General features: G+C 56.8%; 13 protein-coding genes across 23 annotated transcripts in view; 7 read left to right on the forward strand and 6 right to left on the reverse strand.

Annotated features, from left to right (window-relative positions):
* The first annotated feature begins 43 nt into the window (after nucleotides 1–43).
* On the forward strand, nucleotides 44–655 carry AVPI1 (arginine vasopressin induced 1). Of its 2 annotated transcripts, none has more exons than XM_057403608.1 (2): nucleotides 44–432; nucleotides 508–655. In XM_057403608.1, exon 1 carries the CDS (start codon nucleotides 142–144, stop codon nucleotides 430–432), a length of 291 nt encoding a protein of 96 aa, XP_057259591.1. In that variant the 5' UTR covers nucleotides 44–141; the 3' UTR covers nucleotides 508–655. The 2 variants fall into 2 exon arrangements, with proteins under 2 accessions (XP_057259591.1, XP_057259590.1); XM_057403607.1 differs by having other exon boundaries at nucleotides 44–428.
* A 150-nt stretch (nucleotides 656–805) lies between these two features.
* PI4K2A (phosphatidylinositol 4-kinase type 2 alpha) lies at nucleotides 806–7,371 on the reverse strand. Its single transcript, XM_057403606.1, has 9 exons — nucleotides 6,905–7,371; nucleotides 4,767–4,967; nucleotides 4,398–4,529; nucleotides 4,161–4,314; nucleotides 3,497–3,558; nucleotides 3,278–3,377; nucleotides 2,881–3,014; nucleotides 2,536–2,595; nucleotides 806–2,399 (listed from the first exon to the last, which is right to left on the reverse strand). Exons 1-9 carry the CDS (start codon nucleotides 7,301–7,303, stop codon nucleotides 2,238–2,240), a joined length of 1,404 nt encoding a protein of 467 aa, XP_057259589.1. The 5' UTR covers nucleotides 7,304–7,371; the 3' UTR covers nucleotides 806–2,237.
* A 398-nt stretch (nucleotides 7,372–7,769) lies between these two features.
* On the forward strand, nucleotides 7,770–10,909 carry MORN4 (MORN repeat containing 4). Of its 3 annotated transcripts, none has more exons than XM_057403601.1 (5): nucleotides 7,770–7,881; nucleotides 9,649–9,746; nucleotides 9,880–9,994; nucleotides 10,072–10,181; nucleotides 10,291–10,909. In XM_057403601.1, the coding sequence occupies exons 2-5, from the start codon at nucleotides 9,680–9,682 to the stop codon at nucleotides 10,437–10,439; spliced, it is 441 nt and encodes a 146-aa protein (XP_057259584.1). In that variant the 5' UTR covers nucleotides 7,770–7,881; nucleotides 9,649–9,679; the 3' UTR covers nucleotides 10,440–10,909. The 3 variants fall into 3 exon arrangements, with proteins under 3 accessions (XP_057259584.1, XP_057259585.1, XP_057259583.1); XM_057403602.1 differs by having other exon boundaries at nucleotides 7,772–7,881; nucleotides 9,620–9,746; XM_057403600.1 differs by lacking the exon at nucleotides 7,770–7,881 and having other exon boundaries at nucleotides 8,997–9,746.
* A 657-nt stretch (nucleotides 10,910–11,566) lies between these two features.
* HOGA1 (4-hydroxy-2-oxoglutarate aldolase 1) lies at nucleotides 11,567–14,585 on the reverse strand. Of its 2 annotated transcripts, XM_057403603.1 has the most exons (7): nucleotides 14,311–14,585; nucleotides 13,422–13,550; nucleotides 13,219–13,346; nucleotides 12,977–13,111; nucleotides 12,737–12,833; nucleotides 12,431–12,564; nucleotides 11,567–11,978 (listed from the first exon to the last, which is right to left on the reverse strand). In XM_057403603.1, exons 1-7 carry the CDS (start codon nucleotides 14,537–14,539, stop codon nucleotides 11,829–11,831), a joined length of 1,002 nt encoding a protein of 333 aa, XP_057259586.1. In that variant the 5' UTR covers nucleotides 14,540–14,585; the 3' UTR covers nucleotides 11,567–11,828. The 2 variants fall into 2 exon arrangements, with proteins under 2 accessions (XP_057259586.1, XP_057259588.1); XM_057403605.1 differs by lacking the exon at nucleotides 13,422–13,550.
* A 734-nt stretch (nucleotides 14,586–15,319) lies between these two features.
* ANKRD2 (ankyrin repeat domain 2) lies at nucleotides 15,320–18,114 on the reverse strand. Its single transcript, XM_057403643.1, has 9 exons — nucleotides 17,717–18,114; nucleotides 17,228–17,341; nucleotides 16,979–17,140; nucleotides 16,707–16,814; nucleotides 16,473–16,571; nucleotides 16,170–16,268; nucleotides 15,963–16,061; nucleotides 15,603–15,701; nucleotides 15,320–15,516 (listed from the first exon to the last, which is right to left on the reverse strand). The coding sequence occupies exons 1-9, from the start codon at nucleotides 17,792–17,794 to the stop codon at nucleotides 15,412–15,414; spliced, it is 963 nt and encodes a 320-aa protein (XP_057259626.1). The 5' UTR covers nucleotides 17,795–18,114; the 3' UTR covers nucleotides 15,320–15,411.
* Nucleotides 18,115–19,466: 1,352 nt separating this feature from the next.
* On the reverse strand, nucleotides 19,467–24,356 carry UBTD1 (ubiquitin domain containing 1). Its single transcript, XM_057403645.1, has 3 exons — nucleotides 24,172–24,356; nucleotides 20,166–20,393; nucleotides 19,467–19,948 (listed from the first exon to the last, which is right to left on the reverse strand). The coding sequence occupies exons 1-3, from the start codon at nucleotides 24,236–24,238 to the stop codon at nucleotides 19,563–19,565; spliced, it is 681 nt and encodes a 226-aa protein (XP_057259628.1). The 5' UTR covers nucleotides 24,239–24,356; the 3' UTR covers nucleotides 19,467–19,562.
* Nucleotides 24,357–24,523: 167 nt separating this feature from the next.
* Nucleotides 24,524–39,537, forward strand: MMS19 (MMS19 homolog, cytosolic iron-sulfur assembly component). Of its 4 annotated transcripts, none has more exons than XM_057403634.1 (31): nucleotides 24,524–24,638; nucleotides 28,286–28,334; nucleotides 29,096–29,196; nucleotides 30,736–30,821; nucleotides 31,220–31,294; nucleotides 31,861–31,930; nucleotides 32,117–32,245; nucleotides 32,451–32,512; nucleotides 32,763–32,849; nucleotides 33,145–33,219; nucleotides 33,488–33,565; nucleotides 33,853–33,991; nucleotides 34,382–34,536; nucleotides 34,729–34,807; nucleotides 35,066–35,191; nucleotides 35,485–35,566; nucleotides 35,884–35,981; nucleotides 36,286–36,426; nucleotides 36,602–36,757; nucleotides 36,883–36,982; nucleotides 37,143–37,245; nucleotides 37,357–37,431; nucleotides 37,565–37,691; nucleotides 37,774–37,874; nucleotides 37,964–38,020; nucleotides 38,128–38,314; nucleotides 38,413–38,495; nucleotides 38,580–38,744; nucleotides 38,821–38,880; nucleotides 39,005–39,105; nucleotides 39,184–39,537. In XM_057403634.1, the coding sequence occupies exons 1-31, from the start codon at nucleotides 24,536–24,538 to the stop codon at nucleotides 39,209–39,211; spliced, it is 3,078 nt and encodes a 1,025-aa protein (XP_057259617.1). In that variant the 5' UTR covers nucleotides 24,524–24,535; the 3' UTR covers nucleotides 39,212–39,537. The 4 variants fall into 4 exon arrangements, with proteins under 4 accessions (XP_057259617.1, XP_057259620.1, XP_057259618.1 ...); XM_057403636.1 differs by having other exon boundaries at nucleotides 24,582–24,628; XM_057403635.1 differs by lacking the exons at nucleotides 28,286–28,334; nucleotides 29,096–29,196 and having other exon boundaries at nucleotides 24,536–24,638.
* A 174-nt stretch (nucleotides 39,538–39,711) lies between these two features.
* ZDHHC16 (zinc finger DHHC-type palmitoyltransferase 16) lies at nucleotides 39,712–45,464 on the reverse strand. Of its 2 annotated transcripts, XM_057403641.1 has the most exons (11): nucleotides 45,410–45,464; nucleotides 43,245–43,497; nucleotides 42,837–43,031; nucleotides 42,527–42,615; nucleotides 42,297–42,325; nucleotides 41,962–42,095; nucleotides 41,707–41,754; nucleotides 41,084–41,169; nucleotides 40,689–40,812; nucleotides 40,545–40,615; nucleotides 39,712–40,202 (listed from the first exon to the last, which is right to left on the reverse strand). In XM_057403641.1, exons 2-11 carry the CDS (start codon nucleotides 43,479–43,481, stop codon nucleotides 40,088–40,090), a joined length of 1,128 nt encoding a protein of 375 aa, XP_057259624.1. In that variant the 5' UTR covers nucleotides 43,482–43,497; nucleotides 45,410–45,464; the 3' UTR covers nucleotides 39,712–40,087. The 2 variants fall into 2 exon arrangements, with proteins under 2 accessions (XP_057259624.1, XP_057259625.1); XM_057403642.1 differs by lacking the exon at nucleotides 41,707–41,754.
* Nucleotides 45,465–45,634: 170 nt separating this feature from the next.
* On the forward strand, nucleotides 45,635–47,833 carry EXOSC1 (exosome component 1). The gene is made up of 8 exons (XM_057403647.1): nucleotides 45,635–45,706; nucleotides 45,927–46,042; nucleotides 46,196–46,270; nucleotides 46,843–46,931; nucleotides 47,164–47,197; nucleotides 47,326–47,376; nucleotides 47,458–47,542; nucleotides 47,650–47,833. The coding sequence occupies exons 1-8, from the start codon at nucleotides 45,676–45,678 to the stop codon at nucleotides 47,754–47,756; spliced, it is 588 nt and encodes a 195-aa protein (XP_057259630.1). The 5' UTR covers nucleotides 45,635–45,675; the 3' UTR covers nucleotides 47,757–47,833.
* Nucleotides 47,834–48,330: 497 nt separating this feature from the next.
* Nucleotides 48,331–50,912, reverse strand: PGAM1 (phosphoglycerate mutase 1). Its single transcript, XM_057403644.1, has 4 exons — nucleotides 50,653–50,912; nucleotides 50,031–50,305; nucleotides 49,365–49,545; nucleotides 48,331–49,282 (listed from the first exon to the last, which is right to left on the reverse strand). The coding sequence occupies exons 1-4, from the start codon at nucleotides 50,789–50,791 to the stop codon at nucleotides 49,113–49,115; spliced, it is 765 nt and encodes a 254-aa protein (XP_057259627.1). The 5' UTR covers nucleotides 50,792–50,912; the 3' UTR covers nucleotides 48,331–49,112.
* Nucleotides 50,913–51,124: 212 nt separating this feature from the next.
* RRP12 (ribosomal RNA processing 12 homolog) lies at nucleotides 51,125–62,335 on the forward strand. The gene is made up of 34 exons (XM_057403632.1): nucleotides 51,125–51,359; nucleotides 52,178–52,413; nucleotides 52,512–52,595; nucleotides 52,821–52,897; nucleotides 53,078–53,183; nucleotides 53,343–53,459; nucleotides 53,573–53,711; nucleotides 53,998–54,125; nucleotides 54,462–54,560; nucleotides 54,641–54,732; nucleotides 54,808–54,919; nucleotides 55,081–55,178; nucleotides 55,333–55,447; nucleotides 55,672–55,814; nucleotides 56,053–56,174; nucleotides 56,320–56,384; nucleotides 56,496–56,658; nucleotides 56,757–56,911; nucleotides 57,455–57,522; nucleotides 57,712–57,805; nucleotides 57,984–58,142; nucleotides 58,239–58,319; nucleotides 58,402–58,507; nucleotides 58,650–58,757; nucleotides 58,873–59,030; nucleotides 59,353–59,444; nucleotides 59,536–59,694; nucleotides 59,882–60,054; nucleotides 60,190–60,303; nucleotides 60,615–60,664; nucleotides 60,938–61,013; nucleotides 61,246–61,313; nucleotides 61,705–61,787; nucleotides 61,996–62,335. Exons 1-34 carry the CDS (start codon nucleotides 51,152–51,154, stop codon nucleotides 62,096–62,098), a joined length of 3,951 nt encoding a protein of 1,316 aa, XP_057259615.1. The 5' UTR covers nucleotides 51,125–51,151; the 3' UTR covers nucleotides 62,099–62,335.
* A 3,032-nt stretch (nucleotides 62,336–65,367) lies between these two features.
* ARHGAP19 (Rho GTPase activating protein 19) lies at nucleotides 65,368–89,373 on the forward strand. Of its 3 annotated transcripts, none has more exons than XM_057403638.1 (12): nucleotides 65,368–65,464; nucleotides 78,172–78,437; nucleotides 82,802–82,882; nucleotides 83,225–83,434; nucleotides 84,028–84,254; nucleotides 84,788–84,874; nucleotides 85,796–85,861; nucleotides 86,581–86,769; nucleotides 87,462–87,560; nucleotides 88,144–88,236; nucleotides 88,608–88,676; nucleotides 89,171–89,373. In XM_057403638.1, exons 1-12 carry the CDS (start codon nucleotides 65,394–65,396, stop codon nucleotides 89,225–89,227), a joined length of 1,515 nt encoding a protein of 504 aa, XP_057259621.1. In that variant the 5' UTR covers nucleotides 65,368–65,393; the 3' UTR covers nucleotides 89,228–89,373. The 3 variants fall into 3 exon arrangements, with proteins under 3 accessions (XP_057259621.1, XP_057259623.1, XP_057259622.1); XM_057403639.1 differs by lacking the exon at nucleotides 65,368–65,464 and adding an exon at nucleotides 74,998–75,464; XM_057403640.1 differs by lacking the exons at nucleotides 88,608–88,676; nucleotides 89,171–89,373 and having other exon boundaries at nucleotides 88,048–88,183.
* An 11,035-nt stretch (nucleotides 89,374–100,408) lies between these two features.
* The window catches only part of SLIT1 (slit guidance ligand 1), a 61,334-nt gene continuing 31,115 nt past the window's right edge, over nucleotides 100,409–130,627 (forward strand). Inside the window, exons 1-4 of the mRNA XM_057403631.1 lie at nucleotides 100,409–100,674; nucleotides 112,506–112,577; nucleotides 112,891–112,962; nucleotides 113,580–113,651. Coding sequence (XP_057259614.1) covers nucleotides 100,472–100,674; nucleotides 112,506–112,577; nucleotides 112,891–112,962; nucleotides 113,580–113,651 — 419 coding nt within the window. The 5' untranslated portion in view covers nucleotides 100,409–100,471. The remainder of the gene's footprint in view (nucleotides 100,675–112,505; nucleotides 112,578–112,890; nucleotides 112,963–113,579; nucleotides 113,652–130,627) is intronic.

The following is a 130,627-nucleotide window of genomic DNA, read 5'->3' on the forward strand; positions in this document are numbered from 1 at the left end:
GCCCCGCCCGCGCGGCTGGCCTCCTGCCCGGCGCCGCCGCGCCGCGTCCTTCCTCACCGGGCAGCCGCGTCAGACCCCGGGGGACGCCGGCCGGGAGCGGAGCCTGACGCCGATCCCGCGGCGCCCGCAGCTGCCTCGGCCATGGGCACGCCGGCCTCGGTGGTGAGCGACCCTCCGGGGGGGGCAGCGCCCGCAGCCCGCGGCCGCAAGCGGGCCTCGGCCAACATCTTCCAGGGCGTGGGGCTGCCGGAGCTGCGGAGCCTGTTCCAGAACGGCGGGGCCGAGCGGCCCGAGGAGCGCGCCCGCCTCGTATGGCGGTACGGGGGCCAGCGGCGCATGGCGCGAGCCCTGCGGCGGCTCCGGCGGCGGCAACCGGCACAACCCGGCGGCGGGATGGCGCGGGCCCTGCGGCGCTTCGGCCACCTGCGGTAGGTGCGCACCGGGGCGGCGGGGAACAGGGGCGAGCACAGCGGGGCCGCGCCATTAACAGACGCCCCTTCCCCACAGGATCGCAGAGAAGGAGCCGGAGGTTCCGTGTAGCAGCACCGAGCTGGTGTACTGAGAAGGTGCAGGGCTGCTGGACAACGGGTGCCAGGACCTGTGAGGACACTAAGTGTACGGACAGGCTGCAATGGTTAATAAAAGGTGGACAGTGGTGGCTGCGTGAAGCTGGGCTGGGTCCCACAGTCCCCTCGCCTTTCCCCAGGGTGGCAGGGCCTTGGGCCAGGCTGTTGTACCAGTCCTGATGCAAGGAGACCAGCCCCGACCTGCTCTAGGGTGCTGCAGAGACACACAAGCATCCAGCTGAACGGCAGCTCTGTTATTCAGACGGTTGCATGGTTTAAATACATTACATACATTTCTACAGTGCATTAGAACAATACATTTTGGGTCAGTCGGAGATGCAGCTGGGCCTAGCCAGGAAGCTGGGGTCTTGCTGCTGCCCACCCTGTGCTTGCACAGCTATTGCTGAGCGCCCTCCCTGCACAGGAGCCAAGGGAGCTCTCCCCTCCCAGGCTCAAGCAGCAGATCCCCAACCTGCCTTCATTCTCCCCCAACACTCAAAGATGAGCTAGCAGGACACTGAGCCCCAACCCCAGCTTCCCCTGGCAGCAGGAGAAGCTGCAGCTCAAGGCAAGCAAATGCAGGCAGCAGCCCTGGTACTGTTCATACAACACGAGCTCAGCAGCTTCTGGGGAGTGAGGGGCACAGGGCCTCACCCCCACAGCAGGCCTGTGGGATTGTCAGCACCAGGACAACCAGGAGCACACCTTTTCCCCCTCCCCCATGCTCCCATCACACCTCCCTCCCATGTAGCAGAAAAGCCACGCTGGCCCTTCCCCAGAAGTCCCCTGCCCCTCAAGGGGGCCCTAGGCACAGACAAGGCTGGCACCATGCTGGCTGCACAGCAGCCAGAGAGCTTGCTGGGAGCAGGGGCAAAAGCCAAGCAAGAGCAGCTGTGGAGACCTGGCAGGAGGGATGGACCAGGGCAGCAAAAGGGGAGAAAGTGCTTGCACCCACCCTCAGCCCTCTCCAGCTGTGGAGGGTGGCTCAAAGCTACAGCCCCTCCCAGGACCACATGTTTCTCACAAGGACAAGTCAACACCTCTTTCCCCATAGTTTCTAACTGAACCCAAGCCAGCCCTGTGAGTTGTCCCTCATCCCTTCCCTCCTCGAGCCCCCAGCCAGAGAACAGCCGTTCGTTGTGGTCCCTACTGCGCCAGTGGGCAGCAGGAACTCCCCCTGAGGAAAGCAGCGTGCACAGGGTTGGGGCAGAGGAGGGACAGTGAAGTACAAGCACACCCTCAGGCCAAGGGAGGGGTGGACAACCTGCTACAGGCCTTCCAAGCCCAGCAGCCAGCACGGTGTGAAAGGGGCCAGTGGCTGGTGTGAAGGCCTGGATGGATACTGGTCCAGGCAGCCTGCTCATCCCAGCCCCAAGCAGGGGTGCTCAGAACAGCATGCAGGCCGAGGGAGGGGCAGGGTCCCAGCCACACCACAGCTCCCAGAGGATTCCCACTCCTTCCCCTGGGCTCTGCCCCAGACAGGGCACTGAGCTCCAAACGGAGCTGAGGAGGGACCATGCCCGACCTGCCTGGCTCCTCCAGTTCAGCTGCAGGTTCCTCCAGCCACACTCGACCCAGAAGGTCGAGTCCCAGCCACGGGAGCCAGCAGTGGCTCAGCTCCTCTCGCAATGCCAGTCCGAGGCAGCCAAGCCCTGTCTGTAGCTCCCATGGCTACCACCAGGAGAAGAAAGGCTTCCGACTTTGGAAGCTCTGCGTGTAGGACTCGCTGGCGGTGCGCTGGTGGGAACGCGCCGTTTCCACAATCACAGGCGGCATCTGAACCAGGTGCAGGGGGCTCTTCCCATCCTTCAGCGCTTGAGTCAGGTTCAGGATCTGTGCGGCACAACAGAGCAATGCCTGAGCTGCCCTGATGCAGCAACAGAGAGCATCCACCCCATCACCCTACCTGCCACACCGGCAGGACGAGGCTCTGTGCCTCACCCATCTGCATTCCCTACACACAGCTTACCTGGCCCCTCATGACTGCAATCTGCTTGTGAAACTGTCCCCTGTCAAAGCCAGGGTCTTTCTGCAAGAGAGAGCAGAGAACACAGTGAGATCCACCTGCTGCCTCAAGCCACGCAGGAGATGCCTATTTCCCAAGCAAGCCTCTCCTCTTGTCCCATGGGTTTTCTGCTTCTCCTCACACTGAACCCTCAGCTCCTGGCAGAGGGATAACCTGGCTATACCTCAGCTTATGAACAGTCAGGAGCCTGGCCACATTTCTGTCCTCTGCAGCCTTGACAGAGAGCTTCCCCATACCACCTCAGTTTTTCTTCCTTCCAAGCCATCTTCACCCACTCCCCAAGCTCACCTTGAAGAGCTCATACAGATCTTCCTCCAGGTCCTTGACAAAGTTGGGGTCTGAGATCTTGGGAAGAATCAGGTCCTTGATCTCCTGTGAAAAGGGGATTTTGGCCTGGGGCAACCATGCCCAGTAGAATGGATCTGTGGGAGTAAGCAGGAGACATTAGACCTGGAGAAAGGCAAAGGATGGTGCCACATGCCCCTAGGTGACAGATCACCTGCATCTGGGACACAGGGTCCAGTACCCGCTTTCTACAGCCCCTGCTGAGGCAGAGTCACCTGTGAACCCAGAAGGTTTGCAGAGAGACAGCCCTTCCCCTCTCCTCTCCAGCCCTTAAAGAAGATGCCTGAGCATGGAGTTCCATGGCTCACCAGGGTGCCCTGGCACAGCGTGAGGAACTCACATGCTCTCCAGGAGTCTGGGTGTTTCAAGGGAAAGGCCAAACCGTTGTCTATAGCAGCCAGCTTGATGATGGGCTCCTTCACCACCACCCAGTCACTGTCCTGAAAGGAAAAGGAGCAGGTCACAAGGACCACCCCGCAGCATGAACAGTCCCTCTCCCACTCAGAAACCCAAGCCAGCTGGAAATTCCCATCGCTCCTGCCCAGTAAGAGCCGCTCACCCGCACGCCTGCGCTGTCCAGGGGACAGTCGTACTTGATGAGCCAGTTGTCATTGCCCCGATCTGCAGGGAGATAGAACCAGCTGTGTCAGTGTCAGGGCCTATCTGCACCACACCAGGCAGAAAGTTACTCCTAACCCAGAAGTGAGACACACCAGTTTTAGGCCCAAACTGTACCTCAGAGCCCTGGAGCCTGCTGAAAGCCTGGGAAGCCACATGAACCCCCACACAACCAGTCCTGGAGACTGGAGAGGTCGATGTATCCCCAGCTCACAAAAGAGAGGTCAGCCTGCAAGCCCCAGGGTGCTCCCTCAACCTCTTCCAGCCTGCAGGAACTTGTAAACCCAGCATGAGATGGGATGCAAGGACACAGTCAGGTGCTGGATCTCCAGATGCCCCTGGATCCTCACAGCTGGCAAACTTCCACCCCAGTACAGTGGTGGCTCCAGATCTCCCAGAACACAGGCCAGCAGCCAAAGCATTTCCCAGGAAGGCAGTCACAGCAGCCACATTCTACCCAGAGGCTGCTGCCTGGAGGCAACTGCCAAGTGATGTCAAGAGGAAGTTTGGGTGCTGGGAAGAGATGCCAAGCCCCTGCCTCCATCCCCTTTCTCCACCTGGCAGGACATGAAGGAGCAGTGTCCCAGGCCAGGCAGCATCCCTACCTGTGTTCCTGATGATATAGTCCAGTACCACAAGCCGCTCAAACTGCAGCAGCAGCTGCCGGTTGGTGTTCTCCGGGAGTGGCTCAGCTTCGAACCGCCGCAGCCAGTAGTCAGCATCCTTGTAGCCTTCCACAAAGAGCTGAAAGGAGCCCACCTGAAGAAAGGAGAGGCTGTGTTACAGGAGGCCACAGGGCATGGAGAAGCAGTGACAGATGGGCATGGAGGCCAGTGCCATACCTTGGGTGGCAAACCAATGCGGTTGAAGCGCTGGCCGACTTTCGGCACCTTCTCCAGGGCCAGCCTCTTACCCCGGGACTTCACCCTGTCGATGGCACTGTAGTTAAAGGTCTCGCTGGCCAGATACACCACCTGGGGGGAGAGGAGTCCAGATGTCAGCAAGGGCAATTGTCACTGGTCTGGCTGATAAAGCCAAGACACAGCATTTCCCACTGCTCTGCCCAGAACAAGGATCCCACAGCTTGCCAGTCCCAGTCCAGAGCTCCCAACACACCTGCGAGATCAGCAGTGCCACAAGCCAAGGTGCAAGCAGAACTGTGCAGAAGCACACGAAAGCCTCCCCGAGACAAGAGTTTCATATCCCCTCACCTTTGTGCGGGGAACAATGTTGAGTTCCAGTTTCTGGTCCACCAGGCTGGCACCCGCCTCCGACAGGTAACCCTGGTTGAGGACGAGGCAATCTCTCCCAAAGCAGCATGGGCAGCACAACTTCTGCAGCCACTTGGTCCACTTGGGGTTCAGCTGCCCATAGGGTTCCTCGTTCTTGGGCTTGAAGACACCAATGATTTTCTGTGAGGAGGAGAGGGGAGAGCTGACTCAAGGTAGTTGGCAGAGGCAGGACATTCCCCCCATCAAGCCAGCCAACAGTGGGGACACTCAGACTGTGCATTCACCAGGGAAATGACCAGCTCCTGGGACCAGGCAGACCCCCACAGCTCCAACGAGGGACCCTTCCTCAGGCAGTGCCCCATCCGATGAGAGCAGGGTGCTGCCCAAAGACCTTCATACCTGGCTCATGTATCTGGAAAAACCCTCCTTTGTCCCAGAAGATATCAGTGATAATGCTGTTCCCTGGTAAACATCCCAGTGACCTTTGGATGGCTGGGGAGACCTACTGCTCACTCCTGCTCATTATGTCCATGCAGGAGAAGGAGGGGGATATTGGTCCCTGCTCTGTCTCCAAAATCCACTGAACAGAGCTGATCCCAAACTGACTGGAGCAAAAGGGACCAGAACACCTCAGCAAGAGACCTCAGTGCAATCCCAGTCTACCAAGCACCAGAAGCCAGGCAATGGCAGGCAGGAACATTTTGTCCACCAGGAAGAGGAAGGGTTTGAAGGAAGAGGGCCACTTCAGACATCCCCTGATCACATGGAGAAGCCACTTTCCCTGAGCAGGCAGGAAAGCAACCCCCTCATCAGCTACATGTGAAGGCACACAACTGCCAACATGTCCTTGGATATGAGCCTGCAAAAAGCTTGTTGGGAGCTCTGGCAGCACCGGAGCCCTGTGCTCCATAGAGCCAAGTCCAGTAGAGCAAGGCCCAGCCAGCCATGGACAGTATAAAGGTGGAGGCCAGAGGCCTAGCAGCACAGCATCCCCTTCCAGACAGTCCTGTGCCAAGAGCAGCACTGGCAGGCAAAACAGGTCTGCCCTGGCACCAGCAGCAAGGCAGAGGGAGCCAGACCAGCCCAGAGGTAACCACATGCATCAGGGCTGGGGAGGAACATCGTAGCTGGTACAGCTCAGAAGCTGAGAGGAAAGCATACACAAGAGAGAAGTTCTCACCCCACCAGTGGCCTCACCCCTGCCCACAACAACAGCGCACTGCACTCTCTCATGCCAGCAGCAGGGAAGCTCTGGTGACTCTGGGCAGCAGCCACAGAAACCAGCCACGCATCACGTTCACTGACAGCAGGGCAGCCCAGGGACCTGCCAGGTGATATGGCCAGGAGGACAGAGACTTTGGCTCCCCACACACTCCCTCCACCAGCCCTCACCAAGTTCATGTCTCCTATAGCTAGGCAAGCCCCTGTGCTGCTCATCCAGCCCCCACCCCAGAGATGTCACATCTCATATTGGGCAACGGGAAGGAGTAGGAGGGTGGTGGGAGGAAGTGTGCATTGCCCTGGCTCAGCTGGGGCTGCCTACCACTGCTCTGAGGAGCCAGGCTCCACCCAGAGCAGAAAAACTGGGGCACACCAGAGACCGGGGAGCCCAATCCTGCTCCCCAGGAAGCATCCCAGCACACATGCAGCCAGGAAGTCACAGGAAGCAGCAACAGCTCAAGTAATTGTGTTGGGTGCTGCAGGTCACAAGACAAGCCATCCCGTGCTGCACACACATCCAGTGGGTGGCATGGAGACGGTTGCCATGTAGCTGCCAAGACCTACAGGGGACCAGCTATAATTTGAGGACTTTGCCTTGATTATATCAACCACACAGCCCTAGGGCTGGAGTCACCACGGTCATGAGATGCTGATGCACGGGCCTGGGGCAGCGGGTCACCCTCCTTGGGTACAAGAGCCACAGAAGAGGCTGAAGCAGCGCTCGAGCCCAGCTGCCCCCACTCCTGCTGCTGGTCCCACCACGCTTCTCCCCTGGGCAGCTCCAGCCGCTCCTAGGAGCCCGGCCACGCCGGGGCCGGCACCCGCATCTCCCCTGGGGGCGCCCCTCTCCCAGCCAGCACCGCTCCTCAGCCCGCTGGCCTCGGGGGCCGGCTCACCCCCTGCGGGTCCTTGACGAAGTAGCTGCCACTGGAGCCCTGCGAGATGCGCTCGGGGAAGATGCCGCGCTCGCTGGCCAGCTCGGCGCACCGCACCACCTCCGCGAACTCGGGGTCCTCGGGGAAATCATTGCGCTCCCGCTGCGCCGCCGCCGCTGCCGCCTGGGCCTGAGCCTGCGCTGCCGCTTGGGCCTGCGCCTGGGCCTGCGCCGCCGCCGGGCCCCGCGCCCCTCGCTCCAGCAGCGGCTGCCGCTCTCGGTCGCGGCCTCCGGGGGAGCCGGGAGGGGAAGGCGGCGGTGGGGGAGCGGCGGGCGGGAGGGTGCGCACGGCCGCCCCCGGCAGCCCGTAGTCGGGGGCCTGAGCCCGCTCCGGAGACACCAGCGGGCTCGTCTCGTCCATCGCACCCGCCCGGCCCGGCCTCGCCGCGACACCCGCGCCTGCAGCTTCCGCTCACGTCACCGCGCCCCAGGGGCTGCTCCGCCCCCCGCCACGCCCACACCGGGCGTCACCGTGCTAGCCGCGCCCGCCCCGGGGCCGGCTGCGGCAACGGTACCGGATGGGGCGGGCAGGGAGCCCCCCGCGCTTGGCTCTTGGGGTCTGCTGGCCCCACGGCCCCACCGCAGGGGGCCGGCTCCCGTGCCCCACACAAAGATGGCCGCCCGGAGCGACAACGCTCTCCACTGCCCTTCACAAAGATGACGGCAGGGCAGGGCGCTGCCCCTCTGCTGACACGCCCAGAGAGGAGACCGCTTTGCCCCACACAAAGATGGCTGCCGGCAAGGGCGTGCTGCGAAGATGGCCAATGAGCAGCCGCGTTGCTAGAGGTTGCCGTGGAGACAGCCAACGGCGGGCGGGGATGGACGCCGGTGGCGTGGCAACGTCCTGCGGGGCAGGGAGCTGGCAGGGGAGGTGGTCGTGCCACCGCCCCTCGGCGGGACCCCGGTGGGCAGCGGTGCGGGCGGCGAGCGTGTAGCCAGGTGAGCGCGGGTCCCTGCGCGACCGGCCCGTCCGCACCGCCCCTCGGCACTCAGCAGGGCACGGCTGGTCCCGGTGGGGCGTGCGTGCACCGCCCGTGGGTGCACCAGCCCTGGGTGCATGGACACAGCGGGGTGTGGGTGCATCAGCCCTGGGTGCATGGACACAGCGGGGTGTGGGTGCATCAGCCCTGGGTGCATGGACAGAGCGGGGTGTGGGTGCATCAGCCCTGGGTGCATGGGGTGTGGGTGCATCAGCTCTGGGTGCATGGACAGAGCGGGGTGTGAGTGCATCAGCTCTGGGTGCATGGGGTGTGGGTGCACCAGCCCTGGGTGGCAATGTGGGCACATGCAGCTGAGCAGCCTGGGTTGCCTAGGGGCAGATTCTGCCCATGCCCTGGATGAAGTCGCCGGTCCAGGCACAGGCCATGCTGGTGGTGGGAGCCCTCCCTTGCCGCAGACATTAACAGCCCCCAGCAGCCCCAACCTCTCCTGCTCCTGTCCCCCGTTGGAGGCACCCCCGGAGGCGCTGGGCAGGCTGGGGAGCTGGCGCTGAGCTCCTGATCTCTGCCATCAGCAGGGAGCACTGTTCGGTCGCTGCTCGCCTTGGCTGGGGGCCATTTCTGCTCCGGGCGCAAAGCACTTGCCAGCTCCCTGCTGTGCTCCCAGGTGCCGTGTCCAGCTGGTTAGCGTGGCTCATCACCCATCTCCAGAGACGTGCAGCCGCATGTGAGCAGGGATACCCCCTTTGGAAGTGGTGAGCCCCTTCCCGTCACAGGAGCCGCCGGAGAGGCAGCTCCCAGCCCACCTGCGGGGCTATCTCCTTGCTGGTGCATTCCCTGTGCACTGGGCAGAGCTGTGCTGTGTGACAGCAGCTCCGGGGGTGTGCAGACCTTCGGGGGCTGCTTGCTGCCAGCAGGGAGGTTTGCAAACCCTGTGGTAGCCAAACAAGTCCCTGGAACCTCTGAGTCCTCTCTCTGCCATCCCTCGTAGGAGGAGTAGCTGCTCCATCCCAGAGGGTGAGCCAGATCTGGATTTAAGCTGCAAGAGAGTAGACTTGGATTAGGTATTAGGTAAAATTCTTTACTGTGAGGGTGCTGAGGCACTGGCACAGGGTGCCCAGAGAAGCTGTGGATTCCCCATCCCTGGCAGTGTTCAAGGCCAAGTTGGATGAGGCTTTGGGCAACCTGGTCTGGTGGAAGGTGTCCCTGCCCATGGCAGGGGGTTGGAACTGGATGAGCTTTAAGGTCCCTTCCAACCCAAACCATTCTATGATCTGCCCATCTTTGACACTGGAGCTGGAAACTCCACAAGCTCTCTGCTCTCTCCCTTGAAGAGCCAGTACCAAGCATAATCTGACAAGCACCAAAATGCCTGTTTCTCCCTGGGACTGTCCCAGCAGAGCTGAGAGCAGCCACTGGCCTGAGCCTGCTGCAGTACAGGACCCTTGGGTCCTGCCAGGGAGCTGTGCTGGATGCATCCAACTCCTGCCACGCTCCTCTGCTGCCACTCGCTCACATTTCACTGGTCTGTGACCCCCGTGGGTTCACATCGCCCTGAGCCCTGCCATGGGGCAGACAGCAACCTGAACCCGGCAGCTGGGGTTTCAGAGGCAGGGCAGGGCGGCTGTGTCCTGGGGTCACCTCCTCATCTGTGGTCTGCCCTGCGGCACAAACGCACCTCTCTGCGAGCCGAGGGGATGCAGGGGCTCTGTGTAAGCCGGCGTTCTCCCCCTGCCCAGCTGCCACCCTCCGCACCTCTCCCTGCCAGCTCTTGCCCTGCGCTGCTGGAGGCTGTCACCATGACCCTCACCAAAGGCTCCTTCACCTACTCCAACGGGGAGGAGTACCGCGGCGAGTGGAAGGAAGGTGAGATGGGGCAGGAGGGGATGGTGCTGCCTGGGCTGGGGGCCAAGCAGCCCCTATGTCCTTGCCCAGCACCACACTGGGGCAGGTCCTGCTTCCATTCATCCTGCACTGCCCATTTCTGCCCTCGCCCCAGGTCGCAGGCATGGTGTTGGGCAGCTGACATTTGCTGATGGCACCGCTTACGTGGGGCATTTTGAGAACGGGCTGTTCCACGGCTGCGGCGTGCTCACCTTCTCTGACGGCTCCAGGTAAGCCCTGCGTACACCCCTATGGGCACCCGCCCTTGCCACGGGGAGCTGCTGCCTCAGGGGCAACTCTCACACAGGTACGAGGGGGAGTTCGTGCAGGGTAAGTTCAACGGCGTCGGCGTCTTCACCCGCTGCGACAACATGACTTTTGAGGGCGAGTTCAAAGGCGGGCGGGTGTATGGCTTCGGTGAGTGCCCAGCTCAGCATGGCCCCATCCAGCATCTCCCATTCTGTCCCTCTGGCCCCAGTGGGTGCTCTCTGCCCCTTCACTCCCAGCCCTTCCTTCCCTTCCCCAGGTCTCCTGACCTTCCCCGATGGCTCCCACGGCGTGCCCCGCAATGAGGGCTTCTTTGAGAACAACAAGCTGCTGCGGCGGGAGAAGTGCCCGGCTGTCATCCAGAGGGCCCAGGGTGCCTCCAAGTCTGCCCACAACCTGACAGCGTGACGGTGCCCCCCATCCCCTCCCACTGCAGAGGGACCCCCAGACTGGGCATCGGCTGGCCCTGCCGTCCCCAGAGCAGGGATGTGGCACTGCTGGGTGCCCCCTTGCCCTCTGTCTCTACCAAGCCCCCCTGCCGAACCCCCGTGGCTAGAGGGAGACCCCTCCACCCAAGTGCCCCAGGGCAGCCATGGTGCCTTCTCTCTCTGGCTATAGCCCTGGCACCTGCTGGAGCAGCACGGGACAGGGTGGCTAGGGCTCGGCTCCTCTGCCCCCAGGAAGACTGTGGAGCATGGGGCTGCTGGCCTGCTGCAGAGGATGGAGCAGGGGTGTAGGGCTGAGCCCTGACCCCACTGCCAGGGTGCCTTGGCTGGGAGCTGCTGGCTGGACCACGTGCTCACAGAGAGGCAGCTCCTGGTCCACTTCACTACCCTGGTTTTGAGGCAGGGTGGGCACCATGTGGCCTGTGCCTGTTCTAGGTGGCCACTTGCCTGGGCAGGGTGACATGGTGCCCCAAAGGACCCGGGGGTCCTGCTCTTGGGGCCAGGCGACAGGCTGTCCCCCATTCATCCCTGTGCCTTGGGTACATCTGCAGCAGTATCCCCAAGAGGGAGGATCGGGGAACACCCAGCCTGGCCATGTCTGCTGCACACTGGGTGTGAGGAAGGAGCAGGGTCCAACAGAGCCTGGGTTGAGGGGCATGAACAGGCCTGGGGTAGGGTGCCAGGGCTGGAGCAGGGGGCTGGAGCAGGGCTGGGCAGGGCGGGTGGAGATAGGGGCATGGCGAAGGGGCAGGCAGGGTGGGCAGGGAGCATGCAGCTCCCCATCTTGCTGCCTGCATGCATCCTCCATCTCCCCCTGCATGCTCACCCTTGCCCCAGTGTGGTCTGGCCATGGTGCAGGGGTCCCGGCAGCCCTCGTAGCCCGCTGCTGGGCTGCAGGGGCCCTGCCTTCCCTGCCAGTCTCTGCCCACATCGGTCCCGTGCCTTGCCGTGACCCTGCCTTGTGCTGCTGCCTGCTCAGGCCTCAGCTGAGTAAACCATGTTGCCAAACGCGCAGGCTGCGTCCTCTTTGCTGGGAGCAGGGGCTGGGGTGGGGGGCTGCTTGCATGGGCAGGACAGCACACACAGATACGGGGCAGCAGGTTTATTCCTGGCTCATGGTGCAAGGATCCATCCCTTCCCAGGTGGGGATGGTGGGACCCTGAGGACTGGCAGGTGTGCAAGGGTGGCCAGAGGGTGCTGGGTGTCCCCCCTCTACCCACCCTGCCCAGCAGGAAGGAGTGACATGGGTGGCTTTCTCTTGGCCATGTCCCAGTGTCCCCACCACATCCCCAGCTCCTGGGGTCCCTGGCTCGTGCGCCTTCTCAGCGCAGGAAGGGGCAGGGGTTACCCCTCACAACCAGCCATTTGCACTGAAGGTACCCCTCAGCTCCTCAACCTGAGGGGGGCTCAGCGGAGCCAGGGGTGCGCGGCAGGGACCCCCGTAGTAGCCAAACCACTCCATGGCCTTCTTCAGCCCTGGGATCCCAAATCGCCGGGTGACCTGCGGGAGGGAGGGTGCAGGGGCTGGCTGGCACTCTTGGGACAGGGCAACGTGCTCATGGGTCCTGCTCCTGCTGACCCTGCTCCTTGCTCGCCATCACTCCTGCCCTCCCCATGGGGGTCTGCAAGGCTGGGGAGCATCCCTGTGGCACGGGCAGGCTCTTTGCAGCAGGCATGGGCCACATGTAGTGGGGTGGAGGACCTTGGGAGGAGTAGCTTTTCTCATCATTTTCTATAAATAGCCAACAAGACTCCCACAGGGGTCAGGTAGGTGCCTGCTGCCAGTGGACATGCTGTTCCTGGCATGGCAGGGCTGGCATTTCCCACCACGCCACATCCAGCCTGGCTTGGCATGCCAACTGGGTGCTGTCCCCCCAGCCCCAGGGACCTCCATCATTTTCTGCCCCCGGGCTATGCCATATCCTGGCACTCCTCAGCATCCTGACTGCTCACCGCTGTGTTGGGCTCAATGAGCCTGTGCTGCAGCTCACGGGCCTCCTGCCAGCGGCCCTCGCGGCACAGGCGGTCAAGCTGGCACAGCGGGGCCCCCAGGACATTGGCGAGGGCGCAGACCCCCCCAGAGGCACCTGGGGACATCAGGGTACATTAGCAGTCAGCTTGGCATGCCATGCCAGCCAGCACTGACCTGCCATAGCTGCCCACGGCCTGCCTCCCCCTTCCTGCCCGGCTGCCAGACCCCACCAGTGTCCCCGTTGCAGCCCCCTGTGCCCCACACTGGGCAGGGGCAGCAGCACCTACCCAGGGCATAGCTGGCCAGCAGGAAGCCAGCCGATCCTGCCAGCACCTGGAAATCCTCCTGCCGTGTCTTGTGGACCATCAGCCCGATGCGGGTGATCTGGGGAGAGACACGCTGTGCCCTGGGCCAGCATCACCCTCACCCATCACTGCAGGGCTCCTGCTGGCACCCTCAGCTCCCTGTTCCCATCTTGGGGCCAGGTTTGGTGGCAGCCAGCCCCAGGACAGCCCTGCCCCACTCACATCCCCACCGCTGTCCTTGATCCCAAGGATGTTGGGGTGCTGAGCCAGAGTGACCACAGCCTCCAGGGGTAGGTCCAGGCCGGTGTTGGCAGGGACACTGTAGAGCACCACGGGGATGGGGGATGCGTCGGCAACCTGCAGGCAGCCAGGCCATGCTCAGCGGCTGGGGTGGGCTGGAGATGTGCAGGATACGCTCCCAATCCTGATGCTCCAGCTCATGCTGCTGGCAGGTCCTGGCTCACCTCCGTGTAGTGCTGGACCAGGGCAGCACTGGTCATGGCTCCCCGGTAGTAGCAAGGTGTCACGACCAGCGCCACATCAGCCCCTGCCTCTGCCATGCTGAGGGTCAGCTGGACAGTGGCCTGGGTGGCTGGGGAGGAGGCAGAGAGGTTAGGGCTGCCCTGGGAGGCACACACAGCCCCGCACAGCCCACAGCAGCACTCACATTCGCAGCCCGAACCGGCCAGCAGCAGGCGGTCCCTGGGCAGAGCCCGGCGTGCACAGCTCACCACCTCCAGCCGCTCCTGGGGTGCCAGGTAGGGGTACTCCCCGTTGGAGCCCAGCACCACCAGCCCTGAGACACAGGTATAGGGAGGGCAGAGCATGCTGTGTGTGCACTCTGTTGAGCACGCTGCCTGCCTGCCTCCATCCCCAGCCACTGCCACATACAGCACTGCTAGCAAGACATTTATTGGTGCCCACAGCCACACTGTGCTGCTCTGCTCCAGGTTGTGGCACACAGACCCCTTCCTTGGGACCCTGCCAGCGCCATGGACACATGAAGGCTTCAAGGGAGCTGGGAATGCCGGGTGCTCCTATCACCCTCCCTCCCCTCCTCACTGCTGTGCACCCAGGCAAGGCTCTGCAACCCACAGTGTGCCCTCTCCTGTGTCCGTTCCCACAGCACTGGGCTCACAACCTGATCAGAAGAGGGGAGAACCCCGGGGTACATGCCTGCGACGCCCAGACTGTTACTGCAGCCCCCCTTATCTACCCATCCTCACCAATCAACAGATACACATCCCATGGCACAGAATCAGCATGGGTGTGCACAGGTGTGCAAGCACACCTATGGGGCAGAGGGTAGATGCAAGCCTACAGCTACGTGTGGAGGGTGTGTGCAAGCATGCACTGGTGCGTGGTAGTGTGCAAGGACACACACGTGTGCCTGGGCATGTGCCATGCAAAGGACCCTAGGTGGGTACCCGAGGAGCTGCCCACTCCAGAGCGAAGTCCAGCTGGAGGCTGAGCATCCTCTGGAAGCCGGCGGGCTGCCCGCACGCTGCCACGCAGCCCCTGCCACATGAGCCTGCACAGAGAGGGGCAGCGCTTACCTCGGAAGGGCATGCTGGCGTAGCGGCGCAGGTTCCCCTCCAGCCGGGCATAGTCCACCTCCTGCATGGGTGAGAACGGGGTGGCGAGGGGCGGGAAGATGCCGCCAAGGTCCAGCGTGCGCCCCGGTCCCTGCTGGGTGCTGTGCTGCCGGTGCTGCCCCGGGGCTGTCCAGCGCAGAGCTGCCAGCACAGGACGGAGGGGAGAGGCGAGGCGGGTGCTGAGCGCCATGGTGGCTGCTGCTGCTGCCGGCCCTGCTGAGGGGCTGTTAATGTTTGATTGGGCACGTGAGGGACCCGTAACCCGGATGGGCAGATGACATGGGGGGCGGTACAGGGTGAGCTCAAGATGCTCTCACCCACTCCAGGGGCTGGCCACAGGAGCTCAGCACCCTGCCGGGTGAGCCCTGGCTACCCCAGCTCTGCTTTCCCTTCTGCTTGCCAGTCCCGGCAGCCATCCCTCTGCAACCTATGGGGCTGGGCTGCAGAGCCGGGGGGGATCAGACACTGCAGGAGTCCAGGGGCTGTGGGCAGGGTTTCCCTGCCCTGGGTGTTGGTGTGGGGCCTCCTGTAAATGAGAGAGCAGGAGTGTTTCTACATTGGGAGCCCTGAGCACCGCACTTGGCATGAGTGACCCAGCCTGCAAAGGGATCACTGTGTCCACCTGGAGATGGTGCCAGCAGAGAAGGCAGGAGATCAGGCAGTCATTCAGCCTCATGGAGTGGCTGCCCGGCAGGGGTATGACTGCTGCTCTCTGGTGCAGTGCCAGCCTCCATCACAGTGTAGACCCATCCTGTGCTTCCCAGGATGTAGCGCTCCTCGCTGAGCTTGCCCAAGTGAGACTTTGAACCACTGTGAGCAAGCAGGGCTTCCTGCAGCAAGGAATCGCACCATTGAATCAATTGTGTCCTGGCCCCATGTTGTCCTTGTCCTAGGAGACAGGGCACTTACATGCTGCTGGATAAGCAGCTCCCCAGTAACCCAGCTTCCCCAGCCCCATGGAGACAAACGCTGCTCTTTGCTGGCTTTTATTGACACGGACAAGTCTCGGCTGGATCCTGCTCCTTGGAGCCCAGCCCGGTCCCTGGTCCCTGCCTGGCGCTGTCAGGCAGGAACCTCCATCCCATCCTGTGGCTGCTCCTTGGTCTCTAGTGCCTGGCGTGTGTCCACCTGCCACTGCTGCACCAGGTCCGTTGGGGTCTTGCCAGCCTGCGGAGCAGGCAGAGAGACGCTGGAGTCAGGGTGGTGTGACATGGTGGGGCAGCAAACAGCCCTGGTGCTGGTTCCCTGCTCACCTGGTTCTTAGCCATCATGTCAGCCCCGTGCAGGAGCAGCATTTTGATGATCTTGTAGCGGCTGAGCCGTGTGGCGTCGTGCAGCGCCGTGTCGCCTTCCTGAGAGAGATGTAGCCTGGCTGGGGATCGTGGTCCAGCACCAGGGACACCCTGCCTAGTCCCAGCCCCAGCACACCCACCTCCCCATGAGGACAGGGAGGAGGATGGTGCTAGCCCTGGCTGCGGCTGCCAGCACCCCAGGGGGAGGATGTGTGTGTCCAGACGTGCCCCACTGGTGCTGGCAGCTCCTGGAGGGGTCAGCCAAGGGAGGAGGGATCAGTGTTGCCCCCTTAGTGCTGGCTGCATGGCTGCAGCACTTACCCTGTCTGGGGAATTGATGTCTACCCCACAGTGGATGAGGTGCTCCACGATGTCAGGGTGCCCGGTCCGGGTGGCCACGTGGAGGGGGGTGCTGAGCAGCTTGAGAAGGGAAGAAGATGGACACCAGAGAGGATCAGCACCCACCCCTGCTAACCCAACACTTCATTCCCCAGAGCATGCCCGTACCCCTGGCACAGCCCTGCGCACCTTGTCCTTCAAGTTGAGGTCTGCCCCGCGGTCCTGCAGCAGCTTCACAGCGTCCAGGTGCCCACCCCGGCAGGCCCAGTGCACAGCGGTGCAGTCCAGCTGGGTGCACAGAGCCATGGTGAGGGATACCCCCACCCTGTGCCTGTGCCCCCCACCCAGCCGGTCCCTGTGTCAGGGCTGAGTCCTGTGAGACCCCTGCCGACCACCACTTCGGGACAGAGGACCCCACCCCTGCCGTTTCTCTGGCTGTGCCAAGTCCGGAGGCTTAAACCATCCCAGAGCCAGGGGCAGGATCCCCCTCACCCGGTCCCTGAAGTCAACAGTGGCCCCGCTGTCCAGCAGCTTCTGCAGGATGTCCGTGTGTCCCTCCAGCGAGGAGCGGTGCAGGGCCGTGCGGTGGAACTGCGGGGACGAGGCACCGCGTTGGTGATGGATCCATCCTCCCCGGCCCACCCCAGCCATGCCCCAAAAGCCCCATCCCACCCTGCCACAGGGGGGCACAGTGTGGGGTGGCCGGTGGCCCATAGGGAATACTACCTCATCACACGTGTTGGGGGAGCCACCGTCTGCCAGGAACTTCTCGATGATGTGCATCTTGCCCTGGACTGCGGCTCGCAGGAAGGTCTCTGGCTCCACGGGACCCTCCTGGCAAAGGGACAGGCTCAGGGCTGGGGCACCGTGCGGGCACAGGAGAGGGGACACCTCGGGCGAGGTGGCCATCTGGCAGGGTGACCCGGGAGCTGGCCCATGGGCGCTCCAGCCCCGAACCCCGTAGCCACCCTCCCATCCCCCGGGACCCCCTGACCTACGATCTCTAAGGACTCCGGCGGCGGGGGGGGCTCGGGTGTGGCCGCCCGCTCCTCCCGGCGCTGCCGGCGCTGCTTGCGGAGCTCGATGAGGCGCTGGATGCTGCCCACATCAATGATCTCCCGCCGCAGGTCCACTGAGCTCTTCCGCACCCGCTCCTGGCCCTGCAGGGGACCCACAGTTTGCCTTCATTGTGCCCAGGCATCCACACCCCCACACCCCCCCCCGCGCCCAAACCCTGCCCCCCTCACCTTTATGGCCTCGAGGCCCCGGTTCCTGGGGCCATGGCGTTTCTCCTCCTCCAGCTCAGGGGTGTTCATCCGCTCCACAGCTGGTAGCTCCCGCGCGCCATCGCATTTGTGCTGCTGCATGGGCATGGAGGTGCTGCATGGTCCTGGCTGTGCACGGGGCAGCCCCACCACCTCTGTCCTCAGCCCACCAGTGGAGGTGGCTCTGGGCACAGCTACTGCTTGCTACTGAGGTCTAAAGGATGCCCAGAAGCCTTTGGGTTTGTGCTACTTGGCAAGCTGGGCACCTGCCTGGTTCTCAGCTCTGCCCCACAGGCAAGAGCTCCTGGGATGGGAACCTGCAGCCCCTGAGAGCCCTTGGCCACTTTGCTGCACCCCACAGGATGGCAGGGTCAGTGCCAGCCTCCTCACCTCTGAGTCCCTAAGGATGGACACAGCAAAAGGTGGGTCTCTGCCACAGCCCAGGCAGGTCCCCCTGCCCTATGGACCCACCTTCTCCTTCTCCTCTTCCTCCTCCTCTGCCAGCTTCTGCTCGATGAGCTCCTTGGCCCGTTGCACTTCCAGCTCCATGTCTGCCAGCAGTGCACAGCCCTGTGTGGGATGCAGCCTCTGCTCCTCACCCCCACAGGCAGAGAACCCCCAGCCCTGGTTCCCAGCAGCTCCGCTGGCCACGACGCTTTATGCCTCCGGCCCCTCCGTTCCACAGCCCAAGATCACCAACAGCTGTGGCTGCTCCACATGACTGGGGCAGCTTTGCCATGAGCTCACCCTCCTGCTTTCTGGTGGCCCTGGCTCACCTCCACAGCCCTGAACCCTCTTAAAGAGACCCAGTGCACCCCCATCCCACTGCCAGGGACCCCCGTGGTGGCTGCAGGGAGCTGGGGTGCACACAGCCCACAGCAGGCAGACAGAGATACTCAGTGGAGCAGGGACACAGTATGCGGTTGCAACATGGGTCCTGTGTCTGGGCAGCCAGGATGCTCCCCATGGCTCCCATCACCACACAACCTGATGCTGCAGCACCCACCTGCATCACTTGAGGCTCCCTGGCATCTGGGCAGGGAGTTGCTGCCCACCCCAGAGGGAGGCAAAGGGGCCCCCTCAAACATCCCAGCCAGCAGACAGCACATGTGCCAGGAGCCACAGCCGCTCTGCTGTGCAGGTTTGGAGGATGACCTCAGGTGTGGAACGTTCCGAGCAGCCCTGCCAGGGTCCTGGTGCTTGCCCAGCCTCCCTTGCCACACAAGGGCAGCCTGGCAGCAGGACCAGCCTCACGTGGGGCCGGCAGGCAGAGCCGGCAGCTATTCCCGGCAGTGAGGACATTGTTCAGCTCCCCTGGGCTTTGCTCTCCTCTGTAAGATGAGGCCGGTGCTGCCCTGTGCAGGAACAGTTAATGCGCTGGGCACAGCCCCCAGCACAAGACCTGCATGAATGACAAATGGGGACACATCACTGTCACCCTTCTGGGTAGTTCCCAGGGCCACCCTTGGGAGCCCTGACCCATTGGTGCCACAGCCTCCAGCTGCAGAAAGGCACCGTTTTCATCAGGACAGGCAATGGTGGCCACAAAGGTGGTCTTGGGACCATCCCCCTTCATGGACTGGCCCCAGGGCAGACACAGGCTGAAACCTCCAGAGGGGAAGCACTGAGAGGAAGGGGATGGTCCCACACCAGCAACCAGCCAGGATGGCAAAGGGATAAGGCTGGCAGTACTGGGAAAGGGCCCAGGCAGGCAAAGAGCTGGGGCTGGCAGGATGGGGTGAGGGTGGCCCAGGGAGATGGGGTGCCTGGGCTCTCCTTGTGCCCATCCTGACATGCAAGCAGATGCAGATGAGGCACAGGGACCTCCCACGGCTGCAGGTGACAGCCCCCCCACACCTGCCCCGGGGGCCAGAGGAAGGATGAAAAGGCTTTATTGATAAATACAGACTATGTACAGAGGGGAGACATCTCCACACAGCCCAGCACCCCGGGGCCTCCTGGCCAGGGTAAGCTGAAGCCCAGCAGGTCACAGCCTCTCCCCACCAGCACAGCACAGCACAGCCCAGCCCAGTAGTAGGGCCCTGGCCGTGCTGACCACCCCAGACACATTTGGTCTCAAACCTCCTGCAGCAAACACAGTGCATGCCCATACCCCCAGCCAAGAGGGACCACCATGGTGGCACAGCCCCATGGAGACCTTCCTGGGGAGGGGGGTCACCCGAGTGGGGGGCGGTCACCCGAGTGGGGGGCAGGGTCTGCCCCAGCTCGGGCAGGGCTGAGACATGGCCTGGGGCATCCCCAGTGGTGCCGCTGCCCCCAGCTCCCTGCCCTCGCCCCACAACCAGTGTGGGGTAGCTCAGTTCCTGGGTGGCAGGGGCTGGTTGACGATCACTTGCACAACAAAATCCTTCTGGATCTTGGTCTCCTGCAGCCGTGTGCGGTCGGTGAGCAGCTTGCCTGAGAAGAACCAGCGCTGCCAGGCCATGTCGATGCCCTCCTGTGCCTGCAGCTGCTTCTTCAGCTGCCCGATGGTGTCGCCCATGCTGGCACTGAGCCGCAGGTCCTTGCCCGTGGACAGCCGCACCTTGAGGGCGAACTCCCGCCGGGCATTGGGCTGGGGCTCAGCCGGCTCTGATGCCTCCTCCTCGCTCCGCTCCAGGATCAGGTTGACAGGAGGTGACAGGCAGTAGACAGGCAGCTGGTATCGGTTGCCCAGCTCATCGTAGCACTCCGTCAGGGACCCTGTGGATGGCAGGGGACATGCTGTGGGTTGGCATCCCCATGGACCACCCCAGCGGGGACAGGGCCACCCCAGGGAGTGGGGCAGAGCTCCCCTTGGCTGAGCTGAGCTGCATGGATGGCTGTTGGGAACCCCTCTCCTCCCCCATGTGGGACCCCCATGTGCCCAGATATAGGGCACTCAGCAAACACACCCCACCCCACTGGTGTCATCCCTCACCGTGGGGCAGGGTGATGCTGGCTCCATCGAGGATGGCCTGAGCCAGGCTGTGGTCGTTGGCCTCCACGGCGTAGGCAGCTGCCTTCAGAGCATCCCAGATCTCCTTGCGGCCCTCGAAGGCAGGTGCCGTGTCCCAGAACTCGTCCCGTTTGCTGCGCAGCTGCCCATCCGTCATGGGGTAGTCGCTTTTCCACTTGGGACACTCCTTCTTCAGGGGCTCATTGCGGCCTGGAGAGGGGAGGATACTCAGCCAAGGGATGAAGCTCCCCACTTGGGCCCTGAGCCCCCACCTCCCCATTCCTACAGGTTCCTGGGGACCCCTTGCACCATGCACAGCAGTGTCCAAGGGGGTGCCCTGCCCAGCACAGCTAGGGGGACTCAGCTAGAGCTAGCTCTAGCCCTGCCCAATGTCCTACTGACCCCATAGCAGCTGCCCCCCAGAGTGACATCACTTGTCCCCAGGAGGGACAAGGGCTCTTGCCCATATGCCTGGAGGAGCAGCACCTGCCCTGTGGGGTGGCCACAAGGCCTCAGGGCCCTCTGAGGCAGAGCAGTATTTATAGCTTGGGGAATTAGCCAGGGAATAAGCTGGCGAGTCAGAATGGGAAGGGGATTACGGGGGCTGAGCTGCAGCCCTGGCAGGATGGGGAGGGCAGGACTCCACCATCCTCTCTGACCATCCTGGGATGGCAGGGACAAGCTGAGGGCAAGAGGACAGGCACACAGTGTCCAGGACACTGTGGGGCAGAGAGCTGCCAGCCCACAGCAGCCACAGCAATGGGTCAGACTGAGCTGGCGCCCCATGAAACAGCCCCCAACCATGTCCTCAGTGACCTGCAGCAGGCAGCACCACCTGGGACACCACCAGGTCTGGGACACCCCCATGCCAGTCCCACCACTCCCTGCTCTCCTACACCAGGCTGCAGCTTGGGAACAGCCCCATCCCATTGGCCCCACGGCTGGGCCGGAAGCATGGGGGAGGAAGGAGCTGTTGTCACTCCCAGCTGAGCTGGGGACAATGAGTGGCAACAGCTCCTTCCTGCCACCCCTCTCCCTGGGGCAGCCAGGCAGCCTGCTGGGACAGGACACAGGGAATGCAGAGCCCCAGCTGGGCAGGAAGGATGCCTGTGCCCGCACTGTGACCTGCCAGGCAAGACAATGCTGGGGACAGCCACGACTGCCAGCTGCAGCCTCAGCCATGTTCCCCAAACAGCTTTTCTTGGGCAAGTGTGTGGTGACACAAGGCACTACATGACCTTTGTTTTGTACCAGCCCTGTCCCACCCCATCCAAGGCCACTGGAGCCAGCACAACACCTGCTTTCCCACTGAGCCATTCTAGAGCTGGACACAACATGTAGCATCTACACCAGGGATCCGCATGGGAACTCGGCTATTCCTGGGCTGGATGCTGAGCATCCCTGACAGGCAGCATCCTGCCCGCATCCTGGAGGATGGCAGGTCTCAAACAAGGTCTCAGAGAGGGCATCCGGCTGCAGCCTGCGCTGCCGATTCAGCAGTCATGGTGCTGGGCAGGAAGGATTTGCAGCACTGCAGGACAGAGCAAGGTCGGAAGCAGCACCTGCCCTGGAAGGGCAGGGGAGCAGCCATGGACAGCCTCAAGGACACAGCCAGGACCACATCTCATGCTGCTGTGGCCACTGGGCTGGTGCACACATCCCTGCAGCCAGGACTGTTATACACAGCAGGACTCATGACCAGCACCATGTCCCCGGCTCCATCATCAGCAAAGGGAAGAGGCTGGCCCAGGGCTTGGCCACAGGAGGACACAGGGAGGGGTTGCGGCTGCCCTACGTAGGCAGGTGTGCCAGGCAGCCGTGCCCAGGTAGGCAGGGACTTAAGCCTCGTCTATTTATTGCTGCCACCCAGTTGGGCCCTGCAGCCTCTAATCACCTCCTGTTGCTCTATTCCTGGCCCCTTGTGCAACTCTCCACAGCAGCAACACTGGACAGGTCTGGCCGCTCGCTGCACCTGGACTCAAGCCAACAGGATCTGGCTGGCAGCCTGCCTGCCTCCTGCCTGCAGCACCCTGCCTGAGGCTCAGCCCCTCCATGGGGACCCCAAGGCAGGATGATGTGCCCTGGAACTTGCTCCCTGCCTGGATGGAGCCCAGGGGAGAGCTGGGCAGTCTCAGCCAGCGGGTGCTGGAGGCTAGCTCAGCCCCAAGGGAGGCATGAGCCAGATAGCACATGACAGCGCTTCCAGCAGTGCTGACTAGTCCCCTCCTGGGCCAGACAAGGCTGGGATGCTGCATGCCACAGGCATCCCCTGCTCCTCCCACTTTGGCAAGCTGGCCATCCTGGGGACAAGCAGCAAGACCCCCCTGTCTGGGGCCACAGCAAGCCCCAGCCAGGCACACAGGCTACTTCAGCAGGGTCCCCGCAGCAGCAGAGGCTTCCCACCAACAGCTGGTCCTTGCATGCTGGTTCTTGCCAGTCCTGGGCAGTGTCCCTGTACTGTGGGAGAGGGCAGCTGCAGCCTTGCTTCATCCTCCACCACCCACTGACCGGCTCCTGTGGGCTGGGGGCATCATGCAAGCAAGGGCAGGAGCCAGCCTGGACACCCTGGCACCAGGGAAGGGACATGCTGCAAGAAAGCTGCCGGGAGCACAGGGGCACCAGGAGGGCACCGTGATCCATCCCAGGAGAGCCTGGCAGGGAGTGAGTACTGGCGATTGAGACACAGGCTCTTTAGCCAGCTGTCACCTGGCACAGGAGGGGAGCACACAGATCCAGAAGCTGGGATCTGATATCCCCAGCCACAGCAGCCCCAAGTTACAAGGCAATGGCCCCCAACTCCCCACTGACCTGAGTGAACAGTCTGCTATGGATCCCAGGACTGACTGACACCCACAGGACAGCACCTGCGTCCCTGGGGACCAGGGCATGCTGGGATGGAGGGCTGCAGCTCCACAGAAAGCCATCAACCTGACTCGGGGCAGCAGGGCATCCCCGGGGTGGACTGGCACACACGGAGCCCCGCACGGTGGGGATGGCTGTCCACGGGCAGCGGGCATAGGCAGACCCGGCAACCACCGCACCTCGGACGTGTTAAGGGAGCTTCGGGCTCCATCCCACGGGAAAACCTCCCCCCCTCCCGCCTGCGTCTCAGCTGCGGGCGAGGGCCGGGGCGCCCCGTCCCCGGGCACACGCTTCCTGCTCCTCCTCTCCCACCGCCTACCACCGCTTTGCCATAAACACGGTAATTACCAGCTGTGATTGCACCGGACGGGGAGGCGGGCGAGGGGAAGAAAGGTATGATTCACCCCGCCAGCCCACGTCCCCTCCGCCGGCAGGTAGCCGTGCCCGCCCCCCAACCCCCGTGGCCTCCGGGGACCCTCCATGGCAGCGTTACCGGGGAGGTGCCTCATGGCACCCGGGTATTCGGCTGACCGGTAAGCGTGGGGAGCCGCGGGGCTGGTGCCTCTCCATACCTCCGCTCCCTGCCCGCCCCACGGGACCCAGTACCTCCCGAAACCCCAGGGCAGCATGAACGGCGGTGTGCCCGCCGGCAACAGCCCGGTGTACGGGCGGCACCGGCCCCGGGCAGGCTGGGACCCAGCAGTCCGCGGGACTCGGCGTACCGGAGGACACCACCTAGCCCAAACCGGGGGCACCCACCCCCCACCCCCCGGGACACGCCCTCCCGGAGAGGAGCCGGGGACCGGCAAGGCTGGGCAGGACGCGCTGTGCACCCCAGCCGTGACCCTGCAAACCCCCGGGGAACCAGGACGGAAGCCGGGACGGGACCTGAGGTGCCTGCCCGCTCCCGGGGCCGCGAACCAGACCGGAACCCCCGGTGCCGGGGGTCCCCCCGGCGGCACAGAACGGCTCCCAGGGTTGTACACTGGGCAGCCCTCAGCGCACCCACAGACTGCACCCCTCCGGTGACACAGTACTCCCCCCCCCCGCACCCACCACGCAGACGGTTATTTACCCGGGACCCTTGTGATCCCACGAGTGCGCCGGCTAGCCGGGCCCCGCTCACCTGCTCGCTTGCGGGTGTTGCCAGCGGCGGGCCGCTCCCGGCGCTGCCGCCCCACGCAGCCGCCCATGGCTGGGGCTGGACGGCGGCGGCGCTCGGCATGGGGCCGGGCCGACTCCGCGCTGCAGCCCCGACAGCGGGGCCCGGCTCTGAGCGCCGGGGCCGCCCCGCCCCGCGCCGCCAGGTGCGCATGTGACCGCCCGCGCCGGCACCGCCCACGGGCGTGCTCCTGCTCCCGCCGCACTTTTCTGTCCCCTGCGGCTCGCCGTACCGCCTCTCCGCGTGCCTGTGCCCGTTCCCCCCAGACCAGGGCCTGGCGCATGCGCACAGGGCGGAGCCGGCTCCGCTGCTTGAGGCGTGCGGTGTCATGGCGGCGGCCGAGGCCCAGGCGGGGGCTACGGCGCTCGCAGCCTCTGTGCAGGACTTCGTGACCGGGCAGCAGGACGGCCGCGCCGCTGAGGTGGCGGCAGGTACCGGGGCGGAGCCGGGCTTGGGCGCGGCGGGGGTGCGGCGGGGCGGGTCCTGCGAGCGTGGGGTTGGACTGTGGGGCAGGGCTTAGGGAGCGCAACGGGCCTGGCTGTGGGTGTGGGATGGAGCGCGGTGGTGGCTGTGGGGCTGGAGCGTGCGGTTGTGAGCCAGGTCATGGGGAAGGGGTGGGGCCTGCAGCGGTGAGCTGGGCATTGAGAGGATACGGACTATGGGGCAAGCGTGGGGCAGCAGCCAGGGTGAGGGCTGTAGGGAACGAGGATGAGGAGGTGAAGGCAGAGTTAAGGGGTCTGTGAGGTGGATCAGGGTTTTAGATGGCTGGTCTAGAGCATGGGGTGGGATTGAAGGTGTTGGGTCAACTGGTGGTGTCAGGGTCTGGAATCCCCTGGAACAGGGAATTGAGGTGCTAGGGAGGGGTATGTGGTGTGAGATGTGTGAGTTGAGAGAAGCACAAGGCTGCAGGCCCAGCACTGAGGGTTTGGGGTGCAGTGGAAGCCACTGGCTATGGCTGTCTGGGGGGTGGGTGTGTATCAGTGAAGGCACCACTGGGAAGGGAGCTCCTGTCCTTGCTGAGATGCTGTGGGGGGTGACTGGTTTCACTGGTCCCTGTTTCTGGGACCCAGGTCTCTGACTGCCCCCGCTGTGGTTTCTTCTTTCTTGGCAAGGCTTGAGGCAGTTACTTTCCTTGGGTAATTTGTGTTTCTGCTTTGGGGTGGTGGTTTGGTGACTTTGTTACATTAGGGAATTTGCAGTTTCAGGAATGTGACCTTCCAAGGATAAGGTGCTGTGTTTGTGTTTCTAGGCAGTAGCTTCAGTGTGTTTGGAAAGGACTTGAGAGAGCAGAGAAGGACTGCATTACTGAAAGAGGTAGCTTATAGACATTTCCCAAGGCTGATGGATTGTGAACTGATCCATGGTAGCTTGGTGAGGAGATGAGTTGGCAGAACAGCTGGCAGAACAGGAGGGTAACCCAGTGGCCCATGTGAAGAAAATGCCAAGGAAATGTGGAGGAATTCACTAAACCTGGTGACATTCAGGATCTTGCAAGAGTCGCACAAAGCTTCCAACATATTTGGAATAGACAGGGGAATGGTAACCTTACAACTGCTGTTGTCATCTGTGGTCATGTTATAGAAGTGCCCAGAGAAAGCTTTGTCTTCAGAGACTCAAAGGGAAAAGTTGCTGCTGTTGCCCCCAGCTCAGCTCTCATCAGCTGCTGGTGCTTATGACAAACCCACCTTGACAAGGGAGGAGCCAGCGAGTCTCCTTCGCCGCTCTGACCCTGCACAGAATCACACATCACAAAGTATTAAATTACATCACGTAGCCCTGAGCGAAAGGGGAGGTTTCTAACCTTGTGGCCGTTGTGCAATTGTTGGAAGAAACACACTGAGCTTCTCCCATGTGTTGCTGAGCGCTAAATTGAGAGTGACTTGGCAAGGGGAAGAAAGGGCTCGGTGCTGTCACAGGCAGCTGGGCTGCACGGGTCAGTGGGTGGCAGGAGGAGGCTGAACTCAGTTTTGTCATAAGATGAGGAGAAGATAGTGCTGGTACAGAAATCCATCACACGCTCCCTGTATTTTGAGGGTGTGGGGGAGACAGGAATGGAAAGCTTACAAAAGTGATTAATGTCTAGAAGAACACCGTGTGAAACGGGGACAGACGTGTGGGGAAAGGGAGCAGATTGATTTGAGTAATAATGCAGCAGCGGGTAAATGGCTTGTTTCTGTTTAGCCTCTGGGGTTGCAGGAACACCAGAACAGGAAGGCAGCTCCTCTTGCTGAAGGAGTGCTGGGATTCAAGGTGTGTAATTAACCTTGGGGATGTGCTGCTGCTGCCAGATGTGGAGGCAGAAGTTTCACGGGCTCACTGCTGTGCTGATGAAGCAGTTCCAATTACACTGTGCTGGCGCTTTAGCGGTGGCCAGCAGGGCTCTGCCTCTGAGCAGGAGGCAGAGCTCACAGGTCCTGCTTCAGGGCTGGTGTGGTCACCCCATGTGAGGTGAAGGGGCCTCCAACCACAGGGAGCATCAGTAGCTGATTGTGGTCTGATCACTGCACTTCAGCTCTTTCCTGTTGATTAGGAAACCAGCAGCTCTGCATAGATGCTGCTTTCAGTCTCTGAAACCCAGAGGCAGAGTGCTTGGCTGCAGGGACACTGCTTTTCTCGGACCTGCTCCACAGTGGTTCAGAGGCACAAGGGCTTCTCATGAGCTTGCAGATGTCGGGAGGCTGAGTGTGAAGGGGCTGTATGAGCTCCCCTGGCAGCACTCTCTGCCTTGTGTCAGTGCACAGCATCCACTCGCTGTTGCACTGCTCTGCAAGAGATTTTTCCAGCAGGTTACAGCTATCGCTCAAGGCAGTACCTGGTGACTCTGCAGCTTCCTGGGCTCCTCTGCTTCCTCACTGCTCCCCTTATCTGTTCTGTCCCACAGTCCAGGCTCCCTCTCCCTGCTGTGCCAAGCGGGATTGGAAGCTCTATCTCTGGAGTTACGACTGCCTGCTGTCAGAAAACACTCTCATCTCTTCTCCCATCCCTAGAGACCGCGCTCTGATGAGCAGCACGACTTAATCCTAGAATTAGCTGCTTAGGAAGAGCCAGTAAATGCTTGCAACAGCAGGAGACACCAGCTGAGACAAGGCCTGGGAAAGCCCCAAATGAAACCTTTAGGCTTCTGAGAGAGTGGATGCTCTTGTCAGTCATGTAGGCAAGACTTCAGCAGGGCAGAGGGATGAACAGGGCTATTCAGAGTGTCCAGAAGTGCTCCTGGGCAAAGACAGTGCATCTCAGTGACTGGAAAGTGCTGGGTTTTGTGGAGGACAGCTGTTTTGTTCAGGCAAAGAATGAGGGGTGCTGCTTGTTTCCAGTGATGTTACTTGCTACCTGAGCTGCAGGTTAGGGATCCGAACCTAAAGGCAGGCCTGTGCCTTCCACCCCCATGTCTGACCACACACAGAGCTGTCATACTGGGAAGGTATCATATTGGTGGTGGGTGGCAGGAACGGGGACCCTTCTGCCGAGGCTCTTGCAGGATGCAGCAGGTCCTTACCAAACCTCCTGAGGAGTGACTCTTCCCCCAGTTAAGCTGCAAGATTCTTGAGGCAGGAGGTGAGTGAGGCAACCTGGTGAGGTGTCTGAGTCAGAGCTGGAAATAGACTCCTCGTCTTTCTCTGACCACAGAGCTGCCTTTCTCCCATTCTTCCATATTGGAGGGAGTTTGTGCAGGTCTTGCTCAGCATAGCAGGGAGGTGGTGGAGCCAACCTGGGAAACTGGGTGATCCTGACTGTTTGTTCGCGCAATTCTCCCTCAGGAAGCACCTGGGCAGCAGCTCTCTGTCTCCTCCTGGCTTGCTCATGTTAGGGTATTTGCACGTGTTGGTCATGGATGCAGCCAGGCTGTGTGGAGCTGGTAGAGGCTCTCAGCTCTGATCTAGCTGAGGTAGATCTTGGTCCCTCATGTGTTTGCAGGCAGGGCTGGAGGCAGCTGTACCAGCCAAGTGCTCAGTGAGGTGCTGGACAGCCTTTCCCACTGTGGTGCTGCTGGGAATCTTCCTGGAATGGTCTCCAGCGCTGTGCCTGAATGAGGGTCTGGGAGTCTCTTTGGTTCACTCTCTCTACCTCTTTTCTTCAGGGTTGAAAGATGGAAGCTGGACTGTGCTGCAGCTTATAGAAGCCCTGGGGTAAGAAAAGCCTTTTACACGTTGTACATCGCATAAGGGCCTTGCAAGGGAAGATTCCTTGCAAGGAAGGTCAGTGAGAAGGGAAAGCATACTAGTCCAGGATGAGCTAGTTTCAGTGCTGGCAGACACGCTGCAGCATGCAGGCCTGCAAGGATGTTGTCTGCTCACAGCATGGGGTCTAAGCAGTGCTTTGCCTCCCAGGGCTTGGGAGCTATTTGGGAAAGAACAAGGCTGGAGCAGCTCTCTCAGAACCAAGGTGTTGTGGCAGCAGCAAGCTGTCGGGCACTTCTTAGCTGGGACTGTCCCTGAGCACACAGCTGCACATCACCGTGTCACCAGTTGGCTGGCGCTCAGCTTTTTGCTTCTGTCTGTGCACTGTGGTGGCCTGGGACTTGGGGAGGCTTGTTTCTCTCAAGCTGGGGGCTGGCTTTGCCTCATTGTAAGAGGCTTTGCCCTTTTTTCGCCCTTGTGATCTCAGGAGCCTGAATTTCAGGTGCAGAGCATGGTGCGAGAGCAATTTCTTTGGTCTGACTTGAAAGCTTGGAGTTATTGCTGCATGGCTCTGGGTGCATGTGTGCAGCAGAATCAGGGGCAGAGGAGTCTGCTCCCACCCTGCTGGCAGGTCAGGCAGGACTGGGCCACCACCCCCTGTCCAGAGAGCAGTACCTCTTTGTTTTTATAATGTGTCTGCTCAGGATGTGCTTCCTGCTTGAATATTCCTGCTCACAACAGACCTCTTGTGCTTTCTCCCCATGGGCTAGGTTTTGCCTGGAGAACACAGATCCTCGGATGCGAGGCCGAGGCATGCAGCTGCTGTCGCAAGTCCTGCTCCAGTGTTACTCCCTGCTCCAGGAGAAGGAAGGTAAGGGCTGCTCTGGGCCCTCGAGTCTCTGCTGGCAGGTTGAGGCAAAGCCTGTGCTGCTCAGGTGGCTGTCCTGCAGTTGGCAAAGGGATTGATCTAGCCCAATGACAACTTCATGCATGTCTCTCGAGTCAAAGTTCAGGGAGGGCACGGGGCCTCACACTGCAGCCCTTTTTCCACTCTCCTCACACAATTCAGGTCTGTCCCTGCAGACACCAAAGCCCTAGGTATGGCTCTGTGGGTACTGCATACCCAGGCATGCTCAGCACCATGTGGGACACCTTGAGGATGCATCTGTATGTCAAAATCCTTCGGTGGTGGTGATTGAATGAAGGAAAACCATTGTTCACAAAGCTAGTCATGTTGCAGCCCTGAGGCCTGCCCAAGTTAAATCTGAAGGAACCCTGGGGCCTGAGAAGGAGAAGAGATCAGTGTAAAGGTGAGAGTGGAGTAGAGGATTGGTGTGCATAGTGGAAGGTGCCCTGCTAATGGAAGCAAAAAGAAGGTTTGGCTGTGTTAAGTGCCCCATAGCAACTGGCTGGCAGTAGGGGAAGCCAGTGGGAGCCTTGCTGATGGGTAGCTGAACCTGTGCTGATGGGTAGCTGAACCAGGCTGCCAAGGCAGGGGGGCTCAGCTAATAAGAGGTGGAGAAAGAGAAGGATGGAAGTGCTTATCCCTTGGGATTTGGTGCTCTGTAAGTCTCAGACTGGTACTAGGCAAGAGCAGCTGTGCAGAGGACAGACTCTGCTGGTGTAGCTGGAGTCAGATGTGATGGCTGTGTGGGGACTGAGGTGCTCTGGAGGTGGGGAGGTTCAGTGGGGATACCTGGCAGAGTCAGGGCACCTGAGCACTCGCAGCAAACTGGATTTAGAGCCAAGTCACCAGGAGCTCTGGAGGAAGGTGAGCAGAACCAGCTCCTCGGAGGGCAAGGGTAGCTGCTATAACACCCACATCTGGCCCCATCTCCCTTCGTGTTCTTGCTCACGCAGCTCATTTCCCAAGCACTGCGTCAGGTTGCCTCCTGGGGGTGTGAGTTTCTGCACAGCTGTGGGCACAGGATGCTGCCAGCTGGCTCTTCCAGTCTGCTTCCTGCTGCCGCTCCCGAGGGCTGGGGCGTGCAGGCGCCCATGGCCGTGACTCAGGGTCCGAGAACGTGCTGTGGAGCCGGAGCTGCTGCTCCAGCCCTGTGCCGCACCCCATGACATCCTCTAGCTTCCGCTAAGCCCATGTCTGCCCTGTTGCTGCTGTTGTCTGCACCTGCATGTTGGGACAGGCCAAGGCAAATGCCTTGGGTAGCTCCAGCACCTCTGCAGTTGCCAGAGGCAGGTGCTGCCCTGTTGCGGTCAGACATGGGTTGCTCTCGAGGGGAGGGTGAAGGTGTTGGAGCCAGGTGGGTGCACCCACAGTGGCATTTCTCCTCATTCACCAGTGCAGGATGTGCTCGCTCTTATTCTGGCAGCTGCTTTTGGCAGAGCTGGGCCTGGAGCCCAGCAGCTATATTTCCTGGGACTGACACATGTTGATGTCGCTTTCTGACAGTGCTGCATCTGGTCCTGTTCTATGAGAACCGGCTGCAAGATCATCACCTTGTGATTCCCTCGGTGCTCCAGGGACTCCGAGCACTGGTGAGCTCCCTCCCTCAGCCCACAGTGCTGGGATGTGTTGCAGGATGGTGCCAGAGAGGTGCAACACATGGATACAGGTTGAGCAGTGCCTGGCTAGGCTGTTAGCTCCTGTCTGGTGGCATTGCCCTGTCTCCTCCATGCTCCTGCTGTGCCCTTTGCAGTGGGGCAGCAGAGGGAAGACTTGATTTCCTGCCCCATGCTGATATTGGGGCAAGGATTTCTTAGCTACCCTGGGGAGCAGCAGAAATAATAAGCCCCTTGTCCTGACCTGTCTGTGGGGGTAGTGAGCTCTCCCTGTAAGAGAAGATCCTGTAGGTACTTAGAATACAGAGGCAGGAGCTCTGTTACATGGTTACCATCATGGCTTTCTACTCCTGCTCTTCTTTTCCTGTCCCCAGAGCATGTGTGAGGTGCTGTCCCCAGGGCTAGCGGTGTCTGTGCTCAAAGCCATCTTCCAGGAGGTACATGTGCAGGTGAGCAATGTGATTTCCTGTCCTTCTATCCCTGCTCCCTGGGTGTCTGGGTATGGCCTGCCAGCCTTGGGGACTGTGCACACTCAGTAGCAGTGCAGTGTAGTGCATCATTCAGTGCAGTGCTTCTGCAGAGCTTAGAGACAGCATGGCTCACTGCAGAGCAAGAGGCAGACAGCAGCTAAGCATCCTGTTTGGCCCTTGTTCTCTCTTCTCTCAGCCTTGAGGGAATTATTTCCTTTGCTCTATTCTACAGGCTGTATTTAAGAGCCTTCAGGCCCTAGATTCTCCTCCAGTTTGTTTACACTGGCAGGGCCTTGGGCAACGTGTGTGGCTCTGATGTTATTGTGGTGGTGCATTCATGCAGTGATGGACACAGTCATGCTCACATGCCATTGAATAGGCATGTGCACACTTTGCATGGGATAAATGGGATTTGCATGCCAGGAAGCAGCAGCTGGGCTACTGGAGGTCCTGCCCTCTTCTCAAGGGCATGTGCTGCCCTGGGGTGGTGGGTGGTGCTGTTGCTTTGTGCAGCAGTGTTCTGATTGCTCTGCTCTTCCCTGCAGTCCCTGCTGCAGCTGGACCGCCACACAGTCTACAGCATCATCACCAACTTCATGGGCACCAGGGAGGAAGGTGAGGGGCAGGTGACAGTGCCACTCTGGGGCTGTCCAAGCTGGGAGAAGGGTTTGCTTTTGCCTTCTCTGAGGGCTCTGTGGCCTGGCTGGAGTAAACTGGAGGGGCAGGGGAAACTGGGCTGATTTCATGCCATGTTGGTGGGGTCTGGTATCCTGCACCTGCTTATGCTCCTTCTTTCTACAGAGCTGAAGGGCCTTGGTGCTGACTTCACCTTCGGCTTCATCCAGGTGATGGATGGGGAGAAGGATCCCCGCAATCTGCTGGTGGCTTTCCAGATTGTGCGTGATCTCATTGCCAAGAACTATGCCCTGGGTGAGCCTGTGCCAGCTGTGCAGAGCTGACTGGGACACATGTCACTTTTCAGTGAGCTGTTGGGTGGCTCTTGGTTCTGACCAGGCCTGGGGTGGTCCCTAACATACTTCAGGAACTGCAGAGCCTGCCTATGGTGGGTGCTGGGCATAGCTGCTGTGCATATTTAGCCCAACATCTCTGCTTACTCAGTCTCTTCTCCCTGCAGGTCCCTTTGTGGAGGAGCTGTTTGAAGTTACATCCTGTTACTTCCCCATTGATTTTACTCCAGTGAGTGAGTCTGCCCTGTGCCACAGCCTGTTCCTTCTGGTGTTTTCTCAGGGGCCTGTGTCCCTGAGGATGGGCAAGAGTCTTGACTGGGCAGTATTGGCTGCTAGCTGCGGTACCCAGGCTGACAGGCTGGTGCCAAGCTGGCTGCAGTGACTTCCACTGCCCCTGCTTTGCTGAAGATGAGGTGATGCGGCCTCAGCTGATGGTGGGGTTGGGAGGTTTCCTGACCTTCTGTCTGCTTCCTTTCCAGCCTCCTAATGATCCACACGGCATCCAGAGGGAAGACCTGATCCTGAGCCTTCGGGCTGTGCTGGCCTCCACACCCCAATTTGCTGAGGTAGAAAGCTCCCAGGGGGTTCTTGGCCACCCCATTGCTCCCTGAGCACAGGCTGCATTTCCTAGAGCTGCAGCTCCTGCTGTGGCTCTGTGGGATGGGAACAGTTGGGACCAGGAGCATGCAATAGTACAGCCTTGTCTCCTGCTGGGCTGGGCATGGGGAGGGTGCAGGAGCTGCCTCTTGTTGGGTATGCTTCCACCTCTGCTCTCCTGGCAGAGGCTGAGCTTGCAGCCCTGCAGGGCCATGGACAATGTGGTGCAAAGGGTGGGCTGAGTCAAAGTGCCTCTCTCTGCAGTTCCTTCTCCCTCTGCTCATTGAGAAGATGGACTCAGACCTGCAAAGTGCCAAGCTTGATGCCCTGCAGACTCTGGTAAGGAGAAATCCTTTACCTTCAGCCCACAGTTGGCCTGTGGCAGCTGCAGCAGCTGCCAGCCACCTCTGAGCCCTTGGCCCTGCCAGAGACTCTCCCTTGCAGAGCTACAATTTCCAGTTTGGCCTGCGTCACCTTTCCCTCTTTTTCTGTCACTTAAGTAGTTTGTGCAGTTCAGCATGAGCTTGCCAGGCTGGGCAGTGTCTCTGCTCTGTGTCCTCCCTGTACTGGCTTCTCTTTGATGCCTTCTCCTGACTCCCTCTTGCAGACTGCCTGCTGTGCCATCTACGGGCAGAAGGAGCTGCAGGAATTCCTCCCCAGCCTTTGGTCATCCCTGCGCAGGGAGGTGAGTAGTGCAGGGCCCTAGCAAGTCTCCACCAGAACTGGGCTCCTGCTGAGCAGTTCACAGCCAGACCAGGCAGGCCCCATGTTTCCCAGCAGCCCCAACCTGTGGCCTTGGACAGCCCCACCTGAAAAGTTGGGGGGACAGGCCAGTCCCCTCAGCATGTCCCTGGGGCTTGGATATGCTACACTGTCCAAGTGAGGCAAGAGCCTGGGCCCTTCAGCCTGCATCGGGAGCATGAAGCCTGTGGTTGGGGTCAGTGTGGAGCTCATCCTGTGGCCTCTCTGCAGGTGTTCCAGACAGCGAGTGAGAAGGTGGAGGCTGAGAGCCTGACTGCCCTGCATGCCCTCGCTGCCTGCCTGTCCCGCTCCGTGCTCAGCTCTGATACTGAGGATCTGCTGGATTCCTTCCTCAGCAGCATCCTGCAAGGTAAGCTAGCAGAGACATCTACCCTGCTCCTAACAGCCAGGCCTGCAAGCATCCTCCTAGCTAGAGGTCTGCGCTCTTTTTCTATTTGAAGCCTCTTTCTTCTTTTTATAGCACTTACAGCTATTGTTAGCTTCTCCAAGGTGATTTGCTGCAGGAAGGGAGGAGAAGGGGGCACAGTAGGAAATGCCTGTTGGATTGAGTTGCTTCCCTCTCTACTGGGACTGGGGCATCTAGGGCTGTGCTGTTCACTGCTGGGGAAAGCAGCTCTGTTGGGGAGGCTGTGCTGCAGCTGAGAGCTGCGCCCTGGCAGCACGTCCCAGCTATCGGTTGTGTCCCTGCACACGAGTCAGAGGAGCTGTGCTGGTGCAGCTCACACCCAGCCTATCTCAGATTGCAGGCACCATCTCTGTGAGCCTGACATGAAGCTTGTGTGGCCAAGTGCCAAGCTCCTGCAGGCAGCAGCAGGCGCCTCCCTGCGCGCCTGCCACCACGTCACCCGCAGCGTTCTGCCCCTGCTGCTGGAGCAGTACACCAAGCACCCACAGGTGAGGGGCACCCCAGCTCACAGAGCAGGGCCCAGTGCAGGGCTTGGTGAGAGCAGGGTGTCAGATGGGCACCCTTCCATGGCTGCCGGTGGGGATCCCCTGGGAGCCTGCTGGCCTTTCAAGCACCAGACTGAGGCATGGCTCTGTCCCAGCAGTGACTGTGATCTGGGTTACACCTTTGTCTCCCTGCAGAGCAGCCAGAGGAGGACAATCCTGGAAATGCTGCTGGGCTTCTTGGAGCTGCAGCAGAAATGGGGACATGTGGAAGAAGGTGAGGCTGGCTGGTCCGTTTGGGGGCATCTGTGTCCCTGGGGGCTGCTGGCTCTGACCTCACCTTCCCAGATGCTGGTAGAGAAGGAAGGGTCACCGACCTGACTGCATGTGCAACCTCTGCCATGTCCCGGGGACCCTGCATGGTTGGGTGTCAGCTGGCAGGTCCCCAGAAAGGGTCTGTCAGGTGCTGTGGTGGTGGCTGTGCAGTGGCAGCCAGGTGCAGGCAGTGACTCCATATCTCTCCTTCTCTCTCTAGAGGAGAGCACTCTGCTGTCACTCCAGGCCCCTGTTTGCTCTGTGGTGTTCTCAGCACTGACGGACCCCAGTGTGCAGCTGCAGCTGGTTGGGATCAGGGCACTGACTGTCCTGGGCTCTCTGCAAGGTTGGTGCCTTGTTTCCCTTGCGGAGGCAGAGGGAGGTGTCACCCTGTGCTGGGACACGTGGTGCTGCGTGGCTGCTGGGATGTCCTTGCCTGCTGTACAAGAGCAGTGGCAGCACTTTCTACCCAGGCCATGAGCTCCAGGGTCACTTGGTCTCTCTCTTGCCTGTTTGTGCTGGGCACCTTGTACCTCTGAAACCTGGCATATTGCTGCTAACCTGGCCAAGGGGCAGTGATGCTGGTCAGAACACAAGCATCTTTTCCTTTGGCTGAAGGCAGGATTCCTCTTGTTCCAGGCTTCCTGTCTCCCTCCGACCTGGAGCTGGTTGTGGATCACCTCATTCGTCTTGCTCTGTGTGAGGAGGATTCCCAGAGCAGGTGAGGGGTGGGCTGGCACCACGGCAGTCACCCATGCTCTGGGGAGAGGAACAAAGCCTGGGGAAGGCACAGGAACTGTCTGAACTAAAAAAACATGTTGGGTGTAAGAGCAAAGGGATAAACCAGGTGATTTATGGGCTGGAAATTAAAAAGTCTGAGCCTGTCAAAGCAAGGAGTTCTGTTCTACCTGCCAGTAGGGCAGGAAAAGGCAGATTGCTGAGAAATGGGTTTCTGGATGCACCTTCTGGCCCAGATCTGTGCAGCTGGTGTACAAGCAGTACTCACATCACCCCTCTTAACTCCCTTCCCCCTGGCAGTGAAGCAGCAATGGAGGCAATAGGATCTCTGGCCCCCATCTACCCAAAGGTTTTCTCTGGACGCATGGTACCCAGGCTTGAAGAGGAGCTGCAGTCAGGTAGGGCTTGGGAAGGAAACCTGTCCCATCCCAATTCAGCTCCTGCCAGGCAGTGGGGCTGTGCTGTATGGCATAGGTTGGTGGCTCTCCTTGGGGGATTCTCAGCACAGGGACTGTGGTGCCTGGTGCTGACAACCAGCCTGTGCAGGTGGGATCACCCTTGTGGGGAGGAGCTGCCCAGCCCCAGAGCAGGCAGAGTGCCTTGACTAGCTCTGTGTGCTGCTTCACCCCGTACACACTTGCAGGGTCTGGGCCTTGGGTGAGGGGGTCTGGCATCACCCCCCTGACTGTGTTTCCTCTTCAGAGTGCGAGGAGGAGAGCTCCCGTGACCGTTGCTCTGTGCGGCAGCGCTGCCTGCAGGCCCTGGCTGCTGTGTCCACACACACCAGCATCGTGAGGGAGACTGTCCCTGTCCTGCTGCAGCACCTCCGGAAGGTGCAGAGAGGTAACACAGGCGCAGTGGACAGCTCCAGAGCTGCCTCTGTTACTGGTGATGGCTGGGAGAGGGGGAATGGCAGCGGTGCTGGGTGTGAATCCCATTGGAGGAGGGAGGGCTGCATTGCCACGGCATCCCGGCGCGGAGCAGGGCTGTTTGATGGGACAGTGCCTGTGTCCCGCAGGGAGCGAGGCCGGGAGCGCACAAGACATCATCTCCGTGTGCCAGAGCCTGCACCGCGTGGCAGTGCAGTGCCAGCAGGACGCCGGGAGCTGCTGGTTCTACCACCAGACGGTGGTGCCCTGCCTGCTGGCCATGGCCGTGCAGGCTGCCATGCAAGGTAGGAGCGGGCCGGGAGCAGGCGGCTGCTGCTGCCGCCCTCCGGCAGCTGCGGGCACTGCGGGCTGCGGTTGGGAGCTGTTCCTGGCGCTGTTCCTGACCCTGCTTTCTGACCGCTGCCTGCAGAGAGCACCCACCCGCCGCTGGGCAAGGTACTGCTGCAGGAAGAGGTGCTGGCTGCCATGGTCCCAGTCATCAGCGCTGCCACCACTCACCTGAGCCCTGAGTGAGTGATGCTGGGTGGGAAGCTGGATACTCCATCGTGGGGAGGAGGCAGGCTGTGTCCCCTTCTGTCTGTGCAGGGAGACCCTGTGCCTCCTAGGAGGTACATGGGAACTCTGGAAACCCTCCCAGAGCAGCACACTGCAATGTCTCCTTTCTCCTAGGCTGGCTGCCCAGAGCGTGTCTCACGTGGTGCCCCTCTTCTTGAATGGAGAGGTCTCTTTCCTGCCCCAGAACAGTTTTCCCTGCTCCTTCCAGCCCTTCCAGGTGTGTCGGGTGCTTGTGGCTGGAGTGCTGGAACAGGGGCAGGGAATGAAGATACCAGCACAGGTTGGCAGCAGGGACCCTGATGACATGGGCATTGCTCTTCCCTTGCAGGATGGAGAGTGCTTGGAGGCACAGAGACGCCTGGTCGCCCTCCTCATGGCCTTTGTCTGCTCCTTGCCCCGCAATGTAAGTTGGTAGGAACAGGGTGAAGAGGGACTTGGCCGAGTGTCCTCCTGCCTTGGGACCACAGCAAGCTCTACAGGCAGAAGAAGGGAAGAGCTGCAGCTCCAGGCTGTAACACACTCCGTTTCATTTCCAGGTGGCAATTCCTCAGCAGGAATGGCTGCTCCGGGAACTGCTGGCGCTGAGCTGCTCCTGCAACTGCCCCTTCACTGCCACCACAGCTGCCAAGTGCTTTGCGGGGCTAGTGAACAAGCACCCTGCAGGTAAGGAGCTAGGGAGGATGCCATGGGTCCCTGCCCACCACTGGTAGTATAGTAGCTCAGCCTGTCCCTTCCGTGTCCCCAGGGCAGCAGCTGGATGAGATCCTGCAGCTTGCAGTGAACAGGATAGAGCCTGGCCTGGTGGAGGGGCTGCACCGGACGCAGGCTCTCACCCTGCTGCTGTGGGTAAGGCCTGCCCTGTGTGAAGAGGGGCAGAGATGTGGGGTGGGGGAATGAGGGGCCGGCCTGGTGCTGAATCTGCTCTGCCTGCATAGGTGACCAAAGCCCTGGTGCTGCGCTACCACCCCCTGAGCTCCCACCTGACAGATAAGGTAGGCAGCGGTGGGGCTGGGTGCTGCCCAGGAGTCTGCCTGCTCCCCATGGGGCTGGCTGGGACCCCCAGCAGCAGGACCACCTCTCAGGGCTCTCTCCCTCGCAGTTGCTGGGCCTGCTGAGCGACACAGAGCTGGGCCCTGCTGCAGCCGATGGCTTCTCCCTGCTGATGGCCGAGTCCCCGGATGTGCTGCACAAGGGCTGCCACGCAGACGTGCGCATCATGTTCCGACAGCGCTTCTTCACTGACAACGTCCCCAAGCTGGTGCAGGGCTTCCACGGGGCTGGCCCCGGTGAGCGGCCACCCCCAGCCCGGCCTGTGACCCCAGGGGACTGGAGCTGGCGTCCCCTTCTTCCCCTGGCTGCCTGTAACCGTCTCTGCTCTCCACAGACGTGAAGGCCAATTACCTGAAGGGCCTGTCCCATGTGCTCAACCATCTCCCTAAGCCTGTGCTGGTGACAGAGCTGCCCATGGTGAGAGGTAGCAGCAGGTACTGTGGCAGCACACAGTGCATGGCTGGGAGTCACTCATCTCTTCTGTGTTCTCTCCCCCTGCAGCTGCTTTCCCTCCTCCTCGAGGCCTTATCCTGCTCAGACCGTGTGGTGCAGCTTTCTACACTGAGCTGCCTCCAGCCACTGCTGCTTGAAGCTCCCCAGATCATGAGCCTGCATGTTGACACACTGGTCACTAAATTCCTCAGCCTCACCTCCAGCCCCACCATGGTATGTGGTCCTTCTCCTTCCCCCTGATGCCCCTCTCCTCTGCCCCTTTCACTGCCCTCACCCCTGTTTGTTCTAGGCTGTCCGCATCGCCGCCCTGCGCTGTGCCCATGCGCTTACCAGCCTGCCCACAATAGTGGTAAGTGCTCCTGCAGCAGTGTGGTGCCTGCTCCTGAATGTAGAGGGGCAAGGGGGTCCCAAATCTCTGTCCAGGGGGCAGCCAGCACCTAGCTCTCTCATTAAGAGCCCTTTCTGTCCTACAGCTGCTCCCATACAAGGCTCGAGTTATCCGGGCACTGGCCAAGCCTTTGGATGACAAGAAGAGGCTGGTGCGGAAGGAGGCAGTGGCAGCACGGGGGGAATGGTGAGTGCATGTGGCTGGAGCTGCTGGGACACTGGCATGTTTGAGACATGGCTGATGGCACTGTCTCTGTCCCTGCAGGTTCCTGCTGGGCAGCCCAGGCAGGTGAATGCCCTGAATCCCCTCCCTGTGCTGATCGACGATCTGACCAGCCCCCTGATACCCCACCATACCGTGGACCCTTGGAGCCCAGTTACTGCCCCATGGGCCAGGGCTGGAGCCTGGAAGCCGGCAGGCAGGACCCTCACTGCGACACCTTCTCAGCACGCCCAGCGGGCAAGGAAATGTGCCACTTGTGACTTACCCACCTTCTGCTGCAGCATGGACAGTGACAGACAGACTGGCCATGTGTGAGTGGAGAGGGCAGGCCTGTGCACACGTGTGCGGTGTGTGGCAGCCCACACACCAGAGGAATAAATATCTCCATTTTGGTAATGCTGTGGGGGGTTCCCATGCAGCCTAGGCTGGCACCTCAGTGCTCTTCTATGGGGTAAAGGTGCTGCTTTTTCCACACTGGGGAACTGGAGGGAGGAGGGGTCCTTCTCTTCCCTTATCCCCAGAATTCTGTGCCTCCCACCAGGGAAGAGAGCCAGGCTTCCTTTAAAAATCCAGTATTTATTGAATGGTCTTAAAAAGACTCCTGGGGAGTGCTCAGGACCAGGGGTGCATCCTCCATGCCCAGCCCTGCCAGAGAGCTGAGCTCTGTCGTGTGCTGGCCTGTACCTGTGCTCTGAGGGCAGCTCCCTCAGCTGGAGCAGGCAGCAGCAGCCCTGCTGCCTTTCCCGGGCTGCCTGCAGCCTCCAGGGAGGCCTGAGAGCAGCGTCTTTGCACCAGCATTGTCCAGTGTTTGCTGTGGCTCCTTTGAGCAATGTGTGCTAGCACCCACCTTCCACCTGGTGCTCGGATCCAAGGGAGCTGCAGTGGCTGAGTGGGTCCCCTGTATGCTCCCCTGCCTGCGGGGAGGGACGTCCACAGCACCCAGGCCTCAGATGGACAGGAGCGGAGCACGCTGCTTGGCCACACAGGGAGGCAGGTCCCAGCTCAGGCCTGTCCCGTGGGGCAGGTGAGGAGAGGGCAGCAGGACACGGGTGAGCCAGTGCCTGTCAGGAGAAGAAACCAAAACAAGTGTTGGTGCTTCTCAGCTCTGCAAAGCCAAGCCAGGGCTGTGAGCCCTGGCCCTGAGTTGCAGTGCTGACTGAGCTCCTCAGCCACAACTCCCTGGGCAAAATGGTGCTGGGTACACCAGAGCTTGCCAAGGGGCAGGAGTGAGGAGCCATAGGGCAGCTGATGCCCAGGTCCTCCATGCTTTGCACAGCCCAGAGCAGCACACAGCATGGGATGTTCACTGTCCTGCTCTGCCCAAGCAGAGCCCTGGTGTCCCGGTACCCCCACATGATGCTGAGCCACCACCCTCCCAGGCAGGGACTTCCCTGTATCTTTACCTTGGCACGTCCACACCCAGGAACACCTTCCAGTTATCCCAGCTGCCATAACTGTAGGGGTTCCTGAAGAGCTGCAGGCCAAGGAGTCACACATCAGGTCTGGCTGCGGCCTGGCCACCCCCCTGCTCTGCAGGCTGTGCTCACCTTGCCCTTTTTCTGCAGCCTCTGCCTCTCCTTCTTGTTGATGTGCCGCTCGATGCTGGTTTCCCCACGGGTGATGAGAGCAGCGTGCCACAGCGTCAGGGCACCCAAGGCCAACGCCACCGAGCTGGGGATGGCAAGGGACAGCGGGCTGCACACAAGCTTCCCCTCCCTGGTGCCACAGGGCTGAGGCTGCCTCCCTGCACCCACAACTGCATAAGTGGGTCAGCACATCTACACCCCTGTGGGAGAGCCAAAATCCCTCCTTCTCAGTGGCCCAAGAGCTGGCAGGGCAAGGAGGTTGGTGCAAGAGCTCCAGGGAGGCAGAGGGTGAGCAGTGTCATGGGGCAGGGGGCTGCACGCTGCTTCCCCCCACACTTTGCCCAGGGGCCCCTTACCTGCATAGGACCCAGACATAGACCACGCTCTTGTGGAAAGCTCGCTGGCGGAAGGAGAAGGTGGGTGGTGGGGTCTGGTAGTATGTCTGAAAAAGGATCAGAGAGAGAGGAGCTACCCAGACTGCTTTGCAGCTTGAAGCCAGATGGGAACTGCACCACCCCTTCCGGACACAGAGCTTGGCCAGCTGGAACCAAACACAACAGCCAGGGTGATGGGGAGGCAGCCCGAGACAGGCATGAGACACATGAAAGCTGGCACACCAGTGAGAAGCAGGGGGCTGGAGGTAAAGGGCAGGGACACCACACCAGATGCTCAGGGTGAGATGTATGCACTGCTGCAGCTTCCCCAGGGCAGCAGGGCCTGAGCAGTGCATGCCAAGCAGCTGCCACCAGTCAAAGCCCCCGGGAGCTGGGTGCACAGGGAAGCAGAGCTCAAGCTGCTGGAGGCAGTGCCTGTAGCAGAGCTGCCCGACCAGCCCCAGCTCTCTGACACACGAGGTAAGCTCAGGGGCTGGTTCTGGCTGCAGGGTGCTCACTCAGAGCAGGGCCCCAAGCAGGACCCAACCAGCAGGGCAGCTCTGCTCCATGCTGTTTGCAGCATCTGTGGGGCTGGGATGTCCCACCTGGTTGACAGCCACCTGCAGTCTCTCCTTCTCAAGCAGTTTCATTCTCTAGGGGGTGGAAAACAGGACACCCGTTACGTGTCTCAGAGGAGGGGCCTTTCCCCCTCACCCGCCACAGGACCAGGGCAGCTGGGGGCCTCACAGGAGGAAGGAGAGAGGAAACAACACGGCCAGGCCTGGCCAGCCCTGTGCTGCAAGCTCAGCCTGGGCAGCCCCGGTGCATGGCAGGGTGAGGGCTGGGGGCTGCTGGCTCACCTCAATGGCTGCATAGGCATCCCGGAACATCTCCCAGCCACTGATGCTGCAGTAGATGCAGCCCATGGTCATGAACAGGCAAAAGGAGAAGAAGTAGCGGTGGTTGTAGTGTCCCACACAGTTGTTCAGCCAGGCTGCCTCTGGCATTAAGGGTATGTAACTGTGACAGTACATGGGTCCAAATCCACCCCAGGGACCAGGGTCGTTCTGGGCCCAGCCCCCAGCATCCTTCCCTGTGCTGGCTGACTCAGGAGAGGTGCAGGACAGGGAGAGAAGGGGGAAGCAGGGTCAGCTCCCCTAGGAGAGTGCCATGGGTTAGTACTGTGAAAGGATACGGCAGTGGTGGTCCATCTTCAGCACACACCTGGGAGGGAGGAGAGTAGCACCAGTGTCAGCACAAGCACTGTGTTTGGGAAGGGCCAGGCAGCCCCCAGCCCTGCAGGCTGTGTGAGAGATGAGGCAAGAAGCCAGCAGAGCAGAGGGGAGGGGGCCCCCATCTCTCAGTGTGGCAGGGAGAAGGAGAAGGGGTCCCAGAGGCTGCCCTGAGTGCTGTGTTGGGCCCTACCTGTTGCAGATGCTGCAGTGGTGGGTGCGAGCAGGCTTGGGAGCAATGCATTTCCTGCAGATGGAGACGCCGGTGAGATCATCCTTGGCCTGTGCACAGGTCAGAAGAGATTTGTGCACCCAAGCCCTGCAACCATCCCATTTTCCCTGCTCTTCACCTCCCCTGTGACCGCACCACCACCTCCTCACCCAGCCTGGCTGCTCCTATCCGTATGCAGCCTGCAACAACACCAGGCTGGTTTAGCTGTTCCCAGTGAATGTCTGTAGCTGTGCCCAACCAGGAGAGGCTGCACTGCTGGCTGGTGTCTCACCTGCGGTGGATGCCCAGGTGAGGTGGTGATGGCCATGTAGTAGTGGAAGATGATCATGATGAGGTTCCAGTGTCCATAGGCGAGGTGCCAGCAGATCCAGGCAGGGGTGTAGGTCTGCAGGATGAGGGGCAGGAGGCAGATGTACACGATGGCCACGACGGAGCTCGTCAGCCCGATCACCAGTGCCACAAACACCTGTGTGAATGGGGCCTGTTGTCACCACAGTGTGCAGTGTCTGTTCCCTGCTGCCATGGGGAGAGGCACCGGCAGGATGCAGCCACAGGAAACCAATCAAAACAACACACTGAGGTCCCACTTCCTTCCTGCCTAGGGCACAGGCAGCCCTGAGGCCCAGATGCCCCAGCATCACGCTCATCCCAGTCCCCAGAGCCCGGTGAGGGTACTCACCACGCCGAACCACCGGGTGACATGGTCCACCAGCCAGTAGATGGGCTCAAAGAGGGAGTCAAGCACCACATCGCCATTGGTGAAGGAGTTGTAGAGCAGGGAGCGGAGGCAGAGGTGCCCGTAGCGCCAGAGCTGCTCCGCCTGCCGCACCAGCGTGCACCGCCGCCGCCGGCCCAGCCGCAGGCACCGGAGCAGGAGGCGCATTGCCGCTGCAAACACGCGCTGCCGGCTTCTCATCCCTGCCGCACCACACCTGCGGGGACAGCTCAGCGTGAGCAGGCCCTCCTGCCCCTCCAGGATGTGCTGGTGGCAGCCACACAGCACAGCAGGGGCCTGTCCTTCACCCGGCACAAGGATGCAGAGCAGGGGGAGCTGAGCCCGGGCTCCTGGAGACTGTGAGGCTGCTGCGGCTGGGACACCTCTGCTCTGTGCACGGAGCAGGGGGCACAGGCCCCTCAGTGTCTGGGCTCAGGTGTTCTCTGGTCTCATCTCATGTTTCCCAGCGGGGAGGGGGCCGGGGCAGCGACACGGAGAGTCTGACTCAGGGGAAACTAGAGAAGGCACCAGAGCATCCATGATGCTGGGCCAGTTCCAGGGATGATCCCAGACCCAGCCCTTCCCAACAGGTCAGGAATGGGGGAACCCGAACAAGATGCATGTGGAAAAGCTGGACCAATATTACTCTATCTCTCCCAGTCCCCCTCCTCATCACCAAAAAGCAAGGCCAGTATGCTGTTCCACAACCTCTGGATCAACCTGCAGAGGCCACCCTGCCCCACTGAGAGTCCCAGTGCCTTCTCCTTCCTCATCCACCTTGGACCATGTACCAGCAAAGGGCAGCTCCAGGCCAAGGCGATGCTCTGCAGTGCTCCCCTGTCTGTAGAGCCCCTCGTCCCACCCAAGAGCTGCACTGGGAATGAGGAAGAACCTGATCCAGCCCATAAGCAGGGAAAGTGATCCGCAGGGCCGGGGCCCCCAGGCCTCCGGGCAGGCACTGCCCATCAATATTAAGCAGTGAGGCTGCCCCGGGGTCCTGCCAAGGCACGTTCTGAACCTGGGCCAAGTGTTCACCTCGGCACAGTGCCAGGCAGTGCTGCCACACCACGGAGTCCTCTCAGCGGGGATCAGCTCCCTGTGCTGCCATATCCACTGCACAGGGAGCAGCAGCAAGGGTCAAGGCAAGAGCTGCAACATCCCGATGGGCTGTCCAAAGGAGCGAAGGGCTCCTCTCTGCCCTGCCAGACACACGTGGGGCTGACCCAAGGCTGGGAGCAGCCGGACACAAGGGCACCAGACCCAGCAGCCCACCCCAGGTCACAGAAATGGCTCCTGCCCAGGTTTCCTGTGCCCTGGTAAGGGAGAGGTGGGATATGCAAACCCCAGTGCCACCCCGTTCCCCACGTTTCCCCTTGACTCTGGAACACATCAGGTGAAAAGCAGAGCAACAACTTCCTGCTGTGCCGCCTTTGGGTGGCACATGTCCCTGTGCTGTCAGTGTGACAGCAGAAAGTGCTGCAGCAGCAGCAGATCCCTCCAAACAGAGCAGCTCCCTGCCCCTCGGACAGCTTCCTCCCCTACAACAGCTGCTGAGCAGAGAGCCCACAGAGGAGGAAACCAGCCCCAGGGCAGGACCCGGCTCTGTTCCCAGGCACCTGCCTGCAGACAGCAGCACAGCCGCAGGTGTGAGGCTCCAGCAGAGCCAGACACCCTCCCTAGCCCAGTGAGCCCTGGGGGCTCCAGCCCTCGGCCCTCCCCACATCCCAGTGGGGCACTGAGCAACCACCAGCATAACCAAGACCACAGCCCGGGGGGGAGGGAAACCTCAGATTCGGCCCTACCGCAGGCACTGCTCCTGCCAGAGCCACGCAACCCAGTGGCACCCTCCTGTGGCACCCTCCTGTGGCACCCAGCATCCGCAGCACAGAGGTAAAGCCGCTCTGTGGCACCCAACCCCATCACGCAAAGGCTGCCTACACCAACAGCACAAACCCTCAGCCACACTGCATCCAGCCCCACAACACCCGGATCCAGTGCCCCGCAGCACTCTGGCCCTTCCAGACCTACAGCATCCCCGGGGCGACAGATCCCACCCCTGCGGTGCCTGCCGGCCCGCCCAGCCCCCTGCAGGCCCGGTCCCCGCCCGGTCCCACCGCCCCGGAGCAGACCTGCCGCCCGCCGCCCGCCGCCCGCCGCCTCCATGCCCGCCGCCCGCCGCTCCACGGCCCCACGGGCAGCGCCCGCTGACCCGCGCACTGCGCCTGCGCGCCGAGCATGCCGGAACGCGGCAGCAGCCGGCGCTGGCATACAACTCCCAGCGGGCAGCGCGCTCACGGGTAGGGAAGGACCAATAGCTGCGCCGCTTAGATCGCAGTATTGACTCCGAGGACCAATAGGGTGAGGGTTTTCTCCAGGTGCGCTCCCGGACGCGAATATGGATACGCCGGAGCGGCTCTGTGTCCCCGGTGAGTGCGGGTGAGGAGACGGGGGCCTGGAGCTGCGGGGTGCCCAGGCCGGGGTGGCCCGGGGGAGGAGTATGGAGAGGCCGAGGCTGTGGGGAGGGGGTTGCCCCCCCCGGGGCAGCGCTGCCCCGCCGCGTTGGGCCGGCCGGGAGCGGGCATGGGCGGTGCGGGGCCTGGGCCGCCGGCGCGGGAGGTTCCCTGGCAGTGTGGGCTCGCCCCTTAGGCGAGCGGCTGTGCAGCGCGGAGGAGGCCACGGCTGGCAGCGGGACCTACACCCGGCACGGATTCATCTTCTCCTCGCTGGCTGGGTGTGTGGAGAAGACGAGCGAGGAGAACGGGGTGAGCACGGAGCGGCGCATGGAGCTCGGCCCCGGAGCCGGCTGCTGGGCACTGAGGCCGCGCGGCCCCTTCCCATTGGGCTCCGATGGGATTTGGCCCGTGCCTGCCGTTATCCTGTGCCCCAAGCTAACCCTTGTGTCCACTGCCCTGCAGCTGCCCGTTGTGTCTGTGGTGAGAGACAGTGACCCCCAGCTCCTGCCCGACGTGGGAGTCGTGGTGACATGCAAGGTAGGGTGACAGAGTGCACTGTGGTGGCAAACTGCAGTCTTTGTTCACACGTTTGGGGTGAGATGAGGAGCCCCTCACCTCGTCAGAACCCTTTGCAGGAACCCCAGCAGGGCAGAGGGAGCCTGCTGGCACCATTGGGTCCCTTACTGTCAAAGGAGCCAGATATTGGCATGGGGGGGACACCTCCCTCGCAATGGTGCCTGCCTGAGGTGGGCTGAAGGGAGGTTTTCCTTTGCTCTCCCTTCCACAGCTTTCTGTATGGAGGGCAGTGCCTGGGACAGCTTGGAGAAAGGGTGGCACTGACCGGGCATTAGTTTGCCTATGGTGGGAGAGGGACTGGGATCACAGTAGGTCTTTGCCTTATTCACGTGTCTTGAGTTGAACAAGTATCGTCTTCCTCACTGGGCATCCTACCTCCACTGCTTGTTTGGTCACGAGGAGGAGGCAGAGTGAGACATGCGCTCCCCACATACAGGCCTGTCCTGCCTGCACCCTGCCCTTTCCCTGTTCCCCTGCTCTCCAGGGTGAGAGCAGGCTTTTGCTGGCACTGATTCCCATTTTCCTCCTGGCAGGTTTGCAGCATTAACTCTCGCTTTGCCAAGGTGCACATCCTGTACATCGGCTCCACACCACTGAAATCCATCTTCCGGGGGACCATACGGTAGGGAGAGGGATGGTTCCTCATGAGATGGGGTCCAAGTGTCCCATCCTTAGGGAGGGGGAAGGCTTTTCTGGGCAGTGCAGCAGCTGCCCTGGCAGGATCTTTGCCCTGAGCACTGGGCAGGAATCCAAGGTGTCCTGGGAGCACCCAGGGAGGCCTGGGCAGCTCCTGCTGCAGGCTGCAGAGTTGTCTTCACTTGCTGCCACTCAGATCCCTCTGTTTCCTTTTTCAGGAAAGAAGATATTCGAGCCACAGAGAAAGATAAGGTCAGTGAGGTGCTGCCTGTGGCTGTGCTGCTGCGGCTGCCCTGCTTTCTGCTGGTGGGGGGCACCTGTCCTGCTGCTGACAAGCACCCTGACACACTGAGCCTTTCTGCCTGCTCTCTCCCGTGCAGGTGGAAGTGTACAAGAGTTTCCGCCCTGGTGACATAGTCCTGGCCAAAGTCGTATCCTTTCCTCTTACTGCCAGGGACAGGGGGTTTGGAATCTCCTCTGGGGGGCCTTTCCCTTAACCCGTGTCTGACCAGATCTCGCTGGGGGACTCACAGTCCAACTACCTCCTGACCACAGCAGAGAATGAGCTGGGTGTGGTGGCAGCACGCAGCGATGCAGGTAGGGATATGGCAGTGCTGCTTCCTGTCTGCCTTTCCTTTCCTCCTCCCTTTCCACGTGGAGGAGCATGATTTCAGGAAGCAGAACCCTGACATGTGGCATCTCAGGGATGCAGATGGTGCCCATCAGCTGGTGTGAGATGCAGTGCCCACGGACACACACCAAGGAATTCCGTAAGGTGGCCCGCGTGCAGCCTGAGTTCCTGCAGACCTAGCAGCCGCGAGGGGACCTGCGGGATGAGGGGCTGTAGGGCCAGAGCAGCCCCGGGCCAGGGAGGTGCACCAGCCAGGCCCTTGCTGGCAGAATCAATTTTCAGATAATAAATATTTTTTGAGAGCTCTGTGCTCTGACCCCTTACAGCCCAGAGGTGTGGCTGGGGCTGCCAGAGGCTGCTCCGGCACTCATAGGGGAGCTGCTATGGGACAGCTTTCACAGTACCATGCCATGAAGATGCACGTGTTCCCAGCCCAGTGGTGCTGCTGCAGTGATGTGAACAACCCAGAGCTCTGGGCATTCACTTCACCAGGTTTCCACACACAGGGAGCAGCTCTCCTCCCTGCCCTACCCCAATAACTGGTGCGGGGCAGCTGTGCTCAGCCCAGGGCCCTGCGTATCCTCCTGCCCGTTGCCTCTGGGTGTGGCCTAAAACCACAGCATGAGGGCTGGGTGTCACCCTTGGGCGGGATTGCGGAGCTGAGCTTGGCTCCCAGCTGCTGCCTCACACACACGTGGTGCTGGACAGGGAGGGAGCCGCACCCACCCGGGCACAGCAATGCTCAGACTCCCCGTTATTGCGCATTACTCCTTTATTGAAGTGGAACAAGACAGCTGTTAACGTTGGACAGTTACAGCCCCCCCCCCCCGTGGCCCCAGGCTTGTGGCATGGGCAGAGGGGGAGGCCACAGCAACAGGGCCACGTACACGCAGGTGAGGTGGGGACAGTGACATCTGCTTCACTAGCAGGACTGGGATGGGCTTCAGCTGGGGGAAGTATGTGGTGGGCACGAACCTCCGGGCGACAGGCGCCCTTGTCCAGAGGCAATAAGTTAAAGCAGGGGCTGGCAGGGCTACGTCCAGGGTCACAAGTACCACTTGCACCAAAACACAATCCCTTCAGCATCCACACATCCCAGTCCCAAACCCACAAGGGGATGGGGTCCCCACTTTGGTTGCTGCCTGCGCTGTGCTCACCCCACTGCTCCCAGGATGACTAAACCAAGCAACAGTAACCAGGGGACAAGAGCTGCCAGGAAGCAAAGCAGAGGAGCCTGGCACAGCAAGGGATCGCTCAGCATGTCCCCCTGCAGACAGGGCCCGAGGGCTGGGATCTTGGCAAGGAAAGATGTGTGGCTGCTGCCTGATAGAGCCAGCACTCCCTTTCACACAGCCCTCCACACACAGCCCCTCACCCCGAGCTGTCTGCAGAGGGGAGCCTGGTCCCGAGGGAATAGGGCTAATCCTGGGGAGCTGCTCCAGTTCTGCAGCTCCAAGTTCCTACAGCTGTGGGGGGTGTGCACAGAGGGGAGGAGGGGGCGGGGGCCTCTACTACTTAATAGCCTGCTGCCTGCTCTCACTTCTTGACCTTGCCCTGAGCAGCAACGGCCTCCATGGCCTTGCGCACTGTCTCCTCATCCCCCAGGAACTGCATGGGCTTGACAGGTTTCAGGTTCTTGTCCAGCTCATAGACAATGGGGATGCCAGTGGGCAGGTTCAGCTCCATGATGGCCTCTTCTGACATACCTGCAAACACAGATGGGCTGTTACTTGTGGCCCTGCTCGCACCAGGGGAGACCCTCGTGATACCCCTGCAGGGCTGATGTACCTTCCAGGTGCTTGACAATCCCACGCAGGCTGTTGCCATGGGCAGCAATAAGGACTCGCTTGCCCTCTTTGATCTGCGGGACGATTTCCTCATTCCAGAAAGGCAGAGCCCGGGCAATGGTGTCCTTCAAGCTCTCACATGTTGGCAGCTGGTCCTCTGTCAGGTCAGCATAGCGACGGTCCTGGGGAAAAAGCCACGATCATGCAGCAGCCCAGTGCACCCAAGCAGTGTGGGAAGGCAGTGGCAAGGCCTTTGTCCCTCCCCTAAATTCTCCACCTGAGCACCCACTAGACAGGCTTGGAAGCAAAGAAGCATGTTACCAGTCTGAGGCTGCAATCAGGGCTGAGCCCCTCCCAGGGAAAGCCACATGTCGCTCGCTCTGGGCAAAGACACCAGAATAAACCTCCATGCACAGGTCATGGGAATAATCATTAACAGAGATATCATCCCTTCTGGTTTGAATCTGTCTGTGCAATGCCCAGGGGTTCAACTCCCCTGGGAAGGAGTGGGACGAACAGCCCAAAGCCAATGAGCATCATGCACAACCACCTGGCTGCTGCAACAGAGACAGAGGAGACTTTGTGGAGGAAGCCACATCACCCTGCAGGGGCCTAATGTGGCTTTTAGGAGCTTCCAGCAAGGCAGACTAAGAGCAATGGGTCTTACCTTGGAGATGGTGCTGTAGAAGGGGTGATCGGACTGCATGGGAGGTGGAGGGATGTCATAGGAGCGCCTCCAGATCTTCACCTGTGCCTCACCGTGCTTCGCCGCCGTCTCAGCCTTGTTCAATCCCGTGAGAGCCCCGTAGTGCCTCTCATTCAGGCGCCAGGTTCGGATAACGGGTAACCACATCTGATCGATGGCATCCAGGACGGTCCAGAGAGTGCGGATGGCCCGTTTCTGCACCGAGGTGAAGCAGATGTCGAACTCATAGCCGGCATCTGGAACAAGAAGGAACGGGGGGGGGGGGGGGGGGGGGGGGGGCGACACCGGGGAGGTTAGAGCCGGGCCTTACGCAACCAGCGAGGTGCCGAGCATGGCAGCCGCACCGCGCGGCTACCGGGCACGGGTGGCAGGGACGTGACCGGTAACGGAGAACCGCCCCCCCCGCCCCGTTACCTGATACTCCCCCTTCGGTACTAAAGTCCCGCCCCAGCACCAGAGAACACCCCCCCGGCATCGGAGGACCCCAAACCCTCCTCACGAGGCCCGAGGCGGCCGCACATCCCCACCCCTTAATCCACACATCACCCCCCCACACCCTCCCTCTTCCCCCGGTCACCGGTACCTCGGAGGGCCTCGCCGCCGCGCCGCGCCTCTTGCTGCCCGGCGGGGCTGAGATCGGCATCGTACCAGCCGCTGAAGCGGTTCTCCAGGTTCCACGCGCTCTCCCCGTGGCGGACGAGGACGAGGCGATAGGCGGCCATGGCGGAGCAGCGGCGAGGCGGGAGACAGGGGCGGGCTGACCGGTGTGCGCGCGCTCTCGCTCCCTCTCTCCTCACGCCGCTGCAGCGCGCGACCGACGCAGCCGGCCCAGCCCCGCCTCCTCCCCGAGCGGCGCATGCGCGAAGCTGGCGGTCAGGGGGAATCGCACGTAGCTTATGGCGGGGCCGCGAAGGGCGGTGCGACCTTCAGGGCGTGACGTCACCGCGCGGTACCCGGTGCGAAACGGTGTCACACCGGGGCACGTATCCGAGCCCTGACCCGCCCGACCGAGCTTCGCTTTCCTGGTCCCCCGCCTCAGTGGGAGGTGCCTGGTGCTGAGGGCAGCCGTGCCCTTACTCAAGATGGCGGCGGGCGCCGGAAGCGGAAGGGGATGTGTGCGTGGCGCGGCCGCACGTGGAGCCGGGTGCAGCATGGCGCGGGGTGGGCGTCTCCGGTCGGGTGCCGCCGCCAAGCTGAAGCGGTGGCGGAAGGGCCACAGCAGCGACAGCAACCCCGAAACGCGCCAGCACCGCCTGGCCGCCCGCAGTCGCTTCTGCAGCCGGCCCGCGGGTGAGCGCAGGCGCCGGGCGGGGAGCGGGGGCCCGCCTTCCCGGCGGGAGTGCAGGGACACCTGGGGGGTGCGGGACGAGCCTTTAAGTCCGTGGTTCCCCATATCTGGGGTTGGGGTAGGAGGGACCAGGGCTGATCCCCGAGCTACAGCCTCAGTAGGCGGAGGCAGCAGACCGGGGAGGGGAACCGAGCCCACGGCGTTAACGAGCATGGCCTTGTTGCCTTCACCCCGACACCGGGCCGTGGAGTGAAACGGCACGGCATGCAGCGGTGCCTGTCGTTCTGCCAGGGCCCAGTGAGGGTCCTGCTCGCAGCTGGGATATGTGCTGTCCTGGCAGTGTGACTCTCCTCATGGCGGGAGCGATTCAGCTTCCAAAAACATTCTGCTGATACAGAAATGTGTCTTGTGGCATGCGCTGTCCTCTTGCAGCTGGTTGCAAGCTGGTGTGTGGGTCCCAGAGGGATGTGAAGTATATGCTATGGCTGTTTGGTTGCCAGGGTTCCAGGTAGAAGAAGATGAATGGGGCAGAATACAAGAGGCACCTCAGTGTTAAAGCCTTGGTATGGCAGGGCATGTTTGTGCAGACATAATGCTCTCCTTCATCAGAGAAGGTGGCTGGACTGTGCCCTGGCTTGTTTATATAGGAATGAGGAGCTCTCTCTAGTTATTGTGCTTTCTGTCATCAGGAGGAAGCAGCATCAGTGTCCCATACCCTGGAGATGAGCTCCAGCCAAGTGGGTCTGGCTGATGGGGGTTTTGGGGTGAACAGTGGAACAAGACAGCTTTGTTTTTCTGAATGCACCTCTTCCCCCGGCAGAGAAAAGTAACCTGACAGTGGATGCGGTGAAGCTGCACAATGAGCTGCAGTCGGGGTCCCTGCGTTTGGAGAGGACAAGTGGCAGTGCCCAGCTCCGTATGGAGGAGGATGGTGCTGCAGAAGCTGCGACAGAGAAGTCCTCTGGCACCTTCCTGAGCGGGTTGAGTGACTGCACCAACGCCACCTTCAGCAAGGTGCAGCGCTTCTGGGAATCTAACTCTGCTGCTCACAAAGAGGTATGGGCAGGAGCAGGGCTGGGGCAGGGGGGTCTGGTGGAGATGGCCCCCCAGGTGTGAGGCTGTGGGCACTAACTTGCTCTCTTTGCTGCTTGTAGATCTGCGCTGTGCTGGCAGCAGTGACAGAGGTGATCCGCTCGCGGGGAGGGAAGGAGACTGAGACAGAGTACTTTGCTGCACTGGTGAGTGGTGGCTGTGAGGAGGTGTGAGCAGAGCTGCTGTTGGCAGCGTGCGTGGGCTCTCAGTAGGGTTAGTGGAGGAAGGTGCTGTGCTCCTAGTTGAGGTCCTCCAGCAGAGATGCTTTTGGGCTGCTCCTGGGTTTTATTCCCCACTCCACAAGAGTTGGGGAAAGGCTGGCCTGGTATGAAGTCCTGCTCCCCCCTCACTCACCCGTTCCCTGTTCCCAGATGACCACGCTGGAGGTGGTGGAGTCCCCTGAGTCAATGGCTGCTGTTGCATACCTGCTTAACCTTGTCCTGAAGCGGTGAGTGGCTGACAAAGGAGTGGTGAGAGCTGCCTGGCCCCAGCATGGCAGAGGGCCTTGCGCAGTCCCTCCTCCCCAGGCTGGGGAAGGCACCCAACAGGGGCTGGCTGGGGATGCAATTCCCCGTGACTGCCACCAGCTGTCCCGCTCCACCCCACTCGTGCTCCTTTCTTCCGGCAGGGTCCCAAGCCCTGTGCTTATAAAAAAGTTCTCAGATGCCTCAAAAACCTTCATGGGTATCATGTCCTCGCAGGCCTGCAGCAGCTCCACCTCTGCCCTGCGATGGGTGAGTAGCCAAGTGGCAGCCAGCTGTGCCAGCTCTGCCCAGAGCTGTGGTTGAGGCTGCTGCTGTGGGGTGGTGCTGATGCTCGGCTTGAAGCTGTTGCAATGACAAGAAGGGTCTCTCTGGGATGTTGCTAATGCCTCTGCTGCTCCCTTGTCACAGGTCCTCTCTTGCCTGGCCACACTGCTGCGGAAGCAGGACTTGGCAGCCTGGAGCTACCCTGTCACCCTCCAGGTCTATCACGGCTTGCTGAGCTTCTGTGTTCACACCAAGCCCAAGGTGAGTGCGCAGTGCCTCTGGCAAGGGGTGACACTGCCTTTGGGACTCATTTCTGGGGCTGGCTGTGCCCCTGTGTTCTGTGGCTTCTACCCGCATGGGCTCTCCTTCCCCAGGTGCGGAAAGCAGCGCAGTATGGCGTGTGCTCTGTTCTGAGGGGCAGCGAGTTTATGTTTGGGGACGTAGCTCCTGAGCATCACCCTGCAGCACCATCCACCGCCAAGTTCTGCGTGCAGGAGATTGAAAAATCTGGAGGTGTGGGGTGCTGGGGCAAGGGGTCTGCAGCTGAAGGGGGGGGGGTTGTGGCTGTGGGAAAATAAGGACTTGAAGGGAAGAGATATGGGTGCAGTACCCTGGGATTACTGGGGAGGGTATGAGATGCCTCTGGGGCACCTAATATAATCTGGGGGGTCCCCAGCCATTTGTGTGTTGCTCTGCTCTTCCCAGAAGTTGGGGAGTGTTCATCACAGCTCTCTGGGTCACAGGCAGGGCTTTGCCATGGGGTGGTGCCACAGGCTCAGACATTGCTCTGCTCCCACAGGCACCAAGGAGGCGACCACCACACTGCATGTCCTCGCCCTCCTGCGGGACCTGCTACCCTGCTTCCCTGCAGCCGTGGTGAAGACCTGCTGTGAGACCTTGCTCCGAGTCATGACCCTCAGCCACGTGGTGAGTGTCCCCATGACAGGGATGGCAAGGGGACAGCCCCTTTATCTCTCAGCTGCACCCTGGAAGGGCTCAAACCTGTTTGGGTGCTGGCTGGGAGCCTGGAAATGCAGGATGCAAGACATGGAGGAGCCTGGGGTAACTGGTGCTTGCTGGTTTGCCTGCTGTGGAAGAGAGAGGCTGACAGGGTTTCAACTAGATGATATTAGGGTCTTTTCCAGCCTTAACCCTATGAGGGAGCACAGTCACAGCAGTGTTTGGCATCCCGGAACAGAGCCTGCTCTGGGGTCGGGGGCGTAAAGCAGAGCTCCCCCCTTCCTGACACCGTGTCCTTTGCAGCTGGTGACGGCGTGTGCCATGCAAGCCTTCCACAGCCTCTTCAGTGCCCAGGCCAGCGTGGCCTGCCTGCCGGCTGAGCTCAACGCCCAGATCATCACTGTGAGTGGGGGCTGGCAGTGCGGGCAGGGATGGCCATGGCAGTGCTGTGACACCCACCTGCCCTCCCTCTGCTTTCCCAGGCCCTCTATGACTACGTGCCCAGCACAAGTGACCTGCAGCCGCTGCTGACCTGGCTGTCCACCATGGAGCGGGCACACGTCAACCTGGGCAGGTGGGTGCAGGGGCACGGCAGGGCAGGGAAGGGGCAGCTGTTTGGTGTCTCACCTGCCTGGTCTCTCCTCTGCAGGCTGCAGAAGGACCTGTGCTGGGCTCACCTGCCTCGGCTCTTCTCTGCCGCCATGAACTGCTTCCTCTCCCCACACTCCCAGGTGGTGGCGGCAGCAGCGCGGACCCTGGAGGTACCACACACGGGTTCCTCTCTGTCTGGCTGCTCTGGGCCTTGTGGAGGCTCTCCCCAGCAGTTTGGGTTTTTTTGGGGGAGTTCTGTGCTCCTCTGTGCCTGCCAGGCTGGGGAATCTGTGGCCCACTGCTGCCCCATTTTCCCTGTTTGCCTTTGCAGACCCTTCTGAGTGAGTGTGTTGCTCCACACATGGAGGACCTGGGCACTGTTTCTGCATCTGCTCCAGCCCCTGCTGCCTACCTGTGCAAGATGTTCAAGTGAGGAGTGGTGGCATGGGAGAGGCTGTCCCCATGAGTCTTTCTGAGCTCTGAGTCACCCTGCCTGGTCTCTGATGGGGGCTGGCAAGCATGGTGGGCACCCTGGTCATGCAGTGTCAGTCTCTGCCAGTGTGATCATCTCCTCTCTCCTCAGATCAGTGGAGGAAGGCCTGACATACCGCTTCCATGCAGCATGGGCTGAGGTGCTGCGGGTGCTGGAGATCTTCTTTGGGACATGTGGGAAGCAGTGCCACCCCATCATGAAGAAGGTGAGGCAGGCTGGGAGGTCACAGACTCACCCATGGAGGCAGGGTGGGTGGCTGCATTGTCCTCTCCAGCTGTGGAGCAGCGCCATCCCAGGGCCCACTGTGCAGCTCTGGGACCAGCACAGGAACAGGCAGGGAAGCTGGCATCCCTGGGCGGGCATAGTGAGAAACACGTGCCAGAGCTGCCTCTGTGGCTCATCTGTGACCATCCTGCCCTGTCCCCACAGTGTCTCCAGTCTCTGTGTGACCTGCGTCTCTCCCCACACTTCCCCTACACTGCCGAAGTGGACCAGGCAGTGGGGGCTGCTGTGAGCACCATGGGCCCTGAGGTAGTGCTGGAAGCTGTGCCCCTGGACATCGATGGCAAAGAGTGAGTACAGCGATTTTGCTGTAATGTGATCATGAGGCAGTGATTTTGCAGCCTGTTGTAACCAGCCTGTTGCAGCCTGAATGTAACCATTCCCATTCAGTCCCCATACAGTGCTGGAGGTGTTTGGCTGTGCTGAGCCTACCTGTGCCCAGCCTTGAAGCTGGGTAGAGGTGCCCTGTGCTCAGGGACTCATGCCAGCAGTGCCCTTCACTCCCCTGACCTGCCCTTCTCTCCCCAGGTTAACGCTGGATTTCCCCCGCAGCTGGCTCCTGCCAGTGCTGCGAGACTATGTGCAGGGTGCACGGCTCGGCTTCTTCACCAGCTACTTCTTGCCCTTGGCAGCTGCACTGAAAAGCAGAGGTGAGACAGGTGGCATAGTGGGGGTCCCAGCGGGTGCAGTCCTGCAGCCCCAGGGTTTTCCATGGGACCTCCCTTCCATACCCTGAGATGGAGTGGGGCTTTGCCACCTCTGCTGCTCTAGCCATCTCCCCCTTCTCTTCTGCAGCCCTGGAGTTTACCCAGGCTGGGAAGAGCATGGAGGCTAAGATCTACGACACGCTGCAGTGGCAGGTAACAAGAAGCACCCAGGAGCCCTGCTGTAGTGTACCCATGGTGCCAAGCTTGGGAATGGGTGACTTGGGCAGAGGGTGCCACCCTCCCCTCTTTTCCCTCGCCTTCCAGGTCTGGACCCTGCTGCCCGGCTTCTGCACCCACCCCACAGATGTGCTGGAGGCCTTCAAGGGTCTGGCCCGCACCCTGGGCATGGCCATCAGCGAGCGCCCGGACCTCCGCCCCACTGTATGCCAGGCCTTGCGCACCCTCATCCACAAAGGCTGCGGGACAGGTCGGGTAGACAGACCCTTGTGATGGGTCCTTATCCCCTGCGGTGACCTGGAGAGGGGAGATGCTGATCCATCCCGTCCCCCGTCATCCTCTCTCTAGATGCAGAGCGGGCAGAAGTGGGTCGCTTTGCCAAAAATTTCCTGCCCATCCTGTTCAATGTGTACAGCCAGCCCGAGGAGGATGGGGGCAGCAATGCTCAGCACCGCTCTGTGCTGGACACTGTCCGTGCTTACCTGACCATCACTGACCCCCAGGTGAGGGGGCAGCAGGGCAGGCTGTGCCGGCTCGGGCCAGCATCTCCTACCCAGACGGAGTCTGATGGGGCTATGGTGGGTGCCTGACTGGAGAGGACAAAAGGAGGTTGAGCAGAGAGCAGCCCATTCTGCCCTTGTGGGGAGGGAGCCCTTCCCAGCCAGAAATTCTTTACTGTGAGAGTGGGTGAGGAACTGGAACAGGCTGCTTAAGGAAGGTGTGAATGCTCTATCCCTGGCAGTGTTCAAGGACAGGTTGGATGCAGCCTGGTCTAGCAGAAAGTATCCCTGCCCATGGCATGGGGTTGGAGCTAGATGATCTTAAGATCCTTCCCAACCCAAACCACTGATTCTATGATTTCCCAATCCTGCAGCCGTATCTGGTGCATCATGCACGAGCCCTTTGTGAATTTGTTCCAACTCTTTTTTGGACCTGCTGGTGCTTCTGGTTTCTAGAAAGTCCTGTGGCAAGGCATTTGGATTGCAAACTCTTGTAAAAGCACTCCCTTTGGCTAACTCTGATCCTGCTGTGTGCTTGCCCTGCAGATGGTGTGTGGGTTCCTGCAGAAAGCCAGCCTGAAGCTGACCAGTCCTGAGAGCTCTGAGTTTGCCAGGTAACACCCAGGTGCTGGTGCTAATGGTAAAGCTGCCTGGTGAGCAGCACTAGGGCACTTGTGCTGTCTGTCCTGTGTGGGATCTGCCACTCCTGTGCATCCGATGAGACCTGCAGCCATTGTCCCACCTTGGTCAGGCAGTGTCAGTGATGCTGCAGTTACCCACTTGTGTGTCCTTCTCTATTGCAGACTCTCCATCCTGGACCTGGTGGTAGCAATGGCACCCTATACTGATGAACAGTCCCTGGACTCCCTGTACCACACCATCCAGCCTTCCCTCCAGGTAAGTCAGCCCCAGGGGGTGCAGAGGGGTACTTCCAGCTTGCTGCCAGCTTGGACCCCCGCTCTGCAGGGCTGAGCAGGTGCTATAAGGGATGGGTTTCTGCTGTGTGGCCTGGGCTGCTTTGGGTAGCCAGACACTATGGTGAGGGGCTGCCGTAACATATTGGCTGTCCCTGCAGAGCAAAGAGCGCAGCGTGCAGAAGAAGGCATACCGCGTGCTGGAGGAGGTGTGTGCTGCTCCCCATGATCCCTGCCAGGCCTTCGTCCGCTCCCACCTGCAGGAGCTGCAGGCAGCGCTGCTGGACTCACTCAAGAGTGCGGTGTCCCCGGCCAAGAGGGTGAGAGCAGTGGTGGAGCTCAGCTGCAAGGGGGGGGATCGGGCTGCAGAGTGTGTGACCCTGCGGGTACCAGTGCTGGGCTGTTTCTTTCCCCAGCCCCGCCTGAAGTGCCTGTTGCACATCGTGAAGCAGCTCTCTGCAGAGCATGAGCCCTTCATCACAGCCCTGGTCCCAGAGGTGAGCGTGGTCCCTGGGTTCTGCCTGTTGATTGTAGCCACAGGAGTGGCAGCAGTGATGCGATGTGCCTGTGTGCCTCCAGGTCATCCTGTGCACCAAGGAGGTGTCAGTGGGGGCACGTAAGAACGCCTTTGTGCTGCTTGTGGAGATGGGGCATGCCTTCATCCGCTTCGGGCCCACCCCCCAAGGTGAGCTCCTGCTCTGCTTGCTCAGCCACATGGCTGGGGGGGATCAGACCCACTGAATTTCAGCCCCGCACCCTGCTGAAACAGGCCAGGGATGCTGCTGGTTAGGGGGTGAACAAGGGCCTGAGTCATTCTTCTCTTGCAGAGGGCTTGGAGCGGTTCCTGCTCCTGGTGTACGTGGGGCTCACAGGCTCAGTCACTATGATCAGCTGCACGGTGCTGGCGCTGACCCGCTTGTTCTTCGAGTTCAAAGGTGAGCAGGAGCTGGAGGGCTGGAGGACAGGGACAGCACGGGTGAGGCAAAGCCCTCCAGCAAAGGGCTGGAGATGCTAGGATAAGGCTGTGGTTGATCCCTGCTGTGGTTGCAGATCACCTGGAGCTGAGGGTGGTGGAGCAGCTCCTGCAGAACATCTGCCTGCTGCTGGCCTCCCGCACGCGGGACGTGGTGAAGGCAGCCCTGGGCTTCCTCAAGGTCACACTGCTGCTGGTGGACACCAAGCTGCTGGCCAAGCATGTCCAGGGAATGGTGAGATCCCGTGCGGGGTGCCCCAGGGAGGGTGGTGGGGCAGAGCTGCATCTGCCTTGGGCAGCCAGGAGTATCTCCAGCTGCACCTTGATCTCTGGGGCTGAGACAGCAAAGGGGAGGTTCCTCTGCTACTGCTGGTATGGACCTGCCAGAGAACCTTCATGAACCAGCCGGCCAGGCAGGGAGACCTCCCTATGGCCCTGCCTGGGGTAGGCATGGGGAGGAGGCAGCAGGGTATGCAAGGTGGTCATACAGGGGAAGGGTCAGAGACTGGGTGCCCAGGGCAGGGGTGCTGTGGTCATGAGGGTCTCTGTGCTGGCAGCTGGAGGCCGTGGGGAACCTTTCTGATGACATGAGACGCCACTTCCGAATGAAGCTGCGGAACCTCCTCACCAAGTTCATCCGCAAATTTGGGTGAGCCGGGGGTTGCTGGGACAGCAGGGGAGCAGCCTGGGAAGTGGTGCAGGAGAAGGTGAGCACTGACTACTCTCTGTGCACTCCTCAGCTTTGAGCTGGTGAAGGGGCTGCTGCCGGCTGAGTTCCATAAGGTTCTGGTGAACCTCCGCAAGGCAGAAGCCCGGAACCGCAAGCAGCGTGCACTGAGGCGGGCGGCTGCAAGTACAGATGAAGAGGAGGCACCACTAGCACAGCCCAGAGGAGAGAGGTGAATATGAGCATGGGGTGAAGAAGGAGCAGCCCCCACGGAGGGCTTTGTGCTGGATCTCCTCAGCTGGTGCATCTAGCTAGGGATGCTGGAGACATCTCCAGGGCTGCTGTGCGTTGTGGAGCAGGCTAGGGTCTGCAACCCTGGGCTTGCTATGTTTCCATCATCCTTCCTGTCTTTTGACCAGCATGGAGGAGATCCTGGCTGACTCGGAGGACGAGGAGGAGGAGCTAGAGGAAGGGAAGTGGGGCAAGGAGGGGAGGAAGCAAGTACGGCAGAAGGGCCAGGCCTGGCTGAAGGAAGGGGAAGAGGATGAGCCCCTCAACTTCCTGGATCCCAATGTGTCCCAGCGGGTGCTGGGTGAGGATCGGAGCTTAGGATGTGGCTGGGGTGGGGGGGTTGGTGGGGACTGCTGGGGTGCACAGAGGCAATGGGGGTATGATTGCCCTGGGGGTGGGTCCTTCCCCAGGCCCTGACCCATTTCTCTGTGAGCAGCCACCAAGCCAGGCCTCAAGCGGGCCAGAGGAGTGAGCCACGACTTCCAAGTGTCTAAGGACGGGCGCCTGATCATCCATGACGAGGAGGAGGAGATGGATGATGAAGCCAAAGGTACTGCCTGGGCTGGCAGGGGTCATGTAAGGCTTGCTCTGGTACTCCAGGTGATTTTCTTCTTGCCATCTCTATGTGTGTGGAAGGGGCGGGAGCTGGTATAGCCCTATGTCACTCCCAGTGGCTCTCCTCTGGGCCACTGCCACCCAGGGAGGCACCTCCATCACCAACAGGGTGTAGGAGGGGACACGGCCACCAAATGCTAGTTTGGCAGGAGCACCCTGCTCCTGCAGCCTGATCCAGGGACTGGCACAGCACTGGGGCTGTCCTGAACCCGCATCCTGCATTGACCCTCTTGTTCTGTACCGTAGGAGCAGACGAGGAGATGGCAGATGTGCTGCAAGACGTGGGTCTGCGCAGTGTGAGTATGGGGCTTGAGGTCCTGAGGTGATGTTGGGGAACTTGGCCGTGACAAGCCCTTGCATGTGCCATGGCAGCTGCAGCTCTGTCCGAGGCTAGTGGGGACACTGGGCAAGCATCAGCTGCCTGGAGGGGTGTGGGAGACTGGCTGGGGACAGGGACATGCACAGGCAGCCTGGAAGGTCTCTGGGCCCCCATGGGAGGTCAAGGGCCCATGGGAGGTCAGAACTGTGAGGGCAAATGAGCTGCAGGGTCCTGCTGCCACCTTCTGCAGAAGAAAAGCCAGAAGCGTCGGTTCAGAGAGGAGCCAGATGATGAGCCTGAGGCTGGGTCCTACCCTCAGTACAAAGGTAGGTACAAAGCCTGTGTCTTCTCTGGGTCTCCCAGGGGCCAGAACCTCATCCCCATTGTGCTGGGCTGCTCCAGGACAGCTGGAGCAGAGACCTTTGGTGTGGAAAATGACTGCCCTTCTCTGCTGTCCTCACACGCAAGAGCTGGAGGCAGCTGCGCTGCTCCCGCAGCCTGGGACTGGGAAGGGGAAGCCCTAGGACCCCCTTCCAACACGCATTCCCTGTTTTCCAGCTGGAGGCTCTGGGATCCACCGGCAGCTGAACAAGGAGCCAGCCTTCGGTGCAGAGTACAGATCCAAGGTGAGAGGTGCTGGGGACTACAGGGTTGCAGAGGGAAGGAGGTTGCTGGGACAGGAAGCACTGTTTGTTGCTGGGGACCTGGTCCAGTAGCACCAAGGCTGGAGAGGATCTCTGCTGCAAGAGGAGTTGCCAAACACTCAGTGCCTGTGAATGTTCCCAGCCCCTCTTGGAGTCCCTGTCCTGCCCTTGCCGTGGCCAGTTTATGTTCACTGCTCAAAGCAGGTGTCTGTAGCATCATGTGTGTGGGAAACTGGCTTCCAGAGCCATGTGCTCATCTGGCACCCCACTACAGCATAGTCTTCGGGATGGCTGGGTGACAGGGTTGCACCAGAAAGGGTCACATGCATCTCGCCTCATGCTGCATCTTCTCCCATATCACTGTCTCCCACAGAAAGGTAAAGGAGACGTGAAGAAGAAAGGACAGCTCGACCCCTATGCCTACATCCCCCTCAACAGATCTAAACTCAACAGAAGGTGAGGCTAGCAGGAAAGATGCAGGGTCAGGAATGAGGCCAAAACCTGGGTTTGATCCTGCTTTCTGTTGTCATGGGGGGTGGTTTTGTGGGTCTGGGAGCTCCCTGCCAGCCTCTACACTGCTCGTTGTGGGGCTTGGAGCATCCCTGTGCATTAGATGTGCCCAGTGCCTGCACTAACCCAGCCTCCCACCCCTTCCTCCCTCCAGGAAGCGTGCGAAGATGCAGGGCCAGTTCAAGGGCCTGATGAAGGGAGCACAGCGCGGGGCCAAAGCCGGCCGCAGGAGCCGTCTGAGGGCACAGCGCTCCTGAGGAGACTCCGGTGCTCAGCCTGCACTACCCTAGGTTGGACAATGCCCTGTGGCCTCTGGGCACTGGAGGATGGGGGCTTCCTGAGTGGAGCAGTGAGGACTCCTCTGCGGAAGGTGGCCTGCGGCTGAGACTGCCTGAGAAGCCAGCCCGGTTGTGTTACGAACTCATGTCCCAGGCCCTGCCCTCCCGTGCCTGGAGGAAGGCGTGTGTGTGTGTGTGAAGGCAAGTGATGTGTAACAGCCTATATTGATAAATACGCACTGTTCCTATCCAGCCCGGATTCCTGCTCTCCTCTTGAAAGCCGCGCGTACTTCGCACATCTGTGCTGTGCTGCTGCCCCAGTGCAGCAGGGCTGGAGCCCTCTCCCCTGCGTGGGGCTTGCCTGGGAGCTGCCAGGAACAACGCTGTGGCACAGTGAGGCAGTGCCTGTGTCCCGTGCACCCCTGGCACACATGCAGTTGGGTTGAGTTGTGGAGTTGTCCAAAGAAAAAAGCTGGAGATGGTGAAGTCCTTTGCTTACAACCAGCTTTCTTATACAAACTCCCTCTTGGCAGGATTTTCTGGCCTGCACCATGGGCCAGGGGATCTGTGCCATGGGGGGGGAGTGCCTGCTATTTGGCTCCCACTGGTTTCTGTCTTGTCTCAGCTTTTCGTGTATCAGCCATGCCTGGTTGTGGGGCAGGAACAGCTCACTGTAATGTTCTTCAAATTGGCCAGAAAACTGCTACTGTAAACCTCTGTGTCGTGCCCTTTACCTTACCTGTGAGAGCTGGGAGAAGCCCTTTCATGTGTTCTGACCACCACCTGCCAGGTAGACGTGAGCAGTGCAAATAATCCTGAACCTTTTTAGGTTCAGGGTAGCCTGAGCATCTGGTTTTGCCCAGATACTACAATGAGCCCAAAAGGTGGTGTTTGGCCAAAGTATGCTGGAGAGAATGGAGCAGGAAAGGTAGTGGATATGGGTCCCATTGCTCACCCTGCAAAGAACATGTATTTGTGAATGTAGCTGGCTTTCCCTTCTGTGCTAAAAAGCCTTAAGTCTTTTGTTAGCTACTGTGGTAGCTTACATGCTGGAATTGCAACGCTTCTCAGTCTCCTAATAAGCTAAAGGGATTGTGGTTGTTCGCTTCTTACTGTAGGCTTCTTCCTGAAAGCTGTAGATCCAGTTTTGTGGCTCTTTTATGAGCTTTCTGTTTCGTTTTTTTTTTTTTTTTTTTCCAAGATCCTTTTAAAAGCTTTGAGGTGGAGGAGGAGCTCTTGTACTGGTATTGGTCCTGCCTTGGCAGGAGCACTGTCACTTTCCTGCCTCCCTGCCTGAGGCTCTCACTTGGACCCTTAACCCTGTGGCCATGTTGAGGTGCTGCTGCTCTAGTCCTGCCCACAGCCTGGCTTACGGGACAGGCACCTCCAGCAGCACCATGTTCAGTCAGCAGGAGCTACATCCATCTTCCTCTGCTGCCTGCAGCCTTGGCATGATGCCCTCCCTCTGCTGAGCGCAGGACAGAGGGAGAAGGCAGCAGTCACCTTTGAGCCCCCAACACCTGTAACATGTGGCTCCAGGCCCACCAGAGCTGTCTTCCTGCCTTCTCTTCTTTCTTTGGAGACAGCGCCTGGAATGCTGTAGCTGATTCATTTAAAAGCTGCAGATTACTCACTGTATTCTTTGTTTGCATGTTGTTGCATGCCTGTGTGCAACAGAAGAGTTTCATTAGCACAGAGGATGCTGATTGCTTGAGCTGGTGGCCAGAGCACAGATTCTTCTGCAGCAACAACTTGTTAATCAGCTAATTAACAATGTAACGCAATAGGAACCCTTGGAGAGGAGACATTATCCTGCCCAGGAGGCTGGCTGCAAGTCAAGCTTGCTCCCTGCTGGCAGCTGCCTGTGACAGGGGTTAGACCTGCATCTCTGGGGGCTCTGCTGTGGGGCAGGGTGAGCGGTGATGTGGGTCCTGCCTCCTGCAGATGGCAGCTACAAATAGCAGTTACCCATAGAGGAGCACAGGATGGGGGCATGGAGCGAAGCTTGGCTTTTGCTGCTCACGGTGGGAGGTGGCTGGGGGTTATTTCTTCACTCGGCATGCTGTTAAGGCATGCACCTCCTGCCTGCAGGCTGTAGCGGGGTTGAGTGCACCACAGTTCAATTATCTTGGGCAGGAAATGGTCACTAAGTGCTCTTTCTCATACAGATACCACTTGCCAAAGGGGGTATCTCCACATTGTGGGCTGGAGGTGCACCAGGCACGCTGGAGGGGAGGCTGGCAGGACCAACCGGCTGTGCCTGGCACCGGCTGGGTGCCCCCTGGAATGTCAGGGACAGCTGCAAATGCCCACCTGGAGCCTTAGGGCTTAAGAGCAGGAGGAAAAGGAAAACATTATCCTTCCCTTACCCAGGTTGTGTCCACTGTGGCGTGACCCTGGGAGGGACATTCACAGCCCATGGGGCTATGCCCATACAGCATCCAGAGGACCATTGCCTACTTGGAGCACCTTGCAGTGCCTTTGGTGCTCCCCAAAGGAAGTCAATCAAGGACATGCCAGGTTCCCCTCAGCATGTTGATCTACAGTTTCACTTCATTCTAAAGGGTTTCCTGTGTTGTCTTGGTGGCCACCTGGACACGGTGTGAGGCAAGTGTGCAGGGCCCCAGGGCCCTGGCTGGAGCAAGGCTGCTGCTTCCACCCACAAAGAGAAAACAAGGACATAAACCTGTGTTGCGGGTGTCTCTGCTCCGCTAATTTCTCCCTGATGATGAGTGAAGATCATTCACAGGGAGATGGGAGCTGGGCTTCATGGCATAACTCATGTTTCCTGGAGCACCTCGGTTTCTGCGGGCTCAGGCAGCCCTTGCTGCATCAGTTACGTGTGAGCTGCATTTCTGAAGTTTCCTTGAAACAAAAACATTGCAATTTGTGGTTTTATGCTGAATACTGAGGCCTGGGCAGTGAGGTGTGCACAGCACTGATAATGGTGCCATAAGAACTTCCACTGCTCTGGGCTGGAGCTGTTCACAGGACCACTGCTCATGTGTGTTGGTCATCCCGGTTAGTCCCCTCTCCCCGGGCACAGTCCCTCAGCTCTCAGGGCCCGCCGCCGCACCGGGCCCGGCTGAGTCCGCCCGGCCTACAACTCCCAGCAGGCCGCGCTCGGGGTGGGCGGCTGTTTTCCCCCCGCTGCGCTCGCGGATCGGCAGTTGCACATTCAAACCAGCCAATGGCGAAGCGCCGGCACCGGCTGTAGCTAATGGCGATGCGCCTCCCGGGCGGGGCGGGGCCGAGGGGGTGGTGCGGAGGGCCAATGGGGAGGCGGAGCGGCAGGTATGAGATGGCGGCGGGAGCACCGGCGACTGGCGGGCGGTGCGGCGGCAGGTAGGTAGCGGGCACCGTGGGACCGGCCAAGGCCTCGCACCCTCCCGGGGCGGCGGGGCTTCTTCTCTGATCCCTCGTTGTGTTGTGTTCTGTTGTGTTGTGGGTGGCGGCTCGACCCGCTGCGGGCACCCGCACCGCCCGTCACCAGCATTCCGCTGGCGGGCAGGCGCCGGCCGGTGCCCCTCGGCCCGCCCATTGCGGTGCTTTTCCGGCCTGCCACCTCTGCTGCTGTGCGGCTGCCGCTCCGCCGGCCCCGACCTCGACCCCTTATGGGGTCTGTCTCTGCCCGGCAGTCCGGGCGGCCCCCAGCGCTCTGCCGTGCACCGGGCAGCGCCTTGGGACCGAGACTGCTCGGTGTGGGAGCCCGTAGACACCCCCGTGCTGTTTTGCCGCATCTCGGTGCTGCGGTTCCGTTGTCCCCGTGGGTCCCGCGGCCGGGGCGCGCTCCCTGCAGTGTCCCGGTGCTGCATTGCAGGGGAAATGCCGCCCGCTCCTCCTGCGACGGGAGAGACCCTGCTCCAAACCAGCCGCCCTCGGGTTCCCCTTAACCCTGCGCCCGAGCTGGCGAGATGAGGAGCCGCATTTCCCCTCTGCACCGGCCGCTGCTGCCTGCAGAGGTACGGGCTGTGCTGTGCGGGGCTGGCTTCTCTCGCTGCAGCCGCAAAGCGAGTCCTAGCGCTGAGCTCTTGGCAGTTGCGAGGTTTGGTAGGGTGATGGCACTATATAGACTTGCTTCGCATCTAGCCCTCGTTCTCCCTCGCTTTGTCCACTCTACACGCGTTATTCTTGCTTTCTAAATACACATGTGATGTCAGCTTCACATAAGTCATCTTTAGCATATACTCTTGCATGCATACCCATTCTGTAACTGTTGCCAGTGAAATAGTGAAGACTATGAGCACCTCACTGCTTCAATGTTGTCAAATGACTGCTAGAAGGCTGTAATGTCTCTTTACCTTTCCTCTCCCTGCGTATCTAGTGTGGAGCTGCAAAGTGAGCATCCTGTAGACTCGAAAAATGAATACAGCTGAGTGCTGATGCTACATATCTGTCCTGGTTCACAGTGGTGCTGTCCTGTCCTCTGCTGAGGAGGAGCCGTCTTGATGGCACTTGCTGTGCTTATCCAGAGGCACTGCTGTGGTCCCTGGGCTGGGGCAGAGCATTGCTCAGGATGGAGGGATGAAGAGATGGTGCTCAGTGTGGCATGTTTGACTAGGGAGTACCTAAAATGCTGGACCTGGTAAAGGGATAATTATGCTTTGTGCAGCTGATACAACACTTGTAGAAAGTATTTTAAATGTGACCTGGATCAGTCCAATTTATTTATTATATGCTGACAATTGTCCTCAGGATGTAATCCTGCAGCTCTTTATGTCCCCCCACAAATGACTGTGTTAAAGTTAAGCCTTAAGTACAAGCTTTAGTCCAATGCTACCTGTCACCCATAGGTAGCACTAGCAAGTCGATGTCTTGCTTTGCAGGTCTGTCACCACAAAGATATTTTTTTTTTTTAAATACATGCAGTTATATTTTTAAGTATGCTTCATGACTGTGCATTTGCCCCTGTTTCTTCTCGTCTGGAGAGAAGTGCAAGTTAGCTAGTAAAGCTTGCATGCTGCACGTGTGGTCTTACAGCACGTTGGCTTAAAGACTGGAAATCAAAGCTGGTTGTCTTAACCTCCCTACCAAATGTTACTGAACATGATAAAAGATGATTTGTGTGGGTCTCTCTCCTGTTTTTGGTCTCTCTAACCTCTGCCTCGCTCTCCATAACTGAGAATGATTGCAGTGTGTCTGAGTGCTCAATTGCAAAAGAGAAACATCTGTCTGGTTAATGAATGCATTTAACATTCAATTTGAGCAGTGCCTAAATGCCTTGCCCGGCACTCAGTGCTCGTGTCAGCCATTTGATATGGCAGGGGTGGACTGAGTGGAAGGGAAAAAGCTATGGGCCTAGAAGGAAGGATGAACTGGAAAAAGGCATGAGGCATTTTGCTAAAGTGGCTTGCTTTAGTAAGTGATGGAGTGTCACTGCATAACTGGACATCAAGGGCTCACATCATAAACAGGCGATCAAAGGAGCACAACTGCCACCTGTGTTTTACTGGAAATAGGAAATATTTGCTGTAAACATGACTTAATGGCAAAAAGTCAGCGACTTGCTGAGGGTCATGCAGGAAATATGGTTGATTTCAGAGTTAAAGGCAAGTCTGAACACACGGCTACTTTTCTCTGAAGATAGCCTGGAGCCCACAACAATCCTATTCAAGCATTCCCTTTTTCATAGCCCTCACTAAAATCTTTGAGACCTGGACTTGCCTTTAACCCCCTGCTTAGTCCAAGCCCTGTCAGGCACACATCCAGATCCAAACTCAAGGCTGTGTTGCATTTGCAGTATTTTTGTATGTTTGCATGTAACACTCTGTCCCGTTCTCATCCAGTGCCTGGGATGGGCTTGGACAACAGGATCCTTGTTCTGCTACACTTCAGTTTATTGTCTGTTTGCATGCAGGGGGAGCACTGCTTGCCCACATAGCCCAGAGCAGTGTCTGGGACTCCCTGCCAGGCTAGTCATTGACTTGCTGCTGTGTGCACATTTATATGGACATGAAAATGTCACTGGGCTTCGTTAATGCCCCTTTAAGGATGCCTGGGCACTCAGTTCAGCCTGAAACTGAGCGCAGAGTGCTGGACACTGCGCTAGGAGATTGAATTCCTCGTCTTAAAGGTTAACAGTCTCCAGTGCGTGGTAGTTAAATAAATGGCATGAACAGATGGGAAGGAGATAGGGCAGCATGGAAATGTTGGCTAGCATCTAATGGTTGCACTGAAGTCACGCTCCTCTTGGAAATACTGTTCCACTGTATGCTGGGTTAGGCTCTTGGTCACAGCTGGGTCCTTGTATTTTCCACTTGTTTCAGAGTTAGCTTTTTCTGTAGGATCTCCTTTTCACTTTTCTTTAGCTGAAGCCTTTCCCTTGGCCTGTGTTCTGCTGGGTTCAGGCATGGACCTGCTGTGCTGCTTTTGTGCAGGCTTTCACCAAACCTGTGCTGTGATCTGGGGAATGACACCATAAGTTCCTGTGTTCCCAAGTTGCAGGGGTCTTGGAGCCAGCATGGGTAGAGAAATGGGAGGAACCATGGCTCCATGGTGTGCTAAATCTGTCCGACCCTTTGTTTCAGAGCTTCACAGGTCTGGTGAGTTCCTGGCCTCTCATCTGGGTAATGCATTACACTCACTGTTGTGTCTGACAAGCAGTGGGGCCTCTTCTCCGAGGGCCTGCTCCCTGGCTCTTGGCCTTTCTCACCTCTACACACGGTAATTGCAATTGAACTATCTCGAGTTTCCTCATAATTTTTGTCAGGAGCTGTAGATAGCAGGGAATGTGATAAGCTGCTTAAATAATTGCCTGCCAGCTGGCTGACGAGAACTTCTAATGTGTTTGCTTTTGGCCTATAAAGCTCTAATAATTTGGACTCTGGCCAAAATATCCTTTCTTCTTGAGTGGTAATGTGGCAGCTCTGATTTTCAGAGGCAGGAAGTTCTCAGGGGAGCCAGCATTAGTTTCCCTTTTTGTTTTTTCTAGAGCTCAGACTCAAGGTTGAAACGTAGCTTTATGGTTTGGGAGTTCCATATGGGCATTCCTACAGCCCTGCTCGCGAGCTGTCAGATAGCAGGAGACAAGCGTGTGACGGCTGCCTGTGCCTTGGAGAGTGGGAAGCCTTTTAGGAAACGTCCTTCACAAGGTCTCAGGGGTGCCTGCAGCTCCCCTCTCGTACAGAGGCCACTCGGCACCCTCCTGCGCAGCGGTCGGAGCAGCACATCAATGCATCCCTGCTCACCAGGCCCTGCAGTGAAACTGGGTGAATCCAGACAGAGGTGACCTGTCAAGTGGGATGGGAAGTGAAGCTGCTTCTGATCAGTATGGGAGAGTTGCACAAAGTGACAGTATAGGTTACTGTCATAGGAATTTTGTTATCTGTGTGCAATGTTCCAGTTTTTGACATGCTAGCCTGCCCAAATCCCCTTCAAAAGCACTAAGCCCCCATTCTGCTTGCTTTGGTGAGTTAATTGTGCTGCTTTGTACGTCCCTGTCTGTCTGGTGCTGCATGCTGTGCTGCTCTGCGGCTGGCCCAGCCTGTTTATCTGTGTGCTTCAGCAGCCCTGACCAGATGTCACCAGCTTATTTCAATGCTGGCATGCATCCAGGTGTGCCTCATTGCAATTCCAGCTTGTGAGAGTTTACACATCTGGAACATGGGATGTGGCCTCTGACATACTCGGTGGTGTCTGCAGAGGATTGCTGATGAGAAAGGATTTGATGTGCTCTCATCCTTTGTAAACACTACCATGCTACAAAATCCAGATGCAGGCATGCAGCTTGCCCACTGCACCTCCAGAGCCAAGGAGCGCTGTGGAATTACAGGAGTGTAATGAACAAAAACAAGAGCTGTGGCTTCCGGAGTCCTTTGTCTGTATTTGCCAGGCTGCTACCACAGAACCTTACTCAACTGTAGTTGGGAGCTGGCTGTGGGTCTTGACCCAGGTCTTGGCATCACCTTGGTCCACTAAAATCAGCAGCAGTCAAGTGACCCTGTGAGTGTTGCAGCACTGGCATTGTGATGCTTTGTTCAAGTACTGACAGTTGATGGTGGGATGGGATTCCCAAATGCATTCTAGACGCCAGTTGGTGCTACCAATTTTGGGTGATTACCATCCTGTGGGAGGGCTGGAGGAAAACATCCTTTCTGCCTTGCTGGATTGCTCAGAGTTCCCGCAGTAGTTACTGCAATAGGTTGCTAATTTTGCTGTGCTAATGTTGCGATTGCTCAGTTTTTCATGCTAGAAGTAAACTTGATTGCTGTGAGGCTCCTCTTTATAGATGGTAATTCTGCTCTGACCTGGGCGCTGGCTTGGAGCCACAAGATTGAGAAGCATCTACACGATGTACCTTTGCTAGTGTCTAAACTGCATTTCTGCTGCCTCTGGCCTCGTATCTTCAAGTGTAAGGGTGACAATCAGAGGTGGATGCAGCAATTTCTGAATTCTAGAGGCCAAGGAGGTAAAGGTAGGCCTGGGCCATGCCTCTTATTGGCTTCCAGGGCACTCAAAATGGGGAAGTAAAGAGGTTAAAGACATTTTAATATGAGAGTAAACGAATACTTTCATTGTTGGCAACTGGAAAGTACCCATTGGCACACTTTGGGGATACAACAGACGTGCATGGACCTTGCAGTCCTTCCAGGTAAGGAACAAAAGTGGGAGGAAACTTCCTACCTAGGATAGGAATAAAGTCGAAGAGTGGTCAGTTGGTGAGAGTCCATGGACAGATGTTCAATAAAGAATTTTAGATTACACAAGACAGATGTTAGGGTCCATGGGAAGAAGAGGTGTCTTTGTAGTTTGTTATACTTGTAGCCAAAGGTCCTGGTGGATAATTCTCTAGTGCATGGGGAGAAAAGGCCTAAAATACTTGTCCTAGACATGGGACATAGTATTCAGCTACCACCTGGCCCCACAGAGTACCTCAAATCTATGGTACGTTATTCACAATGGCTTAAATTAGTAAAACAAAGCAAAGCCAAATTCATTGTTTTGTCATGATTAGAACTATATGACTAGGGGAGGGAAAACACATAAATTGTTTCTGTACAGACAAGCTCAAGGCCCTGGTGACCTCCCAGAGGAGAGGCAGCATTCCTGCCCAGCGTGTTCTGGGTGGTGGGAAGCGACTACAGAGTTTCCTCAGGCTGCGACCCTCCCACCCTGCTGCAGGGGTCCGGATGCAGCCACATGGTGCCCTGTGGTGCTGCCTGGCTCCTCCAGCACTGATGGACTGTTGTCTCTGCCTCGCCAGTGCCTGGAGCTCAGCTCTTACATCCTCAGCCCCATGTCCCAGCTGTCCCTGCCTGATAGCTTTCAAACCATCTCCTTTGTGCTCAGTCCCATGTTGCCCCTCGTGCAGAAGCTGGATTTCTTCTAAATGTCTGCAGTGTGACCTGATTATTTTACCCGGCCTTCCTCTCCCTCCTTTTTAATAGTGTCTACAGAAAAGCTGGCAGAGGTTGGTTATATCAGTCATGCTGACTGATAGTGCTGGCTCTTCTCTTGGGATTCCTCCTTTTCTGTCCCTCCAGCATTCATTTCAGATTTAGCTATCAGCCCTCTAAAGACCGGGGTATTGCCTTTGTTCTGTGTTTGTACAGCATGGAGCACAGTGGAGTCCCCAGCTGTGACCAAGGTTCCCAATGCCACAGTGATAAAAGTGAATAGATCAGCAACGAGAAGAGGCAGCTGCTGCCATTTAAAAAGATTCAGTTTTGGTGCTGATTTCAGTGAAATTGGATCTAAGGCTCCTCTTCTATTGCTGTTCCCAGTAGGGATTTATATTAAAATAAAGACACAAACTTTAGACTGCATTGAAAGTCATGAAAATTGGAGTAGCACTGCTGTTTAATACTGTTAGACTGTGTTAACCTGATGCTAAGGCATATATATGAGCTTGCTAGATCCTTAATGTAAAATTGGTGGGTTTCTGGCAGTAGCTGTGTTCCTGCATTTTTACAGAGCCTTGGGTAGGAGGCTGAGCCCGCCGCACAGCGTGGGATCGTCCAAAGCTGTGCTGCTGGTGCTGGGAAGAAGACTTGGTGAGGAGCACTGCAGTGAACATACGGTTCCTCTCTGAGGCGCCTCTTAGCACTAGAACGCATCTGGATGCTCGGATGTTGTGGGGATGGCTGATTGAAGTACTGCTTTGATGACTTTAAAATATTCCAGTGGCTATTATGAAAGAGATTGCAAAAGAATTCACTGAGGTCAAAGCTGAGAAATTTCATGCTGAAATGGAAATTTCTTGATGCTTCACATATATCAGGCTGTCTCGCTACTGCATTTCTCTCTGACACTGGCAATATCTTGCATTTTCTTCCAAAGCACACTTCCTACCTGACCCCTCCAACCCTTTTATCTTCCCAGATAGGTCCGTCTCCAGGTTCACACCGCAGATGTGTAGCTGGTGTTGCCGCGGTCTGCTTTGAGTCCTTTACTGAGACAGAATTTGAATTCGTAGGTTGCAGCAGTGACTGGGATATCCAATTTACCCGCTGTCTAAAAGACGGCCTGGTGTTACATTAGTTCCAGATTGTCCAGCACAGGCTGCCATCGCATAATAGCAGCTTTCTTCCCCAGCTCCTTGCTGTTTAAATTGCATATTATTATCTGTTTCCCATAGCCAAAAGGCTGAATCACTCCATGTCAGCTTTTAAATGGGAAGAAAGCAAAGCAAAATTTAAAAAGGCAGTGTTATGTAGTATGTTGTACTTGTATGAAGTCTAGAGACAGTAGGCAGGGATCAGCATCCACTGTGCTGTGTGCTGTGTACTCATCACAAAAGGACTCTGCCCCTAAAGACCTTATGAGTATAACCCTAGGCAAAAATTGCTGCATGTTTTTCTTAACATTTTTCAGAGGCAAATCAGTCATCTTATGAAGAGCTGCTATGCCAAATCTGAGGCCTGAATGTGATCTTTGTTACGCTACCTTACAAGAATGTCAGTCTGAAGTACAGTCCTCAAAGCAACCTCAGCTGTGGAGTCGCTTCTAATGTCTCTGCAGTCCATTCCCATTAGACTTCTTTAAAACATATTATTTTTTTAATCTGGGAAATAATTTGTCTTCTAGTCCTTTTTAGTTAAAATGATTCCACATAATTCCACTATGGTTCTTTCATCTCTTTGCAAAATCTGGGATGGCTCCTATCTGGCTCTGGAAATATTGTCTTCAGACATCCTTATTAATTGATTCCTTACTCTGGCACGAGATAGGAAATGATGCTACTTCTCTCTCTCTGGGGAAATAGGAGCCTGCTCACATCTGTCCCATCTCTCTTTGTGCTTAGCCAGGCAAAGAATTGCTCATGTTTTGTGTTCTTTAGCACTGCCCGCTTATCTCCCTGCTCTCAGTATTTGGTAGCAGCCTGGCTTTTTCTTGTAGACTAAAGATTGGTTATTACAGAGGGAGATTTTCTTCTATTATCTGCCTTATTTTCAAAAGCTCTTTAATCCTTTCGTGAGTTTTACAGCAAAACTAGTCTACTGTGGTGTGTCTGAAGTGTTAGCTCCTCAGCGATGACATACAAGTGTGCAAAATTGCACCGGAGATGGATCTTGCCCACTGAATTAGATACATCAGGTTCATCTGAAATCTGCAGTTTCCAGTTTTTCCACTTTCTCAGCTAAACAAACACAGCCCCCTTTTCCTTTTTGACTGATTATGTTCTCCTTAGGCTGTATTTCATGTTGCTTGAACCTGTTTCTGCCTTCACGTGGGTGGAGTTAGAACAATACAAAATCTGTAAAAGCCACTAAAACAGTTAGGTCTCACCTATCTGAATGCAAGCTTGCTGCCACGTGAGCTAATCTGCCTGTTTGCACAGCTCTTGCACCACAGGGTCAATCACCAGGTTTTGCCAGTTAAAGTCTTATTTTTGTCCTAGTTTCCAAGGCATTTCCCTGGCCTGGATCTAGTTACTTTAGGGATTAATTGATTCATCATGATTTTGACCTCCTGCACCATCCACTCCCCATGAAATGATGGGGCTGTCATGCCTGAAGCAAGAACGTTGTGTGTGACAGACAGCTTTCTTTGTGACTTGGCTGGGATCACAGGCTTCGCCTTCTGAAAGATACCAGAATGGCAGGAATCTCAGCACAATATAGGACCCGTTTTTTTTTAAATCTGCTGTCTTAATCACAACCCTCTTAGTACAAGATTTCATTATTCTTTGGGATTTGATTTTATTCATGGGATCAGAGAGGAAGCCATTTATTCCTTTATTTTATCGTCTTTTTGACATGTCATAAAGCAGTCTGAGATCGCAGCATATAGAAAAATATAACTGTGTAATTGCAAGCAAAACCAAAAAAAACCAACAAGAAATCCCTCAATACACCATTGTCTCCCCTTTGCTGCTGATATATAAACTGTGAGTGTAGGTAGAGTACATCCATCTTCCTTTTTTTAACATGAAAACAGCAGATGGGGCACACGGCTTTTTCTGAAGGTTGTAGTGTGTGCAGCAGTGAGGATTGGCAGGGTTATTGTGTGTTAAGCCAGTGGGAGCTTTATCTTTGCTCAGAAATAGTGGTTTGCTTCACATTTCCATTTTGATTAGCAATAATGATACAAAGGCAAATTTGCTATGCGAGGAAGAGCTGCTAATAAAGTGACCTTTCAAAATTAAGTAGCTCATTGAAGTGCCATACCACAATAAGTGTATACAAGGCTGGTCCCAGCTGCGGCAGGCAGGGAAACTGGATGGGAATCTAGAGAAACGTGGAACGGGAAGCCTGAAGTGGATGAACAGCACATGGTGGCACAGTAATGGTAGCAAAGAGCAATGGTGCTGTTCCCAGCTGTGGAGGGGGTGATCTACACGCTTTGTCTTTGAAAGGATCTAAAAGAATGCAAGGCAGGGGCAGAGAGTGTTTCTAGGAAGGTTTCTGGCCATGGGGTTGTGCAGTTAAGGGACTCCGCTATCGTCCTGACAGTGCCGTAACATCAGTTGTGCTTGGGTGCTGTTGGGAATGTGTTTGTGTGGCTTTACTCATGGTAAACACAGTGTAGCTTTGGAGCTATTTTGTGGATTCCTCTTGGATACAGGTGGAGAGCACGTAATACCACACTGCTCCTAATTCAGAACCCTGGTTTCTATGTAGGAATTATTTGCCGTTAAACTCCAGCTACGCAGCCTTTGGCAAGGGACATGAATCAATTTGTCCAGCTTTTCTTTTCTGTTTTGTCTCTGTGTGAAGGCTGATGCCCAGTGTGTGCCAAGGGGGCCTTTCAGACCCAATAATGCGCCCTTGTGTCTCGTAGCATGCGTGGAATTTGCATAGGCTGTGCTGGGACAGGCAGGTTTCTTTTGTTGCTGGAAACAAGGAGCAAGTTCTTTTCCCTGTCTCTGCTTCCTAATGCCTCTCCAAAAGCTCTCAGCACTCATGTAAGAAATTTACTTTTTATCTATTTATTTCTGAATTAAATGTTGTTAAACTTTCTGTGGCTCATACCAGGGGCTGTGCAGAGGAGTGATGTCAGTCTGTTCTAGTTGATGAAATTGCTTAATTTCTGTTCTCTGAATCTAGATATCTAATTGTCATAGAGAGCAGATAATCTGTAATGCTTGATGTAACTGCTGCAAAGTATTTGCATATCTTCTCTGTGGGGAAACAAAACTGCTAGTGAGTGAATAACAGTGCACGGATCATTGCAGGCAGGGTCACTGGGCCTATACACTTGCTATTAACCCTTCTCAGGATCTGTATTGCCACAGGATGAGTTGTCATGGGTTTCAGGACGAGGGCTTGCTCCGCATTATGGGCAGAGCCGGCACTTGTTTGTGCATTGTAGCCCTGTGCAATGAAACACAAATACTATCAGATCGATTGGCAGTTGCTTTTTTGGCAGCCGATACCGAGCTGTTGCTTTCGGTCTTGATTTATTGCAGGTAACGAACTGCCGAAAACCAGGCTGGGAGGTGCTCAGGAAAACGTGGCCCCCATTTGGAGCCAGCAGCACGCTTGCTGGGCTGCTCTGCGCCACGCAGATGGGAGCCTTTAAGAGCTCCCCATAATTTCAGATGACCTGGCAGGCTGCCTTGCAATCTGCCTCCCAGACCTCCCTCCTCACTGTCCTCTTGAAGGAGCCTTTGACATCATGGGGAGCAGTGGCAAGAGGAGAGGGTTTTTGTATGGATCCTCACAATGCAAGCATTGCTGAGAGCTGGGTTTCCTCTGATTTCAGCAAATCTGAAATCTCCTTGTGGAGACCGAGTCACAGCTTTCATTCTCTTACTCTGATCACGCGTTCGGGAAGTCACACCAAGAAGTTCTTCAGGTCAAAGAGGTACAGCAGTAGCTCAGATAACTGTTGGGCTCACAGATATGGCGTGGAGGCAGGCTGGAGTTCAGGTGACCTGTCAGTACATGCTTTGATGTCCTCCCATTCATCAGTTACTTTTGATTTACATCAGAACAATAAGTTACTGAGATCTCTGAACTAGTGGCTGAAGTGCTCTGTTGCTTGAACCAAAGAATGTAAGGTCCAGTGGGTTGCAAATGCTTTTGGTGTCAGATGTGCTGAGCAGTGAGTACAGATGCCCAGTGTGGTCTGAATACAGTGATGTGGCCTCCACCCCTCAGCAGAGGAGAGGCAGGTCAAGGTGCTCTGGTGTTATGTGGGAAAGCTTTGGAAGGAAAGCCTTTGGCAGGTAATCAGCAGAGCATGTTCTTTCTTTTCACTCCTAAGGGACTTATGTGGTCGGGGGGGCATTTCTGTTACCTATATTCAGTTAAAGCTCATAGCTAAGGAGGGATGTTGGAATGGTGGAAAGCAAATGATTAAAGGGCTGGGGAATGTCACACAGTGAAAGCATGCAGCGTGTGTAAGCTGGGTGGGTAGGCAGCCTCCACCCAGAGCCCTGGAAGAACTGGCATACAGTACTTTATAGTATGGCACCAGGGCAGTAGCTTGTGACTGGAGAATAATGACACTAATCCTCACATTTAAGTAAAAGAGGGACAGGAGAAGCAAGCTGGGCAACTCTAGCCTGTAAGCTAGGCTTCAGAAGTGTGCAAGTGTTTGAAACAGTGGTGGGAAAATGGTGAGGGAAGACCTAGAGGTAGATGAAAATTGGGATAAGCTTCAAGTGTGAGCATTAAAAGTGCTGATCAACCTGAGATATCTCTTTGATAATCTCTTTATTTTGATTCTAGACATGATAAATACAGCTTACCTAACCTCTGGTAAGGCTAAGTATCTGTTACAGATAACACTCAGTAGAGCGGTGTCTCAGACACATCCTTTTTCCCATGCCACATGAGAAATGGAAAAAGCAAGCACCAGTAGAGAATGCCTGCTTCAGGACAGCCTGAAGAAGAGACAAGAACCGGCTGAGCCAGAAAGAGATGTTTTAGGAAAAGGGCTACTAGGGGTTCTCAAAGACTGTGTAGCTTGTGCTAATACTGATGAGTCCATGCTCATTCTGCGGTTGGGAGTGCATAGCTGGGCAGTTATTGTAGGTGGCTGGAAGCAGTAACCAAACTGTAGGCAGTTTGTCACCTGGGAGGGCTTGACCACATCCCTAGAAGAACTGTGGGTCAGCGTTATTGCATGTATGATCTTAAAGTTCCAGGGCATGTGAACTACCTCTGTGTTGATAGGAAGGTAGGGATAATGGAATGGCAATGGGAACTGAGGAGTATAAACTGTCCATGAAAAAATTTAAATTGGGATTTAGGCTTTTAGGACACTGGGAGTGAATTTCTGGGGAGGAAGGAAGAAAGAGCCAAACTTATTTATGACTGGGAGTGGTAAGTTAATGTAAAGTATTGGGTGTCATCAGCCTGAGCTGGCAGGATACAGATGCAGTGAAAGTTCCACTTGGGCATTGCCATGTGTTGCGTATGGTACCATCACACTACGGAGTGCTAGTCTTGGGCTGTGTTGTACAGGCAGGCCAGAAATGTTTTTGCTCCAAAGGGAAATGTAAGTGCACTGCACTGAACTCTCACTAAAGACAGACAGTACTGTTGGTGTTGACTGGTGGCTCCTGTGTCAGCAGATGTCTCCTTCAGGGCAGACCAGCTGGCTGTAAAAATCAATGTAATGAGGAGTTACTGTGGGTTTTTTTCTCCTTCCCTCTTTTCCAGTGATGCCATCTGCAGTTTTGTCATCTGCAATGATTCCTCCCTCCGCAGCCAGCCCATCATCTTCAACCCTGACTTCTTTGTGGAAAAGCTGCGCCATGAAAAACCAGAGGTGTTCACAGAGCTTGTTGTCAGCAATATTACGAGGCTCATTGACTTGCCTGGGGCAGAGCTTGCCCAGCTAATGGGAGAGGAAGACCCAAAGCTGCCTGGGGCAAACAGCACAGCCTCTGGATTTTTTCGTTCTCTGATGTCTCTGAAGCGAAAGGGTGAGTATGGCACGATGCCTGGTGCCCACATTTAGGGTGATGCTGGCTGTCATCATCTGTTACACGTAGTTTACAAAACTTCCAGTGTAGGCCTGTTGTTCTGTGTTTGTGTTGAATGCTGAATACTAAAGGGCTTTAATCTCTGGGAATGGTACCTCTGGAAAGGAGCAAATGGCCAGGAAGTTCACCCTGGAAATGTCCTGCCACTTCTAGAGTACCCTCCTCCTGGGGGTTATTGCTGTGGTTTCTGACAGGCTGGCCTTGATGGTGTGCTCAGCGCACTGCATGCCACCAAGATACAGCTTTGATCCCTGAGTGTTTCTGGTCTGGCTTGGATAGCACTGAGCTGGAGAGGGGTGCCTAAACAAGTTGCAGGTTCTTCCAACACACACCAAGATGTCCTTATCTTTCTGCTTGTCTATGGGAGTCCATACTCTGTTTTCCTTAGATCATCAGCTTTCTTTGTGACAGAATATCAGTAAAGGCTGAGAGCATCAGGTTCTATGAAGAACAATAACACCCTGGTTTTCCAGGCCACTGACTTCGCTCAATGCCCGATGTTTCCTTCAGTTGCTGTCCCAGATCTCTGGAAGGTCTTGTCTGAGCAGCTCAAAAATCTGTAAGCATCTCCCATTCAAATGCCAGTGCCACTCTGATCCACATCCCAATCCAGTGAGTCAGTATCAAAGCTCTGCAGATTGACACTGTTCAAGCCCAGAGTCAGCCCTGAAAGATGACATATTTCTCTTTCACTCTGAGGCAAAATTCAGCTGGAGTTTTCTTCTGGTAAACAGACTATTCGTATCTTCTCTTTCAAGTTCAGCTCTCTTGGTTATGAAACATTAGCCCTAGGCCTCTTCTCAGAAGTCTGAGATTTGCTTTTGAGCACAGTTGTGTTCAGATCTCCTCTTCAATGGCTGGCATTTGTCACTGGTTTGCTGTATATAAAAGGCTGTTATAGGTGTCTGCATGCCTTCTTCCACCTCTGTCCACACTCAAGGGGAGCCTGGTTCTCCTGGTAATTTCAGTTAAACCTTCTCACTCATCTAGACAGAAACTGCCTCCATCTGGGCACCTCTCACATCCCTCATCAGCTCTGGTTTCCTAGCTAGACTGGCTGTCTGCTGGCAGAGAAGCTGTGGGTAGCTGCCTTCAGATGTTGGCAGCCTGAGGTTGAACACTTCTAATTAGTCTTCCCCTTCCTTTGAGCAATTTTGCTGTTGTGAGTACCTCTGAGAAGGGAGCTATCACTATGCCCCTAGTATGGCTTTTTTTTTTTATTCAACTTTTATATAGTTTCTCTTAAGTGTTTCTCATTCAACCAAACCTATTCCTCCACTGTGTTTCATAAGGACAAGCTCTGCAGCCCCACTGCTCAGGCTGAATTTTCTGGTGATAACTTCAGCCCCCCACTCCTGGCTCAACCAGTAGGAACCTGGTAGATACACTCACCCTGGGCTGGACAGCACTGCAGGGGAAAATACAGTACAGCAAGTGAAGTCCTTTAACACCCTTAGGCGAGAATTATTCAGTATTGCCTTGCTGCTCCATAATAACAGGTCTTTATGCTGCCCTCAAACTGAAGATAGGCTGTGCTCATACCTGGTAGTGCCTTCTGCCTCTGTTCTCAGAGAGTAGCAGGACACTTTTCACTTGACAAACAGAAATGAACCAAGTTGAAAGTGTTCTCCTGGTGTGTATGGAAACTTCCATGTGTTTATCAAAACTCTTCTAGCAGAGGCCTGTGAGCCTTCTCTAGCTCGTGTTTTTAAATTATCTGTACTTTCCTGGAGCACTGCTCTTATCAGACCTGACATCTCCTGCTAACTCTCTTCCCCAAGAGCTCCGTTTTTCCCCATTCAGCTGTCTCCATGGCCATGTGTCTCACTACAGCTAGGGTGAGCAGATGTTTCCAAGTCTGCTGGCTGCGCTCCCGGGCTGCAATGGCAGTGTCTCCCTGCATTGACAGGCACTGTCTGTGAACTCCTTGGCTGAACTCTGAGAAAAAGAAGTTTGTGCCTGCAGAGAAAATCAGTTTCATGTACTGTGTGTTTTATCTTGGAGCCATCATTTGTTTTCCTTCGTGTTAGAGACCAGCTAGAACAAACAGGTTTTATTTCTTCAAAGCCAGAGGCCGAGGACCATAGAGCTCAGAACTGATCAAACTGCAAATACTTACAACTTCTTTGAGCATCAGGAAACTCAATCTCATGCTGCTTCTTAGTTTCAGAAGCAATCATACAATAACATCTAAGCCTTCCATAACTCAACATCCATTCTCCAAACACAGCTTTCAAGTTTCTTTGAGAATCTAATTCTCATTCAGATATCAACTTCTGACTTCAAAGGTAAATATAATTTGCCAGGCCCTGCATGTCTCAAGATGTTGTATTTTTCCTCTTCTCTTCCTGGCCACTATTGATTCTACCTATTGAATGTCTAATGAGTTCAGTTTTCTTCAAGGACGAGAATCTTTTGCCAGCTGTTTTACCTCTTCCCACTCAGGCCTTTCAATCTTATGTGTGTGTGGATCAAGAGGTCACATCACCCTCCTTTCTCCTGCAAGACTGAAGCATGCTTGTTATCAGAGGGAGGTCAGAACGTTCTTGATTTAACAGAATGCTGAAGTTCCTGGTGGCTTCCCATGTATTTCAGAAGTCCTAGAAGAAAGCAGAACATTCTTCAGGTGGAATAAATTTAGTTGCACAGGAAGGCTGCTGAAGAAGTGCGCAGGGTTAACCAGGTCTTTCCACATGCTGTGAGCATCAGCACCACAGAACAGTATCGTCTGTAGTACAACAGACCAAAAGCTAGTAAAATCAAAACATACTATGGGGGAGAAAGGCAAGAGGAAGCTTGTGTGGGACATAATTTTTATCAGACCAGCCAATGCACTGTTTGGGTTGATGGACTATCAGTTGTAACAGTAAGAAGGGAAATATTCAGCCACAGAAAGCTGGGGTGCAGATGCCCAACTTGCCCACAGAAGTGGCCCATGCTCCTGTCAGCCTCATCATGGAAGAAGGGAGGAATAGTCTCTTCTTAAATCTGTTGGCTCTTTGAAGCTTTAGTGCAAGGGCAGGACAAAGCAGCTCTGTGCCTGGTTCCAGTCCTCAGTCCCAGTCAGCATGGTGTGTTATCATCTATCTTGTTATTATTAACAGCATCTTGTCTCTAGCTGCAGTTGAAATCTACATGCATCTGAGGGAAAAAGACGTGCTCAGGGCTCTGGTTGCTGCCAGTGAAGCCCTTGGGAGTTGCCTCAGTGTTCTGAGGGACAGAGTGTGCTGGCTGTGTGTATGTGATGGAAAAAGCCATTCACCAGCAAGACTGCATTTATTAGCAATATTGATAACCACTGTCTTCCTGGGAAGCCCCCTCTCTGATCAGGAATGTTTTTCTGCATTGGTTCAATGAGTGCCTTTCAATTAGATGGGCTTCTCACCTAATGTTTCCTCCTATGCAAGGATCTCCTTCCTTTCAGCTCAGTTGCTTCCATCTTCTTTTGGGGCTGTACCCTCTGTTATTCACTGGAGTTCTGGAGCTGGCAGCTCCTGCCCATCTGTAACAGCCACATGAGATGAAAGCAAACTCCAGGAGTGAGAGGAGCTGTCAGTGTTCCATATGGAGAAGGGCCCAGCTCATTGTTTTGCTACTGTCCTTTCTTTTTTTTTTTTTTTTTAAATAGTTCTCCCTTGTTCAGCCCTTGTACTTTACCGTACTCAGGCCAGGGCAGCTGACATGCAAGAGAGATTCACTGGGATCGGGGAATTCCAGGGATTAGCCATCCCTGAAAAGAAGGTCAGTGTGAGCCAGTCAGATCATGTCTGCTTTCTCCAGTAGTGTTTGTTCTGCTCTCCCATAGACTCATAGCTGCACCTCTTCTTTTTGCTTCACTCCATGTCAAGCCAGTGAGGATTAATCTGGACTTGGCTTCCCAGCTGCAGAATGTGACAATGCAGTAGACACCCAGGCAGTCCAGGCTGTCACATCTGCCCTTCCCACTTCGGTCTTTCCATAAGGTTCAGGCTTGCAGATGATTAGCCCTTTAAAACTGAAGCATTTGTTCTGGTGTTGTTTTCTTTTCAGGGGCTATACAATGTTTGCTTTAGCTGATAAAAAAACTGTAATTAAGCTGAGGTAAGAAGCACAATGATGAAGTCCTTGTAAGTACAGCATGGTGAGATTGACTTATTTTGGAGTGCTTGTGATATCTCACATCTGTGGGAGTCCTTGTGACCACCACCCTTGGCGTTTCGGGCACTGGCCTTTGCATGCTGAGATCCTGTTCTTTGGGGACCACTCACCTCTGTGGCTGTTGGGTTCTGAGTTGCTGAATACATTTGTTATCTTCTGTTCTGCAGAGAAAGGGGTGGTGTTTGGCTCACCGCTGACAGAAGAAGGCATTGCACAGGTTTCCCAGCTAATTGAGTATCTGCACAAAAGTAAGTGACTCTGTCTTGCTGTCTCCCTATCCCAAGAGGTATTTGTCCTGCCCACCTCAGGTGTCTGATGCAGAGAGACTGAAAAGCTCTGAGCTCTCCAGCAGCAGGAGTCTGAGGCTGTGTGTGACTGCTCCCCAGAGTTGCCTAGCAAATATGTTAATATCTTTCCCTCTGTGCATGGACTTTTTCTACTGATGGAGCCAGCTTGAAGTCATGTCTCTGAATGCAGGTCATTGAGGTTTGTTTGTCAAGCTCTGGAAAGGGGATGGAGCTGCTTTGGTGAGAAGATGGGAGTCAGCCTCTTGTTAATCAGTGGCCTTTTTTCTCCTCTATGCCAAGCAGATCTAAGAGCAGAAGGCTTGTTTCGGGTGCCAGGCAACAGCATCAGGCAACAGATCCTAAAGGATGCTCTGAACAGTGGTACAGATATTGACCTGGATTCTGGGGAGTTTCATTCCAATGATGTCGCCACCCTGCTCAAGGTGTTCCTGGGTGAATTACCAGAGCCACTGCTCACACACAAGCACTTCCATGCCCACCTCAAAATTGCAGGTGAGCGATCAGCAAGAGGCAGACATGAGCAGAGGGAATTGAACTAACCTCCTCAAAAGCTGGTAATGCTACAGAGCTGCACAGTAGGTTGTGAAGTGTAATCCTTAAAGGCAGAGTAAGAATGAATCTTCCTGCCACCTCAGCCTAATGGTGAAAAGACTGGAGCTGAAAATCCTAAGAAATCAGACAGATTGTCTAGCCCAGTCTTCCCCCGCCAGCAGTAAACAGACACCTACAGGAGTGGAGCCCACATTGGTAACCTGGATCTTCATCTGTTTTAAGCCTGAGGTGTCTCCTGAGCAAGGTGTGGTTTCTGTGTACATAATAGCTGTTACTGAACTACCTTATCTGAACTTCTCCATTTTGCCTTTAACCCATCACAGCTCTTAGCAACTGTGTTGTCCTCTGGAAGGAGTACCACATATTAACACATCAGCTTAGGAACTGGGGGGGGAGAGAACTGTTGTCATGGGTTCAGGACAGCAGTGAAGGTGTTTGTAGATGTGAATATGAAGAGGGAAGGGTAAACATTGCAGTAGGCTTGCTGTTAGGGAATGTAATGTGTGTCCATGTTCTGCCTTGTGATTTGGCAGACCTGACGCTGTTTGATGAGAAGGGCAATAAGACCAGCACTCCAGACAAAGAGCGCCAAATTGAAGCCCTCCAGCTGCTGTTTCTGATCCTTCCTGCACCCAACCGCAGTCTGCTCAAACTGCTGCTGGACTTGCTCTACCAGACCGCCAAGAAGCAGGACAAGAACAAGATGTCTGCTCACAATCTTGCCCTCATGTTTGCACCCCACATCCTTTGGCCCAGAAATGTGAGCAATGCCACAGTGTGTGTGGGTAGGATGTTGCAAAGTAGAAGGCAGAGTCTTGGCAGGCTTATAGGGGAAGAACCAAGATGGGAAGATTAAGTACTGATACAGTGGTGTGAGGGTTGGGGAGGGTGCGATGGTGAGCTGGAGCTTCCTGGCAGGACTCAGTCCCAGCATTCAGTCCAGACCTGCTGTATGTTTTGTTTGCAACTGATGCTTCATCTTTTTCAGTACAATTGAAAGCACAGCACAGTCCTACTTCTTTTAAGTCTAACTCCAGAGAAACCTTGCAGATCTCTCTTGTGCTGCTTGTGAACTGTTTGGCCTCAGAGCAGTCTAGTTCTCCTCCTTCCAGAGCAGCTTTGGCTCTGTGAGCTCTGGTTATTGATGTGCTCTGAGTCCTGCCTGCCTACCTCCTCCAGAGCAGGCCTTCTGCTGAGGCACTGTGTGTCTATGTCCCAGAAGCAGCAAGGGCAGCAGAGACCCTTCCTCCTCCCCTTCTAACTGCTGTGCCTTTGGCTGTCTCCCCTTGCCAGGTGACAGCAAATGACCTTCAGGAGAATATTACCAAGCTAAACAATGGAGTGACCTTCATGATCAAACACTCTCAAAAGCTCTTCAAGGTAAGTGTGCCTCTGGGGTCTCGCTTTCCCTGGCCCTTCAGCAGGAAACTGAATGCCCCCTGTCCAGACAGATCCCAGGTGTCAAGTGTATCTTCTGGGTGTTGTCTTCTACAATAGGAGGAGGAGGACTTCTACAAGAAACTGCTCCTTTAGTTTGCAGGGAGGAGGTCTTTGCTGGGTAGGCAGCCCAGGAGATGGACGACATCCCAGGGGTGGCTTTGCCTGGCAGGTCAGCAGCACGGTGTAGTGTAACACCCCCCTCTGCTGGACACCCAGCACGTGCTGCCCGCCTGGGAAATGGGGCTCCTGGGGGCACGGAGCCACTCAGGTCCCCTCGGGATCAGGCAGGATAAGGAAACTGAAGGGACTTCTCCTGGGTCAGTGCTGCCAAGAGCTGAATGCTTCATGCAGTAGGTCATTTTGTTGTGACCTCCTCAACCTACTGCTGTTACAGGGACCCCTGCAGTCTTGGGCCCCTGTCTAGCTCAGAGCAGGGGGCTGTGGCTGCACAGTCAGAAGCGTGAGGCTTTCTGCAGGTTCTCCCAAGGAAGTGTTTCTGCAACAGGCAGTGTCATGACTTCTCGGGACCTTCCTTGTACTGTAGGCATCTGCATTTTGCAGAGTCCTCCCATAGGAAGTTCCTTTCTGCCCTCTTTCTCAGGCTCCTCTTTGGCTAGCTCAGAGCTGGGAGAATTGCTTGGAGAAAGTTCCTGTGGAACCCTGCTCTTACTCTGTGTTGCGCTTGTGCTGGTTGCCTGCATCAAGGGAACTGTGAACAGGGACTGCACTGAGCACATGAAATGCCATTGCTTTGTCTGCCCTGAATGGCTGAGTCCTAATGGAAATGGTGTGTGTGTATGGTTGAAGTGCTGCTCTTGCTGGAGCCAACACATACTAAACATACTTCTCTCATCATCACAGGCCCCAGCATACATCAGGGAGTGTGCCAGGCTGCACTATCTGGGATCCAGAGCCCACACATCAAAGGTAAGGCCAGCAAATGCAGCACCTGCCCTCCATGAAGGCAGAGGCTGTAGTACTATGAATGGATTCTTGCGAGTGAAAGAAGCTGAAAACAAACCAAGTCATTAAAGATTCTCAGAGAGCAGGAGCGAGGGAACCATATGGTGCGGTAGTGCAGGTGGCTGCATTAGGGAAATTGGGCAGAGTTGAAGCATCTGTTAATCAAAAGCACAGGGAAAGCAAGCTACCAGCCCCTGTTTAGCAGCAAACCTGCTCTCTGTGCCCAGTACATGCAGCACCTGCTCCTTCATGGGGTTATGCCTTCCAAACAGACCTGCTGCAGTGGCCAGGCTGCTTGGAAGTGGGGCTGGGATAAAGGCTTCTTGCTGCCACTGGGACCAATTTGCCTGCGCTGCCAGCAAATGCTTCCTTGCCTCATATAGCTCCAGAAGAGGGAAGATGAATTGCAAGGAGCTGCACTGACCCTTCTCAAGCCTGGAAGGGCTTCTGCAGCTGGCATCTGTGAGGGGAGGAAAGAAACAATGGGGTCACCTTTGCATTGCTGTCACCTCTCCCTGGCACAGGGCCTGCTGGTGCAGTGCTGCTGCAGAGGGGTAGGGAAAACACAGCTCTGTGCATTCACTGGGGTTGAGTCAGCTCATGAGACTCTTCCCAGCCTGGCTCAGATGGGTGGCTCACTTGGATTAAAGCATGGCAAGCAACTGCTGTCTCCGCTTTCCCAGGACGACCTGGATTTGCTGACATCTCCTGGCTCCAAGGAGCTGCAGCCCCTCAAGTCTCAGAAGCGAAGCCGGCTGGACACTTGCCATCAGGAGGAGACCCAGCAGCGCACGGAGGAGGCACTGAAGGAGCTCTTCCGTCATGTCAACAATATGCCTGACTCTGCAAAGAAGAAGAAGCTTATCCGGCAGGTAGTGTGGGGATGAAAGATGTCTTTGGGGTGTGCTTGTCAGCACAATCCTGGGCACAAAGCTAAAGGCAGGGCCTTGATAGCTGCTCCTGATCCTGGGCAGGCTGGGAAGGTGGCTCTGTGCTGTGTAGGGGGCAAAGCTGTAAGAAAGCAGGGGAGGAGGCTGCGTGTCCTGGATGTGGCTCACCATGGAGCTTGCTGCATCAAGCTGTGCTTTGAGCAATCTGTTTTCCAAGCCAGGGACTTTCCAGTCAGCAGCTCTGCAGTCCTGATTGTGGCCTTGTTGAGCATCTTCCCTCAGAAAAGTCTTGTCCCTTCTTGCCTGTAGCAGGTGGGCAGACTTGTCTCCTCTCAGTCCCATGAGCATTTCCAACCAACCTGCTGCTCCAGAGACTGGTTGATATGGTCAGCACCAGCTCTGGTTGCCAGTCTCCAGCTGCTGCCCACCCCCCTTTCTGCTCCAATACCTGCTGCTTTTGGCTAATCTGGTAGCCAGCATAACGCATCCTCACACCCAAGCTCCCTGTAACCCTGGGTTGGAGATGTTGCCTTCCTCTGCTTTCTTCTCCCTGCAGCAGTGAACTGCTTCTCCCTTTTGGAGTGCCAAAGAGGCAAACTGAGTTCTAGGCAGAGGGCAACAGGTAGAGCAACTGTATAACTGTGCTAACATACTGCCCTCATGTTTCTTCCTAGTTTAATAAGCATCCTACAGCTCTGACTCCTGGCTCTGAGGTACCTACATCCCCAGCACCACGACGTACCCGCTCGCGCTCCTTCAGCGGCCTCATTAAGGTAAAGGCATCCTCTGACCTGTGCTCTCTTCTGTGAGTTTCTGATATTGCTCTCTGCTTCTGCCTTCCCCTGGCTTGAATGAGATTCTCAAAGGGTAGGGACTGTTCAGAGTATTGGCTGCCAAGGAACACAGATCCACTGGGGACAGAAAAGGCAGCACAGTGACAATAAACCCTTGTTAGTATAAAGCATAATCATGTATGAAACACATGGCTGTAGGATCTATGCATCTTTTTGAAGGACTGGTTGCTTCCCAAGATGAGATGAGGACTGGTGGGAAGCTGGTCATGTAGTCTAGCATGTTAGTACACTGTAGGCTGCCCCACAAGCAGCATGTACCTGGTTATCACAGACTGGGCTCCTGGCCAGGCCTCAGGTCGGCTCCCAAACCCTTTACAATTAGCTGGCTCAGCAGAGTGGCACAGTGTTTCAGATGGTTCTGCTCCACAGTTTTTGTCCCAGCTTGGCTTCCTTTTTTCTTTCCCAGCATCCAACTGCTTACCAGCAATGCATCCTGCTCCTTCCCTTTGCTTTTCACTTTGCACTCTAAGCACTAGCCAACAGCCCTCTCTTCTTATGGCAGCGAAAAGTTTTGGGAACCCCGGTTATCCTGGAGAGGAAGAGCAGGGATACCACACCAGAGCCTGAGCGAGTCAGCAAAGAGAATGTGCATCTGGTAAGAGCTGCCCCCAGCACTGTTAAAGCTGCTGGCGGGGAAGTGTGTGAGGGGTGTTTGAGTGCAGTTTGGGCACTCATTTCAGTGATCCCTGGGGACCTGCTTGCTGTTCTCTGCCCAAGAGAAGGTTTCCAAGTTTATGCTGTGCAATCTTGGTTTTGGGAAACTGCTGTGAAAGCAGAGCAGATGGCAAGAGCAGCATCGGGACAGGGGTGGCAGCCCTGGGCCTCCACTCCAGTGTTGCCCCTGTGTTTGTGCTCCTGCCCTGGGGACCAACAGTGGATTTAAGTGATAGCTGCTCTCTGGTGGTACAGGCTGTGGATGCCACTTCATTCCCCAGCTCTTTACTCTTGTTCCCTTCTCTTGTTCAGTTACAGAAATGTGGATCTCCTGCTCACATGTCCCAAGCAAAGCTGAAAACTTTGGAGGGCAGAAGAGAGGTGAGACTTATTTCTTCTGTAGGGAGCTTGGCCTGATGGGCTCCGATGCCTGCAGAGATGACAGAGCGCATGTAAGGCTCTGTAATAACTGCTGTCCCCTGATTTGTAGCAGTCTGCTCCATGCCGAGCTGCAGGCAGCTGGCAATGCTGGAAGCCAAGGCTTGACGGGTTTCACCTAAGCAGGTGTGTACAGCCCTCCTACCTATGAGCTAGCATGGTGGCTGTCACAGGAAGCAGAGGGAAGCTGGCAATACAGTGCAGTGCTATAACAGCCTGTCAGGGTGGCAGCAGGACAAGAATTTGGTGCAGCCCAAGACCACCTGCTTTATTGGTCCCTGTCTGCTCACTGTTTCTTGTCTAGTGTCCTGATTTGGTAAAAGGTGTGGGATGGACTCCAGGGAGGGAATCCTTGCAGGGAGAGGACAGCATGTTAACCTGTTCTTGTGCAGTATTGTATGTCTCGAGCATTCCATTGCTCTAATTCTTTGCTCTAGGAATCCTGCAGACGCATGCGAACCCGCCTGCTTTCCAAGGATTCATCATCCCTCTGACTCGCCTCCTGCCAAGGCATGGGTGGGGAATGCCCAGCCTCACAAGCTGTGAATCATGTGCTGCATGGAGAGGGGAGTGCTGCAGGCTCATGGCAACCTTCCCCAGCATGGCAGCGCTCTTGAAACTGGACCTTTGCAAAGACTGCAGAGACTTGTTTCTTTGTGTATATAAATTGTATTTCATCCTACTATGGGGCAAACCACTATCTAACCAAAACTTGTGCAGCATGTCTGACCTGCTGGCTCTGGGAGGAGCGGGAGTGCTTGCTTACAAGGAGAGCTTTCCGCATTGCGGGGCCCTGTGTGCACTCCCAGCTTTCTCTGCAATGTTGCTAGGCTGTGATTTTCTTGCTTTTCTGCTGAGTTTTCAATGCATTGGCTTGTTTTTGCTTCTCGCCCTGCTCTGTTAGCAGTGAGAATGATGGACTCCAAACTTCATCCACATCCTGACACCTTACCCCCAGGCCTCCTCTGGAGCCGTGCCCTCCTCTGCTCCCTCTGGGCTCTCTCTGCCCTGCGGTCCCTGTAGGGCTGGAGTGCACAAACGGTACAGAGCACAGGATGGGCATGGGAGGAGAGGCTTTGGGTGCCATCATTTCAGTTGGGGTCAGGGGAAAACAACTGCCCCAATAAACTTATCCCTCTGATTTAGCTTGAGCTGGAGGCAGCTCTTGCTCACTGCCTGCATGTTTCCATGGCACAGCTGTGCCTGATGAGCAAGGACTGTCTCTGCTTTGTGTTTGCTCTGGGAGGCTAAGCTGAGCGGGGCAGGAGGCTGGCAAAGGCTGTCTGGGGCAGATCAGTTCAGCCACTGGAAGCTGGGATGTCTGGGGCAGGCAGTCTTGTGCTGTGTCTAGCATAGGAACAACATGAGCAGTATGAGAGGCAAGACAGGACTCCAGCCACTTGTGATCAGCTGCTGCAAATGGTGCCAAAGGCTTTGGCTTAAGATATCTGAATGACTGGTCAGGCAACTAGATGATTAGCTAGTCATTAAACTGGGGGAAGGGCTTGGTCTGGATTCAGCTCTTTGGGCTGAGTTACAGAAATGAGATGAAACCATCTAGATACAGGATAAACCCTCATCACAGCTGGCTGGTGTCAGCGGTCTTGTTAAGCTAAAGTGCTCCAATAAGCCAATCTTGCCAAGTACCTGTCTGCAAGCACTCTTGGGTAGGAAACACAGAGGGTCACTACTGTGAAATAAAGATTTAATCAGCTGGGGAACCATCTAAACACTTCTCAGCCCTTCTCAATGAAGCAAATAATCTCTGGAATCCAATTATAATTGTCTTCTAATCTTTAAGAACCAGCAGGAGTTAGAGCTCTGTCCTTGACAGCTTTCAGAGACAACTGGTGGCAGGAGGTGTGAAGACTGTGATGTGAGCAGGGAGTTCAGTCCGACAGGCTAGAGCTGTCAAAACAGGGCATTAGAACCCTGTGCAGCTTCGCTGGAATTTGTCACATTTTTACCATGATTTTAGGGGTTTTGAGCTACAAAGCATGTTCCTCATGCTGCTCTGTCCAAAGGGATGTTCCTGGTACTTTACCAGGGGTGACTGTCCCCAGCCTGACCCCAAATTGGAGGAGCTGCCTCGAAAATGTAGAGGGTAGTGGGACTGTAGATGTGTGAGATGGGAGTAGCTGGTGTTAGGAGCCTCTGTGGCAGCAAAGAGTGAGCTGGTTCTTCAGGAACTGGGCAGGCAAGGATGCTGTGAGGAAGGGCAGAGGCTGTTTGCTGTGGTAGTAGTATGTGCTTTTTGGATGTGTCTGTAATCATTCCCTCAGGAGGCTGAAGCTGTCTATGTGCTCCTCAAAGGGCACCATGTGTGTTGCTGACTGCACTTCTACCCTGCCCCTGCAGTCCATTGTTGGTGGAGACCTGGGGATCTCTGCTTTGCCTCTGAACAAAGATGAAGCAGAACTGAAGGTTGAGCAGCAGCACAGGGGGAGCTGAGTCTGGTCTTGCCACCTCTGCTCTTACTTGCATCAGGGGTAGCTGCTGGGGGAAGTATTTGCTCATCCTATCCCTCCTCTCCCCATTTCCCCTAGCTTACTTGAGCATGTACCTCTTTATGGGTGTCTGCTTGCAAGGCAGTCTTGCTGTTAAGACTAAATACACTGCTCCATATGGATAAGAGGAGCATCGCTCTTCTATCCCCATACTGGCTGTAGCTCAGGGACTCTGGCTTTTGGCACAGCTGAAATCTGAAGAAGAAAAATTATCTATGGGGCATCAGCCTGGTGTTCTGCATGTCTCAGATGCCTCCCCTGCTAAAGGGGTGCATGCAGTGTCCAGACAGCTGTCCCAGGAGGGGTTTGGTACCCTGGGCTTCAGCCCATGGTGGTGTGCGCCTAATGCTGAGGCGGGGGGGGTGGCTAACAGATTTGGCCTCCAGGACCCTTGGCTGTTGCAGCCCCAATGTGCTCACGCTGTCTCAGGCACAGAGAAGTTTTAGTCATGCCTGAATGTGTCTCATTTGTCTGCCCTGTGCAGTGACTCACAAGGATGTTTCCTCCCAGAGCAGCCACTAACTGTTCCCAGAGCCTGTCATTTCCAAAGGTTTTTTAATCTTTGTCCTTATTTATGTATGCTATGTATGTACTGTTTCAGACTGCTGCCTTTCTGTGTGTTCATGTGAAAACCCCATATTAAATGCTTTTATTTTTAGTGGGTTTGTTCAGTGGCTTAAGCAGTTTCAATGAGACAACAAGAACTTTGTAGTGCATCCACCTTGAAAAGGAAGGAAATGCCTGCTTAGAACCCCAGAGCTCCTACCTTTAGGTGCAGGGGTGTTTGGTGATCTGTTGCCCACCTGCTGGGATGGCACTGGCTGGGATGGCACTCGCCTCCCATGGTACTAGAGCTTGTTCCCTCTGAGACCTTAAGGATGTCCAGACAGGCTGTCTTTCCCTCGGAGGTATGAAGTTGGACCTCTTCTTTTCCTGTCTTCCCCCTGCTGTCATCCAGGGTGACAGGAAATCAGATTTACAAAGAACACTTTATATAAATAATGGATCAAATGAATACATCTTTCTCTGTAGAACCATTCTTCTCTCGCCCCTCTCGGCTGCTGAGGGAGGATGATTTCTGCTTGCATTTTCTTCTCCTTCTTAATAATGGCATCTCAGATTTTATGCAGATTATTTCTCTGTGAAGTTCTTCCACGTTTGAAATGCCCTGGGCTTGCCTGCCATGGCTCAGACAGTCATTAACATCCTCCCCATGCAATTGAAAAACAAGCAGGAGAAGCAAGCGGCACGATACGTTTGAAACCAGCGCTGCCTTCCTGCAGGGTGAGCTTCACGCGGGCCCTGTTTTCCTCCAGGGCTGCAGTTAGGTGTCATGGGATTGCTGCAACTCATCTCCCAGAGCCTTCGGAGCAGGAGGGGATGTGCCTTTGTGCACTTAAAAGTGGGCATGGAGTCTAGAGGGACATTTCTGTTCTTGAAGATGTTGAACAAAGGAATGCAAAAACTCACAATAGCTATTTTGAATACTGCAAACCCAAATATCACCTCTGTGATGAGCTGTGAATCAAAGTGACAGCTTTATATGGCTTACATAATTTAAAAAATGAATAGTTTTCAGACCCTGGAGCCCCAATCCAAGCACTTACACTTGGCTGCAAGAGAAAGGGCAGCAGTCACTGGGACCAAACACTGGGTGAAGGTACTTGGAGTGGGATCGCTCAGCTTTCAGTGTTTGCTTTGGCCTGCTGGTATTCCTGCACAGCAGTGGCGTTGCAAAGCAAACAAGCAGTGCTCATCCTTCATTTCATTAAACAGTTTTTATCTCAAATTGCACAGCACAGGCTTGCAAATAAGTTCTGCAGAGTGTCACTGCTCTCTCTACAGCAATTTTTGCAAGTTGTCTTGATTTTTTTTTTTAACTGTTCTGCTCTGGTTCCGAGTTGAAATAAGATGTGTTTTCTCTCTTGAATTACCATGTGTGGCTGGGAGCTGTCATGCTGCTGCTGCATCTCACTGCCTAGGGCAACAGTGGAGACAAAAAACACAAGTGCTGCTAGCGCTAGATGTTGGCATCAGCCAGGCCAGTTATCAGGCTTTACAATCTCATTGGCTTGGATTAACTAATATTTTTTCATGGAGTGAATAAATTACCATGTTTAGTTCTGTTTGCTCATCCCCCCACGGAGGGTTTTGTGCTGAAGCTCATCAGTTGTGCAGGCACGTAGATGCCAAGATCTCCGTGCTGGGTCCCGCACTGACCTTCCTCTTCTGCTGTGGACCAGGGTGTGATCTCTGCTGGCAGCAGCTCTCCAGCCCTGTCCTGCTTCAGCCCAGCTTTGTTCCTGGGACATGCCCATGCCTGAAGAATGCGATGGGGTTGTTTCTGGGCTCCTGTGTCTTGATGCAAGGAGAAGCTGTCCCCAGCCATACACGATAGGGTGAGATTCAGATACTTCCCAGCACTGGCCTTTGAGGTGCTGATTTCAGTCTGGGTTGGGGGGAACAGAGCTTTCCTTTCCTTGCTGAGCCCCAGCTGGAGCAGGCATTACTGATCATCCTTCCCCAGTCCCACCTCTCCTTGATTAAGCAGGGCTCCCCTCCCAAGCTAAACCAGGGTCCCCTGCCTTGCAGCAAACAAACCCACCACCCAGCCCTCCCATGGCATGCCTTATATGACATTTTAAACCCACCTTCTTTTGCACCGAAGAGGAGAACTGGGTCCCACTCTGCTTCTGGCTGAAGCTGCTGGGTCTGAGAACTGGAATGGATGGAGGTGCAAACCTGCCTCGGTCACCATGGCTGTGTATAACTGGGTGCATGCACAGGTCTATGAAGGGTGGGGGGGAGGGTGTCTCCGTTGGCCTGAGGTTTGTTTCTTCCAACCTTTTTGCCTACAAAGCCTGAGCCTCACCCCCCGAGGGAGCAGGGTGTCAGCGACCTCTTGCACAAAAGCCTCTGGCTCCATTGTGCCTCGCCAAGGCCGTTCTGCAGCAACAGCGCAAGAGGGGGCTGGCAGCACACGCTGCGGGATGGGACCCCGTGCCCACCCTGCAGCACTGGGGGCCCCCGGGCCAGATGTGCCTGGGGGATGCCTGGCTCTTCCTTCCTGCCTGCATGGGGATGTGCATGGGGGATGAAGCGCAGTAGGAGGCTGGGTCTTTAGGTAAGGTAACAAGAGCATAAAACACAGAGAAGGGTGAGGGAAGAGGCTGGGGTGGGATTTTCTCTTACAATGGACAAAAATCAGCTCTGCAGGTGGCCCCTAGCATGGCTGTCTAGCTCTAGTGAGAGTGTCTGCCCACATCTGGTGCTGAGCAGAGCTGTCATAAGGCAAGCTAAACCCTTTCCTTCTCCTCTTCAAGTTATTTTTGTTGCTGGTATCCTGCCATCCTTCAGAGCCAGACCCTGGTAGCCAGTCACTTGGTCTCATGCCTTTGGAGCTGCTGCTCCTTCTTGCAGTATGAGCACCCTGAAAGTACCTCCTTTACAATGTGGGAATTGGGTGATGGAGGCAAAGTGTGGCTGGCACCAGCTCTCCCATCCCACATTGCACAGAATCTGACTTTCTTCCAGCCCGTAGTAGCTTGTAAGGCTGGAGGAGGAGGAGTGAGGATGTGGAGACACACGCTCACAACTGTGGGACTGGCAAGGCGCAGACAGGCCGCCCGCGCCTGCGGAAGCACAGTGAGCCTAAGCGGGCACACAGCTCATTGATTGCATCCCAGCGTGGGACTGGCTGCCAGCTAGCTCCGTAAATATAGAGCAGAGGCAAGCCTGTCTGCTCCCAGCGCATCTTCATTAACAAAATCAGGACGGAGCTGCTGCCTCACACATCCATCAGGCTGAGGCACTTCTCATTTCTCAGGTTAGATGTCTTCCCAGCTCAGGGATGTCAGTGCAGTGGGGACTGCAATAAGTGGAAGGGGTTGGTGGGAGCAAGCCCTGTTCCTCTAACAACAAAGCCCGGTGTCTCTAGCTTACCCCATAGCCAAGGTCATCAGCTGAATCCTGAAAGCCCACCTGCTCCTGTTGGGAGGCATGGTTTTATGTTGGAGGAGCTGCAGTTTACAGCACCGCAGAGAAATACGTTGGATGTGCTTGGCAACAGCAAATGGGAAGTTAGTCTATTAAACAGTAAATTATCCCTCCAATGCATCTTCATTGAGGAGGGTTAATGAGCGGCTCCAGGCAGAGCGAGCAGGGAAGAGCGCGTGTGTACACACAGCACGGATGTGGAACAATCGCTACATCTGGGGACCCTGAGTCCCTGATCCCACGCTGCACCAACAATTGCTGGTTCCCATGTTCCCATGTGTTCCCATGTGTGAGGCGCTTTGCAAACACCTCCTCGCCTGTGGTTTATTCAAACCAGCTTGTGCTGCGCTGCAGAGCTCCCCGGTGGTTGGTGTGTCCAGCCGGGAACAGCATCTCCCCATCTGCGTCCAGGCTGCTCGGCACAAATGTTTTCTCTGTGGCGTAGAGCCGGTTTTGGGAACTGAGGGTGCTTGGCCCCTCTACTGAGCTGCACCATGAAGGAGGGATCTGGTGCCTTGCGGGCTGTTCCCCTCCTGCTGTTCTGCAAGTGTTCAAGGCAGCAGGACAAGGTAGGCTTTCCCTGCTTGGATGGTCCCTGCTGCATGAAGCATGGGAGCATCTGCATCCCCCACATCATCCTGGAGGACCTGATGGGTGCTGTTCCCTTCACTTGGTCCCAGTGGTGAGGTCCCAGGCAGTGGAGCTGCCTGCTCTCCTGCAGTCAGTGGGGCCATGTTCACAGGGTGATGCTGGCATAGGATGATGCTGGCCAGGTTCACAGGGTGATGCTGGCAGTTCTTAAGGGTGATGCTGGCAGTGCTCACAGGGTGATGCTGGCCACATTCACAGGGTGATGCTGCCAGCGTTTGCAGGGTGATGCTGGCAGTGTCTGCAGGGCAATGTTGGTGGTGTCTAGAGGGTGATGCTAGCGGTGTTCACAGGACAACACCGGCAGCGTTCGCAGGGTGATGCTGGCCATGTTTGCAGGGTGATGTGTTTGCTGTTTGCCAGCAAGGTAGGGCTTTGTCCCTGAAGAGATGCCAAAAAGAGTGCATCGCAGCCCTGCCTGCTGCTGCTGCTGCTAACCAGGTGAGATTTACTGTGATCCCAGCGCCCTGGCTGCCTGCAGCTGTCCATAATAGACCCATCAAGGGCATTGTCACGCTGCACAAGCGCAACAGGTGCCCTGACAGGGCCGACACGCTGGCCCGCTCTCACACAATGCCTCGCTCTCCAAAGCCAAGCGTGTCCGGCGGAACAAAGGCAGCCTGGGCTCCCAGCATGGGCCATGTGTGACAGATGTGGCCCCGGCCAGCACAGGGGCAGCTGTGCTCAGGGGGACACTGGGCAGCCAGAGGTCACAGCCACTGTGCTCTGGGCACATCCCCACATGGGTCTTGTGGCTACTGCTCCCAAACCACGTGTGTTTCAGTGATGCTGCTGGTGGGAGGAAGGGTTTGAAGAACTGCCAGGTGCAAGGAGAGCCAGATCCTGCAATGCTCCTCAGCAGGGAAGCTGGAGCAGGCACCATGCAAGCATGCTTGTATTGGGTTTGTGTGGCAAGGTTTTGGTGGTGTGAGGGCTGCAGGAGTGGCTTCTGTGAGATGCTGGAAGTGTCCTTTGTGTTTGATGGAGACAATGCCAGCTGGCTGAACCTACCACTGGCCAAGCCCAAGAACATCAGAAATGGTAGTAGCATCTCTGGGATAACATATTTAAAGGGGGAATACTGCACCATGGCAGCCAAAGAGAAGAGTGGGAATATGTGAGAGAAGCAGCCCTGCAGACCCCAAGGTCAGTGCAGAAGGAGGGGAGGAGGTGCTCCAGGAGCCAGAGCAGAGGTTCTTCTGCAGCCCATGGTTTAGCCCATGGTGAGGCAGCTGTGCACCTGCAGCCCAGGGAGGTCCATGGTGCAGCAGATTCCAGCTGCAGCCCAGGGAGAACCCCATGCCAGGGCAGGGGGATGCCCGAAGGAGGCTGTGACCCTGTGGGAAGCCCAAGCTGGAGCAGCTCCTGGCAGGACCTGTGGCCCCATGGAGAGAGGAGCCTGTGCTGGAGCAGGTTTGCTGCAGGACTTGTGACCCCATGGGGGACCCACACTGGAGCAGTCTGTTCCTGAAGGATGCACCCCGTGGAAGGGACCCACACTGGAGCAGGAATGCTGGAAGGTGCTGTCAGTGTGATTTTCTAGTGTGAGATGTCCCTTCCCATTGCAGGGGGTTGGAACTAGATGATCGTAACTTCCTTTCGAACCCAGTTTCTTCTATGACTCTACGATGAGCCACTGCCAGCTCTGATAGGGACCCAGCACCAGCCTAGAGAGGTAATAGGAATGGGCTGTGGCTCATCCTGGATTGGGGGAAATGCCTGGATGCTGCCCAGGGGCCTTGGCTTCAAACTGGCAGCATTTTTTGTTTGAAGTTTTGTAGCTGCTTCGCATCTCTTTGCACGACAGGTCTGGCACGTACCCTGGAATCCTTCCCCGGATCTTCCCATGAAAAATCCTCTCCTACAAGAAAAGCTTCTGCTTCATTTTAACCAAACCCAGAGCCCATCAGACGATCCAGATGGTCTCTCTCTGTATCAAACAGTTTGGCCCAAATCCCGGTGGCAGACGGCAGGACCAGGCCTCCCCTGATATAGGAAAGTTTGGGGGTATTTTTCTCCCTGCTCCTCATCCATATTCAGAGGCACCCTGGGCCTTTCCAGGGCAGCTGTTGCTCTCTGGAGCCCACACTATCCCGTAGTTGACTTGGGATGACTCAGATGAGCCAGGGCAGAGGTATGGGAGCAGGGTCTCAGCGCACAACCTGCCACCCCATGCTGCTGTCCTGCCCCACTGGGCTCACTCAGCCCTCGCTGTGTTGACAGCCCTGGAAGGGGGTTGCTTGTGCAACCAGAGCAGTGGTAGAGGGCTGTGGCCAACAGCCGAGCCCTGTGCGATGCTCCATGGAGCTGGCTGCATGGCACATGATGGCAAGAAGCTCCCATAGGAGAGCAGGAGTTGAGGTTCCTGAAGGACAAATTGTGGATGTTGGCCTGAAATGGGGTTTTCAGCCCTTCACTCCTGCTGGAACTGGGACAGGCAATGGTGGCCTCCAGGCAGGCCCCCGCTGGCCACTCGCTTTGCCAAGCCCCCAGCCCTGGCTGTAAGGTGACAGGGTGTTGCTGCAGCTGGACACAGAGAGGGAGGGAGCATGTTTATTCTGCAGATCACAAGAACTTGCCCGGGGCAAATGCCTGCAAAGGAAAGAAACAAGATCACTCCTTCTGCTCCTGCCTTCCTGCCAGCACCAGAGGTAAAGGGCAGGTTAGGAAGACCCAGCTCTGCTCTGCTGGCCAAGGGGTAATGGGGAGCATGAGAGGGAAGAGAATCACATCACAGTCATAGCATTCAGCTTTGTGGAACACCAAGCCAGTAGAAAACAATCTTCACACCCCCGAAATTCAGCCATGGTCTGTCACAGGGCCCCTTTGGGTGCTATTGCCACCAGGGTCCCTGGGAGCCCCAGGGATAGCTGCAGGGCCACCTCTGCTGAAGCTGTGCCAGGGAGCAGTCGGCTCCCAGAGTCCTGGGAAGCAGCTCATCTTCCTCGCTGTCAGGACTGCTGGGTAGCAACGAGGAACAAACCCCTTTCATCCATCTCAGGCACAGCTTCCTCCCGGGACAGGGGCCAGAGGAAGGAGATGTCACAAAAATGCAGACAGATGATGGGAGCCTGCATTGGGGATGGGAAAGGGCTGCTGATCCAGGCCAAGCTGGTGCAGTCCTGTGTGTGTGTCTGTGTGTGAGGTGTCCCTCACCGGAGCAGCACCCCATGCAGTCACCTCCCTCTCACCCTGGTTTAGGAGCCTGTGGAGCTCCATAGGCTGATGGCATTGATTTAGGAGGCACTCCTGTCCCTGGGACCTTCCACTGTTCCTGCAAGTACCCCTCTGGCTGGGGAAATGAGCGTGCAGTGGGGTGTCTGTGCTCACACACCTCCTCCAGCTGCCAGAGCGATGTGGCAGGCTCCCACCTCCCCTCCTTCCATAGGAAGGATGTCCTCCAAGGAGGACATCTGCAGCAATTGCTGCCAGCAGTCGGGGCTCTGCTGGGCATCCTGAAATGCTGTTGCTTTCCTTAAAGACTCAGCTCTTGGAGGCATGGGGTTACAAGTGTTTCAGGCGCCATAATAAAGCAGGTGACCAGCCCTTCTGGTTACACCACCCTGCTTTGCATTTGCAGACCTCAGGGAAGAAAATGGAAGGTAATACAATGAATGCAATGCTCACGTTTCTGAGATGTCAACCGTTTGAAGCCAAGCTCACGAGGTTTCTTGGCTTTCCTTTTTTTTGCACTGAAATAGGTGTATTTTGCCTTTCTTCCTGGCGGATTGGCCACAAAGATACTTGAGTTACTTTATTTCTGAAGACATTCCTTGGAGCGGGAAAGGACACAGCTTGTGCACAGCCAGGGCTTTAAGATTTGCTGTCTGCGCAGGGGGCGAAGAGCAGAGTGGAGATGTGTGCACAAGTTCCCCCTGCGTGCTGGGGTCATGGCCACAAGTACCACCCTGGCTGACAAGTGCCAGCCTGCCGTGTGGTCCCCACACCTCTCCTGCGCTCTGGACGATGGGGAAGGGGCTCTGAACTGCCGGGTGGAGACAGACCACGGGCGCCTGGGGCACCCCGGCGGATGCAAAAGCTTTTGGCACCTCAGAGGAGAGGTGGGAATGCTCTGTCTCCCGCCGCACGGTTCCCAGGCTGTTTCTCTGGTCTCTGCAAGTCCCTCTGCCCGCACGCTACCCGCTACCCGCTGCACCCTGCAGCCACCTCACAGGGGGATCGGCTGCCCCCGGGCCAACCGCGCTGTCCTGGGAGGGGGGACACCGAGCCGGAGCCCACCTCGCTGCACGGCCGGGGCGGTGCTGAGCCCCGACGGCTCCGGGGGTGCCGCTGCGCTGCCCGGCCAGCACCGCTCCTACCGCCGGCGTCGGGGGTGCGGGGAGGGGCGGTGGCGGCGGCGGGGGGGCCCGTCGGGGCGGGCAGGGCGGAGGGAGGAGCCAGCGCGGAGGCTGTGCCTGGGCTGCGGGATGGGGCGGCAGTGAGAGCGGGCGGGTGTGCGCCGACGGGGCTCTCCCCCCGCAGCCGAGCTGAGCCGTGCCGAGCCGCGCTAAGCCGTGCCGTGCCCAGCCCCGCTCCGCTCTCCGGTGATGCGCAGCGGCCCCTCCGCCTAACCCGCTGCCCGCTGCCATGGCGGCCCCGGCCCCCGGGGTCCCGGCGGGGGTCCCGGCGGGGCTGCGGGCCGCTGCCTGGCTGCTGGCGTGCGCCGCGCTGTGCCGGGGCCGTGTCGCCGCTTGCCCGCCGCTCTGCGCCTGCAGCGGCACCACGGTGGACTGCCACGGTACGGCCCTGCGCGCCGTGCCCAAGAGCATCCCCCGCGGCACCGAGCGCCTGTGAGTACCGCGGCGCTTTGTCCGGCCCGGCGGAGCGGGAGCGGCCGCGGCGGGGGGGGGGGGTGTGTGTGTGTGCGGGAGACCGGCGGGGCGCTAGGGCCGGGGGCTTGTCTTGGGGGTGCCTGCAAGTGCCCAACGCGGGGATGCGTGTGTAAGAGCCCGTCGGGAGCGTGTGCAGGAGCCCGTCAATGGGGTGCATGTGCTAAGAGTCCGTCCGTGGGGTGTGTGTGCAACAGACTGCCCGGAGGGGGTTGTGCAAATGCCCGTGGGGCCAAGTGTGAACCCGTGCCCAAAAGCGGCATGTGCAAGAATGTGGTGGGGTGAGTACATGTGTGACGTCCCGTTGAGTGGGGGGACTGTGTGTATGTAAAAGTGCTTGTCCAGGGGATGGGTGTGTAAGAGCCGGTTGGGTAAGGGTATGAGCATCATCCCCTCCATGAGGAGAGTGCAATAGCCCGTCGAGGTGGGGAGCAGTGTGTGCGTGCAAGAGCCCACTGGGCAGGATATGTGTGCAGCCCTTCATCTGTGGGAGGGGTGTGCAAGGGGTCCGGCATGTGCAAGAGCCTGCCTGTGCCAGTGTGTGTGCGAGCATGTGGAGTGGGGTTGGAATTAGACTTGTGTTCGAGGGGCTGCCTGGTATGGGTTGCAGTGTGCAGCTGCATGTCCCATGGTGGGTGTGTGGCTGTGACTGGTCATGGGGTACATACAGTGCCGGAGAGATTTCCTAAGGGTTCCAGCCACCCCAAGCCCCTGCCAATGCTGGGCACCCCTTTGTTCCCGGGAAGCCTTCCTGGGAGTGCTGCACATGGTGCTAGGATCAGGCCCCATTCCTCCATGCTCCCCTTGGGATCCCCCCAGTGTGAGCAGCCTCCAGCCGTGCACGCAGCTCACTCAGCCCTGCCCGTCCCCTGTGCTGGCACCTCACTGCTCATCAAAGCCGCTGCCCCATTACCCCTGTGCTGGGGGTCTCCCTGGGTTCCTTGGTTGGACCCCATAAGGACAGCTTCTCCCATAGTCGTGGTTCAGCCATCTGCAGGGGTCCTGTGGCTCCTACTGGGCTCCCCAAGCAGGGGGATACCCCTTTGATGATGCACCCTGCTGAGCAGGTCCCCACGCTCGGGGACTGCAGCGGGTCCTGTTCTGGGGAGAGGGGCATGAGCTGGATGTGTCCAAGTTGCTGCTGGCAGCAGGTTCCCAGTGTGTGGGTGCCCCCAGTCCTGGCAGGAGAGCAGGGATGTCCCCAGCCTCTCCCCTCTGCTTGCAGCTGGAGCCTGGTGGCACAGTAACCCCCAGCTCCAGCTGTGGGGCCAGGCTAGCCTGAAATCCCCCTTGCAGGACAGGGAAGCATTGGGATGCCTCCTTCTTGGGCAGCAGAGCTGCAGGATGCATCCCGGGACAGCCACACACACAGTGCTGTGCTGCCTCCCGTTACTATAGCGTGATGTGCCCTTTGCCTGCAGCTGGGGAGAGACCCCGCAGGCAGGGACTGCAGGCAGCCTGGCAGCACCCAACCTGGCATGCTGGGAGCTCTGCGGGACACCGCTTCAGTGGAGTTTTTTCTTCTCCCACCATGATTATCCTCATACAAATGATTATCACACAGCCCAGCAACCTGCCTGATGCAAGCTGCAGTCCCATAGAGCTGGTTTATGAGCTCTGAGAGGGGATCCCCGTTTCCTCTGTTCCCAGGGCAGGACATAGCCTGCACGAGTCCTTTCTGCCCCTCGGGGAGCTCGGTGGGCTCTGCAGCAACGCCTTTCCATGCTCCATGGGGGATCATCGTGGGCAGTGAGCTCCATCCTCTGTCCACCGGGCTGGTGCTCAGCACCGCTCAGACAAGATGATGCTGGAGTAGGCTGATGGAGGACACTCTTGGGTGGGCACCTTGCTCCTGCCCTACAGGGCATTTCTCCCCTTCTGGCAGCGAGTCCTGCTTGCTGCCGCCTGTTCTGCCTCCACTGACCTGGCCCTCCATGTCCGTCACTGCTCAGAGACGTGGGGTTTTCTGTATTCATGCAGCTGCCGATGCCGGATCTGCTGGCTGGGTTGGGCCAGACGTGCTGCTCTCTCGTGGGTGTTGTCTGCTGGATAACTACTTCCCGCTGTGTTGCACGCCCTTGCAGGTGCTTGAGGGTGTCTGTGCAGAGCAGGTCTATCTCCAAGCAGTGAATTCCTGCTGTAACAGCTCGTAAGCGAGTTCACATTCCCTGTAAAGAGGCTGCAACCTCGCAGGCTCCAGCTTCTCACCGCTTGATGGAGCAGGGTCAGCTAGCAACCACAGGGGAGCCTGCAGCAGGCTCTGTGCTCCAGACTCGCTGTCTCCGAGGACTGGCTTGCTTTGGGAAGCCAGAAACCTCTCGGTGGTGCTCTCCGCTACCTGTCTCTTTTCCCAAGCCCTGGGTTGTGCAGTGTGAGCAATGCCGACCTCACCATGTGCCGATGAGCAGTGCTGTCCTTCCTGTCACCTTTCCTGCCTGTTGCATGCCAGCAGCCTTGAGGGCCACCCAGCATGGTGTTTGGAGGCTCCAGGCTTTCTCCAGCCTATCTGCGCCCCATGGTAGCATGGGTTGAACCCCTGGTCAGGGCACTGCTGCTGCCTCAGGCACACGCGCTGGCACTGCCAAAGTCACCACGGGGACTCAGCAGCATTCTGTGACAAGGTCTGAGCTCCATCACTTTTGAAATACACCCTTTTCCTTGGAAGAAGAGGAATTATTTGCCTTGCAGAGTCACTGCAACTTTGGGGAATCATGGGCTGGGGGGGAAATGTCTTTTCTTCTGCTTGAAGGTTTCCCCTGTGATGCCTCCCCAGTGCCATGCTGTTGGTGGGGAGAGACATGGCTGGAGTTATGTCTGGGATGGAGCATGGGTGGTGGCTGGAAGGGGGGACACTGGACCCTCTTTCCTTGCACCAGGGCACAGCACACTGCTCTCTAAGTGCCTTCTAATCTGCAACCCCACCTCTGCCTGGATCAGGCACTGAGCGGAGAGGCTTATGCTACAGCAAGGCAGGAAGCAGCAAAATCTCTGGGAGCTTTGAAGGGCTGCCTGTGCTCCTGCCTACATCGCTGGCAAGCGCGATAGAGCAGGTCCTGGAGGCATCGTAGGCAGGACGGGATGATAATCCTCCAGCATTACAGTGTTATCTGCTCCCTGGAGCCCCTTTGGTCTCAGCCGCTGGAGGAGAGCTGTGGGAGAGGGACATGGTTCCGTTCCCTGTTTGCTGGCTTTTCTGTCGTTCTTTCTTTGAAAGCGCCTCTGAAGAGCAGACTGCCCTGTCAGGGGGTTCCTCTCCCCTACCAGCAGGATCAGTGCAAATTTGCTGCTGCCAAATGGCTGCTTCCAGCCCAGGTCTTTGCTCATGGGGGATGAATAGAGCCTGATGGTGTTGCACTTGCTCCTGCTTTTGAAGTTTTCAGCTGGTAGCTGAGAATTGCCCCACTCACCCCTTTTGTCCCCTCTCTGGTGGGTTGAACATCCCTCCATCTCACTGTTGACTGTGCCCCTCTCCCCCATGTGGGGGGCAGTGGAGCTGGGTTTTGGGGGTCCCCACCGCCGCATCCCCCTTTGCTCTCTCTTCTCCCTCCCAAGGTCTCTGGCCTCAGCATTGCGTGGGGCTCCCATTTGCCTTGTTCCACCAACTTGGGGGTTGCTTGTGCTGAGAAGGGCCCTGTCCAGACTGCAGCCAGCTCTGCCAGCTCTGCTGTCTCTGCCATCTGCATTGGCACAGAGAAGGGATGCTGAGCTCCAGCCTTTGAGTAGAGGAGTGCGATGCTGTGGCAGCCGCACTTCGAAGCATGCTTGTGTGCTGCCCAACCATCCCCTGCCCAAAGCGAGCTCCTGGTTAGAGTGTGTTTAATTCATGCACCCACATCTCCCTCCAGCCGGTTAATCACAGTGTCTGGCAGCAGCAAGGAGGGTGCATCGCAGCAGCACTCGTGTGTTTGACACCAGTTGTTGGGCTGTGTCTCCTTGGGGACTTCTGGGAATGTTAATTCTTAGGAAGCACTTTAAAGGGGGTCAACCTCTCCCTTTTCTGGGTGCCTGGGCAAGTTTCTGGTGTTGCAGATGAAGAAGCTGGTTGCAGAGGCAGTGAGGGAGAGCGCAGGCTCTGCAGAGCTCTGAGGCAGGATGCAGGGTGCAGGACCAATGTCCATCCAGGGTAGCACCTGGCTTGTCCTGCTGACCTTGGCTCTCAGGAGAGCCAGTGCAGGGCACGGGCAGGATGCAGGCTGGATGGGAAAGGCAGCCCTCTCGTAGCCCACTGCGGTGGCTTCCTTGGGAGCCTTCCTGGACAGAGGAAATTTGCAATTCTATTCCAATTTCTCCCTTCAGCTACGTCCAAGGCAGATGCTGTCTATATATCACCATGGTAACGCTGCGTTCTTGCTCTCCATGGAATTGCATGCTGGAAAAATATTAGTTTAAAAAACTATGTCGTGTTTGTATTGACTGGAGCTGAAGCTGATAACGGAGGATCTATTGTCCCCTGGTTGGGAAAAGTCACCAGTAACAGGCAATAAAGCCCGTTGGATTGGCCTCTGGTGACCACTTCTCACCCCGCGCAGCAATTGCTTCCCTATAAACCCTTCCCTGGCTCTGTTTTATTGAGCCCTTTAAAATAGATATTTTTGCCTTAAATGTGCTGCCACTTTGCTCCTCTGGGGTGATGCATCATGCTGTCGGCAATTCCTTGCTGCTGAGGTGAGAGCGAGGAGGGGGATTTGTTCCTGGCTGTAACTGTGGGTCTCTGGTGTGCACCTTCAAGTGTAGTCACTGCTGTGCCCAGAGCCTGCAGCCACGGGGTGAGCTGGACACAGCAGCAGTGGTGTTGGTTCAGGGTAGCACCCTGGTACACACGGGCACAGAAACCATCTAGCTGAATCCTTACAGGATATACATTTGCTTTGAGTTTCATGCTTCCCTACTTCATTGTTTCCTACTGAACCTCCAGCCAGCAGAAGAGACAAACCAGCTACAAAATGCAAAGGATGCTCGAGAGACCAGCACAAGGAACCAGAGCCTGCAGCATGGGGAACAGAAGGGATTTGGGTGCCACCAAGGCCATGTGGTCATGAAAAGGGTGTTTAGTGCAGGGAAAGGTTTATGAACCCATGACCCCACACTGAGAGGGGCTTCTCCTTCATCCTTGGTCCAGCTTGCTCTCCTGGGTGGGTGAGATGAGCTCTGGAGCAGGACATGTTCATGTATAGGAGGGTGAGGTGGGCAACCAAGGAGCCTGTCTTTGTCTCGCATCCGAGTCCTTCATGGTTCCCTGCCTACTCCCGAGGTACTTAGTGCTGTGGATGCATCCTCTTTATCTTTATTGCTACCAAAATAACCTTCCATAAAACCTGACAGACAGGGAGAGATTTTTGTGCATGTTTAGTGGAAGGCAATAAAAACCAGTTGTGCGTTAGCTAAATGGCCCCATCCCAGGGGATGTCAGACCCAGATCCCTGGCAAGCTTCCAGTGTGAGCAGCTCCAAGGCTGGCCCCTGTCCCCACACAGGGGACAGCCAGGGAGGGCTGCAGTGGTGGGAGCAGTGAGCAGAAGTTTTCCTGCTGTACAGACAGGCTCCAGTTAGCAATGTGGACAGTGAGAGGTGATGCTTTGCAGCCTGGTCACTAGGATTGTGGCACTGTTGGAAGCAGGAAGGGAACGAGGTGGGATGAAGGGACCTCTCTATGGTGATTAGTGCAGGGTCTGTCCTCTCTGGACCATCTCAGGCTTTCCTGCCACATAGAAGCTCTGAAGCTGTGTTGAGTATCTGCTTTCCTGGCATGCATTTTGGATGCACTTGCTGCTCAAAATAGCAGAGCGAGTGTCCTATGGGGGAGAGAGGCTGCTAGGAGGAGGAAGATCAGAAAAAAGGGAAGATTAATTTTTCAAGCAATGGAGCCAAGGAGCAGCTCTGGGCACCAGGAGTGGGAGAGATGCAAGTTCCTGGCCCTGGATAATTCTCAGCAGGAAGAAGCCTCAGCTCCAAAATGGGATGCTTCAGTGGTCTGGGGTTGAGCAGGCACCTGTAACCAAGCAGTTTGGGTGCGCTTGTCCTCCTATCCCTGCTCTGAGCTTCTCCAAGAGGGATGAGCAGAGGGAGTTTGCTGAGCAAGGTGCAGGTGAATTGGAGCTTGATCTGCTCAGTGGCAGGGTGAAGCCACTGGGAAGCAGAGGAGCCACGGGAGCAGAAATACTTCTCACCAGGCTACCAGCACAACACAAAAAGCCAAATGTGGGGGGTATCAGGCAAACCTGTTCCTTTGTCTGAGCCTCAGTTTCCCCTTTTATGAAACAGAACCAACTGCTGCCTCTCCTCAGTCACACCGCAGCTCAGGGAGTGTATTATTTTTAACCTGAAGGTGACACACCGCGATGCTGTGTGCATGTAAAGCATTCCCTGACTGTGAGTGGCTGATGACTGTGGTATCAAAACCCCAGAGAGAAGTTAGGAAGAGCAGAAATCCTTACGGACCCACACCGTCAATGCTGTGCTTTATGGTCTCCCCTTTGGCTAAGAGCAGTTATTCTGAGATAAGCCCAAACAGCTGCTTTTGGAGCTCTCCCCTTTTGGGCACACCACCCTGCAGGCATTTAGTAGGGGGGTGCTGGCAAGGTGTTCACTCTGGGGTGCAAGGCATGCTTAAAGGGACTTTGCTGAATCCTCTGGGCACCTTTGCTCTTCCTTGAGGGGTCTGATCAGGGCAGGGATGGGAAGGAAAAGGAGAAGGTGCTGAGCCCCTTGTGCAGCAGTGTCAGCCCAGTGTGGGTACTCAGTGCCCCTTCCCTGAGCAGCAGCACCCCTGTACCCCCCCTTGGAGGGGATGGAATTAGCACCCAGATGTGCCCCCAGGGGCTGCAGGGATGCAGTGGGCATCGCCGATACTGGTACTGGAGGGGACCAGCTTTCCTGGGGAGGGGCAGAGCTCTGCCCTGCCTTTCACTGCTCGGGCAGCTCTGTGAGCCCGTGCTGGGGCTTGGTTACATTCAAGCAGCCGTGTGGAATCTTGAGAAGACTTGAAAAATGCAATAAAAGCATAGGATGAGAGGTTGCAGCTGTTCTGTCCCCCAAGTGCTGAGCACAGGGGTCAGTCCGGGCTCTGAGCCTGGTCCATGTTTCCATTAGCAGTCTGTGTGACGGGACATGAGCTGCTCATGACATTTGCAGATGCAAGCCAGGCTGGGATAGATGCAGAAGGGCTGGGGGACAGCTGCGATTTCAAATTGGGTTTGGCAAAGAGGGGGATTGGGCTGACAAAAAGGATGCTGTTGCCTGGGAACTCAAGGGAGGTCTTTGGTAGGAGGGGATCACCAACAGCACAGATGTGAGATGGGAGCACAAACTGAGCAGGTCCTGCCCCTGAGAAGCCCCTCAGAAGAGTTCTGCCCTGGGAGATGGGGCTTGCTGGGGGGAACAGGGGTGGAAGAGGGACCTGTGTGGGCAAGGGAGCAGCCTGGTCTATGCAACATGGTGTCTTGGGCAGGCAGGGATGGGGTTCATTTGCAGCAAGAGGGGTTCAGGACAGAGTTCTGGAAATGGTCTTGAGGCAGGAGCAGTGACATGCTGGAATAAGGCATGGGAAGCATCAGGCCCTGTCCCTGAAGGAGCCATGTATGCATCTGTCAGGATTGATGGAGGGCTGCAGAGATACTGCTGTGGGGTGTGTGACCTTGCAACCTTCATTTCTTCGCTTCTCTGATCATTATCTGGCACTGCTGGCTCCAGCTGGGGTCAGGCCTCTGGGATGTAAGGTACAGAGCCACTGGGAGGGGAGATGTGCCCCTAGGGACCCCTGCTCTGAGCCAAGGGCAGGAACAGCAAAGCAGTGGGGACTGTGGAGGGAGGGACATGTCACATCAACGATGCAACTGCCAGCCTCAGCAGGGACAAGGACTGTAGCAGTCCTTGACTTGGGGTCTGCAGGAGCATGGCTGGCTGCAGGCATTATGGGCACAGACCTCCTCTTTACCTCTGCAGTCACCACCACTCTGTGCTGGTAGGGCTGGGACAAGTGGACATTTCTCCACGTGGGGGTACAAATGCAGGGTTTCACTCTGCCTTCTTAAAAGTGGGACTCCGGGGAGCACAGCAGTTGGGATTTCTGCCTCAATGGGAGAGCAGAGCTGAGCTGAGCACAAGGCCAGGAGTCACGTGTGTGCCAGATAGCTGATGCTTTTGCAACAGAGTGTGGATAGTGGGATTGCGCTGTCTGCTCCTTCCCGTTCCTGCTCCTGATAAATCAGTGCCCAGGGAAACACCACACATGTTGGCTGTATTTAATAAATTACTTCTCAGCATTTGCACTCTCTGAGGTTGTTACTGAGTTAGCGTAGCTCCAAACCCTGCAAAGGGAAAAGGCGCATCAGGCCCCCCCTCGGGAATGGAATAAGCCATTCAAAGCTAGAAACCAAATATAAACCCAGACTATGCAAATCCAGTCTAACGAACTCCGCTGCAGCACAGACATCCCATCTGGGAGTGGGATGATTCACAAGCAACGTAGCAAAGGGACTGCTTGTTTTAATGACTTTCCTCTTCCCAGGAAGAAGTGGGAGGGGGGCTGAAAAACCTGAAAACTTGAAGGTTGCAAATGAAAATCCTCTGCCTCTCCAGCACAGGATGAGGTTTGGATGAACATGAAGATGCTTTCTGGTATTAAATCCCATGGATTAACGGCGAAAGAGCATCCCCTGCATCTCTGCTTTCAAATCACAGTCCAGAAATGCAACCAATCTGCCAGGCAGCTCCCCAGACACATCAGTCCTTATCAAAGCTCTGCTGCGTGGGGCAGGGCAGGGTGTTTCGCTTCACTAGGAAAGGGCACAGAGGAAGCGAGTGAGCAGCTGAGCAATGGGGGTCTGGCTTTCTGGGCACAGCAGACTGTAATTTATCACCATGAGGAACTGAGCGGGTTTAGAGGGGAAAAAACGGCACGAAGTTAAATAGCAGTGTTGCCTCGGCATCCTTACAAATAAGCTTTACCTGCTGTTCATTCCCATCTTGGTTGCAAAGGCCATCATTTACCCGAACAAAGGCAAGGGGGGATGCTGAGAGCGGTTGTCAGGGAGCATGCAGGGCTGGTTCCTGAGCGAGCCGGGCTGTGAAGGGGCCCTGGAAGACTGCCCTGCTCAGGGATAGCCATCAGCCCCAGAGCTGGAGCACCATGAGGCTGCTCAGTGAGCATGCAGGGAGCAGAGGTTGTGGTGGGTTCTCATGTCCCTTTTCAGCACATTCTGCTTGTGCCTCCTTGTGCTGGAAAGGCTTTATAAAATGCTTTATCCCAGAAGGTGCCTGGGAGGTGTGGAGGGACTGTCTGTGTCCAGTCCGTGGCTCTCAGGTGTTTCTGCAGATCTCCACGCTGCTCTGCCTGTGCTCTGCCTCTGGCAGGAGCTCTGGGATGCTGGTGCTCCAAGCACCCCAGGGGTGTCCGAGCCCGCCTTGGGCTTTGCAGGCTGAAGTGTAAATATTGGCTTTCATATGGAGCAGTTTTTAAATCAAGCCTCTCTGCTGTCTCCAGTATTCGAGGTTTCCTAACTCCTAATTTTCACTTACGTGTTGCAGCCAAGCTGGTGTTAGATACATCTAAAAGAAGGTGACATGGGAGTCCTGCCGGGGACCTTCCCTTACCAGGAGCTCTCAGATGGGTGCCATTACCTCCAGCATGGCCTAGGGAGCTTCCAGGCAATCTGCTTTGGCAGGGACCCCTTAGGACATTTGAAGAAAACCACTCCTGAAGCTGGGGTTTCTCCCTGCCCTTAGCTGACCCCAGGGCTGTGGTCCATCAGGACACATCTGTATGTGTCGAGCCACCCCTCCTGCAGTGACAGATGTCCCTACAATGCCCCAGTGCCTCGTGCCTGGAACTTACAGCCTGGTTGTGGGTTTTGCTCTCCAGGAGAGGGGCAGGACTGAGCCCCACGGGGTGCAACCTTGCGGGATGGAGCCCCAGTTCTGAGAGCCAGATGTGCATGCTGTGCGCTGCTGTATGGGAGCTGGGCGAGCTGTGGGGCTGCAGAGCCCGAGTGTGCGTTTCAGTTTAATCGGCGGGGCTGGGGAACCTCTATTCATTCCCCGCTTGCATTCATCTGTGTCCTAGTAACGTGCTCTCCCAACCTCCTTCCCAACACAGGCACACACGGCTGGATAATGGCAGGAGCCCGGCAATCTCAGGCGCTGAATAGCGGTGTAATTACGAGGCTATAATGGCGAGCTGGAACTCATTAGCCATTATCAGCCATTTCAGCAGGACAATGGCAGCACCCTGGGGTGCACGGCTGCGCTGGCTGTACCCGGCACGCTGCTCAGTGGCTCTGAGGCCAGCCCAATGCTGACCCTGACCCCTTGCTTGGCCGCAGAGCCCGGTGGAGGGAGGCTGGCTCTGGATGGGAACGATGGATTTTGTATTCAGTCCCTCGTGTGAGTCGGGCATTCCTGCTCCCCTGACCCGCTGGGAGGTTAAAGAGCCCTTGGTGCTGGGGTCCTGCCCAGGCACCACAATCTGCTCTGGGCTAACACTGCCTGCCTCTCCCCTTCCCTGGCTCCAGCACCTTGTTCTTCCCTTGATTGCCTCCTCCTCCTCTTTAGTTTATTTGGTTTCCTCTTTATTTCTGTGTCCGCATTCAGTGCAGTCTGCAGCGTGGGAGCCCTCCCCAGGCTGTGCATTCGTGTGGGCATCCTCCATCCCCAGCACATGCCGTGGGCAGATCAGCCTCATGGCAAGGAGCAAACACTGCCGAGGAGGAAGGTTCTCTCCTGCTGTAGGGTGCTGCGCAGGAACTGCAAGTCTGCAGACTGTGGGTCCCAGGGCTCAGTCCCACTGTTCATACAGTGCTCACAGCCCAAATGTAGAAAGGCACTGCAGAGCCAAGACTGTAAAGTGCAAATCTCTGCAGCTCCCACTCAATGTATTTTAAAGCAGGATAATCCTAGCAGGGGCATTTTTGAGACTGTGATGTGGAGAGACAGGGAGATGCAGCCTGCAGGCTGGGAGCAGAGCCCCTGCCACATGTGGGTCCAGCAGTGGGGCACTCCTTGCCATGGGTAGGTGTAGGCACCCCAGGTGCTGCTTTTTCCCCTATTTTCACCAGTGAGGTGAGCAAGCTAGGGCAGCATCTCCCGTATGGCTGGAGTACCTGTGCCCCCTGTGCTAACCCAGTGCTTCTGCGTGAAAGAGATGCCAGGAGGAGCAGCTTGTCCTGTGCAAGTGTCTCTTGGAAGGTGAAACTGGAAGTGTGGCTTATTCTCCAGGCAGAAGGTGTGAGATGACTGCACACTGAACCAGGCATAATTGTGGGTGACTTGCAGCTGGGTGTTTGCAGGGACCTTGCTTTTCTCTGGGACAGTGGTTTGCTTTCTTATTACCCCTGCCCTCTCTGAGCCACTCTGCATTTTGGATGGCCCTAATGGGTGTTTGCTGCATTTCCAGAGTGCAGTGAAGTGCATCCAGCCAGACGGCTGCTGGCGTCGCTGGGCTGCTTATTGCATTGCGAAGAGTTCTGGGGCTTCTGTCCCAAGGGAGGCATCGAGCACGGGGACAGGGAGATGGGGGATCTGGGCAGTCCCTGTGCCTTGCTGCTTTGTGGTCTATGAAAGATGCCAGCTGACGCACTTCTGGTCAGCCAGACTTCTGTGTGCCCAGTAAGAATGAGGGTCCCCTCCAGAGGTAGGAGGCAGCCTTGCCGTCCTGGTGAGGGGCACAGAAATGCACCAGTTGCTGCTGTTGTTTGTCCCTGTCTGCCCTTTCTGTGGGACAGGCTCTTACTGGGGAGCCCCAGTGACTGGACACCTCCTGAGCTCTTCCTTGCTGATCTCTGCCTCTTCTCTCCACAGGGAGCTCAATGGCAACAACATCACACGGATCAACAAGAACGACTTTGCTGGGCTGAAGCAGCTCCGCGTCCTGTGAGTTCCTGGCAAGGGGATGTCTGCTGTGACCCAGGCGGGGACTGTGCTCACCTTGTGGCCTCTCCTGGGGCTGGTAGAGATGATGCTGAGCCCTTTGCTGGGCATTTGCCAGCAGGGCTGGAAGGCATCCGCATTGGGCTGAGCATGGTGGGCTTCCACACAGGAGGGAGTGGGGAGAGAGGGGCTGGGTTGTGTTGAGGAGAAGGTGGGAGCGAAGCGGCCCTGGGTGCAGAGGGGCGCTGGGGATACTGCCAGTGAGATGGAGTTGCTGAGATTCGCCTTCTGTAAAGCTGACCCCTCTTTTCCACAGGCAGCTGATGGAAAACCAGATCAGCACGGTGGAGCGTGGGGCATTTGATGACATGAAGGAGCTGGAGCGGCTGTGAGTGCAGGGCATGGAGGCGGGTTGGTGAGGGGCCACCAGGCTTAGCTGCAGAGAGCATCCTTTCCTTAAGCCATAAAGTATTGGTGCTGTCTGACTTCAAACAGCTCCTCTGCTGCGTTACAGTGGTATTTTAGTGTGGGAAGCAAACCCATTTCTGTGGGTCTTAAAAGTCCTTTCTGATGTTTTTGAGGTGAGGGGCAGGTTAAACACAAATCACTCTTGCTGTTACCAGCTGTGTCCTGTGTGTTACTGAGGGAGCCATAAGTTCCAGTCCAGTACTCAGTAAAACAGCTCAGCAGTTTAAAAACCCTGAGCAAATATGAGGAGCTGAGTGAGCAGCAGGTTAACAGCGCAGTTAAGCAGAAATCAGCAGTTAACAGCTTGGAGTCCTGTCTTCATGTAATTACAACATTGTGAGGAAGTCTATTAATGCCCCATTGGTTGCCCCAGTGCTGTGAGCAGGACAGGGGTGTCCTTGCCAGGTGGGATGCTCTGCTCTAATGGTCCCTCTGGCTGAGCCAAAGGTCCCAGCTGTGCCCGGAGCTGCTGGCTGGGTTGCAGGCAGGGTGACTGCCTTGCCCCCAGAACCCTGACCTCTTCTTCCTTCTTTGCAGACGGCTGAACCGCAATCAGCTGCACACCCTGCCTGAGCTCCTCTTCCAGAACAACCAGGCACTGTCAAGGCTGTGAGTACCCCCTGTGCCGGTGGGACTCCCCTGCGGGCTTTCTTGCGGGGCTGCTGTGGGGTTTGGAGGGGCACTGACATCCCTGCTTCCAGGGATGGTGGTTACTGGTGTCTTGTCCCAGTGAGCGCCTGGTGTGTGGCAGGGGAATGCATCCTGTTTCTGAGCAACATGCAGCATAGTAGGGCATCAGCTTGCCTTGTGGAAGACCTGAGATGGGTGCTGTTACAGGCCGTGTTGAATGTCTTTGCAGTGTGTAGAGATGCGGAAGATGGTGGGCGCAGTTTGGGCTGGGGCGAGCATCACCAAGCTGGGCTGTGCCTGCACAGTGCCAGTTGCAGAGGTGCTGCGAGCCCTGCAGCCTCCTCTCTGCATGCAGATCACAGGCTGTGGAGCGGGGTGCCCTTACACCCTAGATTGGGTTTTCCTGAAAGGAGGGTGAAGGAGGATGTGCCCAGGGGGTCACATCCTGCCCAAAAAACTCCTCAGGGCACACAGAGCCCCAAAGCCCTGCTCAAGAGTTGCCCTTCTACTGGTGTCTGGGGCAGCCTGGGGAAGGAGGGGGAAGCCCTGCCCAAGGCTGATCCAGCACCTCGTGTCTGCTACTCCCTCCCTAGCTGTCCCCATCGCTGCCTGTCCCTCTGCACCCATAAAAACATGCCCAGGGACTGTCTTTTGTTGTGCAAGCAGCAGCTCTGCAGACTCCTCTGCTCCTCCTCCCTCCATGAAGCAGCAAGCTGCCTGGGGTGGGCTGCAGGGGTTTTGATAAATACTCTTTTCTGTGTTGGCTTTCCCTTTCCTGGGGCTGCTTCACATGGGCAGCAGTGCCATTGGCAGTGCCAGCATTGTTCAAACTGCAGGACCTCCTCCTAACAAAGCATTTACTGGCTCTCAGCTATGTCAGGCACCATGCACGGTGGGAATGGGGCTGTGAGTAAGAAAGGTGCATTTAAATGGGTGAGAGAACTGGGGCTGTTTAGTATGAGGAAGAGAAGGATCATGGGGGACCTTATCACTCTACAACTACCTGCAAGGAGGTTGTAGTGAGGTGGGGTTCGTCTCTTCTGCCATGTAACAAGTGGTAGGACAAGAGGTAACGGGCTCGAGCTGCACCAGGGGAGGTTAGGTTGGATGTTAGGAACAATTTCTTCACCAAAAGGGTGATCAGGTGCTGGCACAGGCTGCCCAGAGCAGTGGTGGCATCACCATCCCTGGAAGTGTTCAAAAACCATGTACATGAGGCCCTTAGTGACATGGTTTAGTGATAGACTTGGCAGTGCTGGGATAAAGGTTGGACTTTATGGTCTTAAGTGTCTTTTCCAACCTAGTTGATTCTGTGATTCTATGAAATTTGGGCTGAATGCTCCCCATTGCTCTGAGAAGACGCTTGCACCCTGTGGCTGATTCACAGTGCATAGGAGCAGGGCAGCTGTGGCTGAGATATTAGCTCTCCGCTTACAGCATCTTGTATCTCCATGTCTCAGCTGTGAGATGAGGATGCCAGATCCCTGCTGGGGCAGGGTATGAGTGGGTGAAATAACTGAATGGGCTGAGACATTGCCAGGACAGGCATGGCCATGTTGGGGCCAGTCAGCCCTGCTTGCACCTGCAGGCTGCGGCTGAGCTATTTTGCTCAGCAGCAATTCTCTTTAATTCCAGCAGTGCCAGGGAGTTGGTCCTGGCGTCCGGCTGGAGGTGATGTAATGAAGGGTTAAAACACAGCGGGTTTGCCAGCATGGGATGTGTGAAATGGTGGACCTCTGCCAGAGATGGGCCTAGGTAATGGCAGCTGATAGCGCAGGCGTTCAATTAATTATCAAACGGCATTTGTTGAGCTCAGCTGTGCTGCATCCTGGCGCCAGCAAGGGCCCATCCTCCTCCAGCGCCCGCTGCAGAACAAAAACACGGTGGGGAGAATTATTTCACAAACATTAATGTTTCCCTTTCAATCTTCTCTAGGTTTGAATACCAGGCTCTTTCTAAAAGCAAACCCCACGGTTCACTGGGGAGATGCAGGCGGGCAGCCCCCCAGGCGGGCTGTGTGGTGTGCCCCTCCACGGGCTGTGAAAAGGTGTGCAGGGCACCATATGTACTGCTGTGGGTGAGGAGGGGTGTGCAAGATGCTCCTTGTAGCCACCCCATGTTCAGGTGTGGTTTAGCCTCTGCCTGTTGTTTTGCTGTTGCTTCTCGCATCATGGTGGTTGTTTTGAGCCTATTTCCTCCTGACCTGCCTTGAAGCTGTTTTCTGCCCATCTCTGCTGTGGCAAACTCCACTTGGACACCAGCACCAGGGTTTTTTCTTGTGCAGTGTGGGGCTGTGTCTGTGGTGCCATGTAGTGCGAGATTTGGTGGGCACTCAGAGTAGAGAGTCCCTGCAATGAGCCGTGGGAAGCTGTGGGACTGGGGACACACTGAGACACTCACCATCTTTCCCTGCAGCACGTTACCCACATGGCACCTGTGGTATTGAGGGCAGAGGCGGGTGCTGCATTTGGGCAGCAGTCTTATATGTTGGAGGACTTGCAGCTCCCTCTCCTCACAGCTGCCTGTTGCTGAGGTGTTTGAGGATGGTTTTGGGGGACAATGGGGCAGGGGGTGCCCAGGGCAGAGCTTGTCTAGACACACTGTCATGCTGGCTTAGCAGGAAGGTGCGATTTGGACCGGTGCTAGTCCAGATAGTGTAGGAGGTCATAAGGACACTCTTAAATTGCTGCAAACCTGGCTCAGGCTACAGTGATACGAGTCAGTGGGGAGTAGGTTTAAGCTAAGTTGAAATCAGCTTGCCTTGAACTGAAACCAGAGCCTCTCCACCAGGCTTTGCACTTATTTAACTGCTGAAATGGATCTGGGGTGGCCCCATCGCTTGGCTCCCCTTCCCTGCCCCAGAGGCAGGCTGGGACCTGTGCTGGTCATGAAGAGTGCTCTAAGCAGCACTGTGCCCTTGCAAATCCTGGTCTCCAGACTGTTTCCAGCAAGCGGTGCCTGTGCATGCTTCCCCTTGCCCTGCCTGCTGTGGCCACCCGCAGGATGCTCCTCTTGCTCCCAGGGTATGTCCTAGGTCCTTGTCCTCACACCCTGGTACTGGGAGATCTCAAATCAACAGAAACTGGCTGAACAAGTCAGGCTGAGATCTGTGTAGCTGGGAAATGAGGCTGGCAGATGGGTGGCAGCTGAAGGAGAAAGCCAGGGGTGGATGCAGGAACCAGTGGGGGTTGCTTAGATGGGTACCCGGGTTCTGCCTTCTTCTAGGCTTAGTCTTGATGCATCTTTAGCAACACAGCAGCAGTATGACAGCAGGTTAAGGCAGGTCTATTGAATGTGGGGTATGGGATACCAATAGAGCTGTTTTCCACTGTACCTTGAGCCTCATAGAAATACCTTGGAAGCATCAGACCTTGGGCTTGGGTAGGGATGGAGAGCTTTTTGTCCGCCGCCCGGGTCTGAGTGTCAAAGCCTAATCCACAGTGGTGGTGCTTTGTGGTCTCCCAGCCTGACTGCAATTAGTTACTCGGATCTTGGCTATAAAGAGCATTTGTGCATCAGTATAATGGAAAGGGCTGGAGTTAAACCTGATCCGTCAGGGCTTAAATAAACTGGGAAATGTCAGGAAAGGGCCAATGGAAAGCAAACCTCAAATGAGAGGGCATGGGGGAGGTGAGACGCCTTGAGAGGAATGTTTTCCCCTTGGTATTTGGGAATATTGACCTGACGCCTGCCCGGAGACCATCTCAGGCTGAGGTGGGGGGTGTGTGTGTGTGTGGAGGGGTGGTGTGTGTGTGCCAGTGCCTCAGCAATCAGGCAGAGGGACTCTCCACATGGTCTCCTTTATTTATATCCACGGATAACTCATTAAGCAGCCCCGGTGGCTGGAAATGGTGCTGATCTGAGGTTTCACTGCAGAGCGCCTGACCCCAGTGACCCCATCTCAAAATGGGCTTAATTAAACTGTCAGCACTGGACAGAAGAACAAAGCGCCATGGGCCAGGAGGGGCCAGGGTCCCCCAGCAGCTCGCTGGGGAAGAGCACATCTCCTGTGAGGTGGAGAGCTGGTACAAAATGGATCTTTCCTTCATCGAGAATTACCCAGGCAAGAAGGTGACCTCTGCTATTGCACTGCCCAGCGCTGGTCCCTGGTGCCCCACAGCCGTGCGCATCTCAGCTCTGCACAGGGTTCCCAGTGCAGCCCTGCAACACGCTGGGAGCCAACGGGGTGCTGGCAGACCTTGCTTCAGCATCTCTCCCAGGCTGGCAGGAGTTGTCTTTTCCCTTGGGAGCGGGGCATCCAAACCTTTGAGTTTCTCTCTGCTCCCTTGGAAGGGACAAGGAAGGATGGGAGAGGACTTTTGTAGCCCTGTCTCACTTCTCTCCCTCAAAAACCTCCCCCTGAAGCTGTTTCTAAGCCCTTTTGGGTGTCCTGGGTGGGGAATGCGAGGAGGAGAGAGGGGGCTGAGGTGGCCATAGCAGCAGGGTGAGAACAGAAATGCTGCGGGTGCATCATCGGGGAGGCAAAGACGTGGGTTTCGGAAATGTGCTAAAGGGAGCCAGGATGACTATAAATAAATGGTTTGCTTCAAGGGAAGCGGAGCTGGTGTGAGGGGAGAGAGGAGTGGTGGGTGCTTGGCTGCGGGGAGCTCTGGGGAGGTGTTCCCACAGGGGAGCAGCGATCCTGGCTGGATGTATCCCCCCGGGAGTAGCCACACAGGTTTCCCTCATTGCTGCAGCTGCTCCATGCTCGGTGGAGTGGGAAGCTGAGAGAGGATGAGCAGAGAGTGGGGAAAAAAGGTCTTGTCTCCAGAAACAGAAAGATTTAGGACATAGGCCACGGTCTGTTGATTCCTGTCGGACCTACGCCAGCAAAAATTGTGGAGGAGACAGTTCTGCACCAGAGCTGGCGGCCAGGCCCGGGGGAAGGGCCGGCGGTGCTGCTCTCCTGCCTGTAAGGGCAGGGGCTCCCTGGAAACAGCATTAACATCTCAATCAGGACCGGTGGCTTTCTGAGCCCGGGACATGTGAAATGCTGTAGGAGCAGGGGGGATTGTCACGCTCCTGCGAGGTGGCCGGAGCCTGCAGAGGGGTAGCAATGCTCTACACTTCCTTCTGTCTGGGAGCTGAGACTGAGACCAGGGGCTGATACACCCCACTCCGGACCAGGGGTATTTAAAGATCCGGTGATGAGGGAGTTCAGAGCTGAGCTGCAGAGAGCACTGCAGCTGCCTGGGCGGGGAAGGTTGCCTTATGATGAGCTCTGGGACTGGTTCCTCTCACCATCCCTGCATCTGGCTAAACCGAGCCCTAATTGCCTTTGGAAAAGCAGGCAGAGAAAAATGGAGCACTGCTAAATAACTTGAGAAAATGCAAATGACATCCTTCAAGAAGGAGCAGGCCACAACCACGCAGGAGGAAGCTGTGAGCTGAGTAGTAGCAAAACAGGGTGACAAGTGAAAAAGGAGCTGTCAGAGAAAGGAATAACAAAACAGGCCCTGCTTGGATGGGGCTGGCTGCGTGTGGGAGGTGTTACTTGCGAGACTGTACCAGTGACCGTTCCTTTTGGCACTGCACTGGGAAAAACCCCAGATAGGAAAGGGAGAGATGGAGAAATGTCAGGACAAAACCCGTGTGCTCGGTGGTGGCTGGGTATAGCAGTGGAGCAGCCCATGGTGGCGGGTGGCTGTGCTGGTGTCAGGTGGGGAGGTGTGGGTGCGGGGGGGATGCTGCAGGGGGATGCGGGTACTGCAGCTCTGCTTCCCTCCCATCAGAGTGACTTGCCAGCCTGAGCCCTGGTTTTGATCAGCAAGGGGTTTTGGTGTCTTCCTGCGTGTTGGCTCCCTGGGAATGCTGCCGCAGTGGTGGGCTGGCTCTGGCTGCGCGCCGGCTCTCCTGTGCCAGGCACCCTCCCCGTCCTCCCACGGCAATAGCTCCTGTTGGGGCTTTGGCTGAGGTTTGCTACCTCCAGCGAGGTTCTGCAGCCGGCGCCTGCAGCCGCTGCGTGGGAAAGGACCTGCTGGCACCGCGTTGTGTTTTCATCTTTCCGTGCTGGAGCAGGGTCACTCCGGATCCCCAGGCGTGCGGCCCTTTGCTCTCTGCACAGATGTGTATATGCTGGTGGCCCTGTGCAGAGCTCCATGGTCCAAGAGTTGGAGCAGAGAGCAGCTCCCCCAGAAGCTAACTTCCCTGCTTCCACTTCCCCAGCATCCCACGTTTCTGTCCCAGCTGCCCCCTCTGGCAGAGTCCCACTCCCCTTGCTGGGCAAGGGCCAAGTGTCCCTGCTGTCACAGTGCCCACATTTTGGCCGTTGTCCCCTTGACTCCTGGTGCTGTACCCCCTCGCGCTCCCCAACAAAGCTCCTTCTGTTAGGGACAGAGCAGGGCTAGGGGGGCCAGGCTGGGACATGTCCCCCCGAATACCAATCAGGAGGGGGAGCATGGTAGCTGAGGGGGGGACCTGTGGGGTCTGCATGCTGCAGGACACCCCCCACCAGCCAGGGGGATGGAGAGGGGGAAGAGAGGCCTCGCCACAGCCCCCAGGAACAAAGAGTCAGTGTGGCTCGTGACAGCTCTACGGAAACACAGGGAAACAAATGTGCCACTAATAGGTGGGGAGGTTACCTAGGAAAAGATGCTGCCAGGCAGGCGGGCAGCCAGCCCCCTTCCCAGCGGGCTGGCAGGAGGCAAGGGGCTGAGGCTGGCACCCCCAAACTCAGAGGGGACATAGAGAGCTGCAATGGGGCCAAGGTGAGGCAGGTTTGCATGCCCACGTCTGTGGGGACAGCATCCTTATGAGCACAGCAAGGACATCTCTGGGTTTTTGTGTGGTGTGTCCCTGCTGGGAAGCAGCAGTGCTGTGCAGGGAGCTGCTGGCTGGCTGCATGCTCTCCCCCTTCTTCCTCTACAGCTAATGTGCCACAGACCTCAGCTTTCTTTGGGGGGGCCAAGAAGACTCCGTGGGGGATCCTGATTGCAGCCAAACCTCAAAGCCTCACGAATTAAACACTTGTTTAAGATCTTTTTATATTTAAGTGCTTCCATAAGCTTTTGGGGACCTGACTCGCAGTCTCTGGAGGCACAGGAGTGCCAGGGCGAGGGTTGCTGCCATGCCTCAACTTGCTGCTGAGCATCCCCCCTTTTGCTTCCCATCAGCCTGGGCCCCCTCCCACCGGGGTGATGAAGCAGACACTGCACAGGGGTGCCCCAGCCCCTAGCTCCATCCTGTGCCATTGTCCCGCCGGTGAGCTGCCAGGACCAGGCATTGCCAGCCGGCTGCCTGGAGATAATCTGTCCCCTCCCTCCATGCACCCTGTTGTGATCCTGACCCGAGGCTGGCTCTGGCTTTCTGGGTGTTGAGCTGCATCCAAGGTTTCCGTGGCAATGAGTGGGGTCGATCCCCACTCCCGGGGTTCTCTCCTTGCGCCACCAGCTCTGCTGGGTGCACCCTCAGTCTTGGGTTGAGTGCAGGCTTGGATTTGGCTTTTGTAATGTTATTAAAGCAAAGGGGTCTGGGTCTGCAGTGAGATGCAGCTCCCAGCCCCCTGCCCCCTCTAGCAAAGTGGCCCCCCTCCACGTGGCATCGTGCGGAGCTTCCCTGCCCAAGTGATCCCTGCCACACTGGCAAACGGGAATCTACAACTGACAGGAAAGAGTGATGGAAAATCATGTTGTCCTAATGCTGGGCAGCAGTACTAATTACACAGCTATTAAAACACAGGAGAATTACTTATTCCCTCCCCGCCTCACAGCTCATTGCCTGCATTGTGCCACATTCACCCCTTGGTTACCTCTGGTCCCCTGAAAGAGTTAAAAGAGCACTCAGAAAAGCCGATCCCTTTGTCCTTATATTTTGAGAGCAGAATAAAGGCATTTTCTCCCTCCTGTTTTCACAGCTCAGATGGCAGAATGGTTCAAAGTACTATTAAAGAATAGTGAGCAGAATTAGCCTTTGATAATTTGACTTTCAGGATGTGGAAGACAGAAGTCTTATGCCGTGGTTTTAGGGTGAGTTGTAACTTGGTACTCCAGCATGTAAATCCCACAGGCGTGTTAATGTACACAGCCAGGTAATTAACCTGTGTTTTCTGCTTGATTCTCCTGCGGGTGGATGCTGGATCCCCTCTTCCATGCTGCTGGGACTGCCATGAAAACGAGCGGTCAGCAGTTTCCAGCACTGCTTCCAACAGCTGCCTGCAAGGGTTTCTGTCCGTGTCTGCTCTCTGCTGCTCCGGAGGGGCCTGTGGTGCTGTCAGCATCACTGCTGGACCATGCAGCCCTATGCTAGCAGCTCTGCTTGGTGGGCACTGGCATCTTGCCCAAGCAGGCTGCCTGGGGCAGTGGGATGCTTTACCCCCTGCAGGTCATTTTCCCTGTGCTAAGGTGCTGTAAAGACCAAAGGTGTGAGTGTGAGTGGGGAAGATGCCCGTGGGGGGTTCCTGGTGGGGCAGGGCTTGTAGGCATTTCCAAGGGGAAGCTGTCCCCTGCCCACAGTGATAGGCTGGGAGCATCCTGCTTTGAAGAGCCCACTTCCCCATGTGTGCCAATCGGTGTCCGTGTGCAAAGAAACCCGGACAGCAGTGTGAGGGGGGTGGGTGTGGGGATGTGGGGATTCATTTCGCAGATTCTCATCTATGTTAAATTAATTATCATCTCAGCTTATCCTCACTTAACCAGTGAGACACAGACGTCTGTGGTTGGGACCCCCACTGCCCTGCAGAGCTAAGCAGCATACGGATTAGGGGGTCTTACCAGCTGCCCCTCCTGACCCCTCCATGGTTGTTGCACCCCCCTTTGCCCCCAGAGGCTTTGGTCCCTATTTGTGTCTGTATTTCTCTTCAGGACAGGAAAAGCTGGATTAATTTTTACTGCTCCCAAGGGAGCTGTTGGTAATCGAAGACATCTTGCTGTCTTGTTTTCTGTAAACTAGGAGGCAGGAAAAGACAGGGATGGTTTAAAATGGTTTCCTTGCCTCCCTCCTGTCTGGTCCTCACCTCCCCTCTGATGGGAGATGGCATTTGGAGCAAAACTGCTTGGAGAGAAAATCACTCAGACTTTTTCCAGGCCTTAGGGCTGGAAGAGAGAGATTTCTCTGGGAAGTGCAGGTGGGAAGAGTTTGACCGTCCTCTTGAGTGTTTGGGAAACAGTAATTTTGGGATCCTATGAGGAGGAGAGTATTAAACATGGAAAGCACAGGAACAGCACCCCAAAGTGCCTATCACCCCAGAGCTGAGAAGTCCTCCATCCCCAGACCCCCCTCCTACAACAAAACTATGGACCCAGGAGCCCTATTCCTGTATCGCCCCAGCTTTCCCATCCCCATATAGCGCTCAAAGGAGCTTTTGTCTGCCTCCAAGCCCCACAGGTGGGGGGGCTCTTCATCCCCCCTCCCTTACCCCTGAGCTGGGATGCTTTTTCCCAGGGGCCACTGTTAGCCCATGACTATGCGATGCAGGCTTGTGGGTCGCCTTGGCAACAGGGGCCTGGGGATGCAGGTTGGGGGTTGGTCCCATAGTGGGACCCTTATGGGATGTTTGCTCAGGGGCTGGTCCACGGCAAACACAGTGGAGATGCAGGATCTGTCCATGCATGGTACCTGGCATCATGATTTCATCCCAGGGATGCTCCACTGTGGCTCCTCTCCACTGCACAGAAACACTATTACTGCCCAGCAAGTACCCCCAGTTCTGTTAACTACTAATCATAGGGATGAAGTGTAGAGGGGCTGGGAATCTGTGCTTGTGGGGTGAACAGGAGTAAGCAAGCAAGGAGCAAGCAGGGGACCTGGCTGCATTCCCGGGACTCAGCGGCATTTCCAGCTCTTGCTGTCTGACCGGAGGCATTTCCACCTCCTGGCGTTGCCATCCCGCTCTGGCTCGCTTGTTCTCTTCCCCATGGACACAGCGGGTTGCTCATTCCTGCATCCTACGATTTCACAGCATCCCCGCAGCCGGGTGCTAATGAGATTAGACCCAAGCTTTAAGATGTCTCTCTCTATCCTTTGCCATCCAATTACACAGCCCGCATGGTATCTGATTGCCTGCGAGAGGGGAGGACTGGGGCTGGCTGGGATGGGAGAATGCAGCTGGTCTTTCTGGGTATCAGCCCCGCCGTGCCGAGTGGTTTTCTTTCTTTTCTTTTCTTTCTTCCTTCCTTTTCTCTCTTTTTTTCTACTCCCCCCTTGGCTTTGAGCTGCTTCGTTTGGCTTTTTCATTGCTTCTCGACGTGGCGGCTGGGCAGAATTTGTTTAAATTAACTGCTTGAATGGCAGTGTTTGTGTGTGTTGGTGGGGGGGAGCTCAGACAGCACCAGAATGGATGAGGGGGGATTAAAGGAGCCTAATGGGTTCCAGATGGGCATCCCGGACTGGGAAACACCCCCACAACCCCAGCTCAAGACGGGGGCCACTGGCAAGGAGCTCAGGGCTGGGAATCGGGATGCTACAGTGGGCAGCTCCCTGGTCTACTGCAGCAGAGCGGCTGCTGCTGCCACAGGAGGCACCTTCCCTGGCTGGCTTGGAGCTCTGGGGTGCAGCAAGCTCCGCTGTCCCCACTGTGGTCTCTGGGGACAACCACTGTGTTTGAGTCCAGCTTTTGGAGGTGCCTCAGCTGCATCGTTAGCTGACATTGCAGACACAGCCTGCCACAGTAGCACCACCAGAGTGGCAGTTTCTCCTCAGCAGTCTTGGTTGCAGTGTGAGGAATGATAATAGTCAGTCTCTGATGCCCTCCCCCTGGGCTCTAGGGTAGCTTGGGGTGCTCGCTCAGTCCAGTGTCCCCACTGCTGCAGACATCAGGGTCTCTTTTCTTACTTACAGATGGAAAACTGAGTCCCAGAGTCAGGAGCTTTTCCCGGTTGCATTTTCCAGTTCTGTAGGGATTAAAGACATGGGGACAGCCCTCCCTGACTCTCCAAGGGCTGTGCCCCCATTGATGGTCAGATTTCTCCCCCAGACCTTCTGTATGGCGCTAAAGCTACATGTTTGCAGCCTCTCCTGTGGCAGTGCCTAGCTTGGAAGCATGTCAGCCCCAGGCGAGATGAAGCGTGCAGGAGTGAAGGGCTGCTGGGGAGTGGTGCTGCTGGCAGGGACCACAGGGTCATTGCTTTTGAGTTTTATTGGTGGCAGAGAGCAGGAGAGGGAATGAGCTGTGAGCTGGCCAGCTGCTGGGAATATCACCCATGCTGGATAGGATGGTTCATCATTTCACAGGGGATTTACACTTAGGGGAGTGGGCTGCGGAAAAGCCAATCAGGTTTAATGTGAGTGAGCATCGAGTAGTACGCTTTGCTACTAAAGCTTGAAAAGCCCTGTTCCCAGCGGGAGCAAGCCCTCTTGCCCTGCAATGGCTTTTTGCGAAGGCAGCTGTTTGCTCCAGCTTGTCTGGCTTCATCCAAGCGGATGGCCAAGCTGCAGGATGAAAACAGACCAGGACAGGAGACCCACAGCAGTGCTCCCAACCCAGGGCACTCCAGGCGGGGTGGCAGGGGTGTGTGTCTGGTGGTTGGGAAGCACTGGCCAGCCTCCCTCACCCACTGACCCTTGGCTGACGCTGCCACACACCCCACACCCCCCCCGGCCCATCCTTGGCCTCGCATCCCCCTGCCCCAGCTCTCGTTTCCTTCCACAAATATTGAGAAAATAAACAAAGCAGCTGCAAGGGGATGTCCCTGCGTCCCTCTGCACGCAGCCGCCTCCCCGGGGAGCCGCGCAGGTGCTGACCCTGCATTCCTCAGCCCGAGGGTTAACCGGAGAGAAAGCAAATATTGGCTTCCCTGGGGGCTGCCCCAGCCCGTGGCCAGGGAAGCCTCTTGGCTGAAGAAAAGGGCTCGTGGGGCAGGCAGGTCTCCATCCCTGGCAGGGGCTGTTGCACGTCTGGCTCTTCACCCTGGTAGCACAAGGTCCCCACCATGGTCTGAGCCTGCTCCTTGGGGCCAGAAGTGTCCTTGCATGGCAGGGACAGGAGAAGCCATGTGGGTGACAAGCTGGAGGGTCAGCCTGTGCCAGGCAGTGGCTGTGGTGGGCTGGGGGCATGGAGGTGTGCTGCCAAGGCTCCCCCTCTACCTGTCGCTGCATCTATACCAGGGGTGCATTTCTGTGCCTTGAGGAAATGAGGGCATGTGGCTGGAAAGGACTCATGGCCACCGCACCCATGTACAGTGCAGTGCCGATGGCAAGAGCCAGTGCTGCCACCTCCTGCTGTCACTGCCTGCCCCTCTTGGCTGGGCTCCTCACTGTGTGTGTGGTTTTGTGGCCCAGGAGCTGCTCCATGAAGTGTGGGACCTGTGTTGATGCAGGAGCCTTTTCAGGCATCCTTCTCCCTGGGGCAGAATCTGACCTCAGCAGGGTCCAGCAAAGCACAGCCTCCCTCTCCCCCATCCTTTAACTCCCTCCATCCTGGTCTTGTCTCTTAGCAACTGCCCCCAGCCAGGACCTGGGCTCTGTAGGGAGGGATGTGACACTTTCTATGCATCAGTCACTTTGCCACCTCTGGAGTGACACGAGGCCATTAACCCCTGTGGCACTGGTTGGGCTCAGGCACAGTGAGCGATGACAGAGCATCCCCGCGACGCCTTCGCTTGGGTAGCAGCCGGCTGCTCTGCCTCCAGCTTGACACCGATCCGCACTACAACAACGATCTGGGCTGCAATCAGGGAGGAATTAAAGGATAATTAATGCCAATCCACATGGAAAATTGCTCTCGTCAAACAAACCTGATATCATTTTTTTTGATGAGCTGACAAATTGGGTTGATAAGTAGCGACTGCGCTGACATGATATACTGAGACTTCTGCAAGTCATTTTACTCTTGCCTGGAGGATATTGCGATGAAAGCATTAATATTCCGCAAAAATCAGTGTAGCATTTCCGACAGTGTGCTTCATTGGTAGACTTCCTGGGGGAATTGGCAGCAGTCACCTTTCTGTCAGGGTGCAGTGGGGGTCTGATGATGGTGAACTGATGCTCACCATCTCTGCAGAGTTACGGTGGTCTTGAGATCTCTGGTGGCAATACCTTTTGCCAACCATCCCATGAGTCTCCTGGGATCTCATTGCCTCCTCCTTCTGCCCCATGCCAGCTGAGGGTGTGTGGTGTGCTGGGCAATGAAGGTGGTGTAGCCAGGGAAGAAACTAACTGCACCATCATAGAGCTTGGTCTGGGAGGAAACATGAGCTGATTGGTGAAAGGGGCAGGGCTGGTGCTGCTGGCAGGATACTGGTCCAGTGGGATGCTCTTCCTGGAGCACCTGTGCTGGAAAACATCCTCGTGCAAGGTCATGCAGCTGGGGAAAATTAATGTAGGTCACAGCTACAAGGTGGGGAGCAGTGCCTGGGGATGCAGTTACACTGTAAAGGACTTAGCAGCCGTCGTGGCAGCCTGCTCTTGGATGCGGGCTTCCAGCGCTGCAGCTAGGGAGTGATGGATGAGCAGAGCACCTCTGGGCTTCGGGGAAGGGTTGCTCTTTTGGGGGGCAGCGGGGAAGTTTCCACTGAGCATCATTTCTGCTTTGGGGCTCATGGTTTAGAGAGATACTGGGAAATTAAAAAGTGCTCAGAGAGGAAGTGTGGGATAATTGGAGGTCTGGAAAACCTACCTCCCAGTGAAAAGAATTAAAAAGCTCGGCCTATTTAGTATATGCAAGAGGAAGTTAGGAGGGGTTTGTATCCCCATCTCTGCACACCTGTGTGGGGAGAAGTCTGATTGCAGGCACCTTGTTAATTTTGTCAAAAAAGAAGTAAAAGAGAAGCATCAGAAAATCATTCAGTATCTGGAGGCTGAGACCAGAGAAATCCAGACTAGAATGAAATTTGGCTTTTTCTCCACGAAGAGCAATTAACCATTGAACACTCAGATGGGAAGAGGTGAACTGGATGTCCTTTACAGATGCAGAGGGGACCGTGTTTCTTTTCCCAATGGTGAAAATGGGAAGGGACAGGGATAGAGAGGAATCCCAGGGAGAGCTGTATCTGGGCTGGGTGTGCAGAGGTGTCCCAATGATAAAGTGTCTTCTAGGTGATGGATGGCACCTCATCTGCTGCCCTCTCTGGGCACTGGGGACATCAATCCAGCAACTCCATCCCAGGCCAGAACCTTAATGGCTCACAAAGCCCCTAAGCATCCCTGCTCTGCAGGGCTGGCTGAGCAAAGGCTCTTCTCTCTCTGGGTTGATGCAAGGTGATGCCTGAGCAGGCATGTCTGCTGTTGGGGACAGGGCTGCTGGGGAGGTGGGGGGCTCCCAGGCTGCCCCCGGTGCTCTTAGCTGGGCTGGGGGAGATGGAGATCTGCTGGCGCCAGTCTTCCCACGCTCTCCCATGGGGAATGCTCAGGCGTGGCCTTCCCGACCCCTGCGCTGCAATCAAGTCTGAGCATCTTTAGTGGAGCTATATTTTACTGGTGCAGTAAAAGGGAAAGACAGCTTTGCTTTAATTTTATAAGCTAGAGTACCTTGCCTGGTTAGGAACTGGCTGAGCTTTGCAAGGGCTCTGGCTTGGAGTTCATTGGGCAAATAGTGGTGGGGGTTGAAGTTGCTGTCTCTCCCCTGTGCTGCTCCCTTGCTCATCACAATTGCTCTTCTTCCAGTACCGCCATCTCTCAAAGCCAGGCAGGATTTGCTCCTCTCCTGTTCCCATCCTTTGCCGGGAGACATCAGCAGTGACCATAACAGGAAGGCCAAAAGGGAGTGCTCCCTGGTTGTCCAGCCACAGGGTTTTCCTGGCTGCTGGTCCCCCAAGATCGTGCCTGGGACAGTGAAAAGGCAAAAGCTGGCTGCAGCTGGGGATGTGGCTCTGAGCAAGTCCCACCCTGGCTGCACATTTGGATTCAGCTCCTGCAGAGTGGCAGGATGCTGTGGGGAGCCATTGGTGTCCCTTGAGCAGGGCAGAGTGTGCAGATGCCCCTGTCCCCTTGCAGGCTGCTGACCCCTGATCCCCAGGTTGTAGGAATGTCTTTACAAGCTCTGGGAATCATTGTGCTCCTGTCCTTGCAGCCTGCCGCTGCTCGGCCTGGGTTTTGTGCTCTTGCTTCTTGTTTTTCTCCAGCCCCTTTCACAAAGACACCTATTCTCCCCCTGCGCCCCGGGGATTTACACAGAAAGCTCACCCTCAACACGGCAAAAGAAAGGCGCGGGCGGCCCGGGAGAGGAAGCTCACACAAAATGCGGTGTGTGGTTCTTTGTGTCCCCTTTGTAATTCCTATGCACAATGAACTGCCCCGGCCACCCACCAGCCTTGGGGTACCCCCAGGTGCCCCGTCCTTCCCTGCCACACCAGGTGGCAGCAGGCAGAGCTGGGGATGCTCCTCACTGGGCAGCCAAGAGCGCAGCCTTTGTGCTTGGGAAAGGGGAAATTTGGGCAGGAGGGAGATCACCACGTTCCAGCAGCAGCAGAAAGCCCCCTCGCAGAGCACTGAGGAGGTCCCTCCGGCTGAGCACTTCCATCAGCCCCGCTCTGACGGCTTTTAACATGCTAATGACCCTCTCAAGAGCAGGAGCAGCTCTGTGTAAAACCCATGTTCAGGCCTCGGTCATGGACATTTGCTCGGAGACAGAGTGTTAAATATTTATCCTCCCCCCTTCCCCCCCCAGCTCCACAGGCATTAACAATAGCGATCCCAACCAGCCCCTTCCCCCTCGCCGGGAACATGTGGCTCCTGGACCATGACAGCGAACGTTATCGTTTGTACCTGTGAATTATTGATAAGGTATAAGATAGTTCTTGCAGTGAAAAAATAATGAGGGGGAGAGGCTGTTTGCAGCCTGGTGGGGTGGGTGCTGCTGCTAACCCTCTTCTGTGGGGGCAATATGGGCAGTGGGACCCCATTCCTGCTGGGCCACATCCACCATCTGACCGTGCTGGCCCTTAGCAGCATGCAGCCGGCACCGTGCTGCCTTGGTGCATAGTGGCTCTGCCCTTGGCATAAGTCTGGCTGGTGCCTGCCTTCCCAGGGGAGGTGGGGAGCTGCTGTCCCTCCTCAGCCCCATGCTGCGGCAGCCACCCCTTCACTGGGGGATGCTCGCTCGGGCAGCTGCCTGCAGGTCATGGAGGTGACAGGGATGTCCCATCTCTGTGGGTCGGCTGCCCACCCTGCGGTGCCTTGGTGGGGAAGGGGCAGGTACGGATGAGCCCTGCAGACACCATGGCTCCAGTGAGCAGATGGGGTTTTGCCTGGAGAGCCTCTCAGCTGGGAGGGCTGGGGGCTCGGGATGTCTCCAGGGGCTGGAGGAGGGAGAGTGCTCCTCAGTCCTTGGGTTTATGGCCACTGATGCGCGCTGTCCCAGTGCCCTAATCTGTCCCTGGAAAAAGGGGGATGAGGCTGTGGAGTGCCTGGAAAGCAGGTGGTGTTCCTGGAATGGTGTCTGTTCTCTGGCTTAGAGCTGAATTCAGTGCATCCGTCCCCTGAGTTATGGAGGTGAGAGCCTGCCTCAGAGATCCCCTTGTTCTCTGGTGGGTCTTGCTCTAGCAAGGCTCTGGAGTCTAACCTTCTGCTGGCACTGGGATGACCACACACACTAGCCAGGTCAGCCGGGACCTGGTCAAGACAAGCCTTGAAATCCTCTGAGGACAGAGGGTAGATTTAGCTTAGACATTAGGAAGAAGTTCTTCCCTGTGGGGGTGCTGAGGTGCTGGCAGAGGGTGCCCAGAGAAGCTGTGGTTGCCCCATCCCTGTCAGTATTAAAGGCCAGGTTGGATGTGTCTTTGAGCAACTTGGTCTGGTGGAAGGTGCCGCTGCTCATGACAGGGGGGTTGGAACTGGATGGTCTCTAAGATCCCTTGCAACCCAGATCAGGCTGTGATTCTATGCCATACAGGAGGGTGCAGATGGCTCGGGGAGATCTTGTCATCAGTGGAATGGGCAGTCTGATTAAAATCAGGGTACTTCCTTAAAGCCAGTTCAAAGCCTGGCTTTGATGTACTTAGACTCTCAATCCTGCTCTTCCTCACTGCTAATGATGTGGGAAGAGCATTAGTAGGAGAGAGGGCATTAGTGTGCAGAGCTTGGCC

Source organism: Pezoporus wallicus, unplaced genomic scaffold (genome assembly GCF_028554395.1).
Source record: "Pezoporus wallicus isolate ANWC-B61680 ecotype Strahan unplaced genomic scaffold, APGP_CSIRO_Pwel_v1 contig_12993, whole genome shotgun sequence".
In the NCBI taxonomy this organism is placed as follows: Eukaryota; Metazoa; Chordata; class Aves; order Psittaciformes; family Psittacidae; genus Pezoporus; species Pezoporus wallicus.

Excerpts from the sequence above, each read along its gene's own strand:
- AVPI1 (XM_057403607.1), top strand. The coding sequence starts at position 142 with ATGGGCACGCCGGCCTCGGTGGTGAGCGACCCTCCGGGGGGGGCAGCG. Across the intron at positions 429-507 it reads CGGCGCTTCGGCCACCTGCG|GATCGCAGAGAAGGAGCCGG; the intron begins GTAGGTGCGCAC and ends CCTTCCCCACAG.
- PI4K2A (XM_057403606.1), bottom strand. The coding sequence starts at position 7,303 with ATGGACGAGACGAGCCCGCTGGTGTCTCCGGAGCGGGCTCAGGCCCCC. Across the intron at positions 4,315-4,397 it reads GCATTGGTTTGCCACCCAAG|GTGGGCTCCTTTCAGCTCTT; the intron begins GTATGGCACTGG and ends TCCTTTCTTCAG. Across the intron at positions 2,400-2,535 it reads TTGCAGTCATGAGGGGCCAG|ATCCTGAACCTGACTCAAGC; the intron begins GTAAGCTGTGTG and ends TGTGCCGCACAG.
- MORN4 (XM_057403600.1), top strand. The coding sequence starts at position 9,353 with ATGCATCCAACTCCTGCCACGCTCCTCTGCTGCCACTCGCTCACATTT. Across the intron at positions 9,747-9,879 it reads CCGCGGCGAGTGGAAGGAAG|GTCGCAGGCATGGTGTTGGG; the intron begins GTGAGATGGGGC and ends CCCTCGCCCCAG. Across the intron at positions 9,995-10,071 it reads ACCTTCTCTGACGGCTCCAG|GTACGAGGGGGAGTTCGTGC; the intron begins GTAAGCCCTGCG and ends ACTCTCACACAG.
- HOGA1 (XM_057403603.1), bottom strand. The coding sequence starts at position 14,539 with ATGGCGCTCAGCACCCGCCTCGCCTCTCCCCTCCGTCCTGTGCTGGCA. Across the intron at positions 13,347-13,421 it reads GGCCGGTTCGGGCTGCGAAT|CCACCCAGGCCACTGTCCAG; the intron begins GTGAGTGCTGCT and ends CCTCCTCCCCAG. Across the intron at positions 11,979-12,430 it reads TCATTGAGCCCAACACAGCG|GTCACCCGGCGATTTGGGAT; the intron begins GTGAGCAGTCAG and ends TCCCTCCCGCAG.
- ANKRD2 (XM_057403643.1), bottom strand. The coding sequence starts at position 17,794 with ATGGAGCTGGAAGTGCAACGGGCCAAGGAGCTCATCGAGCAGAAGCTG. Across the intron at positions 17,342-17,716 it reads AGGAAGAGGAGAAGGAGAAG|CAGCACAAATGCGATGGCGC; the intron begins GTGGGTCCATAG and ends ATGCCCATGCAG. Across the intron at positions 16,815-16,978 it reads CGCCGGAGTCCTTAGAGATC|GAGGGTCCCGTGGAGCCAGA; the intron begins GTAGGTCAGGGG and ends TCCCTTTGCCAG.
- UBTD1 (XM_057403645.1), bottom strand. The coding sequence starts at position 24,238 with ATGGGCGGCTGCGTGGGGCGGCAGCGCCGGGAGCGGCCCGCCGCTGGC. Across the intron at positions 20,394-24,171 it reads CAACACCCGCAAGCGAGCAG|GCCGCAATGAGCCCCTGAAG; the intron begins GTGAGCGGGGCC and ends TCCCCTCTCCAG. Across the intron at positions 19,949-20,165 it reads CAGCATCACCCTGCCCCACG|GGTCCCTGACGGAGTGCTAC; the intron begins GTGAGGGATGAC and ends TGCCATCCACAG.
- MMS19 (XM_057403634.1), top strand. The coding sequence starts at position 24,536 with ATGGCGGCGGCCGAGGCCCAGGCGGGGGCTACGGCGCTCGCAGCCTCT. Across the intron at positions 34,537-34,728 it reads AGTACACCAAGCACCCACAG|AGCAGCCAGAGGAGGACAAT; the intron begins GTGAGGGGCACC and ends GTCTCCCTGCAG. Across the intron at positions 35,982-36,285 it reads TGAAGAGGAGCTGCAGTCAG|AGTGCGAGGAGGAGAGCTCC; the intron begins GTAGGGCTTGGG and ends TTTCCTCTTCAG.
- ZDHHC16 (XM_057403641.1), bottom strand. The coding sequence starts at position 43,481 with ATGAGAAGCCGGCAGCGCGTGTTTGCAGCGGCAATGCGCCTCCTGCTC. Across the intron at positions 42,096-42,296 it reads GAAGATGGACCACCACTGCC|CCTGGCTGAACAACTGTGTG; the intron begins GTATCCTTTCAC and ends TGCCAGAGGCAG. Across the intron at positions 41,170-41,706 it reads TGCAGGTGGCTGTCAACCAG|ACATACTACCAGACCCCACC; the intron begins GTGGGACATCCC and ends ATCCTTTTTCAG.
- EXOSC1 (XM_057403647.1), top strand. The coding sequence starts at position 45,676 with ATGGATACGCCGGAGCGGCTCTGTGTCCCCG. Across the intron at positions 46,271-46,842 it reads GAGTCGTGGTGACATGCAAG|GTTTGCAGCATTAACTCTCG; the intron begins GTAGGGTGACAG and ends TCCTCCTGGCAG. Across the intron at positions 47,377-47,457 it reads ACATAGTCCTGGCCAAAGTC|ATCTCGCTGGGGGACTCACA; the intron begins GTATCCTTTCCT and ends GTGTCTGACCAG.
- PGAM1 (XM_057403644.1), bottom strand. The coding sequence starts at position 50,791 with ATGGCCGCCTATCGCCTCGTCCTCGTCCGCCACGGGGAGAGCGCGTGG. Across the intron at positions 50,306-50,652 it reads CGGCGGCGAGGCCCTCCGAG|ATGCCGGCTATGAGTTCGAC; the intron begins GTACCGGTGACC and ends TTCTTGTTCCAG. Across the intron at positions 49,283-49,364 it reads GATTGTCAAGCACCTGGAAG|GTATGTCAGAAGAGGCCATC; the intron begins GTACATCAGCCC and ends CTGTGTTTGCAG.
- RRP12 (XM_057403632.1), top strand. The coding sequence starts at position 51,152 with ATGGCGGCGGGCGCCGGAAGCGGAAGGGGATGTGTGCGTGGCGCGGCC. Across the intron at positions 54,920-55,080 it reads CAGCAGCGCGGACCCTGGAG|ACCCTTCTGAGTGAGTGTGT; the intron begins GTACCACACACG and ends TTGCCTTTGCAG. Across the intron at positions 59,695-59,881 it reads GCACAGCCCAGAGGAGAGAG|CATGGAGGAGATCCTGGCTG; the intron begins GTGAATATGAGC and ends TCTTTTGACCAG.
- ARHGAP19 (XM_057403638.1), top strand. The coding sequence starts at position 65,394 with ATGGGGAGGCGGAGCGGCAGGTATGAGATGGCGGCGGGAGCACCGGCG. Across the intron at positions 84,255-84,787 it reads ACATCCTTTGGCCCAGAAAT|GTGACAGCAAATGACCTTCA; the intron begins GTGAGCAATGCC and ends TCCCCTTGCCAG. Across the intron at positions 84,875-85,795 it reads ACTCTCAAAAGCTCTTCAAG|GCCCCAGCATACATCAGGGA; the intron begins GTAAGTGTGCCT and ends TCATCATCACAG.